This window comes from Phyllobates terribilis, unplaced genomic scaffold, assembly GCF_046119375.1.
Source record: "Phyllobates terribilis strain yellow unplaced genomic scaffold, ASM4611937v1 Scaffold_5__5_contigs__length_657084704, whole genome shotgun sequence".
In the NCBI taxonomy this organism is placed as follows: domain Eukaryota; kingdom Metazoa; phylum Chordata; class Amphibia; order Anura; family Dendrobatidae; genus Phyllobates; species Phyllobates terribilis.
In genome coordinates this window covers 464,922,932-465,067,110 of record NW_027362765.1, presented here as the reverse complement: position 1 = coordinate 465,067,110, position 144,179 = coordinate 464,922,932, and the positions used below count along the sequence as shown (strand labels likewise).

The 144,179-nt window shown below is 45.7% G+C and overlaps 1 protein-coding gene across 1 annotated transcript; it reads right to left on the bottom strand.

Annotated features, from left to right (window-relative positions):
• Positions 1 to 35,489: 35,489 nt before the first annotated feature.
• On the bottom strand, positions 35,490 to 121,166 carry RTKN2 (rhotekin 2). Its single transcript, XM_073685410.1, has 12 exons — positions 120,934 to 121,166; positions 118,537 to 118,736; positions 117,429 to 117,487; positions 104,299 to 104,352; positions 93,921 to 94,038; positions 84,338 to 84,535; positions 81,882 to 81,976; positions 70,541 to 70,647; positions 70,088 to 70,219; positions 68,615 to 68,780; positions 40,780 to 40,887; positions 35,490 to 36,167 (listed from the first exon to the last, which is right to left on the bottom strand). The coding sequence occupies exons 1-12, from the start codon at positions 121,042 to 121,044 to the stop codon at positions 35,638 to 35,640; spliced, it is 1,878 nt and encodes a 625-aa protein (XP_073541511.1). The 5' UTR covers positions 121,045 to 121,166; the 3' UTR covers positions 35,490 to 35,637.
• Positions 121,167 to 144,179: the final 23,013 nt, after the last annotated feature.

The following is a 144,179-nucleotide window of genomic DNA, read 5'->3' as shown; positions in this document are numbered from 1 at the left end:
ACTCCATATAGCCAAGATACGTCTTAACAATGACAATATTAGATCTAAACTGTTTTGTTCAGCAACAAGTACTTACAAAAAAATGAAGGTTTTTAGCGCATAAATTGGCCAATTCATGTGTGCCCATCAACCACGGCAAGGTAACCTCCCCCTGATGGGTAACTACTAGTGTTGAGCGAGTATGTTCTGTCCGAGTATGCTCGGGCCGAGCTCCGAGTATTTACAGCTGCTCGGTGATATGGTTGAATCGCTCCCGTGTGCATGATTTGCAACTGTGTGACAGCTTTATTACATGGGAGGAATGTGTAAGAAATAGACATTTCCAACAAGATGGGGCCCCTCTACATTATTCAAGAGTAGTCTGCAAGTATCTTGATGAAACATTTCCTAATAAATGGATTGGCCAGCACGTTCACCAGACTTCACCCCAATGGATTTTTTCTTTTGGGGAGTACTCAAGGACAAAGTTTATAGTCGAAAACCAAAAAGTGTCAGTGATTTGAAAAATGATATAAGAGATGCATTTAAAGAAATTAATACCCAAAGAGACTTGTGCAAAAAAGTTTGTCGAAGCATAAGAGGCAGACTTCAAAGCTGTGCAAATTGTAATGGAAAACAGTTTGAGCACCTGCGTTGATAAAATTTAAGGCTTTTTGTATTATTGTTCAGAATAAAATTTAATTGTCAATGTTATGCTTGTGTTAGTAAATATAATTTTATATATAAATCAAATTAAATGTTATTATTTTCTGGCCACCTACTTTTAGACGACCCTGTATGTACACACACATAGATATATATAGTGTATATATCTCTATATATGGCACCCCAGGGGTCTGGTTGCCACAGTGGCATTGCCTCCCTCACAAGAGGTGATGCCATGCCTGGAAGCAAGCAGGGGTCCCCTAATCAGGTTTTACTAAGCATGCAACACTTTCCTGGCTCCAGACCAGCAAGGGGAGTTCCTCCCCTTGGCAACTGGGACCTGGGGGCAAGGTTAGTTAGACTTGGTGTAAGGAGTGGAAGTGAGGACATCGACGAGAGAGGAGCTGGGGAGTGGAGCTGCGCGGCAGTTCACCCCAGAAGAACCAGCACAGAAGAACCGGACACGGGAGTCCGAGGCTGTGGGGCACTGAAAGCCCAGCAGCAGAAACCGTAGGGCAGGAGACTGCAGGTCTCCTGGCCCCATTAGACGCCCGGAGGCTCAACAGGTGGCGTCACGAACTTTATACAATAACTATAAATCCCCTATCAATAAACCCTTTTCATTGACCACCCTGGGTCACGGACCGGGTCACTGCCACTGTGACCTCCCCCAGCATTTACCGGCCCGGCACCGGGTACCCCACGGCCCAGGGGGCGCGTCAACTTGGTGTCACGAACAGGATTCACGAAGCCCGGTATAACCGGATCCTGTGTGCCATAAACTTTATTGAACTGTGGTTTGCCGCCAGCCGAAGGGGAAGAAAGAAGCCCCGAGCCGGAACCGCCAGGTAAGAGATCCTTCCGCCTGCAGAGCAGCATACTGGTACGTCAGGAGACGCCCAGGACCTGGCTGAGGTTCACTAGGGGGGAGGAAGATGCCCAACATGGAGGAGGGTTCAGCCGCAGGCGCGGCCGCTGCCACTGTGATGCCGTTATCAATGCCATATATACCGGGGGCAGCGTGGTTGCCCCAGTACTCAGGGGAGTCGCACACCCTGAACGACTTTGAGGAGAGACTGCGCAGTTTGTTTAAAGTATACCCCCTGTCTGAAGAGTAGAAAGTCAGCATCCTCATTGGCCAGCTAATTGGTGCAGCCCAGAGAGAAGTGAAGTCCTGGCCGGGCAGAGACAAAGACACTGTTAAGGAGATACTGGCCCGGTTAAAGGATACCTTTGACACCCGCACTGCAGCAGAAATTAAAATGAAGTTTTACAGGTGCAAACAAAGGGTGCAGGACAATGTACGGGACTATGCTCTAAACCTGCAGGAGGCGCTGCGGGCCATCAAACAGGTAGACCCTGACAGTGTGCATGATGAGGACAGATTGCTAACTGAGCAGTTTATTGAGGGGCTCCTGTCTAACGCTCACCGGACACAGCTGCGCATTATGGCTCTGCAAAACCCTGATCTGGACTTTGCACAATTTAAAGACAGAGCCATCCCGGTGCTGCGGGAATCAACACCAGGAGGCGCAGCATCCCACCGGCGTCCAGTTATCACCTACCACCAGGAGGTGGCATCCTTTTCCCCAGAACCTGTGGAGGCTGACGCGCAGACTCTGGACAATGACCAGTCTACCGACCTGCGCCTTCAGGTCCAGGAGCTGACCAAAAGTATGGCGGCGTTAACCAAAACCGTGCAGGCCATTCAAGTGTCCCCCAAGGAACAGATCGCTACGACAAGGACGGACAACCCATCTGCCGCCGCTGTCAAAAGGCGGGGCACTACGCAAGATTCTGCAATTTAAACGAGCAACACCTGGAGCAGAGGGCCAACCCCCAGGAGTAAGACGACCAGGCCCACAAAGCTGGTGAGACAAGTACGTGGGAGGACGGCCGGTCCTACCTGTCGTGCTTGATGGCATCCCAATGAATGCGTTGCTGGACACTGGGTCCCAGGTGACAACGATGCCATATATCCTTTATAAACGATACTCGAATGACTCAGACATTACCCATAGTCCAGATGAACATCTTAACATCTATGCCAGCAATGGTCAGCCCTTGCCTCAGGTGGGGTATAAAGAGGTGACCATAAAAGTTGGCAAAGTAGAATTGCCATCACAAGGAATAATTATTGTTGATATTGATCGTCGAGAAAGTCATCCCATGATAACCTTAGGCACTAATGTGATAGAAAATTGTCTTGGAGAAATTATTGTTTTGTTACAACAGGTCGCAGAGACTGCCAGTTCTAGTCAGCAGCGGGTTCTACAGAAATAAATCAGAGCCCTGATGAAAAGACAACAGGTATAACTGTCTGGTGGAGAAATTGGCAGTGTAAGGATGAGTGATCCGTTCCCCATTGCAATGCCCCCTAGGAGTGAAATGTTGATATGGTGTCGAGCAGCAATTGGTCTCAGGGGTCAAGATTATCAGGCCCTGGTAGAACCTGTATACTCTGACAGTAGGCCCACCATCTTGACAGCCAGGGGGGTAGTCGATGTCCGCAAGGGGAGAGTGCCGATCCGCATTCTGAATTGTGGAGAGAAAGAGGTCCATTTACCCCGGTATGCTACCCTTGATAAGTTATTTACTGTCAGTAACAACTCAATAAAGACAGTGGAACCCTTGCCTCCATCCAAACCGGCAGAGGATAATGGCTCCAAGGGGCAGATGGAGGATTGGTGTCAGAAGCTACAAGTGGGCACTGACTCCACCCCTTTGCACCAAAAGCATGGAGTATACCGGGTGGTCCAAGAGTATGAGCGGGTCTTCAGTAAACACCAATTAGACTTTGGGCAGGTAAAAGGGGTCCAACATCATATGCCCACGGGAGATCATCCACCCATTAAAGAGAGGTACCGGCCTGTACCCCCAGCTCACTATCAATATGCCAAAGGAATGTTACGGGAGATGAAGGAGGCTGGGGTGATCAGAGATAGTTGTAGTCCCTGGGCAGCTCCATTAGTTCTCATGAGAAAGAAAGATGGTACAATGAGGATGTGTGTTGACTACAGGCAGATTAACCGCATTACACATAAGGATGCCTACCCATTACCCAGGATTGAGGAGTCACTAGCTGCACTAAGATCTGCTAATTATTTCTCCACTTTGGATCTCACCAGTGGGTACTGGCAGGTTCCTGTGGCAGAGGCAGACAAAGAAAAGACCGCGTTTACACCACAGATGGGCCTCAGCGAGTTCAACTGCATGCCATTCGGGCTCTGCAACGCCCCAGGAACCTTCCAGCGGTTAATGGAGTGCAGCCTAGGACACAAGAACTTCAAAACTGTCCTGCTGTACCTGGACGACGTAATTGTCTACTCAAAGACATATGAAGACCACCTGGAGCACCTGGCCGAGGTGTTCGAAGCCCTATCTGGTTTTGGCCTGAAGGTAAAGCCGTCCAAATGGCACCTGTTGAAGCCCAAGGTGCAGTACCTAGGTCATGTGGTAAGCGCCGAAGGTGTAGCGCCAGACCCTGAAAAAGTCACCGTAATCAAGGACTGGCCAAGACCCTCCACTATCAAGGAAGTGCGGCAGTTCCTCGGTCTGGTAGGCTACTACATAAGATTCATCAAGGGTTTCACCAAGATAGCAGCACCCATGCAGGACCTCCTAGTAGGCCAGTCCAAGAAGGCCAAGAACCCGAAACCTCCGTTCAAATGGGGTAAACCAGAAGACTAATCCTTCACCCGACTGAAGATGGCTCTGACCGGAGACGAAGTCCTGGCCTACCCCGATTATGGCCAACCCTTTATACTTCATACGGATGCCAGCAATGTGGGATTCGGAACGGTGCTGTCCCAGGTACAGCAAGGCAGAGAGAGAGTGATTGCCTACGCAAGCAGGAAGCTCCATCCCACGGAAAGGAACCCCGACAACTACAGTTCCTTCAAGTTGGAGTTTCTCGCCATAGTCTGAGCTGTAACAGAGCGCTTCAAGCACTATCTTGCCTCCTCCAAATTTACAGTCTTCACAGATAATAACCCTCTGACGCACCTGGAGACTGCGAAGCTTGGTGCCCTAGAGCAACGATGGATGGCCCGACTGTCTAACTATGAGTTTACCATCAAGTATCGGGCGGGGCATAAAAATGCAAATGCTGATGCGCTATCCAGAATGCCCAACTTGCCAGATGGGGGAGAAGACCTGGAAGAGCTGGAAGAGATAGAGATACCCACTTTCCATCGTCATGGGGTGACCCAGTGCTGCCACTGTGTAAGGGACAAGCACTCTGCCAACAGAGAGGCCACGTTCAACCCATTGCCCCACCATGGATGGGAGGAAATGCAGGATAGCGACCCGGCTGTCCGCCTAGTCAAGGAGTTGCTGACGCAAGCTGACTCGCACCCTGATCCAGATGCTCCACAGGAGACCCAACAGTTGTGGAAGGAGAAGGGCAAACTTCATCTACGAAGGAAAGCTGTGTCGAAGAAGCATCAACTCCTGGACACATGAACTGGTCTGGCAGGTGGTAGTCCCAAGGTGGGATGCGTCAATGGTCTTAGAAGCGTACCACGATGGAGCAGGACACTTCAGGTGGAAGAAGTTGGAAGTCCTGCTACGTGAGCGATTCTACTGGGCTGGCATGAGGAAAGCAATCGAGAGATGGTGTCGAGAATGTGGTCCACGCAACCTGAGACGAAAAGACCGTTGCAGCCAGAGGGCTCCCCTGCAGCCCATCATCACCAAACAGCCACTAGAACTGGTAGCCTTGGACCACGTGAAGCTAGCCCCAAGCCGGTCAGGCTATGTCTACGCTCTCACCATAGTAGACCACTACTCCAGGTTCTTGGTAGTAGTGCCAGTGAAAGACCAGACAGCTCAGACGGCAGCCAAAGCGTTCCAACTGCACTTTTGTCGTCCGCACGGTTACCCTGAACGGGTGCTTACTGATCAAGGTCCAGCCTTTGAAGCAGAGGTGTTCCAGGAATTCTGTAACTTGTACGGCTGCAAGAAAATAAGGATGACGCCGTATCATCCCCAGACCAAAGGGTTGTGTGAGAAGATGGACCAGGTGGTAATAGACCTGTTGAAGATATTGCCCCTTGAAGAACATAGCCTGTGGCCAGACAAGTTACCAGATTTGGTGGACCTGTATAACCACATCCCGGTGAACTCCACCAACTGTACACCCGCTTACCTGATGAGAGCAAGACCTGGTAAGCTACCCATTGACCTGGACATGGGAGTCTTGACACCAGAGACATCACCAGATGCGGATTGGGATACAGAGCGGCAGCAACAATACCGTAAGGTGCAAGAATGTGTTGAGAGACGTTTGTCCCAGGCGAGACAGAAGCAAGAGAAAACTTACAATCAGCACGAACCTGCCGTTCCCTTATCACCTGGAGAACAGGTACTTAAGAGGAAGAGACAAGTCCACAAGTTAGATGACCAGTGGGATGTTGAGCCATACACTGTCCTACCCTCGAATTACGACAACACCAAAGATTGAGGGGAAACTTCAGCGGCAGTCTCAAGAGATCACTTGAAGATATGTCCTGAACAGTTGAAGCACACAGAAGAAGATCCAGACAGCCCTCAGCCCACAGAAAAAGTGGAGGAAACGGTTCAGACAGTCCTCTGAGAATTTCCCTGGTCTTGGACGCAGGTGAACAAAGCGATTGTGGTACCGGTCCTTACCTTTCTCCAAGCGGCCTCACTGGAAGCTGCAGAAGTCCCAGAACAGCTGGAAGACCAGTCGGCCCCAGAGACAGAGGTTTCATCATCAGCAGACCAGGAGAATCGACCCTCTGCTAGCAGTGAACCTGTCTTACCCATGGTGAGCCAAAGAATTCGTAGGAGATTACCCAGCCTACCGGTGTTACCTCAAACTACCTGTAGTGTAGTTCACACTGAACCCACCACACCAGGGGTAGACACTAGGAACCAGGGTAGGTCAGTGACAACAAATGTACTACATAGAGCGGCCAGGAGTACAAAAAGGTCAGCTCCCTGCCAGCTGGAGAAACTAAAATGTAAAGAACTAAAGTGTATGTTGTTTATAGTTGTACCCGTTAAATATAACAAATATACTTTTCCAAGACTATTTATGGACAATTGTACCACAGGACTAGGTGTGGTCAGGACAATATTGAAAACAGTTGCTAATAGGCCTAGAAAATAAACCGCAGGCGTGGCTGAAGACCAGGCCCAACGAAAGAGTGCCCTGAAGCCACGTCCAGGGACGATACACAAAGTGGGTTGATGCGGTTCCCACCAGCCAAATTACAGTTACCAGGATTGTGGCGTAAGGACTAAGCGCCGCAGTGACTGCTTTCAATTTTTGTTGGGTTTTTGTAATTTTTGACGTTGTAACCTGTTAAGTAATGTGAACTGTTATTGTTATTTGTTAATTTTAAAAGGTATCCTCAGTCCGGGAGTACTGAAGTTAACTAGGGGGGGATGTGGCACCCCAGGGGTCCGGTTGCCACAGTGGCATTGCCTCCCTCACAAGATGCGATGCCATGCCTGGAAACAAGCAGGGGTCCCCTAATCAGGTTTTACTAAGCATGCAACACTTTCCTGGCTCCAGACCAGCAAGGGTAGTTCCTCCCCTAGGCAACTGGGATCTGGGGGCGTGGTTAGTTAGTCTTCGTGTGAGGAGTTGAAGTCAGGACGTCGAGGAGAGAGGAGCTGGGGACTGGAGCTGCGCGGCAGCTCACCCCAGAAGAACCAGCACAGAAGAACCGGACACGGGAGTCCGAAGCTGTGGGGCACTGAAAGCCCAGCAGTAGATACCGGAGGGCAGGAGACTGCAGGTCTCCTGACCCCATCAGACGCCCGGAGGCTCAGCAGCACCGCAGGGTCGAGCACCACTACGTGGGAGCGACGCACCAGCAAGGCCCGAGCTGCCTGCCATATGGGTGAGCACAGAAACGTTGCACTCAGGGACGAGGGCCACCACACAGCTACAAGCAGCAGGGCCAAAGAGTTTAGTGGAAAGGGAAGGCCTCCAACTTCACCTGGCAAGGAGGATTCTTAACTTGCTTCCAGGCTGCCAGGACTTCCACTTCTAGCCAGTACCCTAGTCCCGGCTTGTCTAATCACCACCAGAAAAGATAAGAGGAAACCGCCATTGAGTTGGGGACTGATTATTGCTGCTCCATCAACCGCTGCACTACAACGCCCAGCATAACCCATAACATCTACACTGCCCTGGAGCTAAGCTCTAACTTTGGAGAGCCACACCATCCCTGCTGCAGTAACATCAGCTCCAGAGGACCTGCTCCGCAGCGGCGGCTCCCTTAGCCGCATACCACAGGTGGCGTCACGAACTTTATACAATCACTTTAAATCCCCTATCAATAACCCCTTTTTATTGACCGCCCTGGGTCACGGACCGGGTCACCGCCACTGTGACATCCCCCAGCATTTACCGGCCCGGCACCGGGTACCCCACGGCCCAGGGGGCGCATCATATACACACACACACTGCTGCCCCTTTTTTTTGAGAGGTCGCAGCGATGACATCACTACAACAATGTGACTCACTGTTGCAGCCATGGACTCATAGGTCTCATGCTGCCTATTTGAAATCACTGCTGGACCCAATGATTGACTGCAGTGGTCACATGCGCTGCTGCCGTGAGGTCTCTTCTGCAACAGGAAGTACCATATTGCCAAGGATAAATGAGTAGGTGCATATCTGTCTGAGTATATACCAAACAGCAAGTCTTGTAGTTTGTCCCTGGTATATAAAGGTCAGCAAGTACCAAAAGTGGTCCAGGGAAAACAACTGCTAAGTGAGTCATGGATACCAGAGGCTCAAAGCTTGCAAAAAAAAAATTGCAGGACAGCTTCATAGGTCTTGTGGAGGTGAAGCCTGAATAGAACAAAGCAATTCTGAATGTAAACAGGGCGCTATATATTAGAAAGTTGTCATTAATGTCAAAAACACAAGTATATCATTGTAAAAGGTAAAAAGATAAATAAATAATTAATAACTTTTTTTTTTTATTTTTTTTAGAGCAGATTTAGATACAACAGGACACTAGGCACTAATCACTTTTTAATATAAAAATGTATATGGTAGGACTGACTACCAGCAAATGCACCACAACCCTTCAAGGTAATTAGTTTTGGGTGGTGATAGGAGTCAGACCACCACCGATCAGATATTTTTGACTTATTTTAAGGCAAAATAGACCATTAATAGAGCTGCCAGAAAATTAGAGAAAACAGCTAAAACTAGGAATTTCCTCAGCACGCAGGCAACTAAGGCCGCATTAACACATCAGTGTGTCACAGTCCATGATTATCAGACTAGCTATGGGGCTCCTGATCCAAACTCAATGGCCTTCAAGAGGCTATCAAATTCTGATCAGGAGACCCGCAGCTAGTCCATGCATGGAAGTCTATACTCTGACCTTGAAACGCAGATCTGTGAATGCAGAATGAAATCCACCCACAATCCAAGAATCTCCATTTTTTTCTATATTTTTTTAAATTAACTGGATGGGGATAAATCATAGATTTAGAATACTTGTGTACATTTTTTTTATGGATCCAGGAAAAAAAAAATGCAATTAAAAAATAATTCTCTGCTGGATGTAGAAAAACACTGTGGTCTGTCCGTGGTACCTGCCCTGTACCCAAAGGTGTTCAGCTGTATTCCCAACTGGCGATTGGCACCTGGTGTCTGCGTCACAGAGACTGTTTCTGATAAACGTTGTGGCTGACGAGCCTTTGTCACAATATTGTAGAGAAAACGAGAAAGTCAGTGTCACAGTATTTTAATGTTACTGCCAAGCTCAGTGCCTCTGTACTGAAGTGTAACCAGCAAGAACGGTGAATGATAGTTTTCACACACAAAGCTTGTATCCTGCCTAAAAAACTGTAGTCTTTGCATTTCCCTGTCTCATGGTGAGGAAACCAGTGAAAATAATCTGTTGTGTCAGTCCCTGTGCCATCCTCATGTCAGAACAGGTGTTAGGGCTTAAGGACTATACACAAAAACAGACCCCTTCACTCCATCAGGAGTGAAAAGCTTTGTAACAAAAGACCTAAGTGTAAAAACAACTCGCTACTTTGACAAATGGTAGGCACAACACCTTACACAATAATACATAGAAAGAAGATCACAAATGTAAGGACCTGCCCTTAAAAATGTGTTACTTGTGATCTTTAAAAGGGCATCTGTCAGTAGGATCAACTGACGCGCCCCCTGGGCCGTGGGGTACTCGGTGCCGGGCCGGTCGTGGCTATGGGAGATGTCACAGTGGGGGTGACCCAGGGCGGTCAATCAAAAGGGGGATATTACAGGGGATTTATAGTTTTATATATAGTTTGTGACGCCACCTGTGGTATGCGACTATATGGAGCCGCAGCTGCTGTGCAGAACCTCTGGAGCTGTTAGTGCAGCAGAGTTGATTCAGCTCACCACAGGCAGAGCTTAGCTCCAGAGCAGTGTAGATGTAGGTGTTGCTGGGCATTGTAGTGCAGGGGTGATGGCGCAGCAGTAATCCACAGAGACAGTGGGGTGCAGTCTGCAGAGTTTACTCACAGTTGTTAAGTTCCTCAGGTTGCACTGTACAGGTTACAGCCTCCCACGTCGCGCTGCGTTCACCAGGCAGGGGTTCAGCAATCCCTCAGGTAATTCCAGAGCACTTAACGGGATCCCTTTCTGTGTGCATTTCTCAGTAGTCTTCCTGCGCTGGCTCTCACCCTCCTGCCCTGCGCCTCACAATCAGTGTCCCAATCCGGCAGCCTCGGGTCTTGTCGGTTGTCCTGCAGTCCCCTGGACCCTCTGTGGCCACCTTTTCGGCGATGCAATTGTGGCTGTGGCAACTGCACCTTAAAAGTATAGAAGCCTCCGATTTCTAGCTGAGCCGTGTAGTTCTCCACTAGTTTAGGGGTCGGTCCCCTCTGCGGCTTGATCCTTCCACACCAGGCAGATTCGGGCATACGGGTGGCCTCCAGCACTGCCCGTACCCCTAGGATCCCCTCGTTCCTCCTGGAGCCTTCTCTCTTGCTCCTCTCTCCTTCTTAGTCTTGGACCTCTCTGCTAGGCCCACTCTGGAGCAGAGCCAGTGCAGAGCCCCTGCTCCCTCCACTCCTCCTCTAAGACTGAACTCTCTGACTGGACTCCCTTTCCAAGATGGTTCCCTCTTTTATACAGCATCCTTTCCTGTGCTCCCCTGATCTACATCCTTCACCCACACCCACTACATGTTTCCCCCTCACTTGGTTCCCCTCCACTCCAGCCAGGGACTGTGCTCTCCCTTAGGAGCAATCTCGCCCTGCCCTACTGAAGTGGATGTGTTGGATGCAGGTGTTAGGGTCCCGGGCAGCACTCCATCCTTACCTGGGAGTGGGATACCACACCTCTGGGTGAGATGCAGTAGCTCTGTGGCGACTGAACCCGCAGGAGCGCCACACAACCATCCAAAGCAATCTATATGGGCATGTACATCACAGACAGTTGAATAAAGTGATACCTTGGTCTCTGCGATCCGATGTTTTATTCCAGAGAAATCCACATTTTTCTTAATATGTAAATGATCTGTTAAGATCTATGGGCCGGACATAGATCTCCATGAGAATCTGCCTCCATAGATTATTGTAAATGATGGGGGCATTACCAGTGTGAGACATGTAGATCAGACTGTTAGTCATTACATGTCTCACACTGCCAGACAATGTGAACTGAGGTCTAAGATGGCAGACATACAAGAAACAGAGGCATGTTCACACTAGCAAAAAAGAAGCAAGACAAAAATATATCTCATACCCTACCATAATTATATATAAATGTAAAGCAAAGTTGCATAATAAATATAGGGTACTTAGTGAACTATTTTTGATCAAAAAAAGTATACAAGCCGTCCCACCAGCGGCAAGGTGACCCTAAATTGGGACGGTACCTATACTGCCTATATTAAAAACCTTACTGTATATCAAAGTTGAAGTAATGCATATAAAAGGGTAGACAAATAGGACCGGGTCCCAACTCCAGACCACCTAGGCCCGTGGTAAGCTACATATATACCAATCAGCTCAACAAAGGGCATGCCACACCCTTAAATTGCACAGAATGCAAACAAGTCAAAAAACCAGACAATGTGAACTGAGGTCTAAGATGGCAGACATACAAGAAACAGAGGCATGTTCACACTAGCAAAAAAGAAGCAAGACAAAAATATATCTCATACCCTACCATAATTATATATAAATGTAAAGCAAAGTTGCATAATAAATATAGGGTACTTAGTGAACTATTTTTGATCAAAAAAAGTATACAAGCCGTCCCACCAGCGGCAAGGTGACCCTAAATTGGGACGGTACCTATACTGCCTATATTAAAAACCTTACTGTATATCAAAGTTGAAGTAATGCATATAAAAGGGTAGACAAATAGGACCGGGTCCCAACTCCAGACCACCTAGGCCCGTGGTAAGCTACATATATACCAATCAGCTCAACAAAGGGCATGCCACACCCTTAAATTGCACAGAATGCAAACAAGTCAAAAAACCAGACAATGTGAACTGAGGTCTAAGATGGCAGACATACAAGAAACAGAGGCATGTTCACACTAGCAAAAAAGAAGCAAGACAAAAATATATCTCATACCCTACCATAATTATATATAAATGTAAAGCAAAGTTGCATAATAAATATAGGGTACTTAGTGAACTATTTTTGATCAAAAAAAGTATACAAGCCGTCCCACCAGCGGCAAGGTGACCCTAAATTGGGACGGTACCTATACTGCCTATATTAAAAACCTTACTGTATATCAAAGTTGAAGTAATGCATATAAAAGGGTAGACAAATAGGACCGGGTCCCAACTCCAGACCACCTAGGCCCGTGGTAAGCTACATATATACCAATCAGCTCAACAAAGGGCATGCCACACCCTTAAATTGCACAGAATGCAAACAAGTCAAAAAACCAGACAATGTGAACTGAGGTCTAAGATGGCAGACATACAAGAAACAGAGGCATGTTCACACTAGCAAAAAAGAAGCAAGACAAAAATATATCTCATACCCTACCATAATTATATATAAATGTAAAGCAAAGTTGCATAATAAATATAGGGTACTTAGTGAACTATTTTTGATCAAAAAAAGTATACAAGCCGTCCCACCAGCGGCAAGGTGACCCTAAATTGGGACGGTACCTATACTGCCTATATTAAAAACCTTACTGTATATCAAAGTTGAAGTAATGCATATAAAAGGGTAGACAAATAGGACCGGGTCCCAACTCCAGACCACCTAGGCCCGTGGTAAGCTACATATATACCAATCAGCTCAACAAAGGGCATGCCACACCCTTAAATTGCACAGAATGCAAACAAGTCAAAAAACCAGACAATGTGAACTGAGGTCTAAGATGGCAGACATACAAGAAACAGAGGCATGTTCACACTAGCAAAAAAGAAGCAAGACAAAAATATATCTCATACCCTACCATAATTATATATAAATGTAAAGCAAAGTTGCATAATAAATATAGGGTACTTAGTGAACTATTTTTGATCAAAAAAAGTATACAAGCCGTCCCACCAGCGGCAAGGTGACCCTAAATTGGGACGGTACCTATACTGCCTATATTAAAAACCTTACTGTATATCAAAGTTGAAGTAATGCATATAAAAGGGTAGACAAATAGGACCGGGTCCCAACTCCAGACCACCTAGGCCCGTGGTAAGCTACATATATACCAATCAGCTCAACAAAGGGCATGCCACACCCTTAAATTGCACAGAATGCAAACAAGTCAAAAAACCAGACAATGTGAACTGAGGTCTAAGATGGCAGACATACAAGAAACAGAGGCATGTTCACACTAGCAAAAAAGAAGCAAGACAAAAATATATCTCATACCCTACCATAATTATATATAAATGTAAAGCAAAGTTGCATAATAAATATAGGGTACTTAGTGAACTATTTTTGATCAAAAAAAGTATACAAGCCGTCCCACCAGCGGCAAGGTGACCCTAAATTGGGACGGTACCTATACTGCCTATATTAAAAACCTTACTGTATATCAAAGTTGAAGTAATGCATATAAAAGGGTAGACAAATAGGACCGGGTCCCAACTCCAGACCACCTAGGCCCGTGGTAAGCTACATATATACCAATCAGCTCAACAAAGGGCATGCCACACCCTTAAATTGCACAGAATGCAAACAAGTCAAAAAACCAGACAATGTGAACTGAGGTCTAAGATGGCAGACATACAAGAAACAGAGGCATGTTCACACTAGCAAAAAAGAAGCAAGACAAAAATATATCTCATACCCTACCATAATTATATATAAATGTAAAGCAAAGTTGCATAATAAATATAGGGTACTTAGTGAACTATTTTTGATCAAAAAAAGTATACAAGCCGTCCCACCAGCGGCAAGGTGACCCTAAATTGGGACGGTACCTATACTGCCTATATTAAAAACCTTACTGTATATCAAAGTTGAAGTAATGCATATAAAAGGGTAGACAAATAGGACCGGGTCCCAACTCCAGACCACCTAGGCCCGTGGTAAGCTACATATATACCAATCAGCTCAACAAAGGGCATGCCACACCCTTAAATTGCACAGAATGCAAACAAGTCAAAAAACCAGACAATGTGAACTGAGGTCTAAGATGGCAGACATACAAGAAACAGAGGCATGTTCACACTAGCAAAAAAGAAGCAAGACAAAAATATATCTCATACTGCCTATATTAAAAACCTTACTGTATATCAAAGTTGAAGTAATGCATATAAAAGGGTAGACATAGGCAGTATAGGTACCGTCCCAATTTAGGGTCACCTTGCCGCTGGTGGGACGGCTTGTATACTTTTTTTGATCAAAAATAGTTCACTAAGTACCCTATATTTATTATGCAACTTTGCTTTACATTTATATATAATTATGGTAGGGTATGAGAGATATTTTTGTCTTGCTTCTTTTTTGCTAGTGTGAACATGCCTCTGTTTCTTGTATGTCTGCCATCTTAGACCTCAGTTCACATTGTCTGGTTTTTTGACTTGTTTGCATTCTGTGCAATTTAAGGGTGTGGCATGCCCTTTGTTGAGCTGATTGGTATATATGTAGCTTACCACGGGCCTAGGTGGTCTGGAGTTGGGACCCGGTCCTATTTGTCTACCCTTTTATATGCATTACTTCAACTTTGATATACAGTAAGGTTTTTAATATAGGCAGTATAGGTACCGTCCCAATTTAGGGTCACCTTGCCGCTGGTGGGACGGCTTGTATACTTTTTTTGATCAAAAATAGTTCACTAAGTACCCTATATTTATTATGCAACTTTGCTTTACATTTATATATAATTATGGTAGGGTATGAGATATATTTTTGTCTTGCTTCTTTTTTGCTAGTGTGAACATGCCTCTGTTTCTTGTATGTCTGCCATCTTAGACCTCAGTTCACATTGTCTGGTTTTTTGACTTGTTTGCATTCTGTGCAATTTAAGGGTGTGGCATGCCCTTTGTTGAGCTGATTGGTATATATGTAGCTTACCACGGGCCTAGGTGGTCTGGAGTTGGGACCCGGTCCTATTTGTCTACCCTTTTATATGCATTACTTCAACTTTGATATACAGTAAGGTTTTTAATATAGGCAGTATAGGTACCGTCCCAATTTAGGGTCACCTTGCCGCTGGTGGGACGGCTTGTATACTTTTTTTGATCAAAAATAGTTCACTAAGTACCCTATATTTATTATGCAACTTTGCTTTACATTTATATATAATTATGGTAGGGTATGAGATATATTTTTGTCTTGCTTCTTTTTTGCTAGTGTGAACATGCCTCTGTTTCTTGTATGTCTGCCATCTTAGACCTCAGTTCACATTGTCTGGTTTTTTGACTTGTTTGCATTCTGTGCAATTTAAGGGTGTGGCATGCCCTTTGTTGAGCTGATTGGTATATATGTAGCTTACCACGGGCCTAGGTGGTCTGGAGTTGGGACCCGGTCCTATTTGTCTACCCTTTTATATGCATTACTTCAACTTTGATATACAGTAAGGTTTTTAATATAGGCAGTATAGGTACCGTCCCAATTTAGGGTCACCTTGCCGCTGGTGGGACGGCTTGTATACTTTTTTTGATCAAAAATAGTTCACTAAGTACCCTATATTTATTATGCAACTTTGCTTTACATTTATATATAATTATGGTAGGGTATGAGATATATTTTTGTCTTGCTTCTTTTTTGCTAGTGTGAACATGCCTCTGTTTCTTGTATGTCTGCCATCTTAGACCTCAGTTCACATTGTCTGGTTTTTTGACTTGTTTGCATTCTGTGCAATTTAAGGGTGTGGCATGCCCTTTGTTGAGCTGATTGGTATATATGTAGCTTACCACGGGCCTAGGTGGTCTGGAGTTGGGACCCGGTCCTATTTGTCTACCCTTTTATATGCATTACTTCAACTTTGATATACAGTAAGGTTTTTAATATAGGCAGTATAGGTACCGTCCCAATTTAGGGTCACCTTGCCGCTGGTGGGACGGCTTGTATACTTTTTTTGATCAAAAATAGTTCACTAAGTACCCTATATTTATTATGCAACTTTGCTTTACATTTATATATAATTATGGTAGGGTATGAGATATATTTTTGTCTTGCTTCTTTTTTGCTAGTGTGAACATGCCTCTGTTTCTTGTATGTCTGCCATCTTAGACCTCAGTTCACATTGTCTGGTTTTTTGACTTGTTTGCATTCTGTGCAATTTAAGGGTGTGGCATGCCCTTTGTTGAGCTGATTGGTATATATGTAGCTTACCACGGGCCTAGGTGGTCTGGAGTTGGGACCCGGTCCTATTTGTCTACCCTTTTATATGCATTACTTCAACTTTGATATACAGTAAGGTTTTTAATATAGGCAGTATAGGTACCGTCCCAATTTAGGGTCACCTTGCCGCTGGTGGGACGGCTTGTATACTTTTTTTGATCAAAAATAGTTCACTAAGTACCCTATATTTATTATGCAACTTTGCTTTACATTTATATATAATTATGGTAGGGTATGAGATATATTTTTGTCTTGCTTCTTTTTTGCTAGTGTGAACATGCCTCTGTTTCTTGTATGTCTGCCATCTTAGACCTCAGTTCACATTGTCTGGTTTTTTGACTTGTTTGCATTCTGTGCAATTTAAGGGTGTGGCATGCCCTTTGTTGAGCTGATTGGTATATATGTAGCTTACCACGGGCCTAGGTGGTCTGGAGTTGGGACCCGGTCCTATTTGTCTACCCTTTTATATGCATTACTTCAACTTTGATATACAGTAAGGTTTTTAATATAGGCAGTATAGGTACCGTCCCAATTTAGGGTCACCTTGCCGCTGGTGGGACGGCTTGTATACTTTTTTTGATCAAAAATAGTTCACTAAGTACCCTATATTTATTATGCAACTTTGCTTTACATTTATATATAATTATGGTAGGGTATGAGATATATTTTTGTCTTGCTTCTTTTTTGCTAGTGTGAACATGCCTCTGTTTCTTGTATGTCTGCCATCTTAGACCTCAGTTCACATTGTCTGGTTTTTTGACTTGTTTGCATTCTGTGCAATTTAAGGGTGTGGCATGCCCTTTGTTGAGCTGATTGGTATATATGTAGCTTACCACGGGCCTAGGTGGTCTGGAGTTGGGACCCGGTCCTATTTGTCTACCCTTTTATATGCATTACTTCAACTTTGATATACAGTAAGGTTTTTAATATAGGCAGTATAGGTACCGTCCCAATTTAGGGTCACCTTGCCGCTGGTGGGACGGCTTGTATACTTTTTTTGATCAAAAATAGTTCACTAAGTACCCTATATTTATTATGCAACTTTGCTTTACATTTATATATAATTATGGTAGGGTATGAGATATATTTTTGTCTTGCTTCTTTTTTGCTAGTGTGAACATGCCTCTGTTTCTTGTATGTCTGCCATCTTAGACCTCAGTTCACATTGTCTGGTTTTTTGACTTGTTTGCATTCTGTGCAATTTAAGGGTGTGGCATGCCCTTTGTTGAGCTGATTGGTATATATGTAGCTTACCACGGGCCTAGGTGGTCTGGAGTTGGGACCCGGTCCTATTTGTCTACCCTTTTATATGCATTACTTCAACTTTGATATACAGTAAGGTTTTTAATATAGGCAGTATAGGTACCGTCCCAATTTAGGGTCACCTTGCCGCTGGTGGGACGGCTTGTATACTTTTTTTGATCAAAAATAGTTCACTAAGTACCCTATATTTATTATGCAACTTTGCTTTACATTTATATATAATTATGGTAGGGTATGAGAGATATTTTTGTCTTGCTTCTTTTTTGCTAGTGTGAACATGCCTCTGTTTCTTGTATGTCTGCCATCTTAGACCTCAGTTCACATTGTCTGGTTTTTTGACTTGTTTGCATTCTGTGCAATTTAAGGGTGTGGCATGCCCTTTGTTGAGCTGATTGGTATATATGTAGCTTACCACGGGCCTAGGTGGTCTGGAGTTGGGACCCGGTCCTATTTGTCTACCCTTTTATATGCATTACTTCAACTTTGATATACAGTAAGGTTTTTAATATAGGCAGTATAGGTACCGTCCCAATTTAGGGTCACCTTGCCGCTGGTGGGACGGCTTGTATACTTTTTTTGATCAAAAATAGTTCACTAAGTACCCTATATTTATTATGCAACTTTGCTTTACATGTCTCACACTGGTAACTCCTCCTTTCATTTACAATAAGCTCTGGAGGCAGATTCTCACAGATTTGAGTCCCACCCATAGATCTTAACAGCTCATTTACAGGTTCCCTTTACATCACAAGACTATTCTTTGCAAGAATTTTCTAAATGTTCTCTAAATAGGTCCTAAATAGAAAGGCCCCGCATTTTGCAAAAGCTTCACTGCAATAAAAAAAAGGTTACATTTTCAATAAAACAACCATAGAAATAAATGCAGTTTTTATTACAACTTATTTCAACAGAAAAACAAAAACACTGCACTACATTCGGTCCACGTTTTTGTGCTTCCACCATGATATATTTTTCTGTTCTATAATTAATTATTGCTCCAGTTCTAAGGATCTGCAGTTCTCATACAGTAAGGATGGACATGGATAGCTTTGTCAGGTCTATGACAATCAAACAAGTTTACATTCTGTAGCATAACAATTACATTTTTTTCCCCCTCAAAAAAAAATAAATAAAAAAATCTAAACACATAGTACTCTATAACATACTGTAGATATACAGAAATCTACAATGGACATGAAAATGACACATAACTATAGGCTTGTATTATAGTCTAGAAAATTCTGTTTCAGGAAATAACTCGCAAGATAGCAGAAGGTGTAAGACTTAACATGTGCTAAAATCCTTCACTACAGCATAATATATACTTTTCCAACAGTATATCTAATTTTTTCTACAACTTATGTCACCATTTGAAAATAACATTATTTAAATGTTATCTAAACTTTTGTTCTCCTGTGTGTTCTGACCATCTGGAATGGCACCACAGTGGCAACCATACCATGCCAGGAGAGTATTGTGCACGGGTCTAACTGCACTGTGGGAAAACAAAGTGAAGACACATTTTAAATGATTTTTTAACTGTAAATCCCTCCCAAAATTCACATTTTTACATTGGCTATTGGAACACGCATAACACAGGCCAACATTTTCTAAACCAACAACCTTCTATTATACACTCGCCTTCCCAACACCGTAATACACATTTTAGATTTTTATTGTCCAATATAGTTGTTAACACTAGCCACACGCCTTTGATAAAAACCAGAAGATATTTTAAGGAAAGTTAGCTCGTGGACAAAAGAGGTTTCATCTCACTATTAACCGAAAATCTCAAATACGGATGATTTTTATCCAAATTATTGCAAATCTGGCAGCTAAAGATATCACGAGCTGTTAAAATTCCATCTGGCGAATAATCATGTTATTTAAAATTGGACATGTTTTAGCAACTTTAAAAAGGGAAGCGGTCTGCCAAGACGAAAAAAAAAACAAACAACCATTTACCTACAGTCTTAATTCCAAACTGCTGGTAAAATCGTTTTAAACATTATTCGGCAGCCTACTTGGAAGTACGGCTGCAGGGAGAAAATTAAGTTACATCTCCCTGCAGCGGCTCCCTTGTCATCAGGGCAGTGAACAGTCAGCGCTGACTACACAGTGAGTGCTGTAATCACTCCCCTCTGCACCTAAGTTGATAGCCTGCTTCACAGTGTGTACAGAGCAGCGAGTCCATTAAAGAGCAGAGGAGAGTGATTACCGCGCTCACTGTGTAATCAGTGCTGACTTATCACTGCCCTGATGAAAGAAGGGAGCGGCTGCAGGGAAAATAACTTCATTTTCTCCCTGCAGCTGCACTTCCAATTAGACTGCCCAACATGTTTAAAACTGCTTTATTAGCACTAAGGCTGAAGATAAATGGCTTTATTTGCCAACATGCTGCCTTTAAAGGTGTTTGGTCTCTTTAAACTGAATGTATCACCCATATTATTTTAAATATTTTACTTTTTTTTTCCAATCTTGTGTTATTTGGATTTAGGTGTTACTCACAATCCTCCTTGTGATAATAAAATTACTGCTGTAATGTGATCTGTCCACGATAGGAATTTCTATCCAGTGTTAAAAGTGCATGATTTCAGAATATTTTAAAAGAAGAAAGGATATGAAAAACTAAAACCCAAAAAAGTTTAACGTAAAACCTTGATTTAGACAATGAGTCATTTACTAATGATACTTTCCAGTTAAGCATAACGAGATGACTTTGCTGTAGTTTTATCAGGTAGCTTTTCCAATGCTAGATACATTATACACACATAAGACTGTGCACACAGCTCCTTTGCCAATCCCCGGGTATCCAGGGAGGGGCGACGCGCTGTCTTTCCTGGCACCGGTATTGGTCTATAGACACTTTACTGCTCATTCAAGAAAGAAATGTTTGCTTTCAACCCTGCAGCAGCCAGAGAACTTAAAAATAATCAACCAAAACATGAAAAAATAAAAACACAATTTTTTCTTATACATATATGTATGAATTACAATTACATTTAATAAGCATTACCTTTAAAAGGGGGTGTCCAGGTCTGTCCATTGCAACAGATGTGAGTGAATTTGGCTTAACTGCAATACCAGACATGGCACATGGATAAACATGGTGCTCGTTTTGATGGCAGATATTTTTCTAATGCTTTTGACAACCCATTGTCAAACATGTGGTCCCCAAAAATCAAATAATTATTAAGAAATAAAAAATATATATAGATTATATAGCTTTCAAGACAAAAATCAAGACTATCAGGTCCTGCATTTTTTAAAAGGTATCTGAGATAGGGAAATACACACATTAACCATATTAAACTCATACTATTATGTTCTCTCTCAAAAAAATAATAAACAAATTATATATTATAATGTGTGAATGTACAATTCTCATAGTCATGAAAATACAGAAAAAGCTTTAAATGAGGCGTGTCCAAACTTTTGGTCTGTACTGTATTATATATATATATATATATATATATATATATATATATATATATATATATATTTGTAATGCAGCGGCTTGCTGCATTGCCAAAATGTCTGAGGGGGTGTGTTCTGGCTGACCACGTACCTCCCCTCCAGGTGACTGATCACATGACTGACATCATCACAGGTCCTGTGCACAGAGGGATATATATATCCGGGTGGTTTTTGAAATGGAGGGCGTCAAGAGACCTGATCTCTGTGCCTGGGACACCATTAGCCCTGGAAGGCACGAGGCCTGGAGGCCACATCTGGTGAGCCTTAAACCACAGCTTTGGCAGAACAGAGCTGATGGAAGCAGCTAGACCCGGCAAAGGTAAAGACGGTGCTTGATATGGACATTGATGTTGTTACCTTGCTGAGGACTGTATCTGAAGCCAAGCGCGCATAGCTGCCACTGAAAAGGCTCTAGGATATTACGTGTGTAACATTCCTGCGAGCCACTGAGATGGACTATGTTGTATGCAGTTTATGATGTGTAATAAACTGCTGGACTTTAGATTACCGGAAAACGTTGCATGTGTGCTTTAATTGCCCCGGCGAAGTGAGTGCCCCTCAACATGATCAACAGCGCTACCCCACTATTATATATATATATATATATATATATATATATATATATATATATATATATATATATATATATATATAGCGGGCAACAGCACAGGATGACCAACGTGGATGCATCTGGCTGTAACTCGGCGGGGTTACGAAAATGGTCGTCGCACTCAAATCTGGTTTGATGTGGCCACGAAAAATTTTCCGGGTAGAGAGGTGTGAAGTGTCTGGTGTGAACAGCGTACAGCGATGGCTATGAATGGAGCAGTATCCCCAGACGGAATGGAGAAAGGGTTAGATGACCGCCAGCAAACGTTCTTCAGCAAAATAGAGTGTCCTCAAGAAATGCAGGAGCTGATAAAGATGGCTGTCAAGGGAGCAGAAAATGAGACTGAAGCTATTGAGCGATTAAAGTGCCTGTTAAAATCGCAGCAGGTATTTGGGAAACGACAACAGGACATGGTACAGGAACGGCAGGAGCTGTTGGCACATTACAGAATGGCGGCAGCGGACCATTCCTTGAGTTCTCCTGTGGCGCTGGCACTATCCCAGAGTGCCCAGGGAGGTAGGATATGTTGTGAACAGGGTTCTAAGACTATCGTGTTTTTTTTTTTTTTTTTTTAAAGTACACCCTACAGCTGTGGTAGTCAAAAAGGGGGCTGAGTCTCAAAGGGGTGGAGCATACAAAACCAGAATTGGTTACTGGTAATGTGTTGGTAGCACCTAAAAATGACAATTTGACAGTGGATAACTGGGTAGCTCCAGTAGAAGGGGTTGACATCAAAGTGGGAGGTGACTTGTTGGTCCACAACACCATGGGGAGTGACACAGACCCCACAGCTGACAGTGACACTACGAAAGTAGAAAGAGTTCAGTCAGGAGGAGTTAAACGAGGTGAGAAAGTCCCACTCTCATCGTCGTAGGCGCAAGGGCCACAAAAAAGTTGCTCCTATAGCCTTTGCTGAAAGGGTAAATAAAGAAAATGCAAAGCTGTGTGCCTTTATTCCTTCTTTAGAAGCAAAGGAGATCAGGATGGAAGAGGAGGCGACGCTGCCAGCAGCAACCTCTGGTACAGTATCAGACAACAAAGACCAGGAGGAAGAGTTGGATGCAGTTCTGCAGATTCGGTTCAAGCAGGATGATCTACTGAGACAGAAGGATCAGGAAAGGACAGCCCTGAAGTGGCCGCTGAAAGAGGAGGTGGCCAATCATGACCAAGAGCTGGAGCCTGTCAGGCAGCAGTATCAGAGTGACGTGCAGCAGCTAAGGAAAAACATGGAGAACATGTCCCAGGACCAGCTGAGCCTGGAGTCTGAACGGCAGAAAATAAACCAGGTTGTGCGGAACTTGCAGCGAGAACGGGAGGAAAGCAGTCAGGAAATCAACCAATGGAAGGAAATCTACCAGAAAAATAAAGGGGACCTCCGCAAAACCAAGGAGGAGGTTTTGCAGTTGAAGCTTGAGAAAGAGGAGTCTGAAGAGGAGCTGAATGATGAAAAATAGTTTCTCCCTCGTGCAGTCAGAGCTGAACAAGTGAAGAAAGGCTCTGTGGATGCGGAGGAAGCAGAGGTCACAAGAAAGGATGTGCAGAGATTTCAGGAGCAGGTGAAGCAGCTGATGCAGGAGAAGCAAAGGCTGGACGAGGGTCTACACCAGCGGGATAGGGAGCTATCTGCCTTAAAAGGGGCGCTGAAGGACGAAGTTTCTGGACGCGATCAAGACCTAGAACAACTGCGCGAACAGTTCAACCGGGAGCTGCGTGAATCCAAGAAGGAGTATGATGAACACAATAGAGACCTGCAACAAACCAAGAGGGACTATGAGGATCTCCTCAAGGTTAAGAAAAAACTAAAGCGGATGATAAGGCTGATGTAGAGCACATGCGCCAAGTGATTGAGACCACTCAGCAGGACACCCGTGATGAGAATGATGATTTCCGCAGAAAGATCCTAGGACTGGAAGCTCAGGTGAAGGAGCTGAAGACGTTATGTCATGATCTCCAGAGGGCAGAGACGTGCCTTAAGGATAGAATCGGCAGGACGGAAGCTGAGCGGAAAAAGATGGAGGAGTCTATCGGAGAAGCCACAGACCAGGGTCAGGAGTTTGCCACTGGAGAAGAGAGGTATGAAGCAAATACATCCTCGAATAATGCAAGCTTGGATAATTCGGTGGATGTAAGAGCCAAGATCAAGGAGAACATGGAGACGCTACAAGCCCATTTGAAGCAAGAGAAGCTTGAGAGACTGGCTGTCGAGAGCCGAGTGGGCGCATTGGAGACAGAAAAGGCTGAGAGAATTCTGCTGATAAAGGAGCAGTTGAAGCAGGAAGAGCTTCAGAGATGGGCTGCTGAGAGAAAAGTAGCTGAGCTAGAGGAAGAAGTTTTCGAGCTCAAAGGTCGCCTGGGCAAAGTACCAATCAGTGAACAAGGCCGCCTTGGAGAAGGAAAAGGGCAAACAAGTTGCGCTTAATCCTTTATACCATGAGAAGGTGAACCTGAGGAGAGCTGAGGAAGTATTAAAAGAAGATCAGTATGGGATGGAAAAGGTCAAGAGGAGAATTCTTGCATTCATAACTGTGAGTCAGCTCAGGGGAAGCATACAGGGTGAAGAATCTCAAAGTCAGTTGTCCCTGAAACCGGAGCCAGATGATCGTTTGGAGACCACTGGTGAGACAGAAACTTCTCGGTACAAGTGCCTCATAGATGTACCCGAAGATTTGAGAGAAGAATGCACGAGAGAGTCAGTGCATGAAGAGTTTAAGAAGGCCGTGGGAGCCTGTAAGGTGTACTTGACCTCAAATCTAAACAGCTGGTGGTCCTGTCCATAACCGATGTCACAGTGAAGAGGGTGGCTGTCCTAAGTGACATGCACTGGCGATGTGTTTGCACGAAGCGATTGTCCGCTTGAAGACGGAACAAGCCATTAGACAACTGGAGCTTATGAGAAAAGCTCAAAGTCTGCGGGAAGAAGTCATCTGGGTGCCTCATGCTCTGGTAAGAAAGCTCATTGGGAGAAATGGCCAAGCCATGCAAATGATGGTAAAGAAGTCTGGTGTGATGAAAGTAAGCAGTCCACGTGATCATCAGAATTGGATACCGGATGAAGACTGCATGGTGTCATTCTCCGCTGTAGGAACGGAAGAAAATCTTGCATATATACGAATGCTGATGGAGTACCAAGTGACCTACCTGCGAGAGGTAGAACAGTTGAATCTCGCCAGACGGCGAATGGAAAGACAGCATCGCCTGAGCAGCAGAAGATGGCAGCAGTCTATAAATAATTGTGAGACCAAATAGAGAAAGGGCCCTCCAAATAATAGAACAGCTACAGCAGAAGTTAGAGACCTTTCAAGATGTCCTGAGGATAGTGGGCGTGGGTTTAGAGGTAGTGAGTCCTCCAGTAACTCAGGTCTGAGAGGCCCATACAAACGACCCAATAGAGTACGAGACAGTACAGAGTCGGACCTGACCTTAGATACAAGGGCAAGTGAGTCGTACTGCTGTATTAATCGCTGGGAGCGAGGGAGGTCTGACAAGGTTACGACTCGGAAATGTGACTTGACGAAGTTAGTGACAATGACAGATAGTAGGTCCCTAAGGAATGGACTAATGTTGATGACTAATGTTCCTGGGGCTGAGCAGCGCAAACGTCAAGTACATGGACTCTGTGTGAACCATGGGTTATAATGTCATTGTGTATATCATGTGTTCAATAACATGGGCTTGAACAAGAGGGGGAGGATACGTGTGTCACCCTACCTGGATGCCACAAGTGTAATAAAGCTGTGTCTGAGAGCAAGGGGGAGGTTCTCTGGTCAGGGGAACATTAGCATGCAATGCCTCCTGTCTCAGGCCAGTAGGGGGAGCAGGCTGCCCCTATAAAAGCTGGTACTGGGGACAGGGTTAGAGAGAGCTGGATTGCCTGTCTCAGCTCTGAGACGTGTCCCAGAGTGGAGCAGGGACAGAAAGTTGATTGCACCTAAGAGGAAGTGTGGCAGTAGGAGAGAGCCACCAGCCAGAGACAAGAGGCGCAGTGAGCCTGTCTTGGCAGAGAAAAGACTTAACTTTACCAGACTTTGGTGTCTGAGGCTGGAAGGATTCCACATCCCCCAGCAGAGAACCAGCCCGCAAGGGACTGTACATTCCTTGGCCTAAGAAGCCTGGAGGCCCTGCCACAACCGAAGGGACCAGTAAAGCCGTACAAGGCTGGGAGCAGAAAGGAACCCACGTCGCAGGCCATACAGGCGAGAAAGCACGGAAAGCTCGGAAACGTGGGCTGTTATCCTATCAGGAGGAGATAGTCAGAAGGAGCGCAGAAAGCACGGTAGGCCTACACCCTCACCCTGACCAGGGCCAATTTCCCCGTTGCTCTCAGACATCTAGGTCCCCTCCTAGCCGGGACTGTTTATGGGTCAGTTTACCTGTTTCAGTAAAGACCCTGGACTACAACCTGTTGTCTGTGTGCTCCTTGCTCCTCCAGCACTATCATCACTGGGACTCTCACTACCATCACTCCCACCATCCACTATACTGCCCTGGGGCCGCACTCTTCCCGTGGGGAGTCACACTACCATAGCTGCACATCTCATCAGCCCCAGCGGTCTGCATGCAGCGGCGGTTCCTAATAACCGCAAATCCACGGGTGGCGTAGTCGGACATTATCAGCAGAACATAGCAGACTACCATTGGCCTGACCACCCTGAGCCACGGAACCGGGCAGCCACTACTACCCCCATCGTCTCCCTATTGCCCGGATCCGAGTGCCCCACGGCCAAGGGGGCGAGTCAGCTTTGGCGTATTCGGCAGGATTTCGTGCCCGCAACCACCGGGTACTGCGTGCCTGGAAAAGACTTTTGTAACTTACCTGTGGCGAAGTTTCCCGCCGTCCGGAGTCGTTTCCCGCCATCCGGAGCAGATTCCCACCATCAGACACCATCTTGGACCTTTTCCCGCCGTCTTCCCGCCATCCGCAGCTGCTTCCCGCCATCGGACGCCATCTTCAGGACGCCGCGCGGGAAGAAGAGGGGCGTGGACGTCAAAACCGCGCGAGATCCGAAGCTCCGCCCCACGCACCGACGCTGCGCAAGGTCCTGGAAGGGAGAGAGAGCGACGCTGACGTCATCGGAGTGCGACGCCAGGTCCTCGTCCAGAGCAGCAGCGGAGCCGCGGCCTACAGAAGAGGATCGTCGGAAGGTAGGCCGCACTTCACTAGGGGGGGGGGAGGAAGATGTCAGACACAGAGGCGCCCACTACCACCAACGCAGCTGCAGCAGCGGTGATGCCCTTTTCCTTGCCCTACATCCCTGGAGCGGCCTGGCTGCCCAAATACTCAGGGGAGCCCCATGCCCTAACTGACTTCAAGGAAAGACTGTATAGTTTGTTCCAAGTTTACCCCCTGACAGAGGAACAGAAGGTCAGCATATTGACAGGGCAGTTAACAGGCGCAGACCAAAGGGAGGTAAAGTCATGGCCCATTGAGGAGAAAGGGACTGTGAAGGGTATTCTGGCCCGGCTGCGGGGTACCTTTGATACACGTACCTCCGCTGAAATTAAAATGAGGTTCTATGGATGTAAGCAGCGGGCACAGGACAGCATCAGAGACTATGCCCTAAATCTGCAGGAAGCCTTGAGGGGCTATTCAACAAACTGACCCTGGCAGTGTGCAGGAAACCGATAAGCTGCTAACAGAACAATTCATAGAGGGTCTGCTGTCCAGCGCCCACAGGGCCCAGCTGCACCTCATGTTCTTCCAGAACCCCGACCTGACCTTTGCCCAATTTAAGGACAGGGCCATAAGGGTGCTCCGTGAATCTGCAACCAGTGGCGCTGTAAACCCCCGGCGCCCTGCTATCACCTACCACCATGAGGCTGCGCCCTCCTCTATGGACTCCGTGGAGGCTGATGCACAGGCCCTGAACCAAGCCCCGTCGAAAGGCCTGCACCACCAAGTCCAGGAGCTGACCAGGAGCGTCGCGGCGTTGACCAGGACCGTCCAGGCGTTGCAAATGGACCCGTCAAGACCCATCAAGCTGGCTTCAAGTCCGGAGGATGTCCCGTGGCGTCGACAGAGGAGGATCCCGTCGTTCCGAGGGAGGCCCACAGACCGCTACGCAGAGGATGGACAGCCCATTTGCCGTCGTTGCAACCAGCCCGGACACATTTCCAGGTACTGTAATTTAAACGGGTCCAACCTGGGGCAGAGGGCCAACCCCCAGGCATAAGATCACCAGGCCCTTATAATTGGCGTAATAAGTACGTTGGGGGGCGCCCGGTTTTACCCGTGGTGCTGGACGGTATCCCCATGAGCGCCTTGCTGGATACTGGGTCGCAAGTAACCACAATCCCTTATGCACTTTTTAAGCAGTATTGGACTGATGCTGATATCACACGGTATCCAGACAGTAACTTGAGCATCATCGCCAGTAATGGCTTACCCGTGCCGCAGATGGGGTTCAAGGAGATGACCATTAAAATTGGTAAAGTTGAACTGCCGGCACAGGGAGTGATTATTGTGGACATTGACCGTCATGAAAGTCACCCTAAAATAACTGTGGGTACTAACATAATTGAAAATTGTCTTTCAGAAGTAATTGTAATTCTACAACAGGTGGCGGTGAATGCTAGTTCCAGCCAACAGAGAGTCCTCAACAAGGAGATAAAAGCCCTGATGAGACGGCAGCAGGTAGAACTGTCTGGTGGTGAGATCGGTAGCGTAAGACTCAGTGATCCATTCCCCATTTCCATGCCTCCCAAAAGTGAAATGATGATCTGGTGTCGGACTGCAATCGGGTTGAGAGGTAGAGACTACCAAGCCATGGTAGAACCCGTGTACTCAGACAGCAGGCCCACCATTTTGACAGCCCGGGGGGTGGTTGATGTCCGTCATGGGAGGGTGCCCGTCCGCATCCTCAACATTGGGGAGAGGGAAGTACACCTACCCAGGTACGCTACACTCGCCAAACTGTTTGTCGTCGAACACCAAGCTATCAGGGCCGTGGAACCCTTGCCTCCATCTCCACAGGCGGAGGGTAATGGCTCCCAGAAACACAAGGAGGACTGGTGCCAGAAACTCCACGTGGGTGCTGACTCCACTCCCCTGCACCAAAAACAAGGAGTCTACCGGGTGGTACAGGAGTACGAGAGAGTCTTTAGTAAGCACCCGCTAGACTTCGGCAGAGTAAAAGGGATAGAACACCACATCCCCACAGGGAGCCACCCACCGATAAAAGAGAGGCACAGACCTGTACCCCCTGCACATTATCAGAACGCCAAGGGTATGCTGCGGGAAATGAAAGAAGCTGGGGTCATTAGAGACAGCTGTAGCCCCTGGGCAGCCCCCTTGGTTCTGGTGAAAAAGAAAGACGGCACCATGAGAATGTGCGTAGACTATAGACAAATCAACCGTATCACCCACAAAGACGCATATCCGCTGCCTAGAATAGAAGAGTCTTTAGCCGCACTAAAATCTGCTAACTTCTTTTCTACTTTGGACCTTACTAGCGGGTACTGGCAGGTTCCTGTGGCAGAGGCTGACAAGGAGAAGACCGCCTTCACCACCCCGATGGGACTGAGCGAATTCAACTGCATGCCTTTCGGACTCTGCAACGCACCAGGGACCTTCCAGCGGCTGATGGAATGCTGTCTAGGGCACCGAAACTTCGAGACGGTCCTCCTTTACCTGGACGACGTGATCGTCTATTCAAAGACCTACGAGGACCATCTCAAGCACCTGGCTGAGGTGTTCGAAGCCCTGGCAGGCTATGGCCTGAAGGTGAAACCATCGAAGTGTCACCTGCTGAAACCAAAGGTCCAGTACCTAGGGCACGTGGTAAGCGCGGAAGGAGTGGCCCCCGACCCTGACAAGGTCACGGCAATCAAGAGCTGGCCAAGCCCCTCGAACATCAAAGAGGTGAGACAGTTTCTCGGGTTGGTAGGCTACTACCGAAGGTTCATCCCCGGGTTCACTAAGATGGCAGCTCCTATGCAGGACCTCCTGATCGGACAGTCTAAGTCCAGAAGTCAAAAGCCACCCTTCAAGTGGGGTAAACCGGAAGAGGAGTCCTTCCGCCAGCTAAAGATGGCCCTCACGGGGGATGAGATCCTGGCCTACCCTGATTATGGCCAGCCTTTCATTCTCCACACAGATGCCAGTAATGTGGGACTGGGAGCCGTACTGTCCCAAAACCAACAGGGCAGAGAACGGGTGATCGCATACGCCAGCCGGAAGCTGAGGCCCACCGAAAGGAACCCGGAGAATTACAGCTCCTTTAAGCTAGAATTCTTGGCGGTGGTGTGGGCCGTGACGGAACGCTTCAAGCATTACCTGGCCTCCGCAAAGTTCACCGTGTACACGGACAACAACCCGTTGACACACCTGGACAATGCAAGACTGGGTGCCCTGGAACAGCGGTGGATGGCCCGTCTCTCCAACTATGACTTCGTGATCAAGTACCGGGCAGGCAAAACCAACGCCAACGCGGACGCCCTATCAAGAATGCCTCACTTACCTGAAGGTGACGAAGACCCAGAAGAGCTGGAAGAGGTAGAACTCCCCGCGTTTCACCGGTATGGAGCCGCTCAACACTCTCACCGCGTGAAGGAGGAGGATCTAACAACTGTGATGATGAATCCCCTACCTCACCACAGCTGGGCCGAAACCCAAGATAGTGACCCTGCTGTCCGCCTGGTGAAAGATCTGCTGACCCGGGAAGACGCCCGCCTAGATCCAGATGCCCCAGAGGAAGCCAAGCAGCTATGGAAGGAGAAGAGCAAGCTGTTCCTCTACGAAGGCAAGTTGTGCAGAAGGATTGTCAACCACCGGACACACGAGCTGACCTGGCAAGTCGTGGTTCCAAGGCGGGATGCAGCTATGGTCCTGGGAGCTTACCATGACAGAGCGGGGCACTTCGGTTGGAAGAAACTGGAGTTCCTGCTAAGAGGAAGGTTCTTTTGGGTCGGCATGAGAGGAGCTGTAGAAAAGTGGTGCAGAGACTGTGGCCCTTGTCACCTGAGGAGGAAGGACCGCACCAGCCAGAAGACACCCTTGAGGCCCATCATCACCACGCAGCCTCTTGAGCTGGTAGCTCTGGACCACGTCAAATTGGCTCCCAGCCGGTCAGGATACATCTATGCCCTGACAATCGTGGACCCCTATTCCCGTTTTCTAGTGGTGGTCCCGGTAAAGGACTTGACAGCCCAAACAGCGGCCAGAGCCTTCCAGCAATACTTCTGCCGTCCACACGGGTATCCGGAACAGGTCCTGACAGACCAGGGTCCAGCGTTCGAAGCTGAAATCTTCCAGGAGTTCTGCAACCTCTATGGCTGTAAGAAGATTCGTACAACGCCTTACCACCCCCAAACCAACGGGATGTGTGAGAAGATGAACAATATAGTCATTGATCTCCTGAAGACGTTGCCCCTGGAGGAACGCAGCCTGTGACCAGAAAAATTGCCGGACCTGGTAGACATGTACAACAACATCCCGGTGAACGCTACAAACTGCACCCCGGCTTACCTGATGCGAGCTAGACCAGGTAAGCTGCCCGTAGACCTGGAGATGGGAGTCCTAATACCTGAGGACACCTCCCCGGATGCGGAAAGGCAACTGCAGTACAAGAAGGTACAGGAGAGTGTGGAGAAGAGCCTGGCCCAGGTGAGAGAGAAGCAAGAAAGACTCTTCAATCAACACGCCCCTGCTAGTCCCCTAGAACCTGGTGAACAAGTCCTAAAGCGAAAAAGAAGGCTACATAAGTTGGACGACCAATGGGAAAGGGAACCCTACACCGTACTGCAGTCTGACCACGACAACCCAAAGGTGTGCGTAATCACCAAGGATGGAGGAGAAACCACTAGTGTCGTCTCCAGGGACCACCTCAAAAGATGCCCCGAGCAACTCCGTAGTGCAGAAGAGGATCAGAGTGACCTTGAACCCGCAGAGGACAAGGAAGAAATGATCAGCACCGTTCTCGGAGAGTTCCCTCAGTCCTGGACTCGCATAAATGATGCCATAGTGGTACCTGTCCTGCATTTCCTGCAACCGGCCCAGCAACAACCAACACCAGAGCCGGAAGGTGAAGTGGAGCAAGCGGTTCCAGAGGCAGAAGAGCCTGTACCAGCAGCCCAGGAGAGTCAACCCTCTGCTGACAGTGAGCCTGCCATGGCTGCAGTAAGCCAAAGAACCCGCAGACAGCTGCCTGCCCTACCTGTACACCCAGCTGGTAGCTGTACCCCTAACGCTAGTGGGGAGAGCCAGGTTGGTCCACCACCAGACAGTGGGTTAAGGAGGTCAACCAGGAGCACAAAGGGACAGATACCCGCTCGCTGGAGAATATAGAGTGTACTAAATTGTAAATAACCTTGTTGCCAAATGTTAAAATGTTTGCCAAAGTTACCTGCATGTTTATTAATAGTGTGTTTCAGTTTCTTGCACTTACCGTAAGGATTCACAGGTTATGGACTTTTTATAACCGGGACCTTGTATGGACTGCGTTCGGAGCCTAACCCAGGAATGAATTAAGACTGTGAAGGACTTGGGGTAGGACAGACCCCCACCTGGTTAAGGCTCCCGTTGTTTTGGTGATATGGACACCCGGTCACAGGCCACACTGTGACCTAAAGAACTCAATTTGTGCGCCATCTGTCTATTAATGTTTTATTGTTATGCATATTGTCTTTGTTTATTGTTTAGTCCCGGAGTACTAAATATCACTAGGGGGGAATGTGTCACCCTACCTGGATGCCACAAGTGTAATAAAGCTGTGTCTGAGAGCAAGGGGGAGGTTCTCTGGTCAGGGGAACATTAGCATGCAATGCCTCCTGTCTCAGGCCAGTAGGGGGAGCAGGCTGCCCCTATAAAAGCTGGTACTGGGGACAGGGTTAGAGAGAGCTGGATTGCCTGTCTCAGCTCTGAGACGTGTCCCAGAGTGGAGCAGGGACAGAAAGTTGATTGCACCTAAGAGGAAGTGTGGCAGTAGGAGAGAGCCACCAGCCAGAGACAAGAGGCGCAGTGAGCCTGTCTTGGCAGAGAAAAGACTTAACTTTACCAGACTTTGGTGTCTGAGGCTGGAAGGATTCCACATCCCCCAGCAGAGAACCAGCCCGCAAGGGACTGTACATTCCTTGGCCTAAGAAGCCTGGAGGCCCTGCCACAACCGAAGGGACCAGTAAAGCCGTACAAGGCTGGGAGCAGAAAGGAACCCACGTCGCAGGCCATACAGGCGAGAAAGCACGGAAAGCTCGGAAACGTGGGCTGTTATCCTATCAGGAGGAGATAGTCAGAAGGAGCGCAGAAAGCACGGTAGGCCTACACCCTCACCCTGACCAGGGCCAATTTCCCCGTTGCTCTCAGACATCCAGGTCCCCTCCTAGCCGGGACTGTTTATGGGTCAGTTTACCTGTTTCAGTAAAGACCCTGGACTACAACCTGTTGTCTGTGTGCTCCTTGCTCCTCCAGCACTATCATCACTGGGACTCTCACTACCATCACTCCCACCATCCACTATACTGCCCTGGGGCCGCACTCTTCCCGTGGGGAGTCACACTACCATAGCTGCACATCTCATCAGCCCCAGCGGTCTGCATGCAGCGGCGGTTCCTAATAACCGCAAATCCACGCGTGGCGTAGTCGGACATTATCAGCAGAACATAGCAGACTACCATTGGCCTGACCACCCTGAGCCACGGAACCGGGCAGCCACTACTACCCCCATCGTCTCCCTATTGCCCGGATCCGAGTGCCCCACGGCCAAGGGGGAAGAGTCATATGTAATGCAGCGGCTTGCTGCATTGCCAAAATGTCTGAGGGGGTGTGTTCTCGCTGACCACGTACCTCCCCTCCAGGTGACTGATCACATGACTGTGACATCATCACAGGTCGTGTGCACAGAGGGATATATATATCTGGGTGGTTTTTGAAATGGAGGGAGTCAAGGGACCTAATCTCTGTGCCTGGGACCCCATTAGCCCTGGAAGGCACGAGGCCTGGAGGCCACATCTGGTGAGCCTTAAACCACAGCTTTGGCAGAACAGAGCTGATGGAAGCAGCTAGACCCGGCAAAGGTAAAAGACGGTGCTAGATATGGACATTGATGTTGTTACCTTGCTGAGGACTGTATCTGAAGCCAAGCGCGCATAGCTGCCACTGAAAAGGCTCTAGGATATTACGTGTGTAACATTCCTGCGAGCCACTGAGATGGACTATGTTATAAGCAGTTTATGATGTGTAATAAACTGCTGGACTTTAGATTACCGGAAAACGTTGCATGTGTGCTTTAATTGACCCGGTGAAGTGAGTGCCCCCTCAACATGATCGATAGCGCTACCCCGCCCCACCACACAATATTATATATATAAAATTATATATACACACATACATACACACAAACATACATATTAGTGTAGGGAGGTAATTAAAAAGTAAAAAAGTAACCCCATTTGATTAGATATTTTTTTTCTCCATAAATAGTAAACTTTAAAATAAGAACCTCTGTAATATATCTTCTGTAAATCCGCTTTTTTCTCCTCCTGGACTGATCATTTTGTTCTCCAAATTCTCAATTCAGATGTAAAATCTGTCTTCTGTGAACACAAAATTTTCCCATTACTAAAATAGGAGATGACAGTTGGTGCTAATAAAGTTCTATGGAGAATTGTAACTGTTTCAGAACTTCTCCATAGAATTTTATAATGTTATAGGCACCAACTGTCATCTCTGGTCAGTAATGGGAAAATCTATATTCAGTGAATACAGATTTTACAGCTTTTATTCAAGACTTAAGAATGAAAGATCAGTCCAGGAAGAGAAAGAAGCAGATTTCTCTGATAAGATATATTACACACTTTTTATATATATATGCACTATTTATTTATGAAATTAAAATAATTGTTACCATTTAAGCATTGCAAAACTGAAATGGAATCTGTCACCAAGCTTTTGCTACCTCATCTGAAAGCAGCAGAATGTAGGAAGAGAGACCCTGATTCCAACAATGTATCACTTAGTTTACTAGGTGCTGCGGTTGTGACATAATCAGAATTTTTAGATGTAGCAGAGCTCAAAAGCTGCCCACGCCCACACTAGGCTCTGTATATACATTGTCTATTGACAGTGAGCTGCTTATCACAGGAGGGGGAAAGGTAGAACAACTTGGCACGAGGGAGCTAGTCTAGGCAGTGATAATCTCCTGGTTATAAAATCTTCATTATACGGGAATAACAGCACACAGCCTAATAAGTGACACATTGCTGAAATCTGTGTCTCAGCTGCTACATTGTGCAGCTCTCAGATTACATAGCAAAACCTGCTGACAAATTCCCTTTAAAAAACATGGCAACATTTTGTGAGAAATGTCTTTTTTTTTGTATAAAAACATAAATATAAAAGAACTATATAAAAATAACAGTATCTTCTTTACATGGCAAGCACTGCCTCATTACATGACTTGCACTCCGCTTTTTTCTATTATTGTCTTAAATGTAATGATTAAGGAACTGTAATAGGCCCGATTAGTGGGACTAATCATAGCAAAGCCTCGGCTCAGGACAGTAACTGGCAAAGAAAGGAATAAATATGTACAATGCAACCTAAACTGACATTTTACTTTTGTGTCCTGTGTGTAATTATGAAGCAGAGCAGTCTGCGAGCCAGCGGATAATGATAAAAAAAAGAAATAAATAAAGGAAAACTTTCTTTGAAGATTAAGAGCCTGGTTTTCTTTCAGGGTATTCGAAAAATTCTTCTATATAATCTGAGCGCATAACAAATAACACGAGGATAGGATTGTGATTAAAATACTAAGCCAATTATACTGTGCAACAAATTGCTCAGAGGGAGAAAAAAAACAAAAAACGTTTCATTGCAAGATTACAGTTAATTTTGAATTATTCACTTCTAGCTTATAATACACCTCTCCACATAGAGAATGAACTCATTCCTGTGACTGTAACCACGACTTAGGGACCAGTTTATCTTTTAAGGACTTCTGCCTTGGAGCAGGAACTGGTTTTGATGGAGCATCCTCAGCATCTCTCTTGATCAGGTCATTGCCCTCAGAGGACATGGGCTTTCTCGGAGGGACCACCGGCCTCTGGAACTGTTGCATGATAGAAGACAATTTAGCATCAAGAGACTTGCGAGAAAAGCTTGACCGTGGCCAGATATTCTCTTTTTCTGTAGGGTCTGGGACTTTGGGACCAGCGCCATAAGGAGTTTTGTTGGGAGGTGGAGGAGGAGCTCTTCTCTTCTTTCCTTTGCCGTTTAGGAGGTTTGCTTCGTTATTTTGTGAAGGTGGAGAGAGGGTGTTCTTTTCAACATGGAGTTGATGATTTCCATCAAATAAGGCGGACCATGGAGGTTGTACAGAGTCTTCCTGACCAATGAGAAACTGCCCATCTGTCTCTTCTATTTTCCTGTGCAGAATATCTGTTAAACCTTCAAACTTCACAGGAGAACCAATGCCTAAAAACAATTGTAAAAAAAATGATGATTTTTTTTTTGGTATTTTCCTTTCTTTACCTTACCTAAATGATTCATTTTTTGAAAGACAATTTTAGTAATTTATACTTTTAAATGGTTACTGTACTTTATAGTAACTTTTCAGCATAAGCTGTCCTGTGTGTATAGGAGGAATAACAATATTTCTGGCCATTATATGGTTTCCTCTCTGTGTGTTCTAGCTTGTACAGTAATTTACAATAGACTCTGAGCTGGTAGGAGGAGACTAGATATTATGAGGTTTCCTATACACATCACAACACTGAGGGATGTATTCCTTCTATTCATTCCTTACTTAGCACAGAGAGAAACAGCAGCAGTATGAAGGAAATTATACAATACTGAGCAGTATAGATGTGAATCCAGCTCTGGGGTGAAGTAAAAGACTTGCTAGAAAGCTCAGAAAGATCTACATATATCTCTGTTGGTTTCCTCAATCTGCTCATCACTTCTCCTCCCTACTCTTTATTGAGATGTTTTTCCAGAGTACATAATGACTTAAGTAGACAGAGTGAGGGAAACAGTGGCTCATAAGTGGAGAAAGAAGCAGAATTCTCTAATAAGATATATTACAAAATGTCTCATTCGCCTACACTATTGAAAATTAAAAGGGAACTGTACTTTCCACAACCCTTGTGGAATTCAAGTGATTAGCTAATAAGGTATTCCTCAATGTATGATCATTGGGTAGGTTTGACCTCCACCAATTAGCAGAATATAGTTAATCACGCACTGCGACATGCAATATACAAGCAGTTATTGCTGTGACTGGCACGGCAGTTCAGATCATTCAACTGAGCAGTGCCAGACAAAGCACACACACGTGTGAATCGGTGTGCATAGGTAACAAAGGTCTGATGATTGGTGGGGTCCCGAGAGATCATCTCCACTCTAAGGGCTCGCTCAGACTGGAGTGTAGCCAGCGTATAACTTGGACAAGTGCTAGCCGATGTCTCATCAGATGGCACCCGCTAAATGTTATACTATGGAGCAATGCTGACTAGCATTCATTTTCTCATGCTGAGTTGGCATAAGAAAAAAAAAAAAAAAAAATCGCTGCACGCTGCAATTGGCATCGTATATTGGACGGCATGCACCCATACAAGTCTATGGGTGATTGCAAAACATCAGACTGCACTCGGATATCATCCAAGTGCAGTGTGATTACTGTGGACGCCGGCAATGGAGGAGATAGAGAAATTACCTTCTCCGTCTCCTCCGCAGCTGTGCCGTGATTCTCTCATGCGAGAGGATCGGAGCACAGACACTCGGCTCACGCTCGCAGCAGCCGAGTGTCATTAGCAGATCGCATCCGATGCTATAAGCTAATGTGAGCCCGGCCTTAAAATGATGACCTATCGCAAGGTTGTTAAGGGGGTTTTCCAGTCACACCATATGGACGACCTATACATAGGATGCTATATTAATAGGAGATCGATGGGGGTCCATCACCCAGCATCCCATAGATCATCTGTTTGAATACGAGCTGTGCTGCAGTACCCTACCTGCAGTGACCATTACACATAGTGTGGCGCTGCACTGTGCAGCAATGTTCCATAGGTTTACTTCCAACTGATGCAAAAGAAAAAAGATGATCGGTGAGTGTCCAACACCCAGCACCCTCAAAGATCTCATATTGATGACCTATGGTTTAGATTATTTATCAATATGGTGTAACTTGACAACCCCTTTAAACTATTAATTTAAAGATATCCCATATAATCCTACAATTTAGAGGTATAATTAAAGGCCCCCATACACATTAGATAAAAGATTGGCATCAATTTTTGCAAAATAAGCTGACCATCTAATGTGTATGTCTCCCTCCTAGCTGTCCCTTTACAGGTTATGTCAGGAGACGTAATGATTGGTGGTTGGAAATGTGTAGCACCCTGAGGATTCGGCTGCTACAGGGGTATTGCACCTCAACCCAGAGGTGTGATATTCCACTCCCGGGTAAGGATGGAGTGTGGAACTGAGCTCAGTTAGCTGCATGCACTACACACATCCCATTTCCGGGGAACAGACCGATGGTACTCCCACTAGAGAAATGTGCAGGTACGACAGTGTCTGTTCCTGGCTGGAGTGGGAGGGGGGTGGAAAATCCCAGTAGTGTAGGGGCAGATAGGGGGAGCAGCCTGGGTAAAGTTAGGAGCTCATTGGGTGCTGGTCACCTGAGCTCACACATAGAGGGAGTATATAAGGTGGGCACCATCTTAGATCAGGGTCAGTCAGTCAGTCAGTAAGTCTTTGCAGAGGAGTGGAGGAAAGCAGAGGAGCAGAGCAGCCCCAGAGCCAAGAGTGAGAGAGGAGAGAGAAAGACCCAGAGGGGGAGAAAGAAGGAACTCTGAGAGCCCAAACTAAATCAAAGGGTGAAGAGTTGGCAACAGGGTACCGGATCCCAAGCTGGCAGAGACTACAGCACACCTTAGCCAGGAACCGGAGGCCGTGGGCAGAATCTGCCACGGCCACCCACTATATCCACCCGGAAGGCAGACCACGCATAGGGTCAGGGAACCCAGAGACAAGGGTTCACCAACAAGAGGCCCGAGGGAGCCGGACATAGGTGGATCCCTGGTGGGGAAGGCCAGAGACGAGGACAGGACAGAAAGGGAGCTCAGAACCACGCTCCAGAACTACTTGGGGGTTGGCCGAGTCCAGGACCTGGTGGACACAGCACGGTTCGGGTGGTCACTCAAGGCCGGAGTGACCGGTACAAGAACAGCAGTAAGTAAAGAACCCTGAACTGCACAACCCGACTCTGACTCTCATTACCATCTTCCCTGCACTTCCACAACCACCATCCTCTGCACCTGACCCCCTGAGGCTATACCCCTCCCGTTGGGGGTTATACTACCTAAGCTGCACAAACACCATCAGCCTCAGCGGACCCTGCTGCAGCGGCGGCCGTAGTGACCGCAATTCAAGGGTGGCGTAGTCGACATAAAGAACTTTAGTAACATCAGTAAGGACTGCCACACACTGAGCTTGACACCCTGGGCACGGACCGGGTCACAGCCACTCGGAGACTACAACCCCCATCTGATCCGGCTCCGGGTATCCCTAACAGCACTGGCCCAGGGGGCGGGTCAAATGGATCGCTTGATTCTTTTGTTCTGATGAGAAACCGCTGCCAAAAACGCTCTTAGGCTATGTGCGCACAATGCGGAAATGCTCCGGATTTTTCCTGAGCGTTTCTGCATCTCCCTGGCAGAAAAAACACATGCGGATTGCACATGCGGATTGCACATGCGGATTGCACATGCGTTTTTCCTGCCAGGGACATGCGGATGTGAAGCGTTCTTCACATGCATTTCCACATGCGGGTTGACAAGCACTTTCCAAGTGATTTTAGCATCACTTGGAAAGTGCTTCACAACTTGGTCACACTATATAAATCCATGCAAGCGGCATGGATTTATATAGTGTGACCGAAAGAATGGTAAAAAAAAATAAATAAATCTATACTTACCTTCTTATGGCCCCCGGTGTCTTTATCTGATGCATCCTGGCTTGCCGGCAGATCGCGGTGGACTGAAGGACCTGCCGTCACATGACTAAATGATGTCACCGGAGGTCCTTCAGTCCACCGCGATCTGCCAGCAAGCGAAGACAAGCGCACCGGGGGCCATCAGAAGGAAAAGTATATTATTTATTTTTTATTTTATTCTTTTTTTTACAGGTTCTATGGAACCCGGGTCCGGAGGAGAGTCTCCTGTCCTCCAGACCCGGGTACCATCCGCACATTGAAACGCATGTAATCCGCATGTACAGATCCAGTGATGCGTAATCCAAGCGTTCCAATGCAAGTCAATGGTGGCGAAAACGCAGTGCTTCCGCAAAATAATTGGTAGTGCTGCGTTTTTTTCCGCAATGATAAAACTTAGGCTGTGTGCCCACGATGCATTTTTTAAGTGTTTTTGCAGCGGCAATTCCGCTGCAGAAACGCTTAAAAAACGCTTGGTAGAAGGTCTGCCATGTTCCCCAATGATAATCCGCATGTGCTGTGCACATGCTGCGGAAATTTCCGCTGCGGATTATCATTGCAGAAAAAAAAGCAGCACTACCAATTATTTTGCGGAAGCACTGCGTTTTCGCCACCATTGACTTGCATTGGAACGCATGTAATCCGCATCACTGGATCTGTACATGCGCATTCCATGCGTTTCAATGTGCGGATGGTACCCGGGTTTGGAGAAGAGGAGACTCTCCTCCGGACCTGGGTACTATAGAACCTGTAAAAAAAAGAATAAAATAAAAAATAAATCTATATTTACCTTCTGATGGCCCCCGGAGAATAACTAATAATTCTTGTTTGCAGGGATGCAAAAGCGCTATTTTTTTTAAAGTAAATACTTCAACCCATCCTTAGGCATACAGTACATAAAAGGTAAATTCTAGAATATTTATGGATTTAATACAGTTGGTAATTTTAAAAAAAAATGTGAAAACAAAAAAATAAACTAAAACAAAAAAAATGCTTCGATATTAAACTTCTTATATTGAACACACATATAAAAAAAAAATAGAGCTCAGTTTGTTTTTTTTGCCTTCCACATGGACAAATTACACTTACTCATATCATGGTACACGGACGTTGCCTCTTTTGTTAGAAACAATGGTGGTTTCCGCGGTGACGCAATCTCTATCTTCATGAGTTCTTCTGCACAATGCTTCCACTGACCTGAGATAGGACTGATCGTTAGATGGGCAGCAGAGAACAATTTTCATTTGCACATGAAATACATTGTTTCCTTTTAGTAAGGTTTTGGATTTTTCTTCATGAAACTTATCAGGGAACAGAACTTCAATAAATTTATGTAACTAACAGAACAAAAGGTAAACAGCGATCTAGACTTCTGGTCTACTGTGTAATCCATTTATGACAATATATAGTACCTAAAATGAAAGGTTTCATGTAGAGTTGAGCAGAGAGTTTGGCAGGACACTGGTCAGTAGATCATGTGAACCTCCTCCTACCTGCATCGCCAGTAACCTTCTAAGGCCCTGTTCACATTTCTTTTTTGGGAGTTGCATTTGCTTGTTCTGTTTTAGGAGCAGAGACAGATTTCATGCACAAAACAAATCAGTTTCCTAACTGTCGCAAAGAGAAGCAGAGGGCGGGCAATTGATTTTTATAGGGTCCGTATGATTTCCACTTGGTGTCCGTTTGTTAGAATGGAAGCGAAAGTTCTTCATGCTGCATTTTTTTCCCCCAATGTAAAAACTGAAATCCAAAATGGACCCTATAAGAGTCAATGGGACCCCTCTGCTTACAACTGCATCAATTGGACAATTCAGCTCGTGCATGAATTTGCCTTAGGCCACGGCCCCACTATCAGTGTTTGATCAGTATTCGGTCAGTATTTTTTCTCAGCAGTGGGAGCCAAAACCAGGTGAGGAACAATCAGAGAAAAGGTATAATAGAAACAAGTCACCAATTCTGCATTTATCACCCACTCCTGGTTTTGGATCCCACTCCTGAGAAAAAATACTGACCAAATACTGGTAGTGGGGTCATGGCCTTACAAGGTTACTCCACTTTAGGTCTGTAGATGTATACAGGATAAGGCCAGGCTCCAGTTGTTACTGTTGTTTTTACCTTACTTGTGTGTTTTTGCTCACAGGACTAAGCTGCTTGTATTGATTTCTGATGTAAGCAGCTCAATCTCCACAGTCGCCATCCAGTGTTGCTCACCTCACCACCAAAATTTACTAAGGCCCCTCGAAGCAGCAAAATATTGTCTAAAACCATTGAAGCCCACATATTCTATATGAATTACACTTTATATCAAGTAAAATACATCTTTGTACTGTGTTAGTCAGTACGTGGAAAAATATTCAAAATTGAGAGTCCTCAGTGGTTGATACCTTCTTTTCAGTTCGCCATTTAAAAAAAGTAACAGTCTCGATAGCTCGTCATTTAGTCTTGAAAACTTACTATTTGTTACCTTTTTTAAATGGCGAACTGATAAGACAGTATCAACCACTGAGGACTCTCAATTTTGAATATTTTAGTTTATATCAATTAGACCTATTCATTGACTTGCATCCTAAATGTAGAGTACGTGGAGGAGGGATTTAGGGTGAGCCACCATACATTTACGGTCCACACTCTTAGCAGCAGGTCTTGTAACCTGCTGCAACGACCAGGTTAGAGGAGAACTGCAACCCACCCAATGTTATCCCCAAGATACTTTGTTTGAGGCCACGTTCACACCTTCAGTATTTGGTCAGTATTTTACATTCGTATCTGTAAGCCAAAACCAGAAGTGGAGCAATCAGAGGAAAAGTATAATAAAAACACGTCACCACTTCTGTATTATTCACCCACTCCTGGTTTTGGCTTACAAATACTGATGTAAAATACTGATCAAAATACTCAACGTGTGAATGTGGCCCGGTAATAACTGCAGCATCTAAGTTAGAGTGACTATCAGCCCCTGAGCAAAAATTTGTTGGGTGGGGAGGGGACGAGAACTTCTAGGGCAATCAGGGACCTGACAAGGGCTAGGTTTTACTTTATACACCTACATATGCATAAGGAAAAAATAAGTAAGAAGAAAAAAAATGCCAGAATTGTTGAATTCTGTCTTTCTTCCTGACAAAAAAAATAAATAAATAATATTGTATGCACCCCCCCAAACACCTACAGATTATCCTTCAAAAGACAAGTTCTCACACTGCTCTGTGAACTAAATACAATTATCAATCTCAAACAATGACAAAACAAAAATAATTACAGTAAATGTTTTTACTGTTAAATTGTTCAATCAAAATATAACTTTGCCATCACAATAATTTTATTGATCAACAGAAAAACGTTAAGCATGTCACATATACCATGTAATAAATCAATACATTTTGTAGAAACTAAACAAAACAAAGAAAAAAGGGCCAATGCCGACTTCTCCACCTCCCGAAAAATATAAAAATACCAAATAAAAAAAATTATATAAAATATATATATATATATATATATATATATATATATATATATATATATATATATATATATATATATATATATATATATATATATATATATATATATATATACACACACACACACACATACATACATACATAGTAATAACTAATTTACATCCAATAGAATAATAAAAAAAATTATTTACAAAACTAAAACATAAATAAAGCCAAGTCTGGTTGGGTCCTTACTAGAGAGAAGTTACAAGCAGAAGATTCTGGAGCATTTGTATGAACACATCTCACCTTGATCCTGCACCATACACAGCCCTAGTAATCTGTAATCTCATTTCCCCAGTGCAGATTATCAGACCCGAAGTGTTAAATCATTACAGGATTGTGAATGAATATTTGTTTGGTGAATGATCCGATCTGTGAGCAGCTGTCACGGTACGTCAAGAACTTGTTGAACAGCTGTTTCAAACCGACTCATACCGCGCCGTCAGCTGCTGATAACAGGGCAACAACTCGGCTCATTAACACCGCGCCATTATTTTCCTAACCTGAGCCATGGTTAAACTCCGCGGCTGGAACACGGAGAATAAATCAATAGTTTTGTTTCTTTTATGTAACCGAGCCGTCTCGTATCTTCCGTTTTACATTTGGATGGAGGGCTTGAGGAAAAATGCATAAAATGTTATAAAAGGGTCCAATTAACCTTGGCTACAGCAGCACGGCTGGACGAGGCCCCATATAATATCAATCCCCCTGCATTTCCGTGTATGGCTAATTATGATTATGTAGCGGCACACACGAACAGAATGCTAATCGCATGAGCAAAGATACAAGAGTTCTCCGTGACCTTGGAGGCAATTTCTGTGCTGAATAAATTAAATATTCTCAACGACTCCTCTTATAATCAGTCATGAAATCTACCAGTCACCTGAGAGGCGAAAGGTTGTCTGACGTTTGTTTTCTCTTACTATCACATCACAGGATGACGGCGGCCACAGGACATGAGAAAAGTGAATAATAGGATCTTATGTTTACATTAAACTGTAGATCTCCATATAGTGATTCCCTAACACATAACGCATCTTAAAGTGCACCTGCCCCTTCGCACAAAAGATTAGAAAAGCATGTTCCTGCTGCTCTCATCCCCACAAATTAAAACAGCATTTGGCACATATACAGTCGCATGTAAAAGTTTGGGCACCCCTGGTCAAAATTACTGTTATTGTGAACAGTTAAGCAAAGCAAGTTGAAGATGAAATGATCTCTAAAAGGCCTAAAGTTAAAGATGACACATTTCCTTTGTATTTTAGGCAAAAAAGAAATTTTTTACATTTTAAAAATTACAAAAAGAAAAATAGGCCAATGCAAAAGTTTGGGCACCCTGCATGGTTAATACCTAGGAGCACCTCCTTTTGCAAGTATCAGAGTCTGTAAACACTTTTTGTAGCTAGACAAGAGTCTTTCAGCTCTTGTTTGAGGGATTTTCATCCATTCTTCCTTAGAAAATTCTTCCAGTTCTGAGAGATTACTGGGTCGTCTTGCATGTGCTGCTATTTTGAGGTCTAGTCACAGATGTTCAGATCAAGGGACTGTAAGGGCCATTGTAAAACCTTCAGCTTGCGCCTTTTGATGTAGTTTATTGTGGATTTTAACGTGCGTTTAGGATCATTATCCATTTGTAGAAGCCATCCTCTTTTCAACTTCAGCTTTTTTACAGATGGTGTTATGTTTGTGTGACACCCCAGGGGTCTGGTTGTCACAGTGATAGAGATATTACGTCTGAGAGCAGGTGGGAGGTCCTTTGGTCAGGGATCCTGTGCATGCCACACCTCCTGCCCAGCCTTGGGAGGGGAAGAACTTCCCCTGTATAAACCCGGGGCTGAGGCAGGGTTAGTGAGTCCAGGAAGAGCAGAGACAAGAGCAGCATAGGAAGCAGCAGAGTCACAAGGAGTCAGGGGCTGGCAGCTAAAGAGCTCGCCCTGACTAAGAAGATTCTTTACCGGACCCGGAGTCCGAGGCTGTGGGGACTAACTTCTACCCAGCAGCAGAATCCGTCAGGCAGGGGATTTCAGGTCCCCTGGCCCAGAAGCCCGAAGGCCCCGAGTCACCGGCCATACGGGTGAGCACCACACGGTACACTCAGGGACGTGGGCTACTTACATCAGCTTCTAGCAAGGTAGCCAGAAGAGTACAGTCAGCTTGGGAGGCCTACAACTACGCCTGGCCAGGGGAGATCCCATCTGCTCAAGGACTGACCAGGCCCCGTTCGCTAGCAAGTACTCCGGGAGGGTCTATCGTTGTTATCAGTAAAGACCCTGAACGCTACCATACCGTCTCTGAGTGGTTCCTGCTACCCCCATCATCCACGTCGGCTGCCCTGAGGCCATACCCCTCCCGTTGGGGGTTATACTATCACGCTGCACCATCCTTCCACCGGCCTCAGCGGTCTGCCCTGCAGCAGCAGCCCCCTGGCTGCATTCAACGGGTGGCGTAGTCATCAACCGTTTTCTACCGCTAACAGACTGCCGTCCAGTTTGACTCCCTGGGCACGGACCGGGTCACCGCCACGAGACTACAACCCTAAACAGATCCGGCTCCGGGTAAGCTCCCGCGTGCGCAACGCAGCGCGACACAGGCCCAGGGGCGCGTCAACTTTGGCGTAGTCGGCAGGATCACGTGCCCGCAACCACCGGGTACTGCGTGCCTGAAAAGCAAAGACTGTTCAAACTTACCAGTGGTGAAGATTCCCGCCATCGGTGAAGATTCCCGCCATCCGGCGCCATCTTCAGCCTTCTTCCCGCCATCGGTGAAGTTTCCCGCCATCCGGCGCCATCTTCAGCCTTCTTCCCGCCATCCGTGGAGTTTTCCCGCCATTGGACGCCATCTTGAGGACGCCGCGCGGGAAGAAGAGGGGCGTGGACTCCGAAAGCGCGCGAGAACTGAAGCCCCGCCTCACGTCCGGACGTTGCGTAAGGTCCTGGAAGGAGCCCAGCAGACGCCGACGTCACAGGAGCGCGACGGAAGGTCCTCAACCCTGACGATCCACTGCGGAGCCGCGGCCTACGGAAGAGGATCATCGCAAGGTAGGCCACGGTCCACTAGGGGGGAGGAAGATGTCGGATACGGAGGAGAGCTTCACTACCTCGACCCCCGCCAGCGCCACCGCTGCTGCAGTTATGCCCTTCACCATGCCATATATCCCGGGAGCAGCTTGGCTACCCCAGTACTCAGGGGAGTCACATACCCTGCATGACTTTAGAGAAAAGCTGGATAGCCTCTTCCAGGTGTACCCCCTCACAGAAGAGCAAAAAGTGAGCATCCTGGTGGCCCAACTAATCGGGGCAGCCAAAAGAGAAGTAAAATCTTGGCCACCTGGGAGGAGGACTGTCGCAGAGATACTAACCCGGCTGAGGGACACCTTCGATACCCGCACCTCAGCCGAGATCAAGCTTAGATTCTACGGGTGCAAGCAGCGAGCGCATGAGAGTATAAGGGACTATGCACTAAACCTACAAGAGGCCCTGAGGGCCATAAAGCAGACCGACCCTGATGGGGTGGGAAACGAGGACAGGCTGTTAACTGAACAATTTATAGAGGGTTTATATTGCAATGCCCACCGAACCCAGTTGCGGGCAATGGCCTTACAGGATCCCCATCTGGACTTTGCACAGTTCAAGGATAGAGCTATCCGGGTGCTCCGAGAACCAGCACCGGGTGGCGTTGTGACCCACAGGCGCCCAGCTATTACTTACCACCAGGAGGCGGCGCCCTTGTCGGCAGGGCCTGTGGGAGCTGATGCGCAGGCTTTGGACAATGACCCGGCTCCAGACCTACACCATCAGGTCCAAGAGCTAGTTAAGAGCGTTGCTGCGCTAACCCGAACTGTGCAGTCTTTACAGGTTTCCACTCCAGGGAAGATCCAGCTGGCATCCGGACCGGAGGACATCCCGTGGCGTCGACCAAGGAGGACCCCACCGGCCAGAGGAAGACCCAGTGACCGATACAGCGAGGACGGACGACCCATCTGCCGCCGCTGCAATCAACCTGGACATATGGAAAGGTACTGTTCTTTAAACGGGCACAACCTGGGGTAGAGGGCCAACCCCCAGGAAAAAGATCACCAGGCCCATCGAACTGGCGCGACAGATATGTGGGAGGACGTCCAGTCTTGCCTGTGGTACTGGATGGCATTCCCATGAGTGCCCTACTGGACACCGGGTCACAGGTCACCACCATCCCGTACGTGCTCTTCAAGCAGTACTGGAATGACTCGGATATTACCCGCTACCCTGACGACGACTTGAGTATCATCGCCAGCAATGGTCAGCCCGTGCCACAGATCGGATTTAAAGAGGTGACCATCAAAATTGGTAGAGTCGAACTGGCCGCACAGGGACTGATCATTGTAGACATTGACAAACATGAGAGTCACCCAAAGATAACTCTAGGAACTAATGTAATTGAAAATTGTCTTGCAGAGGTGATTTTCCTTTTACAGCAGGTTGCCAAGAATGCCAGCTCCGGCGAGCAGCGGGTGCTCCAGAAAGAGATCCGGGCACTGATGCAACGGCAACAAGTGGAACTCTCCGGCGGTGAGATTGGTAGCGTAAGAATGTGTGACCCTTTTCCTATTGCCATGCCCCCAAAAAGTGAAATGATGATTTGGTGCCGGGCAGCTATTGGTCTGAGAGGTAGAGATTACCAGGCAATGGTAGAACCAGTTTACTCAGATAGTAGGCCCACCATTTTGACAGCACGGGGGGTGGTCAATGTACGCCATGGGAGGGTGCCCGTTCGCATAATAAATATCGGGGAGAGGGAAGTGTACCTGCCCCGGTATGCCACGCTAGCCAAATTATATACCACTAATCAAAATTCTATACAATTTGTGGAACCCTTGCCTCCATCTCACCCGGAGGAAGGTAACGGCTCTAAGAAAGACATGGAGGACTGGTGTCAGCAACTACATCTGGGTACTGACTCCACTCCCTCACACCAGAAACAAGGAGTCTATCGGGTGGTTCAAGAGTATGAGAGAGTGTTTAGTAAACACCCGTTAGACTTCGGGCGAGTCAAGGGGGTAGAACACCGCATCCCCACGGGAGATCATCCTCCCATAAAAGAGAGGTATCGACCCGTACCCCCTGCACATTACCAACACGCCAAGGGGATGCTTAGAGACATGAAGGAGGCTGGGGTAATCCGGGATAGCTGTAGCCCCTGGGCAGCCCCACTAGTTTTAGTCAAAAAGAAAGACAACACCATGAGGATGTGTGTAGATTACCGGAAAATCAACCGTATCACACACAAGGATGCGTACCCCTTACCAAGGATAGAGGAGTCATTGGCTGCTTTAAGATCTGCTAACTTCTTCTCTACCTTGGATCTCACTAGCGGGTACTGGCAGGTTCCTGTAGCAGAGGCAGACCGGGAGAAGACTGCATTCACCACCCCGATGGGACTTAGTGAGTTCACCTGCATGCCGTTCGGACTCTGCAACGCCCCAGGAACCTTCCAACGATTAATGGAGTGCTGTCTGGGCCACAGAAACTTCGAGACGGTCCTGTTGTACCTGGACGATGTCATCGTATACTCCAAAACTTACGAGGACCACCTGAAACACCTGGCGGAGGTGTTCGAAGCTCTGGCGAGTTATGGCCTAAAGGTGAAACCCTCCAAGTGTCACCTCCTGAAACCAAAGGTGCAATACCTGGGACACGTGGTGAGCGCTGACGGAGTGGCTCCCGACCCCGATAAGATCACCGCAATTAAGGGATGGCCAAGCCCCTCCAGCGTAAAAGAAGTGCGGCAGTTCCTAGGGTTGGTAGGCTACTACCGAAGGTTTATTCCCGGTTTCACCAAAAAGGCAGCGCCTATGCAGGACCTCCTGATAGGCCAGTCCCGGAAGGCCAAGAACCAGAAGCCGCCCTTCAAATGGGAAGAGCTAGAAGAAGAGTCCTTCCGCCAGCTGAAGATGGCCCTCACGGGGGATGAAATCTTGGCGTACCCAGACTATAGCCAGCCCTTCATCCTCTACACCGACGCCAGTAACATCGGGCTAGGAGCCGTACTATCCCAGATTCAGCAGGGGAGAGAACGAGTGATCTCCTATGCCAGCCGAAAACTGCGACCCACCGAAAGGAACCCCGAGAATTACAGCTCATTTAAGCTAGAGTTCCTGGCCGTGGTATGGGCAGTCACCGAGCGCTTTAGGCATTACCTCGCTTCTTCCCGGTTCACCGTATACACGGATAACAACCCGTTGATACACCTGGACACGGCAAGACTCGGTGCCCTGGAGCAGAGGTGGATGGCCCGTCTGTCCAACTACGAGTTTACAATTAAATACCGGGCAGGGCGCTCCAATACCAACGCGGACGCCCTGTCCAGGATGCCCAACCTGCCGGACGGAGGAGAAGATCCGGAGGGACTGGAAGAAGTTGAACTCCCTGCGTTCCACCGTCATGGGACTATCCAGTATTCCCACCGGGTAAGGAGTAAGCAGGCTGCTACGTTGAACCCCTTACCTCACTACAACTGGGCGGAAACGCAAGACAGCGACCCTGCCGTCCGACTGGTGAAGGAGATGCTGACTCGCCCGGAGGCTAGCCTGGAATCAGACGCTCCAGAGGAAGCCAAACAACTATGGGCAGAGAAGAGTCGACTGTTCCTTTACAAGGGGAAGTTGTGCCGCAGAATGGTTAACTCCAGGACGCATGAACTACTCTGGCAAGTAGTGGTGCCACGAAGAGACGCAGCCATGGTGATGGAGGCATACCACGACGGAGCTGGACACTTCGGGTGGAAAAAGCTGGAGTTCCTGCTGCGCGAGCGGTTCCACTGGGTAGGCATGAGGGGAACCATCGAGAAGTGGTGCAGAGACTGTGGCCCGTGCAATCTGAGAAGGAAGGACCGGGCCAGCCAGAAGACTCCCCTGCAGTCCATCGTCACCCGGCAACCGTTGGAACTGGTGGCCTTGGATCATGTAAAACTGACCCCCAGCAGAAGTGGCTACGTCTACGCGTTAACCATCGTGGATCATTACTCCCGGTTTCTGGTTGTCGTCCCCGTCAAGGACTTAACGGCTCGAACAGCAGCTAGAGCCTTCCAGCAGCACTTTTGCCGCCCACACGGGTACCCGGACCAAGTGCTGACGGACCAGGGACCTGCCTTTGAAGCGGAGGTCTTCCAGGAATTCTGTAATCTGTATGGCTGCCGGAAGATAAGGACGACACCCTACCATCCGCAAACTAATGGACTTTGTGAAAAAATGAACCAGGTGGTAATGGATCTTCTAAAAACGTTGCCCCTGGAAGAACGCAGTCTGTGGCCTGAGAAGTTGCCCGATCTGGTGGACCTATACAACCACATCCCGGTAGGTTCCACCAACTGTACCCCGGCTTACCTAATGAGGGCAAGACCTGGTAAGTTACCTGTTGACCTGGAAATGGGAGTCCTGACGCCCGAGGACACTTCACCAGAAACAGACTGGGACACAGAGAGGCAGCAGCAGTACCGGAAAGTACAGGAGAGCGTGGAGCGAAGTCTTTGTCAGGCTAGGGAAAGACAAGAGAAGACTTACAACCAGTATGCTCCCGCTGTTCCCCTGGTACCCGGAGAGCAGGTCTTGAAGAGGAAGAGACGGCTCCACAAGTTGGACGACCAGTGGGAGAAGGACCCGTACACCGTACTGCCCTCAAGCCACGAGAACCCGAAGGTCTGTACCATCAGTAAAGACGGAGGGGAAACCACAGCCATTGTATCCCGGGACCACCTGAAGAAGTGCCCCGAACAACTGAGGAACCCTGAGGAGGAACAGGAAGACCATCGACCCGTGGAAGAAAGGGAAGATATGGTTAGTACCGTGCTCGGGGACTTCCCTCGGTCTTGGACTCAAGTCAATGGTGCAGTTGTGGTACCCGTACTCACCTTCCTCCAACCATCATCCCAAGAACCTACGGAGCAACGGGTAGAGCTGGAAGAGCAGCCGGTCCAGGAGGCAGAAGACTCCACCCAAGCGGAACGGGAGAATCCACCCTCTGCTTATAGTGAGCCTGCCGTACCCCTAGTGAGACAAAGAGCCGGTAGACAGCTGCCCAGTTTACCCTTGACAGCTCCTACACCCTGTAGTTCAGGGCCAGACAGTCAGCTCCGTAGGTCCACTAGGGCCACTAGAGGCCAGTTACCCGCACGTTGGAGGATCTAAATGTTTAAGTTGTTTTACAATGTTTACCTGTTTATTGTTGCTTGTGTGTAATTTTGTGTTTCTAGTTGTTTTTAGGAGTCTTCGGTGGATTTACCGGGAATCCTTTGTATATAGTTGGAGCGTAACCCAGGATGGACTAGAGACTGTTAAGGACTCGGGGTAGGACAGACCCCTACCTGGTTACGTCTCCCTGTGTTGGTGAAATGGACACCTTTGCTTTTCTTCAAAGACTGCACCCGGTTGCGGACATCCGTGACCATCTTATTGTGTTTCCTTATTGTATTTTATTGTTCTTTGATATACCTTGTTATATTTTTCTAAAAAGTGTTTAGTCCCGGAGTACTAAATTTCACTAGGGGGGAGTGTGACACCCCAGGGGTCTGGTTGTCACAGTGATAGAGATATTACGTCTGAGAGCAGGTGGGAGGTCCTTTGGTCAGGGATCCTGTGCATGCCACACCTCCTGCCCAGCCTTGGGAGGGGAAGAACTTCCCCTGTATAAACCCGGGGCTGAGGCAGGGTTAGTGAGTCCAGGAAGAGCAGAGACAAGAGCAGCATAGGAAGCAGCAGAGTCACAAGGAGTCAGGGGCTGGCAGCTAAAGAGCTCGCCCTGACTAAGAAGATTCTTTACCGGACCCGGAGTCCGAGGCTGTGGGGACTAACTTCTACCCAGCAGCAGAATCCGTCAGGCAGGGGATTTCAGGTCCCCTGGCCCAGAAGCCCGAAGGCCCCGAGTCACCGGCCATACGGGTGAGCACCACACGGTACACTCAGGGACGTGGGCTACTTACATCAGCTTCTAGCAAGGTAGCCAGAAGAGTACAGTCAGCTTGGGAGGCCTACAACTACGCCTGGCCAGGGGAGATCCCATCTGCTCAAGGACTGACCAGGCCCCGTTCGCTAGCAAGTACTCCGGGAGGGTCTATCGTTGTTATCAGTAAAGACCCTGAACGCTACCATACCGTCTCTGAGTGGTTCCTGCTACCCCCATCATCCACGTCGGCTGCCCTGAGGCCATACCCCTCCCGTTGGGGGTTATACTATCACGCTGCACCATCCTTCCACCGGCCTCAGCGGTCTGCCCTGCAGCAGCAGCCCCCTGGCTGCATTCAACGGGTGGCGTAGTCATCAACCGTTTTCTACCGCTAACAGACTGCCGTCCAGTTTGACTCCCTGGGCACGGACCGGGTCACCGCCACGAGACTACAACCCTAAACAGATCCGGCTCCGGGTAAGCTCCCGCGTGCGCAACGCAGCGCGACACAGGCCCAGGGGCGCGTCATTTGCATCAAGAATTTGTTGAAATTTCATTGAATCCATTCTTCCCTCTACCCGTGAAATGTTCCCCGTGCTATTGGCTGCAACACAACCCCAAAGCATGATTGATCCACCACCATGCTTAATGGTTGGCGAGATGTCCTTTTCCTGAAATTCTGTGCCCTTTGTTCTCCACACGCGCATTTGCTCATTGTGGCCAATGAATTCTTTTTTAACCTCATAGGTCCAAAGGACTAGTTTCTAAAATACATCAGGCTTGTTTAGATGTTCTTTTGCATACTTCTGACTCTGAATTTTATGGTGAGGTCGCAGCAGAGGTTTTCTTCTCATGACACTTCCATGAAGGCCATATTTGTGCAGATGTCTCTGAAAAGTAGAACAATGTACCACAACTCCAGAGACTACTAAATCTTTCTGAAGGTCTTTTGCAGTCAAGCAAATTTGCAAATTTCTAATTTGCCTCTACAGCAATCCTACGAGTAGCTCTCATTGAAATTTTGCTTGGTCTTCCAGACCTTATCTTGATCTCCACTGTTGCTGTAAACTGCCATTTCTTAATTACATTTAGAACGAAGGAAAGGGCAACTTGAAAACGCATTGCTGTCTTCTTATAGCCTTCTCCTGCTTTGTGGGCCTCCACCATTTTCAGAGTGCTAAGCAGCTGCTTCGAAGAACCAAGGGCAGGGTTTTTCTAAAGCTGGGAAATATGCATCACCTGGCCTCTCCTATTTGCATCGGCCCATTTTCTATTTTGGAATTTTTAAAATGTAAAAAAAAAAAAATTAATTATATATATTTATAGTGCGTACGGAAAGTATTCAGACCCCTTTACATTTTTCACTCTTTGTACATTAATGAGAAAAAAATGAACTTTTTAGAATCTACCAAATGGCTGCATTGAAACACTCTGCACCCCATCTTGACTGAAAAAACAGAAATGTAGAAATTTTTGCACATTTATTAAATAAGAAAAACTGAAATATCACATGGTCATAAGTATTCAGACCCTTTTCTCAGTATTGAGTAGAAGCACCCTTTTGAGCTAGTACAGCCATGAGTCTTCTTGGGAATGATGCAACAAATTTTTCACACCTGGATTTGGGGATCCTCTGCCATTCTTCCTTGCAGAACCGCTCCAGTTCCATCAGGCTGGATGTTGAACGTTGGTGGACAGCAATTTTCAGGTCTCCACCAGGTCTCTAGAGATCCTCAATTGGGTTTAGGTCAGGGCTCTGGCTGTGCCAGTCAAGAATGGTCACAGATTTGTTCTGAAGCCACTCCTTTGTTATTTTAGCTGTGTGCTTAGAGTCATTGTCTTGTTGGAAGGTGAACCTTAGGCCAAGTCGGAGGTCCAGAGCACTCTGGCAGAAGTTTTCATCCAGGATATCTCTGTACTTGGCCGCATTCATGTTTCCTTCAATTGTAACCAGTCGTCCTGTCCCTGCAGCTGAAAAACACCCTCATAGCATGGTGCAGCCACCACCATGCTTCACTGTTGGGATTGTATTGGGAAGGTGATGAGCAGTGCCTGGTTTTCTCCATACATGCCACTTAAAACTTTTTGGTGATAATTCTATCTTTGTCTCATCAGACCAGAGAATCTTATTTCTCATTGTCTGGGAGTCCTTCATGTGTTTTTGAGCAAACTCTATGCGGGCTTTCATATGTCTTGCACTGAGGAGAGGCTTCCGTCGGGCGACTCTGCCATAAAGACCCAACTGGTGGAGGGCAGCAGTGATAGTTGACTTTGTGGAACTTTCTCCCATCTCCCTACTGCATCTCTGGAGCTCAGCCACAGTGATCTTGGGGTTCTTCTTTACCTCTCTCACCAAGGCTCTTCTCCCACGATTGCGGAGTTTGGCTGGACGGCCAGATCTAGGAAGACTTCTGGTGGTCCCAAACGTCTTCCATTTAAGGATTATGGAGGCCACTGTGCTCTTAGGAGCCTTGAGTAATGCAGAAATTCTTTGGTATCCTTGGCAAGATCTGTGCCTTGCCACAATTCTGTCTCTGAGCTACTTGGGCAGTTCTTTTGAGCTCATGATTCTCATTCGGTCTGACATGCACTGTGAGGTCTTATATACAGTTAGGTCCATATGTATTTGGACAGAGACAACACTTTTCTAATTTTGGTTCTAGACATTACCACCATGAATTAAAAAAAATAACAATTCAGATGCAGTTGAAGTTCAGACTTTCAGCTTTCATTTGAGGGTATCCACATTAAAATTGGATGAAGGGTTTAGGAGTTTCAGCTCCTTAACATGTGCCACCCTGTTTTTAAAGGGACCAAAAGAATAATCTCCATGGTGAAGAGAAACCCCTTCACAACAGCCAACCAAGTGAACAACACTCTCCAGGAGGTAGGCATATCAATATCCAAATCTACCATAAAGAGAAGACTGCGTGAAAGTAAATACAGAGGGTTCACTGCACGGTGCAAGCCACTCATAAGCATCAAGAATAAAAAGGCTAGACTGGACTTTGCTAAAAAACATCTAAAAAAGCCAGCACAGTTCTGGAAAAATATTCTTTGGACAGATGAAACCAAGATCAACCTCTACCAGAATGATGGAAAGAGAAAAGTATGGCGAAGCGTGGTACAGCTCATGATCCAAAGCATACAACATCATCTGTAAAACACGGCGGAGGCAGTGTGATGGCTTGGGCATGCATGGCTGCCAGTGGCACTGGGTCACTAGTGTTTATTGATGATGTGACACAGGACAGAAGCAGCCGAATGAATTCGGATATATTCAAAGCCATACTGTGTGCTCAGATCCAGCCAAATGCAGCCAAACTGATTGGTCGTTGTTTCATTCTACAGATGGACATGACCCAAAACATAAAGCCAAAGCAACCCAGGAGTTTATTAAAGCAAAGAAGTGGAATATTCTTGAATGGCCAAGTCAGTCACCTGATCTCAACCCAATTGAGCACGCATTTCACTTGTTAAAGACTAAACTTCAGACAGAAAGGCCCACAAACAAACAGCAACTGAAAACCATCGCAGTGAATGCCTGGCAGAGCATCAAAAAGGAGGAAACACAGCGTCTGGTGATGTCCATAAGTTCAAGACTTCAGGCAGTCATTGCCAACAAAGGGTTTTCAACCAAGTACTAGAAATGAACATTTTATTTACAATTATTTAATCTGTCCAATTACTTTTGGTCCCTTTAAAAACAGGGTGGCACATGTTAAGGAGCTGAAACTCCTAAACCCTTCATCCAATTTTATTGCGGATACCCTCAAATGAAAGCTGAAAGTCTGAACTTCAACTGCATCTGAATTGTTTTGTTTAAAATTCATTGTGGTAATGTCTACAACCAAAATTAGAAAAATGTTGTCTCTGTCCAAATATATATGGACCTAACTGTAGACAGGTGTGTGCCTTTCCAAATCAAGTGCCGTCAGCTTAATTAAACACAGCTGGACTCCAATGAAGGAGTATAATCATCTCAAGGAGGATCACAAGGAAATGGACAGCATGTGACTTAAATATGAGTGTCTGAATACTTATGACCATGTGATATTTCAGGTTTTTTTTTTTAATAAATTTGCAAAAATGTCTATATTTTTAATTGACACCACTGATTTTACAATATCGTGTACTTGAAAATGGGAAAACAAATCCAAGTGCGTTCACTATATGGTAAAACTGACCTGGCAATATGATTCCCCAGGTCAGTACGAGTATGCAGATACCAAACATGTGTATGTTCTTTTTTATGCAAGTGGTGAAAAATAATTCCAAAGTTTGCAAGAAAAACAACATTTTTGCTTATGTCACCATTTTCCGAGACCAGTAGAGTTTTCAATTTTCAGGATCTGTGGCCGGTTGAGGGTTTATTTTTTGCACCCTGAGTTGACGTTTGAATGATATATTGTAGTAGATACAATGCTTTGATCTCCTCGTGTTGCGGCGGCTAAAAAAAACAAACTTAATTCGGGCGTTTTGATTTTATCGTTACGCCTTTTAAACCAATCGGATTAATGTTTTTTATATTTTGATAGACCTGACATTTCTGAAGGCAGCGATACCAAATATGGACATTTGTTTTGTTTTATTTTCAAGTGATTTGAAATGGTGTTTTTTTATAAAAACATTTTTTTCCCCCACAATTTTTACTGACTTCAATAGTTCCCTTAGGACACTTGAAGCTGTGATCATCTGATCACCTGTGCTATACATAGCAATGCTTCAGATTAAATCAGCCATGAAGTGCAAGGAAAGATGTGGGCTCAGATTCGGAGCACGCAAAGGCAGGGACATGACCTTTGACATACCAGTGAGTCAAAGGTCATAAAGGGGTTAATCTGTTTTTTTTTTTTTGCCAGCATTCTGCCAGCACCATAAGGATTAGAACTTCCTATAATGCAATGCTTTCATAATGCATTTTTTCACCATTTCATATATAATGGTGTCATTTAAAACTACAACTCATCCCACATAAAAAGAAAATAAAAAAAGCCATCATATGGCTGCATAGACAGAAAAATAAAAATGTCCCTGAACAAGCGGAAAGATAAAAAGTGCAATAATTAAAAACTGTACGAGTGGTTAAAAGAGTTGAGAAAAATGAAAAACAATAAGAAGACTTCTCGTTATCAAGTACAAGGGGAATAAAAACAACAAAAAAAAACGTGAGTGAATTCAGCCTAATTGTACTGACCAGTGGAACAAAGCTATGAGGTCATTTTTAGCACAGTGAATATACACTGCTCAAAAAAATAAAGGGAACACTGAAATAACACATCCTATATCTGAATGAATGAAATATTCTCATTGAATACTTTGTTCTGTACAAAGTTGAATGCGCTGACAACAAAATCACACAAAAATCATCAATGGAAATCAAATTTATTAACCAATGGAGGCCTGGATTTGGAGTCACCTCCAAAATAAAAGTGGAAAAACACACTACAGGCTGATCCAACTTTGATGTAATGTCCGTAAAACAAGTCAAAATGAGGCTCAGTATTGTGTGTGGCCTCCACGTGCCTGTATGACCTCCCTACAACGCCTGGGCATGCTCCTGATGAGGTTGCGGATGGTCTCCTGTGGAATCTCCTCCCAGACCTGGACTAAAGCATCCGCCAACTCCTGGACAGTCTGTGGTGAAACGTGACGTTGGTGGATGGAGAGAGATATGATGTCCCAGATGTGCTCAATCAGATTCAGGTCTGGGGAACGGGCGGGCCAGTCCATAGCTTCAATGCCTTCATCTTACAGGAACTGCTGACACACTCAGCCACATGAGGTCTGGCATTGTCCTGCAACCCAGGGCCAACCGCACCAGCATATGGTCTCACAAGGGGTCTGAGGATCTCATCTCGGTACCTAATGGCAGTCAGGCTACCTCTGGCGAGCACATGGAGGGATGTGCGCCTCTCCAAAGAAATACCACCCCACACCCACTGCCAAACCGGTCATGCAGAAGGATGTTGCAGGCAGATCGCTCTCCACGGCGTCTCCAGACTCTGTCACGTCTGTCACATGTGCTCAGTGTGAACCTGCTTTCATCTGTGAAGAGCACAGGGCGCCAGTGGCGACTTTGCCAATCCTGGTGTTCTGTGGCAAATGCCAAGCGTCCTGCACGGTGCTGGCCTGTGAGCACAACCCCCATCTGTGGACGTCAGGCCCTCATACCACCCTCATGGAGTCAGTTTCTAACAGTTTGTGCAGACACATGCATATTTGTGGCCTGCTGGAGGTCATTTTGCAGGGCTCTGGCAGTGTTCCTCCTTGCACAAAGGCGGAGGTAGCGGTCCTGCTGCTGGGTGGTTGCCCTCCTAAGGCCCCCTCCACGTCTCCTGGTGTACTGGCATGTCTCCTGGTAGCGCCTCCAGCCTCTGGACACTACGCTGGCAGACACAGCAAACCTTCTTGCCATAGCTCACATTGATGTGCCATCCTGGATGAGCTGCACTACCTGAGCAACTTCTGTGGGTTGTAGAGTCCGTCTCATGCTACCACGAGTGTGAAAGCACAACCAACATTCAAACTTGACCAAAACATCAGCCAGAAAGCATTGGTACTGAGATGTGGTCTGTGGTCCCCACCTGCAGAACCACTCCTTTATTGAGGGTTTCTTGATAATTGCCAATAATTTCCATCTATTGTCTATTCCATTTGCACAACAGCATGTGAAATTGATTGTCAATCAGTGTTGCTTCCTAAGTGGACAGTTTGATTTCACAGAAGTTTGATTTACTTGGAGTTATATTCTGTTTAAATGTTCCCTTTATTTTTTTGAGCAGTGTATATTATAAGGGAAAGTGAAAAGTGTCATTCAAAACTACAAGTTATACAACAAAAAAAACGAGCTCGCATACCGCAATGTTGACAGAAAGATAAAGCTATGGATCTTAAAAGGCATGGTGGAAAAAAAAAAAAAGCAAAAAAAATTACAAACAGCCATGTCTCAAAGGGTTTAACAAAATTTGTGGAAAGGTATAAAGAGGACACGTCTGTACCTAGGGCAAAGTATAAAATGTAATGATACAATTTATAATTAGGCAAAGCTACAGTAGGAAGGTCAAACTGCTTTTTAGTGACTTACATCTGATGACCTCAGACCACCAGACGCTTGTCACAAAAAATATATCGCGCAAACAATAAAAAGTTTGAAAACTAAAAAACACATACTTCCTACTGACTTGAAGGGTAACCAAATATTTTAACCCCTTAAAAAGACCCTGGACGTATAGGTACTAGTGTTGAGCGATACCTTCCGATATCAGGAAATATCGTATCGGATTGGATCGGGCCGATACCCAAAAAGTATCGGATATCGCCGATTCCGATACCGGAAACCAATGCAAGTCAATGGGACACAAATATCGGAATGAAAATAAACCCTTTCTTTCCTTGTAGGTTAATTCTACATGAAGTAAAACTAAGAATAATGTAGAATGACATGAAAAGCCGGCAATTCATCAGCGGCATTCACCGGTACCCGACAATTTACAACAGAAAGAATAGAGCTTCACACATAGATTAGATAGATAGAAACATGTCAGTCACATATATATGAAGTACAGTGATAGTGTTGCTTACTGTACTTGTCATTTAGTGTAAAGGATTTATTTAAAAAAATATTAGTGTTTTCGTGCACCGTCTCTTTAAAAAAGCCGTCCGGCAATTCAGCATCTGTACCCGACAATTTAGAATAGAAGGAATAGAGAATCACACATAGATTAGATAGATAGAAACAGGTCAGTCACATATATATGAAGTACAGTGATAGTGTTGATTACTGTACTTGTCATTTAGTGTTAAAATAAAGGATTTATTTAAAAAAAAAATGGCGTGGGGTTCCCCTTAATTTTAGGCTCTAGCGGAGGTTAAGCAGACGGCTGGGGCAGATGTGTGAAGCCTGGGAAGGGGGTAATACCCACGGAGCTTCCCAGGCTACTAATATCAGCCCCCAGCTGAATACATAGCCTTTACTAGCTATTAAAATGGGGGAACCCCCCCCAAAAAATAACGTGGGGTCCCCCCTAATTTAATAGCTAGCACAGGCTAGGCAGACAGCTGGGGGCTGATATTAATAGCCCAGGAAGGGTGCCATGAATATTGGCCCCCTACCAGGCTAGAAACACCAGCCGTCAGCCGCCCCAGAAATGGCTCATCCATAGGATGCTCATCTGGATGCCGTCACAGCCAGACACTGAGGAGTGGAAGTATGCCTGCGCTTCTCAGTGTCTGCGGGATGACAGGCTGGATGGCAGCGTTCTGCTGCGGTCCAGCCTGTCATCTCGATGTAGCAGAGCTGAAGCTGTCGTGGGAACCATGGAAAGGTAAGGATGAGGTTGCTTTATTATTTTACTTTTATTGCAGGAGATCGTTGGCTTTAGCTGGAATGGGCGAGACGGTAAGTATGGTTTAATTTAGAACAATAAAGAATTGTGTGTTTATTTAAATTAAAGGACTTTATTCTGGGTGTTGTGTTTTTTTAAATACTTTACTAGAAATTCATGGTGGTCATGTCTAATATTGGCGTGACCCCATGAATTTCGGGCTTAGGGCCAGCTGATAATGCCAAGCTGGCCTTAACCCCTTTATTACCCAGTGAGCCACCGCACCAGGGCCCTGGATGAGTTGGGTACAGCGCCAGAAGATGGCGCTTCTATGAACGCGCCATTTTCTGGGGCGGCTGCGGACTGCAATTTGCAGCGGGGGTGGCCCAGAAAGCTTGGGTCTCCCTGCGCTGCAGATTCCAGCCCCCAGCTGCCTAGTTGTATCTGGCTGGGCACAAAAATAGGGCGAAGCCCCACGCATTTTTTTTTTTTAATTATTTCATAAAATTCATGGAATAATTAAGAAAAAAAGGGCTTCCCTATATTGTTGTGTCCAACCAGGTACAAATAGGCAGCTGGTGGTTGGGGGCAGCCCATTCCTGCCTGCTGTACCTGGCTGGACACAAATATAGTGCGAAGCCCCACGTCAATTTTTTTTTAATTATTTCAGGAAATTCATGAAATAATTAAAAAAAAATTATGTGGGGCTTCGCCCTATATTTGTGTCCAGTCAGGTACAGCAGGCAGGAACGGGCTGCCCCCAACCACCAGCTGCCCATTTGTACCTAGCCGGACACAACAATATAGGGAAGCCCTTTTTTTCTTAATTATTCCATGAATTTCATGAAATAATTAAAAAAAAAAATACGTGGGGCTTCGCCCTATTTTTGTGTCCAGCCAGGTACAACAAGGCAGCTGGGGGCTGGAATCCGCAGCGCAGGGAGGCCCAAGCTTTCTGGGCCCCCGCTGAAAATTGCAGTCCGCAGCCACCCCGGAAAATGGCGCGTTCATAGAAGCTGGATGCTGTACCTGGCTGGCATACAGCTTTCTGGACCCCACCCGCTGCAAATTGCAGTCCGCAGCCGCCCCGGAAAATGGCGCGTTCATAGAAGCGCCATCTTCTGGCGCTGTACCCAACTCATCCAGGGCCCTGGTGCGGTGGCTCACTGGGTAATAAAGGGGTTAAGGCCAGCTTGGCATTATCAGCTGGCCCTAAGCCCGAAATTCATGGGGTCACGCCAATATTAGACATGACCACCATGAATTTCTAGTAAAGTATTTAAAAAAAACACAAACACCCAGAAAAAAGTCCTTTAATTGAAATAAAGACACAATTCTTTATTGTTCTAAATTAAACCATACTTACAGTCACGCCCATTCCAGCTGAAGCCAACGATCTCCTGCAATAAAAGTAAAATAATAAAGCAACCTCATCCTTACCTTTCCATGGCTCCCACGACGGCTCCAGCTCTGCTACATCGAGATGACAGGCTGGACCGCAGCAGAATGCTGCCATCCAGCCTGTCATCCTGCAGACACTGAAGCGCAGGCATACTTGCGCTCCTCAGTGTCTGGCTGTGACGGCATCCAGATGAGCCGACAATGAACTCGGCGCACCTCATGCACGTCACTGACAGCGTGGGAGAATTCTCACACTGAAGCGCTGAGTGCAGGAGAGAATACTATGAGGCATATATTTGCGCCCGCTCGGCTCCTGGAGTGACACTGTACATGCAAGCTCACCTGCCGAGGCTCAGTCCAGGCAGCACTCGCTCTGGGCAAGCTCACACTGTCCGTAACATAGGTGGAGGGGGCGAGGCATGGCAATTGATGGGGGCAGAACTGTTGACAGTGCGCACCAAGAGCTCGCATTTGCATCGGGAATAAAAATCGCAACTGCTATTATTTATATATGAGCCAAGTCTCTTACATAATTATCTGATTAGTTTATATTGAGTTTTGAGGGGGACAGACTCCCTTTAGGGAAAAACCTGTATTCTTTTAAATTTTTTCTATACTGAAGACAAAAAAAAAAAAAGCCTTTTTAGATGAACGAGGCCACTCTAATGTCTGGATATGGTAAGAGAGTGATGACAGCGTTGGACTCGAGTATTTAATTACAAAACACACAACTCGCCATAAAAGTAAAACAATCGTAATAGCCGAGATATTACACGATGTGCCAATGATGCACAGACATTTGATGGGAATTAATGAGTTAATCATTTTTTTTTTAAAGAGATGCTTTTTGTTATTTTCTACCTTGTGGAAAATTAATGGTGGAAGAAAATGTCATTTTTTTTTTTTTTTTTGAAAAGACAAAAACATGATAATTAAATATAAAAGAAAAACAGACAATACTTCATTGTCTGTTCCTGGAGAAAATGTTTAATTAGATGGATGCTTTAGGGAAATCGAATGTGAATGTGGCTGGTGATAACTGCACTCACAGGAGACATTCGAACAAGGGAGGAGGAGGAGGAGGAGGAGGAGGAGGAGGAGGAGGAGGAGGAGGAGGAGGAGGAGGAGGATTAAAAAAAAGGGGATGTTATATGAAGGCTTAGGAGCACTTCTCTAAAATACAAATCACAAGACTAGATCATAAAAACCCAAAACAGACGTCCCGACAATATCAATACAATATATCTGAAGCCAGAGGAGTGCACCGCGCTCACAGACGACAGCTCAGCAAACATGTCTGCTGTAGAAAACACTTTATTTCCCACTCAAATCTCATTTATTTTAAATGTATCACTATGCCGTTACGCTGTTATTCCTCCTGGAAATTAACCACTACATTGCCAACAGTCTATTACCATTTCCCCAATCAAGGTTGTGTCCCTAGACAGTCTGCACTGATTGGACTATGTGACAGTGTACAGAGACAAACCCCCCCAACTGGAAACACCCATTTGTCAATTTATTCATACATTTCTGGGAAGAGTAACAGAAGGACAACACAACATAGATCTGAAAAGAGGTGAAAAAGATGTATTATTTCATGAAGAATGCAAGTATTTACAAAAAAAAAAAAACATTGCCCATGATTTAAATATATATATATATAATACTTGAAATACTAATACAATTATAATTATTATTTCTAGTAATACTAGAAATAGAAATACTAGAAATAATATAAATATTAGAAATATTATTATTAACTTTTTTCCCTCAGAAACAGCGCCACTTTTGCCAGTGTCTGGAACTGCAGCTCATTTGCATTCAAAGAACAGGGCTGAGCTATAATTCAAGATAACAACAATGGAAAGAGAAGGCCCTCCATGGAGAAAAAAATTGTCTGATTTTTTATTTTATTTTAATACCAGCCCTCCCCTTTAAATATTAGTTGGGAAGACACAGTATGACCCAAGAGATTATATGAACTAACAGAATAAAACACAGACTGCATTCTGTAAATTCTACTACGAGAACCTTGTAGGTGGCTCTTATGAATAAATAGAAGGGTTTTATTAATGACCTGCATTGAAAGAACTTCTTATTTCCCACTTTAGTAATGAGAACATGAAATGTTTCCTTCAGTAAAAGAAGCCTCCCGGTGAGCCAGACAGGTGCGGCACCGCTGTAACAGCACTAATGGGGTCTCCTGTTACCTTGGCAGAGGAGCTATACCCCGTGCACACTAGCACTGAGGCTTCCACTTGTATTTACCGATTAAAAAAAAATGTTTTTCGGGGAGAATGTATTGAAAAATGTAATAAAAATAAAATGGAGTATATTTATCCTATTGATATTAAGCAAAAATAACAGGTAATAAATACTACAGTAAGAGCGGGCACAATGCCGTGCATTCAGGCCTACAGAAGACCAATGTTTACGGGATGACTTAAAAGGTAGACTTTAGTCTTAGCGCCAACAACCTCCCCCCTCTGTAAGCATGGCAAGACGCCTCTGTATATCCTACAAAGTAAAAAAATATATATTTTGCATGTAGCAAACAGCAAGACCACACAGATGAGTGATCTAGGTCCTCCATGCTGGGATGTGTGGTTCAACAATGTGCCAACGTAAGAAGCTGCAACCCTACAGCCGCTGTACTTGCTGCTCCAATTAGTTTGCTGAGAAAAATCTAAATATCATAGAATTGGTCAATAAAGACATTAGATGATTAAAGGGGTTGTCCAGTCAGAAGTGATAAGTCTGCAGTTACTCTATGTGACTTCTAGACTTATGAACACCCCCAAGGGCGCTGCGGGGATTTGCTGGTTTCAGAGCCAGGACCGGAGGGTACATCTACGGTATACATACTCCTGGCCAGAACCCGGACACACAGATAGATAGATAGATAGATAGATAGATAGATACACACACTGCTCAAAAAAATGAAGTGAACACTCAAATAACACATCCTAGATGTGAATGAATGAAATATTCTCATTGAATACTTTGTTCTGTACAAAGTTGAATGTGCTGACAACAAAATCACACAAAAATCATCAATGATAATCAAATTTATTAACCAATGGAGGCCTGGATTTGGTGTCACCCCCAAAATTAAAGTGGAAAAACACACTACAGGCTGATCCAACTTTGATGTAATGTCCTTAAAACAAGTCAAAATGAGGCTCAGTATTGTGTGTGGCCTCCACGTGCCTGTATGACCTCCCTACAATGCCTGGGCATGCTCCTGATGAGGTTGCGGATGGTCTCCTGTGGGATCTCCTTCCAGACCTGGACTAAAGCATCCGCCAACTCCTGGACAGTCTGTGGTGAAACGTGACTTCGGTGGATGGAGCGAGACAGGATGTCCCAGATGTGCTCAATCGGATTCAGGTCTGGGGAAAGGGCTGGGCCAGTCCATAGCTTCAATGCCTTCATCTTGCAGGAACTGCTGACACACTCCAGCCACATGAGGTCTGGCATTGTCCTGCATTAGGAGGAACCCAGGGCCAACCGCACCAGCATATGGTCTCACAAGAGGTCTGAGAATCTCATCTTGGTACCTAATGGCAGTCAGGCTACCTCTGGCGAGCACATGGAGTGCTGTGTGGCCCTCCAAAGAAATGCCACCCCACACCATTACTGACCCACTGCCAAACCAGTCATGCTGAAGGATGTTGCAGGCAGCAAATCGCTCTCCACGGTGTCTCCAGACTCTGTCACGTCTGTCACATGTGCTCAGTGTGAACCTGCTTTCATCTGTGAAGAGCACAGGGCGCCAGTGGCGACTTTGCCAATCCTGGTGTTCTGTGGCAAATGCCAAGCGTCCTACACGGTGTTGGGCTGTGAGCACAACCCTCATCTGTGGACGTCGGGCCCTCATACCACCCTCATGGAGTCCGTTTCTAACAGTTTGTGCAGACACATGCACATTTGTGGCCTGCTGGAGGTCATTTTGCAGGGCTCTGGCAGTGCTCCTCCTGTTCCTCCTTGCACAAAGGTGGAGGTAGTGGTCCTGCTGCTGGGTTGTTCCCCTCCTACGGCCCCCTCCACGTCTCCTGGTGTACTTGCCTGTCTCCTGGTAGCGCCTCCAGCCTCTGGACACTATGCTGACAGACACAGCAAACCTTCTTGCCACAGCTCGCATTGATGTGTCATCCTGGATGAGCTGCACTACCTGAGCAACTTCTGTGGTTGTAGAGTCCATCTCATGCTACCATGAGTGTGAAAGCACAACCAACATTCAAAAGTGACCAAAACATCAGCCAGAAAGCATTTGTACTGAGATGTGGTCTGTGGTCCCCACCTGCAGAACCACTCCTTTATTGAGGGTGTCTTGATAATTGCCAATAATTTCCATCTATTGTCTATTCCATTTGCACAACAGCATGTGAAATTGATTGTCAATCAGTGTTGCTTCCTAAGTGGACAGTTTGATTTCACAGAAGTTTGATTTACTTGGAGTTATATTCTGTTGTTTAAGTGTTCCTATTTTTTTGAGCATATATATATTTTTTTTTTCTCTACATACACACACACATATTATATAATTTATTTTTTTAGATCTGGGGTCCTGGGCTCAGTTCCCACCAAGGGCAACATCTACAGGGAGTTTGGAATGTAGGATTAAGCCCGTGTAAATACAGGGATGACTCACTGATACTGAGTTTAGAGTCCCAATGGGGACAGTGATGATGATGTCTGTAAAGTGCTGTGGAATTAATGGTGCTCTATAAAGTGAGTGAAATACATAAATCCTGTGTTACCTATATATAGGTGTCACTTGTTTTGCAATCCAGCCTGTGATAATGAGAGGACTTCAGGGAAGCAGAGTAACCAGTATGATAACGGCTATTCCAGGATTTTTTGGTTTTAATATGGAATGGGGGGGGGAGAAACATCACCACCAAAACTTAAAATCTAATGTTTTTTAACTAAAAGTAATTTTCTGATTACATATTCCCTTCTGGCTAACCACAGCTGTATTAATACAAAGTTAAAGTGGTTGTCCAGTCTTCTGCTAAATCTGAATCCTTACAGAGTGCGCACACCCAATGCTGTCAGGAGCCACCAGTATTGCCGGTGAGAGCAGGGGGTCATGTGATCACAAAAAAGTATGCAATTTGCAGACTTCCGGTCACGTTCAATCTAGATGTACTAGGTACATTGGTTTTAAGTGCAATTTTGATGCAGGTTTTTGAACCAAAAGGAGCAGATTAAAAAATAATGGACTAATGTATATAAAGAAGTTTTAAAGGGGTACTGTATTTTTCAGACAATAAGACACACCTAGGTTTTAAAGGCGGAAAATAGAAACAAAAAATTAAGCAAATAATGTGGTCATGGTGCACTGTGAAGGGGGGTCTGCTGCTGACACTGTTATAGGGGTAATGTCCCCCAATTCTGTTAATATCCCCCATCCTGGTATATACATCCTTCCTGTTATATGTTCGCCCCCATCCTGGTATGCATTGGCCACCCCTCACCCCTCTTCCTGGTATGCATTGGCCCCCCCTCACCTCTCTTCCTGGTATGCATGGGCCCCCCCCTCACCCCTCTTCCTGGTATGCATGGACCCCCCCTCATCCCTCGTATGCATGGGCCCCCCTCACCCTTCTTCCTGGTATGCATGGGCCCCCCCCTCACCCCTCTTCCTGGTATGCATGGCCCCCCCCTCACCCCTCTTCCTGGTATGCATGGTCCCCCCCTCACCCCTCTTCCTGGTATGCATGGTCCCCCCCTCACCCCTTTTCCTGGTATGCATGACCCCCCTCATCCTGGTATGCATGGCCCCCCTCATCCCCCTTCCTGGTATGCATGGCCCCCCTCATCCCTCTTCCTGGTATGCATGGCCCCCCCTCACCCCTCTTCCTGGTATGCATGGCCCCCCCTCACCCTGGTATGCATGGCCCCCCTCACCCCTCTTCCTGGTATGCATGGCCCCCCCTCATCCCTCTTCCTGGTATGCATGGCCCCCCCTCATCCCTCTTCCTGGTATGCATGGCCCCCCCTCATCCCTCTTCCTGGTATGCATGGCCCCCCCTCATCCCTCTTCCTGGTATGCATGGCCCCCCCTCATCCCTCTTCCTGGTATGCATGGCCCCCCCTCATCCCTCTTGCTGGTATGCATGGCCCCCTCATCCCCATTATGCTGCACACAAAAAAAATAAAACAATTCTACTCACTTTCCTTCCCTCTTCTCCACCGCTGCGTCCTGCTCTGCTGCCATCACTGATCTCACAGTGTGAGCCGCGAATGAGGTCACTGCCATGGCGCCCTCACACTGTGAGATTGTCTGCCAGAATAGTCACTGCTCCCCACGCCTACAGGCTGCAGCAGGTGGCGCCTGCCTCCTGTGCGCCGCTCCTCCGCCTCCAAAATTTTGGAAGGAAAAAAAGTACGTCTTATAATCTGAAAAATAAGGTATCTACAAAATATGTCTTAAATGTGAGTCTCACTCCTGGGACCCTCTTGCGCCATTGGGAATGAAAAGGTGACCGTGCATGCATGACTCTGCATTCATGCTATAAAGTTTGGAAAAGAGTTGAGCTCAGAGATCCTTCCTGATGGATCCATTCCTGGATTTGGTTAAAAAAACTATCATACAATGCACCCAAAACTGCATCAGTTTGTGTTTCCAATCTAGAAGAATAGACTAGGCTGGTGAATGGCCAGTGTCCCACCATAATGGAATCCATGTACACCCCAATTATGAGCGGCAGGATTGATCACAAGTAAGCCGCTACATTCTTAGCACTAAATACTAGATGTCTGCACTCACTGAGGTTGTAGAAATGCTGCCAGAAGGCTTCCATCCATGTCTGAAGTTCTTCTTTGCTGTCAGTGGAAAATATTTTTGTTACCGCTTCTCCAGACACCAAGTTGATGATAGTAAAACTGTTGGTTCTTTTCTTGGAGTCTTTCTCCACAGCACGGATTCTGGTTTCCTAAAATGGGAAAAAGAAATAAAAAACTAGCACACGTAGCTATATATTGTATAACAGCAGAAATGGGGTGGTGTACTCACTGCAGATTTTCTTTTGCATATTTAACAGAGGATCCTCTTTCCACAAAATAAATAGAGGTGAGCAGGCTTTTGATACCCCATCTGAGAGCAGCATAATGTAGGCGTAGAGACACTGATTCCAGTGATGTATCAATTACTAAGCAACTTGCTGTAGATTTGATAAAAGCCACTGTTTTATCGGTTGTTCGGTCAAAAGTGATAAGTCTGTAGTCACTCTGTGTGACTGCAGACTTATGAATCCCCCCAGCGCAGGCACTGTGCGCGGCGGGAAGTCACCGGTTTCAGACCCAGTAACGGAGTGTATGTATGCGTTATACATACCCCCGCTTTCCATACACTTGTCGGACTAGTCGGACCCGCTCACTGGCCGCCCACGTCACTAGACAGGGCATGGCCTCGCTCCATACAAGTGTACAGAGAGAGGCGGAACTGAATGGTCAGGGGTATGCATAACTCATACATACCCTCCATCACCAGGTCTCATACCGGCGAATCCCCGCAGCGCACAGTGCCTGCGCTGGGGGAGATTCACAAGTCTGCATCACTTTTGACCGGACAACCCCTTTAAGATTTCTCCTGCTGTATAAAAAGCCTGATTCACTTGCATTTACTTTACCTTTGGTGCAAATTTATGGAGGTCCTGTCAAGATGAATGGAAAGAGCTGTGTGTGTGTGTGACCGCCCCTCCATTCCTAACAGTGCTCCTGAGAGGTGCGCAGGGTCATTAATCTAGTGGACATTTATGTCATATCCTATCAATATTACATAAATGCCTAGATGGGACAACAATGGAAAGTTAAATGTCCTAAAAGGGACATGTAAAACAGAATAAAACGAAAACACAAACTCTCTAAAAGGAAGAAGCAACAACTTACATATTAATTTACAATTTATATGCTATTAGATGTTGCAAAAGATGGATATCAAGTGCAACAAAACATCTGTTTAAAAAAAATGTATATCTCAACTGTATAGTCCAGATAGAACATGATTAGTTTTGGCTTTTCAATAGATCAGTCATTGGAAATCCTCCTTCAGTGATAATGAGGTGACTCTGCTAACTATCCTCAGACTGCACAGTTAAGTTGGAAAATGAGCTGCACAAAGCAGGATGATAAAGAATCAAAGTTAAAAATTATCAGCATTCTTTTTTTGTATATTACTGATAAGAAACAGTTTACAAAATGATACATTCCCTTTCAACATTTTCCCATGGATGCAGTTTACCTTGTTAATAGGAATAGTCATGGTGGCTGAGATTTTAGCCGCTATTTCTTCTGGTGTATAATAACAATGGAGGTTGCCACCTTTCAGCACACAGTACATTCTGATCCAACTACGAATGCCACCAGCCGTCTCCTACATTATAAAGGTATGAGATAAGTATTAAAATTCTGTGCAAAAAAAAAAAAAATCATACAAGTGTACCACTGCTCATTTATAGAATATCAAATATAATAAAATGATGTATTTCAAGGTGAAGAGAGGATTGCTCTACATGGGAGATATAAAGAAAAAACTAACAAAGTGTAAAAATTAAAAAGAACTCCAAAATATACAGTATAATATATATATACACACACACACACACACACACACACACACACACACACATACATACATACATATAGAAAATCCAAACATTCTGCTCTGGGTTATAGACACTCTGACATCCAATACCTGCTGGTTAAGAAATCCAGTAATAACGTCATCAGTCATACATGTGGGTTGTGCAACCAAATGGCAGCACAAATTCCCATACAACGGAAGCCAGAAAGAGGAATCCTCTGAAAGAGAGAAAATTGGGTCATAAAGTTTGCCTAAAAAACTGACTAATTAAAAAAAGATCTCCTCCTCCTCCCAAAGTGTTTATCCTCTTAACATATAGAAATCATTACTTATTACTTACAATTGCTCATTTTGCCTTTCTACCCAGGTAATTCTTCTCATTCTCTGCTCTATGTAGAAACAGGAAGTCTCTTTTCCCCATATAAATGGTTTCCCACAAACTCCTGACCCAGCTGCTCTCTCCCCGCACAGTGCTATACAACATGATGATTGCAATATATTAGAGGATAAAAACTTTGATGGGAGGAGGAGGAGGAGGAGGTGGAGTGCTTCTTTAAAGAAATATCACTCCGATGCTTTTCTTGCCCACGTGACCTGCAAAAAGACTAAGCTGATCACACATGGGTTTATGTGTGAACCAGAAGTCGCTTTCTCTGAGTAGGACTATAGAGCCACATTCTGATTCTCCAAAGGCTTACATTAAAGGAATCAGCACCGCCCTACACAAAGGCCACTGTGCGAGTCAGCCCAAGAACAGTAGCACTCATGTGGGACCGGAAGAAAAGCCGGGGAAGACTGTGATCAGTAAGTTTAGCAATACAATCACATATATTCATAAGTAATTATGACAGGTTATCAAAAAAATATTTTGTAGAGACTTCTACTGTAAAGAGAATCTGCCAGCAAGTTTTAGCTATGTATTCTGAGAGCAGCATGATTTAGGGGCAAAGACCCTTATTCAATGTATCACTTGCTGGTCTGCCTGGTGTAGTTTTGATAAAACCATTGTTTTCTCTGCTGCAGTGCTCTGAATGCTGAGCCCTGTATAACCCCCACCCACACCACTGATGAGCAGCTCTCTGTCAATATCCAGTGTACACAGAAATCTGCCAATTGACAGAAAGCGGCTGATCGGTTGTGGGGTTACACAGAAGCAGTTGACTAGGAAGCACGAGACACCTAGTCCTGTAGTGATAATCTCCTGCTGATAAAACACTGATTTTACTCTGATTACTCGTTAGAATCAGATTATGCGTACCCCTTCAATTTGATTGCACTTCTACACTCTAGATACACTTCCCTACCCCTAGCAATCAAAAAATCAGTAACTTTTAAAGACACCATCTCCGCTTGGAAAGCGGTTAGGAAGAAATATGGCCTCTCTTTCAGAATTTCTACGCACCTGCAGCTATGGCGGAATCCAGAATTTCCTCAGGGCATTGAAAACAAATTATTCTTTAAATGGCAGCAGGCTGGTATAGATAACATATCTCATCTCCTCCACCCTACCGATCAGAGATGGTTGACATACCCAGAGTGTATGGGTAAATATGGTCTACCTCTCCAACATGGCTTCCAATATGAACAAATCAGACTCTCCGTTATGTCAAACTTAAGGGATGTTACTTTCGAGACCTCCCAAAATGAATCGGATGTCATTCTACTATCTCCAACGGGTACCCCCTCCATATCTAATATTTATTCGGTAATGAAATCTAATTGGTTAAGGATACACCCTGACATTTTTTTTCAAATATTGGAAGCATCAATGGGAAGACGTTGAAATTCCCATTAAGATCAGATCAGACTGGAAGGTATTTAGAAAATACATTATAAAATGAAACATGGAGAGAACGTTAATATAAAATAATACATGGAGCCATACATGCCTTTAATATACCGAAAAAATATCCATTATCGAATAGACTAATTGCATGCCCTAAGTGTCACCATCCATACTCTGACCTCATGCATGGCCTATGATCCTGCACCGAATCAATAGTATATTGGGATCAGGTTTCAGATTTGATGAATACTATATGGGGTCCAGGGTACACCCTCTCTCCATACTTAGCCCTACTACATTATTGGAGGAACCCAGAGAATCCTTACAAAAAGATAGGAGGCCCCCCAAAACTGCTTCATACTCTACTGTAAGGGGGAAGACCGGGGTGTAAGTACTTTCAAAACAAGGGATCCGGAACTGCCGTGGACGTGCCTCTTGTTGCAGGGGGAAGACAGACTGCGAGACAGGAGTCAGGTGACTGGGAAGCTGGGGGTGTGCCCAGGGAGAGAGATGAGGAGTCAGGTGACCGGGGAGCTGAGCTCGTGTCAAGGAAGAGGGTAGCAAAGGCGTTTTTGCGCGGGAAAAGCGGCAGTGGGAGTCAAGCCCGACTAGAGGGAGAAGAGATGCAGGATCCCTGGAGCCGAACAAGTGAGGGGAACGGTTATGGACCAGGGGCTCAGCAGGTCAAACCGGAGACCGCCCATTGCCGCCAAAAGACGGAGCATTGTTTAGGCGGGGAAGCCGGAAGAAGGCAACACCGGCACTAGCCGGCAACTGCCTTGTGAGGAGCAAGAGTCAGCCAAGTGTAAAAACTGCAGATTACAACAGTGTCGACTCTGCTACATCTAGCCCAACTGTGGATTGTCAGTTATAGCATGTTACCTCCTACTTCCTTGTTGTCCCCATATATTCCCTGTTACTCCCTGCGTGGAGATTGACCCTGTTACAGTAAATCCCCCTTGTTTATTAACCCTGTACTGGCTGCTCTGTGTTTCTGTGTCACTGCATCTAAAGTACCTTTGTTACATTTGGCGTATACGGCAGGATGCAGTCTTTAGACACAGACACTGCAGATCAGTCCATCCTGGAAGCCCCTAGATCTAGCTTGCCGCTGGGGGCCATGCTCAGCAATCTCCCAAAGTTCACCAGGGACAATATGATGCTGTGGGACTGGGTTGAGAGAGTTAGGAGTATGTTACGTATGCATCCGATGACCCCAGCTATGCAAGCCGAAATAGCCTTACTGGCCCTGGACGGCGAGGCCCGGCACTCCGTGATGTACCGCCCTCTTCATGACCGGGATACTGTAGAAAAAGTGGTGAGGATATTGGAGGAGATGCATGGGGATCCCACCAATGTAGGAGAACTGAGGATACGACTGTTTCACCAAGTGCAGCAGGAGGGGGAGACTGTGACGCAGTATGTTAATGCCTTACAGAGGGTGCATGCCTATATCACTAGAAAAGACGACATGGGGAATTTGGGAATGGGCCCCCATGACGTGATCTTAAGGGACCAATTTGTGGCAGGCTTCAGGGATGTGCAGCTGAAGCAGGCCTTGCGGGACCGCCTGCGCGCTAACCCACGTATAACTTTTCTAGAAGTGGGGGCGGAGGCACGTGTGAGAGCAGGAGATGGGGGTGACGGCCCTGGCAGGGATGGTCTGGAGTAACGAGGTACCCACTCCGCCTGCAGCTGAACCGGAATGAGCTCGAGAAGTGAGGCAGCCCTACACAGACAGAGACACAACCTGCTGGAAGTGTAGAGGCGCAGGACATTATGCCAGGGGCTGTGCTAGCCGAGGGCGGCCCCTGTTGCGGCAGCCGCTAAACTAGCGGGCTCCGTGTTCGTGGGACACAGCCTGGAGCCTAAGGAAGGGGAAAGAAAAAGAGGAAGTCCCAAGGACCCAGTTTCCAGCAGCCCGACTGTCTGGGCTGAAATGAGCGGTCGGGCTGTTCACTGCCTGATTGACACGGGATCCCAGGTGACTACGATGACAGAAGCCTACTTCCAGCAGCGATTTCCAGAGATAGCGCGGCCTGAATGGGGACCAGTAATTAGACTTAAGGCAGCTAATCAATTACCCATCCCGGTCGCAGGGGTGGTGTGGTCGCAGGGGGAACAGGAAGTGGACCCCCGGAATGAATGCTGAAAGATCGGGCAAATCCTGGATTAGTGAGCCGAAGCAGATTCCTCTAGACCGGTGGGACCCACGAACCCCTCAAAGGAGGGTTTTTCAACAATTAATCCCGAGCCACCCAGGCTCAGGAGACGTCGAGTGAAGGGAAGGTCCTGGGGAAAGTAATAGTACCAGCAGCTATGGCGCTCACCTTACCGCCAGGACAAACTGTACTCACGTTACCCGCACGGGCCTGCACACCTCTTGAGGGGGTCGAAGTACAGATAGAACCAACATCGATGGACAAAGTACCCCCCGGACTCCAGGTGGCTCGGACACTGGCCACCGTCCAGGGTGGCAATGTTATAGTGCGGTGCGTTAATCTGTGCGAAGGCGATCTCACACTCCCTCCCAGGGCGGAAATAGCCCATATTTTGGGAATGCCAGAGAAGTTGATGCAATCTGATGCAGTACAGCTGTCCGCTGTACGAGGAGACCCCTGGAGTCTGGCGGTCACCGTGTCACCGGAATCCCACTGTGCTGGTGCAAAGGGTGGACGAAGAATCCTAGAACGAATGCGGGCTGAACTGACGGGACTTTCACCTCGACAGGTGCAGCAGGTTGAGGGGGTACTGGAGGGGTACCAGGAAGTCTTTTCTCGCCATGAAGATGATTTTGGTTGCACCGAAGCCATTACCCACGAGATTCCCACGGGGAGCGCTGCACCAGTGCGGGAGAGATACCGACAGATACATCTGGGGAGGTATAAGGAGGTTAAGGAGATGCTAGCCCATATGTTACAAAATGGTGTGATACAGGAGAGTCAGAGTCCGTGGGCAGCCCCGAGTGTCCTGGTCCGGAAGAAAGATGGGACCCTGCGGTTCTGTGTGGACTATAGACAACTGAATGCCTGTACAGTACGAGACTCTTACCCACTACCCCGAATCGAAGAGTCTCTGTCGGCCTTAGGGAAGGAAAGTTACTTCTCCTTGGATCTGGCCAGCGGGTACTGGCAGGTGCCCGTGGCCGAACATGACCGTGCGAAGACGGCGTTCATATTACCCATGGGACTGTTCGAGTTCAATCGGATGCCCTTCGGCCAGACAAACGCCCCCGGGACGTTCCAGCGTCTGATGGAGAGGTGCCTGGGCGATTTGAACTTCGAGGCGACACTGATTTATCTTGACGACATAATTGTCTATGCCGCCACCTTCGAGGAGCACCTCCAGCGACTGAGGCAAGTACTGAGCCGCCTACAGAGTCATTGTTTAAAAGGTGAAGCCCCAGAAGTGCCACCTGTCCCGCAAACAGATTGAATATCTCGGTCATACTGTGTCCGGTGAAGGAGTCAGGCCCACCCGGAAAAGGTGGCCGCCGTACAGGAGTGGTCTACCCCGAAGACAGTGAAGGACGTTCGGGCCTTCCTGGGACTTGCCGGGTACTATTGAAGATTCATGAAGAACTTCACCCGCATAGCCAACCCATTGCTGGAGCTACTTAAGGGAGTGCCGACGGGCTCCAAGAATCGGGCGATTCGGTGGGAAAGCAGTCAGGAAGAGGCCTCCCGTGCCCTAAAAATGGCCCTGACCGAGGCCCCAATACTTGCCCTTGTGGATTTCTCCCAACCATTCATAATCCACACTGATAGGAGCCTACATTTTCTGGGCGCCGTGTTATCCCAAGTACAGGAGGAGAAAGAGCGCGTGATTGCGTACGCCAGTCGCTCCCTTCACGACTCCGAGAGGAACCCAGATAATTATAGCTCTTTCAAATTAGAGTTGCTAGCTCTGGTTTGGGCAATGACCGAGAAGTTTGCAGAGTATTTGTCCAGGTCCAAAGTACTGGTGAGAACAGATAACCCGTTGGCTCACCTGGAGAATGCGAAGTTGGGGGCCCTGGAGCAGCGGTGGGTGGCCCACATGGCCAGGTACTGGTATAAAATCACCTACTGGTTTAAGGCAGAGAATACTCATGCCGACGCCCTCTCCAGAGTGACATATGAGCAGCCTGATAATGACCGCGATGAAGATTTGGAGGCAGATGAGATCCCTAGCTTCCGAAGTGTCGTGGGACCGCTGGTTGCGGCGCAGGGACAGATCGGAGAGACGTCGGAAGAACAAGTGCTAGGGCGGCCAAGAGATGACTGGGTCCGACTTCAACAGACTGACCGAGAAGTTGCTCAATTACGTCAATGGGTGGCTTTGAGGCAGGTCCCCAGTCGAGAGGAGAGGAGTACTCTGGCCACGGGAGCGCTGAAAATGCTGGGACAGTGGGAGAGACTGTGTTTTAGAAAAGGGCTGCTGTACCCACGGGTACAGCTACTGCGAGAGTTCGGGACCACCTGGCAAGTGGTGATCCCAGAGAAGTTGGTCGGAGTAGTGGCTAAGGAGGCTCATGAACGAGGTGCTCACTTCAGACAAGAGAAGACATTTCAGTGGTTGCAGAGGCTGGTGTATCACCCCTGACTGCGAGCAACAATAGAAGGCACTTGTCGAGGATGCCGGAGCTGTGAGCTGGTTAAGCCCCTGGAGCAGCGGGTCCAAATACAAACCATTGTGACTTCTGCCCCCTTGGAGGTGCTGATGATCGACTATTTGACTGCTGGACTGGAGCATCTCGGGTATGAACATTGCCTGGTAATGACAGACCACTTAAAGTTTGCGGTGGTGACCCCGACCAGAGATCAGACCGCCGAATCAGCTGCGCAGGCCATCTGCCGAGACTTCATTCGGGTGTACGGCTGCCCAAAGAGGATCCATTCCGATCAAGGCGCCTGCTTCCAGGGCCGGGTGATGGAAGAGCTGCACCGGTTGTACAGGATTGAGAAGTCACGGACTACTCTTTATCACTCTCAAGGAAATGGGGCCTGTGAACGCTTTAATCGGACACTGATCCAAATGCTCCGCACATTGGAGGAAGATCGGAAGGTGCGATGGCCTGAGTTTGTAGCAGTGCTGGTGTGGGTCTACAACAACCGAGTGAATAGTACGACGGGGTTCACTCCTTATATCTTACTGTTCAGGCGAAAGGGGCGAGAGATTACCTAGTTAGAGCTGGATCACGAGGAGGACTACCCACGGACGGAGATGTCTTCCTGGGTCCGAGAACACCGGCATCAACTGCAGACCCTCCGACGGTTGGTACAACAAAAGTTTCGGGAGCTCAAACATCATGAGACATTGCCTCTTCGAGGGACAGCTCTGAGGCCCGGGGAGCGGGTGTTGGTTCGAGACAGGCGGCCCCGGGGCAAATTGAGTAGGTGGTGGGAACGGACCCCGCACCGAGAGAAGCGTAGGCTGGGCGCTGAAGGACCTGTGTATGAAGTTCAACAAGAGGGGGCTGAAGAAGCCCCTACCAGAGTGGTTCATCGTAGTATGCTGCGGCCCTGTCTGTCTAAAGATGACGAGGATGAAGAATCACCTGCTTCTAGAGAGGGTCCTGTCACAGTTGCCCCAAGCCACGATGTGGATGAAGAAGAATTGTTGATTCTACCTCCGAGCCCAAGCACTCGATTACCTGCCGTCCCCAGTGCAGGCGGCGAGGGAACACCATCAGTTGAAGCCACCGGGCAGGCGGAGATTGGGAATCCGAGTGACCCTGCACCCCCATCGGTCAAACTGAGTTACGCCGGTCAGAACGGACAACAGCAGGAGTGCCTCCTCACCGTTACGAACAAGATCAATCTATATGGCAACGTATCGTCCAGGAAGTCCAAGAATGTGAACGTTTGGTGAAGGAACTCTCGCCCGTGGAATGGGGAGTTAAAGGAGACTGGGGTGTAAGTACTTTCAAAACAAGGGATCCGGAACTGCCGGGGACGTGCCTCTTGTTGCAGGGGGAAGACAGACTGCGAGACAGGAGTCAGGTGAGTGGGAAGCTGGGGGTATGTCCAGGGAGAGAGCTGACGAGTCAGGTAACCGGGGAGCTGAGCTCGTGTCTAGGAAGAGTGGAAAAGGCGTTTTTGAGCGGGAAAAGCGGCAGTGGGAGTCAAGCCCGACTAGAGGGAGAAGAGATGCAGGATCCCTGGAGCTGAGCAAGTGAGGTGCACTGTTATGGACTAGGGGCTCAGCTGGTCAAACCGGAGACCGCCAGCTGCCGCCAGAAGACAGAGCATTGTTTAGGCGGGGAAGCCGGAAGAAAGCAACACCGGCACCAGCCGGCAACTGCCTTGTGAGGAGCAAGAGTCAGCCAAGTGTAAAAACTGCCGATTACAACCGTGTCGACTCTGCTACATCTAGCCAAACTGTGGATTGTCAGTTATAGTATATTACCTGCTACTTCCTTGTTGTCCCCATATGTTCCCTGTTACTCCCTGCATGGAGATTGACCCTGTTACAGTAAATCCCCCTTGTTATTTAACCCTGTACTGGCTGCTCTGTGTATCTGTGTCACACTACTCTTCTTAGCAAAAAAACAGCTACTCAAACATTGGCTAGACCCTAACATCCCCCCCCCATAGCAGAGCTGATGATCCAATTGAAACACTTTATGGGAGCAGAACAACTTGATGCCCTCAGTGACAAGGAACAACAGGCTGGCAAATTTCTATCAAAATGGAAACAGATTATAACATGTTGCTCTCTGATTGAAAAAAATAAAATTGTCAAACCATTCAGTTCTACAGAGTGGTATATTCTAGAGCAGACCTGGGCAAAGTGCGGCCCGTGGGCCACATCCGGCCCTCTGGCTGTTCTAGTCCGGCCCTCAGATCGAGGCAGCCGAGGGGCTGATAACAGTGGCCCACAGGCTGCACGGTGCCCTTCCCCACCTGCACACCGTCACCGCTGTCTCCATCCGCGGTAAATGCATTGGTGGAGGAGGGGCCGCGGGAGGACACTGGGGAGTCTCTCATGCTGGACATTGGGGAGGCTCTCATGCTGGACACTGGGGAGGCTCTCATGCTGGACACTGGGGAGGCTCTCATGCTGGACACTGGGGGGGCTCTCATGCTGGACACTGGGGGGGCTCTCATGCGGGACACTGGGGGGGCTCTCATGCGGGACACTGGGGGGGCTCTCATGCGGGACACTGGGGGGGCTCTCATGCGGGACACTGGGGAGGCTGTCATGCTGGACACTGGGGGTGCTCTCATGCTGGACAGTGGGGGGGCTGTCATGCTGGACACTGGGGGGCTCTCATGCTGGACACTGGGGAGGCTATCATGCTAGACACTGGGCAGGCTTTGTGGGGCTCATGCTGTATATAGGGAGGCTGTGTGGGGCTCATGCTGTATATAGGGAGGCTGTGTGGGGCTCATGCTGTATATAGGGAGGCTGTGTGGGGCGGCTCATGCTGTATGTAGGGAGGCTGTGTGGGGCGGCTCATGCTGTATATAGAGAGGCTGTGTGGGGCTCATGCTGTATATAGAGAGGCTGTGTGGGGCTCATGCTGTATATAGAGAGGCTGTGTGGGGCTCATGCTGTATATAGAGAGGCTGTGTGGGGCTCATGCTGTATATAGGGGGATGTCAACACACTTAATTCTGCTCAATATTAAGTGATACAATTAATATTAATATAATCATTAATAATATAATAATTAGAATTAATGTGTTAATATTAATATTAAGCAGAATTAATTTCAGCCTATTGGTTCGGCCCTCCCCAACAGTCACGGTCTCTCATGTGGCCCCTCAGAAAAATTAATTGCCCACCCCTGTTCTAGAGGATCTAAATAACTACTTAGGACAATTACGAGTAAACTAAAACATGGGAGATAATCAGAACGAATTAATTATCTGCATCTAATTCCTTTTGTATTGTTGACAATGAGGACTTTAAACTGTTAATATTTAATCTTTATTTGTTGTGTCAGTTAATCACAATTTATTGCCTATACAACGTGCCTGATCTGCGTACAGGCTCCTGATTAATGTCTCATTTTGGCTTTGTTCATCTGTCTTTATATGTTTTTTCTTTTCTGAAAATCTTAATAAAAATTATGTTTTAAAAAAAAAACAAAACAAAAACACTGATTTTATTGAAATAGCAACACACCGCCCAGTAAGTGACCCATCACCACTGGAATCAGGGGGTCTGCCCCTACATTATGATTATATAGCAAAAACTTTCTGAGTATAGTTGGGTGGATCGCTTTGTGCAATATCAGTCCAGGTCAGTGCTCACTAGCTGTGGGGAGGAGCTGCGGGAGTTTCCTGACCTTCCAGGTTTCTTGGTGCAGCGATGGATTCGCCGACCTGGTGTGAGGTTATCTGTGCGTCGTACGGGTGATGACGCACCAGCACAGAAAATCATAAAGACCAGCCTGGGAACCCGGAAGGTCAGGAAATTTGAGCAGCTCCTGTTCCTGGCCAGAGAGCTCTGACCAGGACAGAGGACTAGAACTGAGCAAAGAGATTCGCTCATCTCTACTGCTGACAGATTCTTAGGGTTACACTAATGTTTCCCAAACTCCAGTTCTCAGGGCCCCACACAGGTCATGTGCTCAGGATTCCCATAGTATTGCACGTGAGAGAATTCCTGATGCATTGATGATACGTCCATCACCTGTGCAATACCAAGGAAATCCTGAAAACATGACGTGCTGGGGACTGTGAGAAAGGGGTTTGGGAAACACTGGGTTACACGATGGTGTGTTGCGAGACAGCAATTCTCAGACAGGTTGCCCAACCAAAGATCTATAAAAATGGTTTGCTATAAAGTGCAAGCTGCGGTAGTCGCATTAAGAGCTACGCTAGGTGTGTTAGGACCCCGCACGTGTGCCCTGAAAGGCTAAAGCTAGTACCGGAAACAGCATAAGCATTTTCCGAATTTCACACCGCACTCAGTAGGCCCGGTGTGACGTCGTGAGGGCATAGCGCCGCAATGATGATGTTGTGTCCTGGGTGTGTCAGAGGTGACAGATAGTCGCCCTGCAGTTGGTTGCAGGGATTTCTATGTTTGGCATTACAGACATCTTCTTAGAGGCTGGCTGTCTCTAGGACCCAGCAGCTACCTCCCTCTGGCTAATTAGCTCCCTGGCCTGAGTGTATAAATACCTGGTGGGTCTGAGAGGGAGGTACCGGCAATATTCATCACTACTTGTGAGGCTTTAGCAAGAGCAGTACTTCATCCTCTCTGGAGCTTGAGGCCGTGTGCCCAATTGGCTGGAGTCGTCTAAAGCTAAGCAATTCTCCCCGTTTGTCTACCCTTGTTGTCTATAGAGTTTAGTGGAGATCAAGTAGTGCTCATCTCCTCCCTTCCCTAGCCTTAGCCATACGCCAGGGAAAGTCAGGGTGAGGCACGCGTGCGGCGATTGGTGAAGAGCCAATATAGGGATGGTAGTTGAGACAGGGTTACACTAGACCAGACTAGGAGGAGGTCTCCACTTCCCCTTTCCCTAGTGTCTGGGCTTCCTTTCCCTCTTCCCTCTGTGTTGCACTAAGTCTTTCCCACACTCTGCGTGACACCCGGGCTTACTAATCAGAAGAGATGCGGGGGATACCTGCATGTAGGAGGAGGTTCAAAAGGTTCTCGTCCGCTGGCCACAGACTCCTGCAGGAACAGTAATGGGGTCTATCATTACCACATACACGTGTGAACACTTACCATGTGCAGTAATAGTAAGGGTATGAGTTCTGAAGCTATCCTCCACACTATCCAGCATGAGTGTAATATGAGCCAGAAGGTTGTATTTTGCTCCCCTAAAATATAGACCAAAATAGAAAAAAATTACTTACAGTACATCAGTTCATGTCCCGGTCATGATTTAGTAGGACCTGATATCTGGCATGGCCTCTGGTCTACAAAAGCAAGTAGAACTAATTTTAGTTTACTTTATTAGGCTATGTGCCCACGTTGCATTTATGAAGCAGAAAATTTCTGCTGCATAAATGCAAGTCCTCTCCCGGAAAAACGCATGCGGAATTCCGCACGCGTTTATCGCGCATTTTTCGCGCGTTTATCACGCGTTTTCCACATGCGGAATTGCCTTGCGTTTTTTATGCATTGGACAAAGGCAATTCCGCTTGCGGAAACGCAAAATTAAATGACATGCTGCGGATTTTTGAACGCGGCATAAACGCTGCGGAAAAATCCACAGCATGTGCATAGAACTTGCGGAATCCCATTGGGGACCATGGGGTGCGGATATACATGCGTTTTTCAAGCGTTTACGCTGCGGAAATTCCGCAGCATATACGCTTGAAAAATGCTACGTGGGCACACAGCCTTAAAGGGAGTATGTGAGTAGAGTCAACCCTCCTAAGCCATCTATACAGGCATAGGAAGTTGAATAAAATGATACCTTGATATCTGCGATCTGATGTCTTATTCTAGAAAAATCCATGTTTTTCTTAATATGTAAACGAGCGGTTAAGATCTAGGGGTGGGATACAGATCTCCCCAAGAATCTGCTTCCAGAGATTATTGTAAATGACAGGCAGAGGTACCAGGGAAGACATGTAGATCAGGAGAGCAGACTGTCAGTCATTACATGTCTCACACTGGCAACTCCCCCTTTTATTTAAAATAATTTCTTGAGGCAGATTCTCAAGGAGATGCGTGTCCGGCCAAAGAGCTTTACAGCTCACTTACATATTAAGAAATTAACGTTTTTAAAAGCTTTACTGGCTATTTTTCTGGAATTGACTGTATGCAGAGTGCAAGTGTAAATTTTTGCTTTTTATGGCAGCTGCAATGAATACAAGTAAAAATGCACCAGAATAGCAGACTCCTGAATGAATTAATTAGTGTTGTCCCTCTACAGAGTGAAGCAGGAAGAGATGCATACTGTGCCTTATCTGTGTTAAATGGCCTATTAGCTGGGCCTCCTGCAGCATATTCCTCTCCCTTTAAACATTATGGAGATGACACAGATGACCCTTTTCAATTCTACACAGCAAAACTAAAACCGGAGGCAGAATGCATGAAATATCCGTCCATTGGCTAGCTCTAGTAGCCATTCTGAAAACTGCAATATTTCAGTAATTTTTATACGGCTCATGAAAAATCATACATTGATAATAAATCTCTGGTTTAAATCATTTTTAACTTTCCATTGAAACATGGCCTTTGGCCATCCTTATAAGTGCCTTAAAAAGGGATCTCATCAGAAAGTGACCTATTGTTTAAATCAGGTTTTTGTGTTACATGTATTTTTAAAACATTGTCTTTTTTTTTTTTCAGATCACATTGATAAATAGAAATCTTGCAATTTTTACACTGGCCACTAGGGATTTTTTAGACTCCTACTTCCTGTCCTTTTAGGAAGAGTTTTCATCAGGTTCCTTATCAGAGGCAGGATTAGAATGGCAGGTAATACACAGCTGATAACACAAGATCCACCAATCACAACAGGAGATGTCACAGCTGACTCTGCTCCCCCAACCTTCACAATGACCTTTGCACATGTTCATTTGATGCTTTAACAGAAAAGATAGGGCTTTGTACATGTGTTGTTTCCTGAAACAGGAAGTTCGAGTCTAAAAGAGACCCAGTGGCCAGTGTGAAAATTACAAGATTTCTATTATTTTGAATACAGATTGTGATTATTTATTTATTTTTTTTTTAACTACAAATAACACAAAAAACCTAAATTTAAACAATAGGTCATTTTCTGAGGATAGCCTGCCCTTAAGGAGGACGTGTCAGCAGGTTAAAAGTAGGTGGTTTTTTTTTTGAGAGGATCTTGATGAACCATGAGCACTTTTAATTTTAGGAGAACCAAGCCGGTAGTGGGTTGTAAGATATAGACTTTGTAGAATCAGTATATGTGATATACACAGTTTCTGGAAGGAAGAAAGTATACTTGTTTGAAGGCTTGTCCGAAAAAAAAAAATAGTAATAGCAAAACTAATACATTTTAGAAATGTAAAATATGCGCTCTGTCACAATAGATAAAAGTTGCTATAATTCTCAATTCCGCTTAGCGCAATTAAAACATCAGTTACAATTTTTTCTTCTAAGGTTCCATGTATTGTCTGTAAGAAGAGAGCTACAAAGCCGCGGTGACCACATACAGTACATGTATATTAATAGCAATGAATGCTGAAAGCACAACTCACGGCATGTGAGGATTGGAGAACAAAAAAGCTTCTGGCTCAGATTCCTCAAGTTCTGAATTAAATTTCTTCCCTGCAGATTTCCCAATTGAGTTTCTGAGCTTCCGCGCGAGTTTCTTGGGAGTGTTTGCTATAGACGAGTCCTCCATGCTGCAGCTATACACTTCCAGCTTTAATTGAAAATCTGGCCTTGCTTCAGTGCTGCAAAAGCAAGGAAACATCTGTTGTGCTGTAAATTAATAACTCACAATAAAAAGACATGTACTTTACATTAAAGCATGAGAACGGAGGAGATTGATTGTGCTGGAAGACTAAGTGCAAATTAATGAAAACCAACATGAAGACACAAAAAGGTGAGGTTATAAACAATAAAGGCAAAAAAAGACTGGAAGTGGACAAAAACGTGACAATGCATATTCACAGATCTGTCAGTCTCATAATCTTACTTTTTCTTTCACCCAACTATCATTTTTTTTAAAATAACAAGAATGGTGTTTCTTTCATTCTCTGGATCAGTGGCGATCACTTTCTTAGACGGAAAAATTCCCTTGGACACGTAGGAATTATTTGTTCAATCAAAGAAAAAAAAAAAGACATGAAATAATATCATAGGTGTAATGCACACGCCCGGGCTGAGTGGCGTGTGCGTGTGATTCCACTGGACCGTGCCGGAGAGTGAATGCCTGGAGGGGCGTAACTAGGTATTCACCCGATCCGACCAGGGTCGCACGACGGCATACGACGCCAGTGCACCAAGGAGGAACCGAGCAGAGGGACCAGGTGCTACTCCAGGACAGACCCCGGACACGGCTGTTGACCCACACAGGGGAATACAGGAACAGACAGGTTAGGCTGGCACACAGACTGGTGGGTATAGGCAGGCACGACTGGTATGCAGGCAGGCGGGTATGCAGGCAGGGGGGTACAGGCAAGCACGGCTAGAGTGCAGACAGGGAGGCGCTAGCAGGAAGGAACACAGGCGGGATAGGACCCAGTACACACTGGGACTCAGGAACAGAACCACAGATGTGGCGGACAAACACAGCAGAGTGAGGCCGCCCAGAGAGGCGAGCGAGAGCAGGGCGAGGCCGCCCGGAGCGGCGAGCAAGAGCAGAGCAAGACAAGGCCGCCCGGAGCGGCGAGCAAGAGCAGAGCAAGACAAGGCCGCCCGGAGCGGCGAGCAAGAGCAGAGCAAGACAAGGCCGCCCGGAGCGGCGAGCAAGAGCAGAGCAAGACAAGGCCGCCCGGAGCGGCGAGCAAGAGCAGAGCAAGACAAGGCCGCCCGGAGCGGCGAGCAAGAGCAGAGCAAGACAAGGCCGCCCGGAGCGGCGAGCAAGACCAGAGCAAGACAAGGCCGCCCGGAGCGGCGAGCAAGACAAGGCCGCTCGGAGCGGCGAGCAAGAGCAGAGCAGGACAAGGCCGCCCGGAGCGGCGAGCAAAGGGTAAAGCAGGCTAGAACCGCCGGAGCGGTGAGCAAAGGCAGAGCAGGCTAGAACCGCCAGAGCGGTGAGCAAAGGCAGAGCAGGCTAGAACCGCCAGAGCGGTGAGCAAAGGCAGAGCAGGCTAGAACCGCCAGAGCGGTGAGCAAAGGCAGAGCAGGCTAGAACCGCCGGAGCGGTGAGCAAAGGCAGAGCAGGCTAGAACCGCCGGAGCGGTGAGCAAAGGCAGAGCAGGCTAGAACCGCCGGAGCGGTGAGCAAAGGCAGAGCAGGCTAGAACCGCCGGAGCGGTGAGCAAAGGCAGAGCAGGGGCGACAGGGCTCTGTTCACACGGAACAGACAAGAAGGGAAAGGCAGAACCAGATACCCACAGGGTACTTGCAGTGAAGTAGCGAGTGGACCACAAACTCACAAACGGAAGTACAGTGACAACGAGCAGGAGTTAGGTACGAGTTCAGACTCTGCAGAAAAAGGAAAGGTACGGACATAGAGAAACACGGGAAAACAGGCAAGAAGGGAATACAGACAAGAACAGACAAAGTAGCAAGATACAGGAGCGGGTCTAGGAATGCAGCCCCTAGAAGGCGGGAGGAACAGGCCAGGAGCGTGTTCAGACAGGACAGACTAGATACAGGAGCGGGTCTAGGAATGCAGACCCTAGAAGGCGAGACGAACAGGCAAGGAGCGTGTTCAGACAGGCCTGGAAATACAGCCTCCAGGATAGGCAGACAAGAGAACACAGAAGGGGACCTGGCACATTCAGAGTGAAAGACCACACTGAATGAAACACAATGCTCAGGCATGGGTTAATTTGAGCAGCTGGTTTAAATACCAGGTGACAGACAGCAATAGGCTGAGGACGCACAAGGGGTGTGCCTGCAGCAGGTACAAACAGCAGGAAGTGATCGGGCGCCGCCCTTAAGCAGCAGACACAGAGGCAAACAGACAGCATGGAGGGAAGCCAGAGAGACATTCTGGATTGGAGATCAAGTGCGCGCTCTTGCACAGTGGGAGATGGACCACTATGCAAGGACGCCGCCAGGTATGCTACAATAGGCTTTTTTGCCACAATATTTGTTTTCAAAATTAGAGTAACATTTATTAAAAAGTCAATTGTTAAACAGTGTGAGCTACCAAAATAAAAAATGAATCCATATGGTAAATGCCATAAAAGGGAAAAATTAAATGCCAAAATCGCCATCCCTCTTAAAAACACACTAAAAAGTGATAAAACGTACCGTATGTGTGTCCCCAAAGTATTATCAATAAGTATCATCAATAAAGACACCAGTCCGCTGCAAAAAAAAATTACCGTATTTTTCGGATCATAAGATGCACTTTTTTCCCCCAAATTTGGGAGGAAAATGGGGGATGTGTCTTATGGTCCGAAAGTAACTTACCGGTGGTGGTGGAGTGGGATCAGCGGCGGCAACAGCGGCAGCAGAAGAGGTATCTGCCTTGGGAGCCGGGGCCTTGCTGTGAGTGGCTTCCGGTGCGTGCACCCATTTTTCTGAAGCTGATCTACAGGAAAATGGCCGTCGGAGCCAGTGCATGCGCTCTGCCACGCCGGCGTCCATTTTCCGGTAGATCTCAGCTTCAGAAAGATGGCCGCGCTTACGCCGCTCTGCCACGCTACTCACAGCAAGACAACGGCACCGATACCAGGCCCCAGCCACCACTTACCCAGGCCCCAAGCCCCCAGCGCCAGCCACCATTGACCCAGGCCCCCAGCGCCAGCCACCACTCACCCAGGCACCAAGTCTCCAGCGCTAGCCACCACTCACCCAGGCACCCAAACGCCAGCAACCAGGCACCCAGTGCAAGCCAACAGGACTCCAGTCCACCAGCACAGGCGCCCAGACCATTAGATGCCCAGGGCTCCAGCCCGCCAGCACCAGGCGCCCAGGCCCCCCAGCAGCGCCAGGCCCGGCTTCCTGCAGGACCCTGCCTCCTGTGACCCCCACTCCACAGCACCTCCAGATAAGATACCTATTCAGACTATAAGACAGACCCCCATCTTATCAAAAAAAATTTTTTCCCTATTTTCCACCCCAAAATTTGGGGTGCGTCTTATAGTCCAGTGTGTCTTATAGTCCGAAAAATACAGTATACAGTTATGGGCCTCAGAAATTGGCAACAAGAACTATTTTTTACTTTTTTTTTTTTTTTTTTTTTTAACCAAAAACAAATCCATTAAAGGGGGTGTTCACTACTCAACCCCTTCTTGATGTAAATGTTTGGCGCCTATAAAATAAAAAAAAAAAAAAAAAAAAAAAAAAAAAAAAAAGGTCATACTCCCCAATGCCGTTCCAGAGGTGTCAGCACTCGCTCTCGTGCGGTTTGGACACGTGACTCTCGAGTCCAATCAGCGCTGGCATCATTGTCCTCGCCTTCATACAAATCGAACATCAAGAGAAAGTGAGAGAGCAGCCGCAGCCCTGACTTCCTCTTGATGTTAGATTTGTCTAAAGGCGAGGACAATGATGCCAGCGCTGATTGGACTCGAGAGTCACGCGTCATAAGAACCACACAAGAGCCCCGGGACGACGAGTGCCGACACTGCTGGAACGTCGCCGACACAGGAGAGGAGTATAAGCTTTAATTCTTTTAATCGGGGCCAAGCGTGGGGTATGAGAAGGGGTTGTTCAAGTAGAGGACAACTTCTTTAACTTTGGTATCTCCATATTTATACTGACCTGAAGAATCACGTTGCCACGCCATTTTTTACCACACAATACCACACAGGGCTGTGGAGATGGTAAGCCAAAGCTCCGACTCAGACTCCTCAATTTCTCTGACTCCCAACTCCACAGCCCTGCCTCACTACTGAGCGTGTACATAAAGTGCAGCACAGATTCATCTCAACTAAAAGCCCAGATCCTTAGATCAGGAACAGAACAGACATTTATAGGAGATTTCATAACTTTCCCAAATTCTTATGAAAACATTTACAACACATCCTGCACTGAACTACTATACCCAATTTATTATATACAGTGGGTACAGAAAGTATTCAGACCCCTTTAAATTTTCCACTCTTTGTTTCATCGCAGCCATTTGGTAAATTCTAAAAAGTTCATTTTTTTTCTCATTAAAGTACACTCTGCACCCCATCTTGACTGAAAAAAAAAAACAAAATGTAGAAATTTGTACAAATTTATTAAAAAATGAAAAACTGAAATATCACACGGTCATAAGTATTCAGACCCTTTGCTCAGTATTGAGCACCCTTTTGAGCTAGTACAGCCATGAGACTTCTTGGGAATGATGCATCAAGTTTTTCACACCTGGATTTGGGGATCCTCTGCCATTCTTCCTTGCAGATCCTCTCCAGTTCCGTCAGGTTGGATGGTGAACGTTGGTGGACAGCCATATTCAGGTCTCTCCAGAGACGCTCAATTGGGTTTAGGTCAGGGCTCTGGCTGGGCCAGTCAAGAATGGTCACAGAGTTGTTCTGAAGCCACTCCTTTGTTATTTTAGCTGTGTGCTTAGAGTCATTGTCTTGTTGGAAGGTGAACCTTAGGCCAAGTCGGAGGTCCAGAGCACTCTGGAAGAGGTTTTCATCCAGGATATCTCTGTACTTGGCCGCATTCATGTTTCCTTCAATTGCAACCAGTTGTCCTGTCCCTGCAGCTGAAAAACACCCCCATAGAATGATGTTGCCACCACCATGTTTCACTGTTGGGATTGTATTGGGCAAGTGATAAGCAGTGCCTGGTTTTCTCGACACATACCGCTTAGAATTATCACCAGAAGTTCTATCTTTGTCTCATCAGACCAGAGAATCTTATTTCTCATAGTCTGGGAGTCCTTCATGTGTTTTTGAGCAAACGCTATGAGGGCTTTCATATGTCTTGTACTGAGGGGAGGCTTCAGTCGGGCCACTCTGCATAAAGACCCAACTGGTGGAGGGCAGCAGTGATAGTTGACTTTGTGGAACTTTCTCCCATCTCCCTACTGCATCTCTGGAGCTCAGCCACAGTGATCTTGGGGTTCTTCTTTACCTCTCTCACCAAGGCTCTTCTCCCACGATTGCTCAGTTTGGCCAGGTCTAGGAAGACTTCTGGTGGTCCCAAACTTCTTCCATTTAAGGATTATGGAGGCCACTGTGCTCTTAGGAGCCTTGAGTAATGCAGAAATTCTTTTGTAATCTTGGCCAGATCTGTGCCTTGCCACAATTCTGTCTGAGCTCCTTGGACAGTTCCTTTGAGCTCATGATTTTCATTTGGTCTGACATGCACTGTGAGGTCTTATATAGACAGGTGTGTGCCTTTCCAAATCAAGTCCTATCAGTTTAATTAAACACAGCTGGACTCCAATGAAGGAGTAGAACCATCTCAAGGAGGATCACAAGGAAATGGACAGCATGTGACTTAAATATGAGTGTCTGAGCAAAGGGTCTGAATACTTATTACCATGTGATATTTCAGTTTTTCTTTAATAATTTTGCAAAAATTTCTACATTTCTGTTTTTTTCAGTCAACATGGGGTGCAGAGTGTACTTTAATGAGAAAAAAATGAACCCTTTAGAATTTACCAAATGGCTGCAATGAAACAAAGTGAAAAATTTAAAGGGGTCTGAATACTTTCCGTACTCACTGTATATTTTAGGAGTCGGAGGTTGTCTATTTTATACGGACTCAGACTCCACCAAAATGGACTCCAACTCCACAGCCCTGCTAAAAAGTCCCAGTAAGTGTGCAAATTGCAAGATTTCGCATTTCAATAATACAGTTTGAGATGAAAGAAAAAAATTGCGAAACATTTATAAAAAACAAAAACCTGATTTAAACAAAAGCTCAATATCTGACGATACATTTTCTTTGTACTCATATTTCTCCTGTTAGGAAAATGGAATAACAATTTTTAAAGAAGCCCTGCCATGAAAATTTTTTATTTATTCATTTTTTTTTAAAAACACTAAAATCGGTCCTGCATGTTGCGCCTGGTGCAGATCTCTGCCGCAACACAGCAGTCACAGATCGCTACTGCCGGCGATTCATTAGCTTCGGAGGACATCACATCGGCAGAGCAGCAGCTTCTCTTCTGCTCTGTTGAAAGGTCATGACTTCTGGCATCAAGCTGATTGACAACTGGCTCCCAGCCGGGGAGCCGGCTGTCACTTAGCATGACGTCAGCAGTCATGCCCCGTTGACACATCAACGCAGAAGAAGAGCTGCTCTGTTGAGGTTGAGCAGTTGAATCGCCGGCATGAGCGGTCATTGATCGGTCTAAACCAGCTCCGGGTACAACAGGCAGGTAGTTGCCTCTTAGCAACTACCGGCCTGTTTCTTTTCACTATGGGCCTAAAAACGAAGTCCTGGACGACCTCTTTAATATACTCACCTACTGCTGTCTTCTCCTCTTCTCGGCAATGTCACCGCTCTTCAGACTCTATGATGCGCTCTGTATGACCCGCAAGTGGCTTTTACAATGTAAACCTACGGAGCGTCAGAACGATGCACCATAGACTTCTGGCTCATGGATAGTCTGAAGATGGAGAGTCTGAAGAACCACGACATCTCTGAGAAGATAGCCCTAGGAATCAAGCGCATTCTACTCTTCTTTAAATTACAGTTGTCACCTAATAGGAAAGTGGAACTGTCCCAGTAATACACCAGCCTGCCATAGGGGGCAGCAAAGGGTGATGACATTTGCTTGGGACACCAATGGTCTCTATATAGAGTTCCCCTTAGTAATATTTTACTTTTGATATTAATTTTGACTCAAGGACAAAAGTGATGATATAATAATCAAACTGCATTATAAAAAAAGTACATTTTAAATTAGGTTACTGAAGAAAACACAGTTAATATGTACAATAAAAAATTCTTCCATAAAGCACAAAGTACATTTATAGATACATTACATTCCGCTATAAAGCATATTTATAGATACATTACACTTGGCAGCATAAATCAGTTATGGACTCTACAAAGATAAGTGGAAAAGAGAGAAGAAGAAAGAAAAAGAAAATATATGCGCTGCCTTCATGTTATAAAGCTCTGGGGTCCTTGACCTTGAGATTATGCCGTATCAATATTAGAAAGACGTTATAAGAAAAGAGTGAAGTATCAATCACAACGTTTCCCAGGGAGCAGCGCTCCTCAGCTACTGAGTGCCATTACGGCTTGTGTACTGTGTATATGGCTTGTGCGCTTAATTGTACTGATCTCGACTGATGTTTTAATAATCAATTATTCATACTTTTCTTAAAATCACTGGGAAATGAAAGGCAGCAATTCCCCCATGAAGAAACAAAACACATCCAGTTATTGCCAAGCTGCAGTCTGATAGTCTCATTCCTATTCCATCACATACATTGAAGTTACATTATAAAAAAATCATATATATGTATGAGCCTCCTCATCTTTTTTTCAATAGGAAGAAAAGGGGAGCAAAGGATTGTGCATGTTCAAAGGGAATGGTTCATCAGAAAGTGACCTACTGTTTAAATAAGACCTGTCGCCAGAGGAAAAGTGGACAGTTTTTTGCTTATTTTATTCCCACTGCTCCCCTGATTATATAGATTTTTTTACTTGTCATACTGTTAAATAGATATGGGCTTTTTTTAGTGCTAATTTTGATGGTCTTTATAAATGGGGTGTGGCTTACAGGATAATAAGACGTCCCCTGAGGATCCTGTGACCAACATCCCCTAGGTAAAAATAATGAAAATTATTATTATTGAATAAAAAGGGTCCATATTCCTGAATCCGTATGGAATATTTAAAGGGGGTTATACGGGACTATATATTTATTTTTATTACCGGCTAACAGGCAGGTAGTTTCTCGGTTCTGATGTCAGTCGGCACAGAGCAGTCACCACCCGCTCCTGCTGGCAATTCAGCAGCTTCCGATGACGTCACATCAACAGCAGATGTCATGCTGACGGACAGGCAGATCCACCACTACCTAACTGCTGTGAGCTGGCTGTCAATCAGCATGACGCCAGCAGTCACACCCCATCAGCAGAACAGTCCCGAAGAAGTAGAGCTGATCTGTTGACATGGAGCAGCAACTACCTGCCTGTTATTTTTTTCTTACTTTAGGCCTAAAAAGTAATAATTAGTTCTGGATGAGCCCTTTAAGTAACACAAAAATGGACATGAATAAAATAAAATAAGAGCAAAAGTTGGCACTTTTGACCCGGTGACAGATCAAATTTTTGTGTTGCATACATTTAAAAAAAAAAAAAAAAAAAAAATGGCAATTTTTTTTCTATATCACAATATAGTTTTAAAAATAGAAATCTTGATATTTTCACTGGTCACTGGGGCTATTCTACACTTATCCTTTCTGTCTTTTCCGGAAATTCACATGTACATAAGCAGCAATAGACAGATTTGGGCTTTATTTTTTGTATAGAACCATCTAATGAGATAGGAAAGGTTATTGTAAAGGGAGGAGGAGCAGGGTCAGCGGTGACATCGCTCGTTGTGATTGGTGGATCATGTGATATCACTTGTGTTACCTGTCAGGTGTTACCTGTCATTTTAATCTTGATTGTGATGAAAATGAGCCTGCTGAAAATGCTTCATGAAAGGACATAAGTAAGCGTCTAAAATAGCTCCAGCAGCCATTGTGAAAATTGTAAGTGCAAGATTTCAATTTTTTCATTAATACACATCATTATATGAAAGAAAACATTGACAAAAATGTATGATAAAAAAAGAAAACATGCATGTAACAGAAAAATCTGATTTAGAAGTAGATCTTTTTCTGATGACACATTATCTTTAAGTTTAAACATATCCAAACCCTTCTACCCTAAAAGATGATCAGTAGTTTCAGCCCACAAAAATCCATTTATCCAGTGTGTACAGCCAACTGTGCAAAACTCTTGGCACCCAGCCAGCTGTTTGAAGGGGCCGCAATGGTTACAGCACCCGACACAGCCAAAGCACCCGACACAGCCAAAGCACCCGACACAGCCAAAGCACAGTGGAAAATGTGAAGTTATACAGAGCAAAGTAACCATGATTTGAAATTGATCGCTTAAATTTAAGGATAGGCCATCAATATAAAATGCAAAACGTTTTTTCTTTTTCCTTCAAATCAATGCCCATGTGTTTGGACAGCTACAATACATTATGTACAGTCATTTAATACAAATGTCATATTCTCACACATAAATCAGATACTTACAATACAATAGTGTTTTCAAAGCAAATATCAGTCGTTGTTTTGTCCACGATAACCATATCTGTATCAAATATTTCATGGCCAAGTCTCAACATGCAGAATACTGCATAACGATCCGATTCTGTAGTGGAAGCAAAGGACACAGTTTATAACTGATCACTGCATGGTAAAAGTATACGGACGTAGGTCATCCCTCCGGACCCTCACACACGTACAGACACCACTAGTAGTGGATCATCGCTAGGGAGAACAACAGTAGGGCATCTAAATGCAAACTATCCGATCCTTCTGTCCCCCAACAACATCTATCAGACAAGAATCAGGAGGGTCCCATACATATTAGATGGTCAGCTGGTCACACAGAAAGGACAGTTTTGGATGATTTTAATCAAATATGAATGTGTAGGAGGACTGCCTTAACAAAACAGTTAAATGGGAAATTGTTTCCTCAGATAACGGGTTAAACTGCAGGTTAATAGTGTTACAATAACAACCCGGTCACCTTCCTGAAAGTGTGGCTACAGGGAGAAAATGAAATTATTTCCTCCCAGGAGCTGCCGGCTTTCATTCATTCAGGAGGGCATGCATGAAACAGCTAGTCACTGCCCCCTATACTGTGAGCGGCCTCTGTAAGCACGTGGCTGGCATCTATCCATATCACAGTATACTGAACGGTGACTGTAGCCACTTCGTACACAACCCCCTGAACTGAAAGCTGGCAGCTCCCAGGAGGAAATAAGTTCATTTTCTACTGGTAGCCAAACTTTCAGTAAGGTGGCCAGACAGCTTTGTAACACGATTTACCTGCAGATTAAGCCCATATCTGCAGGTAAATAGCAATTTCCAAGGTGACAGATTCCCTTTCGAGAGAACCTGTTATGATTTTATACCCCAAACTAATCGCATGTATGCAAAGGTGCTTTAATGGCAATTAAATTCTTACAGAAATCTGTTTTGCAACTTTAGAGAAATCCATAGTTGGAATTGCATGCTAATGAGCTGTAAGTGCAGGGGGAGGGCAATGCACTTACAGCTCTCCAGTCTCTCTACCTATTGCCCACCCGCTGGCTCCTGTCCCTGATTGACAGGTCACTGGAAAATGAGTCACCTGCTAGAGACAGGAGGAAAGCAGGGAATATGGAGGACGGCAGGAGAGCTGTAAGTGCAATGTCCACCCACTGAACTTGCAACTCATTAGCAGATGATTTCACCCATCGATTTCCCTAAAACAAAACAAAAATTCTACAAGAGAAGTAAGGCAGTAACTTGGATTAAAGAGTCTTTACATAAATGCATTCAGTTTTGGGTATACAATCCAGATGACAGGTTACGCTTAAAGCCAAGACCAATACAGCCCCACTGCGCTCCTCAGCCTCCACTCCATTCATTACTCAAACGAAATAGCTGAGCGGTGTGCGAAATATTCTCTCCTAGTAGAAACTGTTCTAGAGAATACCTCTGTAATATACTGTAGCATTTAAGCACCCCTTATGAGATTAACAAAGAAAACTTATCTATCCATATTAAATTGGAAGAATCCCTTTAAAGGGAACCTGTCCTCATGAAAATGCAGTCCATTCCGCAGGCACCATGTTATAGAGCAGGGGGAGCTGAGCAGATTCATATTTAGTTTTGTGATGAAAACACAGGTTATACTGAATATTTTATCATTTAACCCTCTGCTCTTTCTGGGATTTTCAGTCCAGTGGGCGGTGCCATCAGTGACTGACAGCTGTCTCTATATGCACACTTCTACAAGGCTGTCAGTCACGGATAGGACTGCCCACTTTACTGAAAATCCCAGAAAGAGCAGAGGAATAAATAATTAAAGCCCAGGTTATACTGAATGTAATAAAACTATATATCAATCTGCTCAGCTCCCCCTGTTCTATAACATGGTGCCTGCAGAAAGGACTATTTTCATGGGGACAGGATCCCTTTAAAAGGTCTGGGTGCCATGTAAAATTTGGCGGTCTGTAGCTGTAATACAGCCAGGTGCACAAAGCCTAAAGACTACACAGGACAGGAATATAAAAGGCAGCGAGTAATAAATGAAGAGACCAGAAACTATTGATTAATGATAAAACAGTGACCATAGAAAATCTTAATTTCTCTAGAGACTGCCAGCCCCTCGTCCAATGTCTGATCGATATGTACAGCATATATTTGATGGAGTAACTATATCGAGTGAGGAGTTACAAAAGCATTCCTATCTGTTAATGGAAATATTTCTTGCCAGTATTAAGGGATTAAGTTTGCTGGCAGTGTATAAAAGCCTATTACAAGCAAAAGCCGCTTATATTGCTATGAAAGGCTGTAAATTAAAAAAATTTGAAAATGAGGATAATAAATGTACAGGAGAAAAAAAGTAAAAGTTTATAGATAGAAATGCAAAATATATTTTTATAAATCGAAGCCAAATTAAAAATAATAAAACACGCAAATAGAAGAAAAAAAACTAATACAGATAAGTACAATAATTATATGTACGGAGATAAAAACAGCTGTCCACTTACCTGCAGCAGAATTGTAATTTTACATCATCTTCCAGGCTCACTGGGGACATTACCAAACACAATAATGTTCCCTGCGGCCATCAATACAATCCTCGCCATTATTTTTCTATTTTAGATTGGTTACCCATGGCAACCTTTTTCTTTTTTTTTTTTTCTTTACACAACTTGTGAATATCCCCCATTGTGCGGAATTTTGCAATAATACAATAGAGCTTAAAGGGTGCCATTAACGTAAATAGCATTACAAGACTGTCCGACCGCCTTGCTGGAAGCGTGGCTAATGGGAGAAAATGAACTTTATTCCTCCCAGGAGCAGCCGGCTTTGATTGACAGTTTGCTCTGCACAGATGCACTGCAGAGCCAGCTGTCATAGTGTCAGTGCGTGTTTACTGCCGCCGCTCACAGTGCTGAGAGGTGACTGCAACTGCTCGGCACACCTCTATGCAGGCCCGGCGCCAGCACCCGGCACAACCGGGCAAGTGCCGGGACCCGTGAGCAGAGGAGAGCGGTGCCAGCGCCCGTCAATTAACCCCCCCCCCTCCTGCTTGGTCAGGGCCCCGGCACAATACTTACCTCTCCCTGTGCCTCCGCAGCAGGTCCTGCATCTTACACGGCTGCTGCACTGTGAAGTCTCAGGTCAGAGGGCGTGGTGACGTCTTTCTACCGCGCCCTCTACTGAGCAGTCACACTGCAGAGCGGGAAGACGCCGGCGACGCTGGAGTCCAAGGCTGAGCAGCGGCAGCAGGTGAGAAGTGAGGTGAGGAGTGAGGGGAGTATTTGATTATATTTTTTTAATGTATGGAGGCATGGGGCATTATATGGGGGGTGACATCCTGCATAGGGCATTATAAGGGGGGGTAGGGGGTGACATCCTGCATGGGACATTATGAGGGGAGGGTGACATCATTCTGTGTGGAGCGATTCGCCGGTTTCTGAGCTATTGTGGAATTTACAATAGATATCGCTCATGTAATTTAAGAGGTGAAATCTTCGGCATTGTAATATATATATATATATATATATATATATATATATATATATATATATATATATATATTTTCTCTGTGGTATCTGTGCATCATGAATCTTGGTATGTGTTAAAGGGGCCCACAGAAAACTGGAGCCGGCCCAGCCTCTATGACTGAAAGCCGGCGGCTCTTGGGAGGAATAAGGGTATGTGCAGACAAGCATTGCAGCCTGCGGTCCCAAAGCTGTGGAGGAGCCGCGTGCGGATTTTTTTTTTTAAAACCTACGGACTTTCCCCATAGAGATTAGGTCTATGGGGAAAGTCCGCATGTGGACCCGCAGGGGAAATTGACACGCTGCGGCCTGGAAAGACGTGCCACGTGTCAGTTTCCGCGGGTGCACAGAGACGCATAGTCGGCATGGGATTTGTACAAATGCCATCCACTATGATGTAACATCTGGCCGCTGCGAGTTTGTTGCTGCATAAGTCCGCAGCGTCAAATCCGCACCGGCTCCGGATCGTCTGCACACACCCTAATGTTCATTTCACCCCAGTAGCTGTGCTTTTAGCACTGCAGCCAGGCAATATTGTATCGATCCACACATGCAGATTAACCCTATATCTGGAGGTTAACATTTGGGGACATAACAGGTTCCCTTTAAAAGGAATCTATCACCCCGCACTCCCAAAACACATTAAAACTAGCTATAAAGTTATACGGTAGTTTCTAAAAAAATTATCCCTGGACCGTTCATTATAATGGCACAGTGCCTGAGAAAATTTGCTTATCCAGAGTAAGTGCTGCCTTAACCCAGCCGGCGTCTGTGTGCGCGCACTGACACTGCCGGAGCTCGGCCGCATGCACAGTGTCGGAGTAGTTGTGCACAAAGTGCGGATGGGCGTATGATGAATGACAAAGATTTTCAATTATGTTATATAGGTCTATAGGGAAATATACTGATATGGATTTATCATCAGCGTTTACTATGAGCTGCAAAATGAGGACAATTACAATCACAATGAGCTGCTCAAGTGACACCAGCCTCAAAAAAAATAAACGCCTTTTTTTTTTTTTTTTTTTCCCTTCCTTCCTTACAGACATCATTTTATTATCAACAACCCTGGGGATATGACATGATCAGCGTCTCCTAAAATGAACCCCCTGGTATCACTGAAACACTGCACAGGCTCATAGAGTTCATTATATAACATTATACTGTAGAGTGCACATTATAGAGTGCTGATATCCCTCTGGTGGCGGCTGTGGGAAGCTAGCGAGATATCAGGTCTACCGGGTCTTTGATTTCCGTATACAGAGCTCTAAATATCTTGCAAAGTTCTGACGGCTATAAAAATGTACTCAAATTTAATTAGTGCAGAATTTTGACCTTTATTAAAAGGGAACCTGTCACTAGATTCATGCTGCCCAAAGCACAGGCAGCATGAATCAGAGCCTGGTTGTGGGATCGGGTATGTCTTACTCTGAAATGCCATGGCGTTTCAGAGTAAACAGTTTGATGTTCCGTCCCCGGCCTATATTGAGAGCTTACTCGCTCGATGTGGTCCCCAGTTGGCTTCTCACTGCATCATTCTCCAGGTGATGGTCAGGTCTTTCCATGTATACAAAGGGAGAGACCTGTCAATTCCCTGGAGCAGGGTGGACTAGTCAGGTCTTGCAATGGTGTTTCAGAGTAAAATATACCTGGCTGCAATCACACACCCGGCTCTGATTGATGATGCCTGTAGTTCGGGCAGCATGAATCTAGTGACAGGTTAAATTTATAGATTTAAAAAAAAAAAAGTGATTAATAAGGTAGACACATTATTGTTGTCCAGAATTCTAAATCCTGACAGCATTCTCCAGTATTACCGATGTGAGCAGACAGTCACATGCCGACTAGAGGTCCTTTTCAATGATACATAAGAAAACTTGCCAATCAAAGTAGATGAAATTAAATAAATGATTTAATATGCAATCCAACAATAAAGGTTCACAAATGTTTCGGTCTACATTAGACCTTTCTCCGTGTGCCTATTGTCCAATTGAAAAGATATCAGATTGCGTTTTATCCCCTGGGTCAATAGGAAGCTCTGAACGCCGTTTCCATTGAGATGATGAGCATGTCTAGTCGGAATGTGACTGGAAGTATGGAAATCTCATACATGTGTTCACGTGACAACTCGCTCTCACCAGTAACACCGGAGGATCCTGGCAGAGTGAGGACCGCATGGTGTCAGGATTCAGAATTCTGTAGTCACAGTCACTGTGGACTATCATCCCAATGAAAACAATTATAGGGTGAACACCCCGTAGGCAGAGATTTAGAAGAGGGAAAACACAACAGAGTCCCTTTAAATGAGTCTCTAATCGCTGCGGCACTACATGGACGACATGTTTACTAGAGATGCACTGGGATTTATTAGAAAGTGCAGAAGTGGAGCTACTCAAACGTCAGCTGGCCTTGATCAATACACTAAATATTCCAGGAGTAAATGTTAATCCTGACCGTGGTTTTCGTCCCGCAGAATGAAGCTTTACAGAAATGTTTAACACTTGATAAAGCACAAAAATATGCGGAGAAAATGACTCGAGAGTCTAAATAATTCTAGTTTTCCCATTTTAACACAGAGGAGCTGAAATGCGTTTCAGCATTTCCTGCATGTAAAGAAGCCGAAATGTGTTTCAAATAAAACTTAAGCCCAATGCACCGCACAGCTGTCACCGCGCTCGTGTGTTCATTAATTATACATGCAAGAGTTTTTTCGTGTGTTAGCCTTCATAAAACGGCCGCTGTCATCAGAACGGCTCAGTCTGCAGAAACCGCGCAGAATACAATAATAATTAGCAATTAAAATATTGTAAAATTCTAATTTTATTATAATGTGAAAGACAAAAAATGCACGTGAAAGCATAAACGACACGCTGAGCGTACGAAGCCCAATGCTGTGATATTACAGGTCGTGCTTACAGAGATTAAACCGTGATGGGAGCTCATTTACAGGAAGAATGTGATGGAACTGAGCAGACAGCAATAAAGGAAACCTCTCATGCTTAACATGCCGCCCGATCTCCAGACAGCATGTTACAGAGCAAGAGGAGCTGAACCGAAGGATATATGTTTGTGGGAAAAGAATCAGTAGAACTTGTAATTTATTGATTGAAATCCCTGCTCATTCTGGGCTTAATAGTCAAGTGGGCGGTCCAATCAGTGATTGGCAGCTATCTCATAAGGCAGATTGACAATCACCGATAGTACTGCCCACATGACTGCCAAGGGCAGAATGAGCAGAGATTAAATATGATACAAGTTCTATGTGTTTTGGGAAATATTTATACTTTGCTTTATTATTTAGACAATTTCGTATTTTAATATTAGCTTTATAAGTGTTATTCATAAAGCAATAAGCATTGTATCTGATATAGAGATGTCTTTGTATTAAGTTTCTTTGTTACAGAAACCAAAGAAAGCCGGGTAGAACCAGTTTTCTAGGAATTTAACAGTTTCCATGATTTACGACCTTGTTTTTCCCAAACTTAAATATTCCTTTTTAGGTAAAGCCTGTAAAGACATTCCCTTTTTTCCTCATCTCTTTGCTTGTAATAAAGATATGTGGCCAGGCATCTGAGACTCAGACGAGTCTGGGGCACAGACAGAATTGGTTGTGTGTGCTCTTGTCTTTGATCAATCGACTCCCTGATTTGTTCAAAACTGACAAAAGTGTCAAGCCTCGTGAGCTTCTCCTAAAACTTTGCATATAGGTTTCCACATCATATGGAATCTTTGCCCACAAAAAACAGCTCAGCTCCTCCTCTTCTATAACAAGCAGTGGGCAGATCAGACACAAGGTCAACGGTACATGTTCCCTTTAATTCCCTGCGTGCAGATGTCAGTTAACACCAGCGGACACATTAGTTAATGATTGGCTCTGCCCAAAATCTACTTTTGTTTGGCACTGCCAGAGCAGCCTCACCCACAGTGCTCCAAGCACTTGATCTAGTGCTCCGGCTGCCGACACCGTTAACAGCTGATCGGCAGGGGGTGCCAGGTGTCGGACCCCGGCCGATCAGACATTGCCGACCTAACCTAAGGATAGGAATTAACAGAAATTATATATTTAGAAGGAAGTGTAATAATGTGAACATATAGATCCTCTAAAACAATATTTTTAATTTCTTTCTATTAAAACACACCAATACCTGGTATTAAAAACCAATACTATAATTATCAGTATTCATCAATGGCATAACTCCCTAAGGAGGATAATAATACGGACTTATATTGCCCTGATACAGCTCTAATCTGATCCTGCCTAGCGCGGAAGTTGGCACCCTAATAGCGTATTTGGCGCCTCCGCTCGACAATGGATGTCCCTGTTGTGCCCTATGGGGTGAACTAAGCACAAAGGAAATTGGTGACTGCCTATTGTAATACAAAGGTGTTACTAGCATATAAATATGGATATAAATACACAAGAGTAAATTGATAAACTTATCTTGCATTTAGAACTTGCCTCGACGCGTTTCCCCAAAGGTTAGGTTCATCAGGAGGCCGATGCCTGAATTCTATGCCCAGGACAAATGAGGTGAGCTGCTGCAGGATGGCTGACTGTGGTAAAAGGTCAGAGGCCACATTTAAATATCCCCCCTTGTTAATGTGTGGTTAAATCACCTACACCCTTCTGGCAGAGTCCTATGTTATCTAATGGACTCCTTTGTCTCACTAGCGCCAATGCGCATGACTACTACTTAGATCTTAGAGGTCAGTAACATGGTGCCTTTGCGCAAGTGCGGTGACGTCACCGATAAAAAATCACAACAGGGACAGCTGCCGTCGAGCGGGGGCGCCAAATACGATATTAGGGTGCCAACTTCCGCACTAGGCAGGATCAGATTAGAGCTGTAATACACGGGTATTGGTGTGTTTTAATAGAACGAAATAAAAATATTGTTTTAGAGGATCTATATATTCAAGCTAACCTAAGGATCGGCCATCAATGCTAAAGTAGTGGACAACCTCTTTAATTATTGGACTCCGCCTCATATTATGATGATTAGCCTTCCGGCATGTTTTCTAGGCTTTATATGAAACACAGTTAGTGAGAGTATGAAATGGTTAATGCGTTACTTATATGTTTTTTCCGTCGGCACTTTTTCTACGGGTTTTTAAAATGATGGAATATAAATTGGGACTTTAGCGACTTTGAGATGCTGGTTCACCACCTTAACTTTTGCAACATCGAAAGCATGTTCTTCCTGTGTATATGACGCTTTCATTCCACTTTTAAAATTATCCAGATAGACAACAGGTTCCTATAGAACTGGACTTTGATTGTGAGTCCGAACTAGACACTGCAATGTGTGCTGGAGAGCACACCACATCTCAGGTCTACATACTGGCCAACTGAACGAAGTATTGACCCAACATGTCAGTGGGCTCTCGTTATACAACCGCAGAATTCTCGTCTTGGTAATATCCACACAGAGTTCAATTAGCTGTGCTATGCTACATTCCCACGATGATCTTCTGGGGAGTTTTTAAGTTTCAAATTCTCTGCACCCATTAAGGCACCACTCCAGCGTTTGTTTTTCAGCGCTAGAGTGGCGCTTTAAGTGTAATATACTCAACCTCCGGCATCTTCCCCGGTTTTCAGCATGCTCCAGTCCCACGGCGCCATCCTGTGAGCGCAGCTTCTGACAGCCGAAGTCAGAATCTCTGATCACAATCCTATGAGAACCAGAACAAGGCTCTCATAGACTTATATTGAAAAGTGACCTCCGACGCGTCACTTCTTACAGGAGACGGACCGGAGGGCGGGGAAACCGATGAAGGTGGCGGAAGGCGAGTATATGTCAGGGGCCAGGAGACTTACATTTAAAGCACCACTCCAGCGGTGAAATAAAAAAATTTTTTAAAAAAGCTGGAGTGGTGCTTTAAATAAAATACGTTACTTGTAATTTTTTTTTTTTTTTTTAAATATGCAGTGTAAAAAAACTAACAAAAAACATTTGCCTACATAGTCTATTTGCCTTCTTGCATAGTCACTGAAATCAGAACACTCATTTGGAGTACAGATGCTGGCAGTGAAAACTCCTGTCTCTCCCTCTGAGTTTTTGTTTATTAGCACAATCTCTTGCAGCAGTTTATCCCCAGAGTTAGTGAGACACAGGTGCTTAGGAGGACACTTTCACTGCCATCATCTGTACTCCAAATGAGTAAGTACTGATATAAATGTAGCTGAAAGCAGGCAAGTAGACCGGGGAAAAGCAGGGGATATGGAAGCAATTTTTATAGTAATGAATACAAATCCACCAATAAAGTGATTTGCAAAGTTTCATAGCTTTCCATGTTAGATAGAATTATTGAAAAAAAAAGTAAATAAAAGTCTATTTACTCTTAATTATTCATTTTATCACACTATCTGATATGATCCATTGATTTAACCACTATACTTTACATATACTAAACATGTACTCCAGGGGTGATTTGCCATGTGTCTTTATGAGACCGCCCATGATAGCCGAGCGTTGCATGTGTGACCCCCGCAACATTCCATCAACTCATTTCAAAGCTCCAGTCTCAGGATCATTGGGGGTCCTAAGAGTGACCAGCAAATTATCCCCTATGCCGTAACTAGATGATAACTTCCCAAGTTGGTAACGACCCTATATTGTATATAAGCTGCACTTTCTGACTATGCTTAAAAAAGGATCAAATGTGACCAGAAATGTAAAACACAGTTTTGTTGGCTAAATAAGGTTTCTAAATCGGGACTATGAGATTGTTATTACTCAGTGTTCAGCACTGTGCAATATGTTGGGTGAACAATTCCTTTAAGGAAATGTGGGTCTAACAATGCAATCAAAATAATACGTTTCCGTTTAGGTTGTTATACCTACTTTCTTTGCTGCCAAAATGTTCTGTGTCCTTCCACATCAGGGGGATCCGTATACCTGCAAAAAGAAATAGGAAAGTTTACCATTTGTGCTCCTTTCACTAATGATTTTGTATATTCACCTTTGTATAAGAGTCATGTAATTGTTAAATTAGAACAACTTGGACAGATTTTTTATGACTCATTTTCCGATTTTAACCTAAAAAACTTCCATCTGTGATTTTTTTCTTCTTCTGATCTACTTATAAAAATAAAAAAAAATAGGTTAGAACGGTTGCTCTCTGTGTACTGAGCGCAGGCTGCGCCTGTATGTTTTATAGCTGGAGGCTGCTGAGAGGAATAAAGTTAATTTCTTCCTGGCAGTGGGGCTTTCAGTGCCGCGGCTGCAGGAAAAAAAAACGCATAAAAAAAAGCCCGTTTTTGCTGCCAAGAGGTGCAGAAACCTTGCAGAAATTTTTGCAATCAAATACTGCTCGTGCGCACATAGCCTTACAGTGTCAAACGGGCAGTCCTGCTTCAGATTCCTCGTGACCCCTGGGAACCTGCATTTCCCAGCAGCACACTTCATCGCTGCCGGGCTACATGCACCTCCCGCTCCTCTGCCAATGCTCCAAAAACTCCTGTGTTGTAGTTTGACCACAGGAGCCGTACTCAGGAGATGAAGTACGGAAACCACACACATTTCTATTCACACCGTTTGCTTTTTTTCTATAGAAGCTTGGAGACATTTACAGGCAGAAATATTTTCTAGCGCTATAAATGTAGCAGGAGCACCGCTTCTGCAAGCTGAAAGAAAGCCAAGCACATTGACACATCATCATTCCCTTTTTCATGTCAACGATGGCACCAAAATGCCCACTGCATTTGTTTTGGTTTTTTTTGTGCCATACTACTGTAATAGTTGCAAGAGCTGTCGCCGCTTCTTACTGATGGCTCGGACAACCCCTGTGCTGTGCAACATGTAGTATAATGCAAGTAAAAATAAAAAATCTAAAAATGGTGCCAAGATCACATCAATGTAGTAATAACTACACTATTCACCGGTGGTTAGAGTGGATGTGTTTCCCAGGCACTCGGCTGCAGTTTTGACGGCCGACCGGAGCCTACTTATACCGGGCAGAGTGAGCAAGATAGACGCCGCACTCATTGCTGCGCATGTTAACCCTGTGAGCTGCAGTTAGGGAAACCGCGCATATGAGCTTCATCTACACAAGGAAATGCTCATATTGGACCAGCAGGATTGCAAAGAGGATCCACTGAAGCCCCTGGCGAAGGATTGCTGGAGGAAGTGTCTGGTAGAAACCAAGGATAAAATCAGACTGGGGCTGGCAGATTTTTGGAAATCAGAAATCAATACAGGTTAATTTTAAAAAAAATTATTGTAGCAGCTATTATTAGTGATTTGGTGTATAGAAATCTACTGGCCCCCCATTGTGATTTTGGGAATAACCCTTTAAAGCCTGAGAATGGGATTCAATATAAAGACTGTTATAAAATCATAGCCTACAAACATCCCTAACCCTGCCGCTGTGCAAGTATGGATGTCATGGAGGGAAGGGTCCCCATGTCAAATTTCATGAAATTCAAAAATCCTGGTCAATTAGAATTTTTAAAAGTTTCAATCAGATGTAGTTCCCGTGCTTGTGACCCCCCGCAGACCCCAAACGACTCACATTGTTAATTAGCCAGTGAGGAGTGGAATGAATTTCCAACAAAGAATATATGATAGTTTGGCATAAATGTTGAACCTGAGACTAAGTCTTTATGAAGTTGAGTACAAGAATGGCGGAAGGGTGGAGTCAAAGAAAAGCAAGAAGAAAGATCAAGATCAGGGAACATCTTAGGACTTGCTGAGACTCTGCATTTTTTGTATTTTTTTTTAATTCCACGTGTTTTTCCCCCCCCGAGTACAAAATAAGCACTTTTTTATTTTTTGCATGTACTTTATGCAGCATTCTTCCTGCCAAGAGACGCAAGTTTAAGTGTAGAAATTCTCAACCTGTGCACATATCCTTAGGCTGTGTTCAAAAGTTGCGTTTTTGCTGCATTTTTTTATTGCAAATTAAAAGCAGCTTTTTACACTACCAGCAAAATCTATAAGATTTCAGAAATCTCACGCACACGCTTGTTTCTTTTCCTGACCCAATTGGAAAATTGCTGCATTTTTGAAAACTGCAGCATGTCAATTCTTTCAGTGTTTTTCACCCATAGAAAGCAATAAGTGCAAAATAGCAGCCAAAACAAAAGTAAAATCGCTCTTATCAGTTTTTGTAGCTTTTTGGTGAAAAAAAAACACAAGTGCAGCAAAACGCGAAACACATTTATTTTTGTGATTTTTCCCAAATTTAAACCAGAATATCTTGGTGTCCTCAGATGAGCCTGGCTCTTAGTACACTAAGCAAACAATGTGCCCTACCAATGTGTAAGGTAAACAATGCCCGACCAATTCAACTTACCCCCCGCTGTTTTTACATTTGCAATTTTGTATTTTTTAATGCGCTAATGTAACCTTAGTTTACGGCGCCAATTCATGCATGAATTCAGCTTTTTTTAGTTGAGAATAGTCACTATTTTTTCAGACAAACTTTTTCCACTTAATAATTTGATCAAATTGGCCTTTTTCCAGAAATGTTTCATGGCATCACATACATCTTGCATTGGTGGCCTAATGCCTTGTATTGTTCATGCTCGCAAGGTGGAATAAAAGATGAATTTTGGGATCCTGAAAAACGCAGCAAGAAAAGCTGCAAAAAAGCCAGAAAAACCTGTAATTGTCCTCAGCTTTTTTAGGCTATGTTCACATGTTGCGTTTTTGATGGGGGGGGGGGGGGTTTCCGCAGGCAAAACCTGCTCTCTTGGCAGTAAAGAAGCAACCTTAAAAAAAGCAGGCTTTGATGAGTTTTGTTGCATTTTTTTTTACTGCAGTTTTGTCAGTGTTCATTTGTCTCTTGTGCATGCTGATGAAGTTTAGTACCAAGAAAAAAAATAACCGAATTCAACTTCAGGTTTTGGCACCAAAAATGCAGGAAAACCTGATACCGGCGTTTTTGCTCTAACCGTTGCTTTCTATGGGTAAAAAACGCTGAAAAAAACGCTGAAAGTAGTGACATGCTACATTTTGCAAAAAAAAAGCAGTTCTTTGACAAGACACGGGAAAAACAAAAACAAGGTGTATGCATGAGATTTCTGAAATCTCATTTGCTGGTACAGTAAAACATAGCTGAAAATTTGCATAAAAAAATGCATTAAAAAAAAAGCTGCAAAAATGCAATGTGTGAACATAGCCTTACTGCCAAGAGATCAGGTTTTCACTGCAGAAAAAAAGCAACATCTGAACATAGCCTTACTTTCTAACATAGTAACAGCATCAATATTTGCCGCTCCAAGAAACAGCACCACTCTTGTCTAGGAAGAGTGTCGAAAAATTGCAACTTACCAAACACATTTCGTGGCGGAAAGTGGTGCTGTTTCTGGGAAGGAATAACAATAAAAAATATTTTTATATTATATATATACAAACCCTCATGTCTTATCTCACACAACCTTTGTCCCGTTAGTGAAGAGATGACTCCAAAAATGCAGGAAAAAGAGATACAAGTGCATAAAATGCTGCGGCGAGGTTTCCCCCACCCAAGATCTGGTAACCAGCGCAGCATGAAAAAATATACTCAATTTAGAAGCCCATAAAGCATTTTCACTACCTGTTGACTGCAGGAAAGTAAATTACATCTGAGAGATTAAACCAGGATTGCAGCAGGGTCTTTGCTTGGCATTTAGTAAAAGGTGTGAATTCATTCCGAGCTGTTTTTTTATGACCAGTTAGACAGTGTCGGTCCTTCTATCAGATAAATCACAGGTGTGAAAACCTGCCCGCGTGTATCCACTGCTAGGAAATCTGCTGGCGGAATTAGCATTGATTTATTCTGAAGTTGCCAATGCGACAGTAACGAGTTTCATTTTTTTCTCCTCATTATTATTATTTTTTTTTCATTCCATGAAAAGGTAATTATGTAATACATCTCAGAGGATAAATGGAGATATGTTGCCAACAAAAACTGTGTAAGGCTATGTTCACACGTTGCGTTTTTGTTGCGGTATTTTTATTTTTTTGTAGCTTTTTTTTTATGCAAATTAAAAGCTGCTTTTTACTGTACCAGCAAAAGCTGTGATTAAAGAAATCTCATGTACATGCTGGTTTTCTTTTTTTGCTGACTGAATTGGAAAACTGCAGCATTTTAATTCTTTCAGTGTTTTTGCAGCATTTTTTCACCCATAGAGAGGTTTGGTGAATAAAACTAACTTTATTAAAACATATACTGTGGACAAATCAGAAAAGTAATCCGCACCAAAAAATGCACTGCACAAGCGCAGTGAAAATGCTGAAAAACAGGCGTGAACGAAGCATTTTTATTTGCCAGAACAGGTTTTGGCTACTGAAAAACAAAAAAAAAAAATACACTGAAAAACACAACGTGCGAACACAGCCCATCCATCTCAGCTGGCTCTTAGAGATTAGCACATAATCTAGCTTTTCAACCCTTGACACTCCATCTATAGATATATACCAAACCAAACCACCTGTGTGTTTCTCACATGACCTATCACATGATTTATCAAAGGGGGATCATGTGACATGTCACGTGATACACCAGGTACCGGTGGGGGCCCACGCCTTCTAAACTGCCCGGTGCCCTGGCTACTCTTAATCCACCCCTGGTTGTTTGTAACCGTATTCAGAACAGCAAAAGAAAAGGAGAAGAAGGAGGAGAGCAAACTGGACAAGGCCGGATTGTCACCCCCAGAGTCCTAGAGTCTAATTGGCTCCAAAATGTTCCGTGGGCCCATATAAAAAGACCAATATTATTTAACAAAATATTATATAAGACCCATGAGTTGGAGATTTTGCCTGGGAGCCCACGACTTTTACATTATCTAATGCAGGTTTCAATGGTGTAAACAGCCAATGTCTCCTAATCGATGGACTCTGCCTTTTTCAATAAAAATTGGTTGAATTTGTTAATTACTGAATTTAGCTATGTACTGTATTTTTCGGACTATAGTCTGCACCTTACTATAAGCCGCACACCTGGTTTAGATATTCCTGGCTAACAGGTTTCTTACATGTTGGTGTAAAGAAGGGGAGGGTCAATAATACGAATATTGATGCACAAGGGTAGAATAAGGAGGTAATGGATCTATTGTTAGTGTTTCACTGCAGCACGCAGTTTTACAACATGTATATTATGCACACGCTTTGCAGCACACACATTTACATAGCACTGCTGCATGCACAGTACACACACACACAGCTCTACTACATACATACATACATACACACACACACACACACACACACACACACACAGCTCTACTACATACATACACACACACACACACAGCTCTACTACATGTTGCATGGATTGCGCACACACAGCTCTCCTACAAACATACACATGCATCTCTGCTGCACACTGTCATGCACGGCCACATTTTTAAATTTCTTCCAAGAATGTGACTGATCACATTTTGAAGGTTCCTTCGCCTAGTCAGGACCCGAAGCTTCCTTCCATTTTTAGAGATAGGGAGGTCCTGGTAGTTTCATCTTCTGCCCTGCACCCAATAATATGTATCAGAGTCGGAGCGGAGGAGAGAGAGCCGTTCGCTCAGTGATCAGGAAGGACGCTGTGCCAATGTCATCACATTTAGTGGCTTCACTATCAGAGTTGTACTGAGTTTGAGCCGATCAGCTATTCCAACGCACGGCCAGCTCACACACACCAAACTTCTAATACACACCGAACACTAGTCCTGAGCCTGTGTAGTAGAAGTCCTCTGTTTAAGGCCATGTTCACATGTTCAGTATTTGGTGAGGTTTTTACATCAGTATTTGTAAGCCAAAATCAGGAGTGGAACAATCAGAGGAAAAGTATAATAGAAACACATCACCACTTCTGCATTTTTCAACCAATCCTGGTTTTGAAAATACTGATGTAAAATACTGACCAAATACTGAACGTGTGAACATGGCCTAACAATAATAATTTAGATCTAATCCTCTGGATGCTCTAATCCTCTGGATGCTCAAAGAGAGCTGAAAAACATGATCAAAGAAGCTGGGGTTTTATAGGAAAGTAATCAACAGAATGTTTTTAGCATCAAAAACCCCTTTAAAAAAAAGTCATTATGTCCAAGAAACTTTCCATAATAGCCTGTGTGATGAATAACCCCATATCTGGCCATTATATGAATGTATCTGGCATTTTTCACCCGTTTCCTCTCTGCAGGCTCTCTCTCAATTTGACTCCGAGCTGGTGGAAGAGACTAGTTGCTACAATGTCTGCCCTACACCGAACAGCAGAGATGGATTCCTGCACTTCTATACCTGAAAAGCACAAAGAGACAATCAGCAGCACCATGGAGGAGGTTACACAGCAGTACTAAGAGCTTAATTCACAGCTAAGGTGAAAAGACTTGTTAGGAAGCTCAGCACCCTCTCTCTGCGCTTCCCCTCTGCTCCTCTATCATCCCCTCTCCTTCCCATAGAGTATAATGGGATGTGTAACACAACACCACAGTCAGATGGAGGACAGTTTTGCCCGAGCAAGATGGAGTAGAGATTTTTTTCAGACTTGATGAGGAGTTTCAAAGGCAGGGAAGAAGAAAGGCTGATAAGTGTGGAAGGAAACGGATTTCTTTCATAACATATATTACAATATTTCTTATATTTGCTAGTGCTATTCATTTGTGCTTTAAGTTAGATCCCTTAAACAAGTTGTCCATTACTTGGACAACCCCTTCTCATCCCCCCACGCTTGGTGCTGATAAAACCCCGGGATTGCGAGTGCTGACATCGCGGAAACGGCGCTGGCAAGGGAGGCGAGTATAGGTTTTATTATTTTATCGGGGGCCAAACATTTAGATCAAAAAGGGGTTGTCCTAGTAGTGGACAACCCCTTTAATATCATTTATGAATTTAGTTTCACATATTTGTCTTTTTTGCAAGCCGTCAGTGGTAAGGGTGAAAAAAAAAAAAACCCTCAAAATAAAACAGGTTTTTCCTAGCTTTTAGGATTACAACACCAGATCATTTTCTTCTTTTTTCTCTCCAATGACAACAGATAATTGCCTCAAGCGCATGGGACCCTTAACCTAAAAACGCGTTGTTTGTGCCATTCAGTGTAACATAGATAATCTTTCCAGGTGACATCCTAGTAATCATGCACAGAATTGCCTTTGTACAAAAGTAAAAAAGTGAAGTTCAGTCTCTACCTGTCTGCTAATGAATAACTTCGGACTTGAGCAGCAGGACAAATAATATGTACGTTGGATATAGATTAGCAACACGTGGCAGAAACATGCAAAGATATTCACTCCGAGTGCCACAAAGGATGAAGATTTCATCACAATAGTCACAAGTCAATGCAAAAACACACAAAAGTTGCAAAACTTGTGAGCCACAAAGTAAAAATAATCAGGAGGAATTGGCTACTGGAAGAGAGAATGAGCGAGCAGCATACACAGGTGAAAGCCCCCTGCAACATATGGTGCGGTACATGGTGAGAGGTGAGGTGTGACAGCAGGTCTCGTGACCACAATTATTGCGGTGACTTACTGGGGCAACAGTATTGTAGAGCTGTTTGGCTGTAAGAAAAAAAAATAGGTAAAAAGCAGTCATGTAGCATGTTTAATATACCGTATATTCCGGCGTATAAGACGACTTTTGAAGACTGAAAAATCTTCTGTCTAGTCTGGGGTCGTCTTATACGCCGGAAATGCTTTTGAACTTTCAGAAATTGACATGCGGGGATACTCTGGGGGTGTTAATAAGCTGCCGTGGCCGTATCCCTGCCATGTCGGAGTTAATATAAGGTGGAGGGAGTTAAAATACGGCGGCGGTAGGTCCAGACAGTCAGCGCTTCTGTGCTGAAACTGACACATCGCTGCGTATTCCCAGCTCCGGACACAGCGCAGGGCTTCTGTGCCGACAGCTTTCACTTGTCACAGAAGCGCTGCGCTGTGTCCGGAGCAGGGAAGTTCGCATCGCTTCTGTGACAATATATGAAAAGCCGGCAATTCAGCAGCGGCATAAGCCGGCACCCGACAATTTAGAATAGAAAGAATAGAGCTTCACACATAGATTAGATAGATAGAAACATGTCAGTCACATATATATGAAGTACAGTGACAGTGTTGCTTACTGTACTTGTCATTTAGTGTAAAGGATTTATTAAAACAAATAATAGTGTTTTCATGCACCGTCTCTTTAAAAAAGCCGGCCGGCAATTCAGCATCTGTACCCGACAATTTATAACAGAAAGATAGAGCATCACACATAGATTAGATAGATAGAAACATGTCAGTCACATATATATGAAGTACAGTGATAGTGTTGATTACTGTACTTGTCATCTAGTGTTAAAATAACGGATTTATTTAAAAAAAAATTGGCGTGGGGATCCCCTTAATTTTAGTCTCTAGCGGAGGTTAAGCAGACGGCTGGGGCAGATGTTTGAAGCCTGGGAAGGGGGTAATACCCACGGAGCTTCCCAGGCTACTAATATCAGCCCCCAGCTGAATACCTAGCCTTTACTAGCTATTAAAATGGGGGACCCCCCCAAAAAAATGACGTGGGGTCCCCCCTAATTTAATAGCTAGCAAAGGCTAGGCAGACAGCTGGGGGCTGATATTAATAGCCCAGGAAGGGAGCCATGAATATTGGCCCCCTCCCAGGCTACAAACACCAGCCGTCAGCCGCCCCAGAAATGGCGCATTCATAGGATGCGCCAATTCTGGCACTTAGCCTCGCTCTTCCACGCTGCCCTGGTGCGGTGGCAGTGGGGTAATAGGGCTGGGGTTGATGTCAGCTTATAATGCCAGCTGACATCAAGCCCAGGTTAGTAATGGAGAGGCGTCTATAAGACACCCCCATTACTAACCCCATAGTCAAAGTTAAAAGAAAACACAAACACCCAGAATAAAGTCCTTTAATTGAAATAAAGACACAATTCTTTATTGTTCTAAATTAAACCATACTTACCATCACGCCCATTCCAGCTGAAGCCAACGATCTCCTGCAATAAAAGTAAAATAATAAACCAACCTCATCCTTACCTTTCCATGGCTCCCAGGACAGCTTCAGCTCTGCTACATCGAGATGACTGGCTGGACCGCAGCAGAACGCCGCCATCCAGCCTGTCATCCCGCAGACACTGAGAAGCGCAGGCTTGCTTGCGCTCCTCAGTGTCTGACTGTGACGGCATCCAGATGAGCCGACAATGAACTCAGCTCACCTCCTGGACGTCCGTCACTGACAGCGTGGGAAACTTCTACTGCGCATGCGGGGAGCAGGAGAATTTTCCCACGCTGTCAGTGACGTGCATGAGGTGAGCCGAGTTCATTGGACATGATCTCGGCTCATCTGGATGCCGTCACAGTCAGACACTGAGGAGCACAAGCATGCCTGCGCTTCTCAGTGTCTGCCGCATGGCAAGCTGAACGGCAGCGTTCTGCTGCGGTGCAGCCTGTCATGTGAATGTAGCAGAGCTGGACCGGTCCTGGGAACCATGGAGAGGTAAGGATGAGGTTGCTTTATTATTTTACTTTTATTACAGGAGATCGTTGGCTTCAGCTGGAATGGGCGTGACGGTAAGTATGGTTTAATTTAGAACATTAAAAAATTGTGTCTTTATTTCAATTAAAGGACTTTTTTCTGGGTGTTGTGTTTTTTTTAAATACTTTACTAGAAATTCATGGTGGTCATGTCTAATATTGGCGTGACCCCATGAATTTCGGGCTTAGGGCCAGCTGATAATGCCAAGCTGGCCCTAACCCCTTTATTACCCAGTGAGCCACCGCACCAGGGCCCTGGATGAGTTGGGTACAGCGCCAGAAGATGGCGCTTCTATGAACGCGCCATTTTCCGGGGCGGCTGCGGACTGCAATTTGCAGCGGGGGGGGGGGCCAGAAAGCTTGGGCCTCCCTGCGCTGCGGATTCCAGCCCCCAGCTGCCTAGTTGTACCTGGCTGGACACAAAAATAGGGCGAAGCCCCACGTCTTTTTTTTTTTAATTATTTCATGAAATAATTAAAAAAAAAAAGGGCTTCCCTATATTGTTGTGTCCGGCCAGGTACAAATAGGCAGCTGGTGGTTGGGGGCAGCCCGTTCCTGCCTGCTGTACCTGGCTGGACACAAAAATATGGCGAAGCCCACGTCAACATTTTTGGGAAAAATTAATTACAAAATTAATAATAATTTAGGGACTGCATCTTTATTAACCCCTCAATTGTCATTTAGTGTTAAAATAAAGGATTTTTTAAAAAGAAAATTGGCGTGGGATCCACCATCATTATAGTCTCTAGCGGAGGTTAAGCAGACGGCTGGGGCAGATGTTTGAAGTCTGGGAAGGGGGTAATACCCACGGAGCTTCCCAGGCTACTAATATCAGCCCCCAGCTGAATACCTAGCCTTTACTAGCTATTAAAATGGGGGACCCCCCCAAAAAATGACGTGGGGTCCCCCCTATTTTAATATGTTTATGAGTGACAGTTTTCCTGCTATATACCTGCATGTCATAAGAATTTAAATTAAAAAAGGACCATGTTAAATTCAAATCTGTTTTTTTTTAATTTTTACCGGTGTTTGGTATGCGTTGGAAAAGGGGTAGTCTTATACGGTGAATATATCCTAAACTCTATATTTTAACAGGAAAGTAGGGGGGTCGTCTTATACACCAGGTCGTCTTATACGCCGGAATATACGGTATATATTAATCCCTTTCAAACATAGGGCATAATAGTCCCTGTGTATGGAACAGACTCAGGAGCCGAGCCCGCACCATACCAGGCAGACGGTGGCTGTGTTACATAGCTGGCATCTGCCTGTAAATTCAGTGACCAGAGATTGCTCCGATCACTGGAGTTTAACCACTTAAATGTTATTCTCAACATCTGACAGTGGCAATGAAATGATGTCCGTTCCGGTGCACGAACCATTGTGTTAACATGGCAGACGGGGGCCTGCTGAAGGCTCCATGGGAGAACCTCGATTTTACTATATGTTGCAATACCGGGGCAGCATGGTGGCTCAGTGGTTAGCACTGCAGCCTTGGGGTCCTGGTTTCAAATCCCACCAAGGACAACATCTGCAAGGAGTTTGTATGTTCTCCCCGTGTTTGTGTGGGCTTCCTCCGGGTTCTCTGGTTTCCCCCCACACTCCAAAGACATACTGATGGGGAATGTAGATTGTGAGCCCCAATGGGGACAGTGCCCATAATGTCTGTAAAGCGCTGAGGAATTAATGGCGATATATACCGTATTTTTCAGAGTATAAAACGCACTTTTTTTCTCCAAAATTTTGGAGTAAAGTGGGGGGTGCGTCTTATAGTCCAATATACATAAACACTGTGGCTGTGGGTGGTGGGGGATGTGGGAGGAGCAACAGTGGCGGAGTAGCGGTGCACAGGAGGCAGCAGCCGCCTGCTGCAGCCTACACTGTGCCCGCTACTAAAGAAAATTAATATTCACTGCTCCCCACGCCCATGGGTGTGGTGAATATTCATGGACTTTAATAGCGGGCACACTGACCGCTGAGAGCAGCAGGAGCCGCGCTGCAGCTAAAGTGTGCGCTCTATTAGGGAGACTGAATGGTCACTGCTCCCCACGCACACAGTCCCGGCGTGGGTAGCAGTGCCTATTCGGGCACAGAGCGGAACACAGCGCTGGAGGAGAGAGGAGGTGAGTATGAAAGTTTGTTTTTTTTCTGGACGGGGATCGGGGGGTGCCAAGCATACCAGGATGTAGGGGGCCATACCTACAGGGATGAGGCATGAGGGGAGCCATACCTACAGGGATGAGGCATGAGGGGAGCCATACCTACAGGGATGAGGCATGAGGGGAGCCATACCTACAGGGATGAGGGGAGCCATACCTACAGGGATGAGGCATGAGGGGAGCCATACCTACAGGGATGAAGAGTGCCATACATACCAGGAAGAGGGATGAAGGTGCCATACATACCAGGATGGGTGTGAGGGGGGCCATACATACCAGGAAGAGGGATGAGGGGGCCATGCATACCAGGATGGTGGATTGGGGTGCCATGCATATCAGGATGGGGATGAAGGCCACGTATAACAGGAAGGAGGGGGCCATATATACTAGGATGGGGATAACAAAATTGGGGGACAATGCCCCTATTCCAGTGTCAGCAGCAGACCCCCTCACCCTTAACAGTGCATCATAACCACATTTTTTGCTTAAAATTATTTTTTCTATTTTCCTCCTCTAAAACCTAGGTGCATCTTATGGTCTGAAAAATACGGTGAGTAAAATAAAATACTGTTTTATTGCAGTAAATACTATAAGCAATTGGATGCTCCCAGGATCAAGTTTCCTGAGTGGATTAAAAAATATATATATATATATATATATATATATATATATATATATATATAAACTGCAATAAAAAGTGATCAAAACATAATATCTATCACAAAATAAGATCAGTAAAAACATCAACTTGCCCAGACGAGACAAATATAAACCCTCACACAGCTTCATTAACATTACAAAAAATTAAAAACCTTTACGGGTCTCGGAAAATGGCGAGACAAGCAGAATTTTTCTTTTTTTTTTTTTTTTTTTTTACACTACTTAAATAAGAAGAAAAACATAAAAGTTTGGCATCGCTGTCATTTTAATGACCTAGAAAATTATATTGCCAGGTCATTTTTACAGCAGAATTTAAAGGGGTTATCCACTATTAGGACAACCCCTTCTCATACCCAATAAAATAAAAAAGCCTATACCCACCTCCCGTGCCGGTGCCCGTTCCCGCGGTGTCGGCACTCGCTCCCCCTCCCTCACCAAAAAAACAAACAAACATGCAGCATAGCATTTATTTGCCCACTTTGCACAATTTCAGTACACTGAACAGTAAAATGAATGGAGTCATTAAAATCTACTATTCTTCATGGAAAATAAAAGTCCTTGTACACTAGGTCGACGGACAAATAACAGTTACAGAAAAATGAAAGTGCAAAAAAAAAACAGACATGTATGAGCAGCTTTACATTGATGCAGAAAATGACACATATGTACAAATTACAAAATGAGGAGGGAAAAAAATAACTGGTACCTTTTATAGAGAGTTTTCCAGGACAGGCCAGGCGATCACGCAGTTCAGCATCTGATGACCTGATATTAAAAAACAAACATTAAAAGGTTAAAGATCCCATCCCAGATTCTTATTGTAGATTTTTCTTATATTTGCGTTATTGACACAACTAATACACCCTGTTCTCCTGGTACCCCCTTTTTGTGTGTAAATAATTCTCATATATTTAAGCAAATTTAATAAATTATATATATTTTAATTCCTTAAAAAATGTGCCATTCTTTTGTAGTGTATATAATTTAATCTTTTTTGCACACAATGTAAATTGATTTTTTGTAAGGCAGAATTGCCAGCTCATGTATAAAAAAAAAAAAAAAAATCAGAGGTTCGAAAACATGATTTGTAGTTACACCAAATTTCCAGCAGATGGCACTAACAAACCATGTAATGAGGTTACAAAACTAGTTTTAGTAAGAGAATAATCGTAGTGATAGTAATCATAGAAATATTCTATCATTATTATTAATGATAAAGAGAGTCTGTCAGCCCAATCTGATATTATAAGCTAAGCACACAGCCTTGTATAGAATATAGCACCTATAAAAATAACAATTAGTAATCTAATCACTGCTTACATTCTGCAGAAACTGAAGTTTAATCAAATATGCTAATAAGACTGCTGGGTGCACCCCCCAGTGTAACCAAAAGGCTTAGTGTACTGTTTCGCCCCCTGGTTTTGCATGCCCCGCCTATCTCACTTGTGATTGACAGCACTGACTGGCCAGAGCCATTTCTCCTGACAGTCTTTGCTCTAGGTAAGCCAGCGCTGCAATCACCAGAGAGGGAGGCAGAATATATAAAACCAGTGGGCAGAACAGTGCGCTGAGACTATTGGCTACACCAAGGGTGCTTCCCACAGGATCGGGCAGTTGTAAGGAAGCCACATTCTGCATATTTTCCCTTTGTACGGTTTAGCATTAATTTAACAGGTTCAATATACAAAAGAAAACTTATTGCATAATTATCATTTAGGCAAGGATTGCCGTCTTACAGCCTAATAATCATATCCATGGCAAAGGTCAGGAGCATTCATGGCTATGCCCGCAGTGCGGCAGTTCCATAGACGTACCTTCTGCCGGAGTACAGAGCGTTACTGGCTACCTGCGGGGAGTGAAGCTGCGCGGTGTACTCCTGGATCCGCGCGCTGCAGGTCATCAGATTTTTCACTCCATTTAGTATTTGCTCCTTTTGGGTGCTGACGGACAGCAGCTTGCGAACCCCCTCGCGCATACGAATTTCAAAGCCGAGCTTCTCCTGGATACAGCCGTCCTAAGAGTAAAGCGACGTTACAGGAAACGACAAAGACAAAAATATAAATAATGGAAATGTTTCACTGGTTCATATCACAAAGCCGTGTACTGGGCTTCAGTCCTGGTCACTTCTGGGGGTCTGTCCCAGAATTACACCCCTATATTAGTACACCCTCTGCAGGTGATCTGTCATCATGTGTCATGTCATCCTTGCTGTTTGCAAAGGCAAAAAAAAACTAAACGAAACGCAGCCGGGACGTGACATCTGGTGAGAAAAAGAAAAAAAAACAGATCCCCAGGACACTTAGTTTTACAGATGATCAAACTTCACAGCAGTAAGCCAGGCTTCATAGATGTGCGACTCAGGAGCCAACAAGCCAGCTACCCTGTACAGAGACTGAAAGACAAGACGCCGTGGTTAGCACCGCACCATACGTGGGGCAGCGCCGTGGCTCAGTGGTTAGCACCGCACCATACGTGGGGCAGCGCCGTGGCTCAGTGGTTAGCATTGTTGCTTTGCAGCGCTGGGGTCCAGGGTTCAAATCCCACCAAGGACAATATCTGCAAGGAGCTTGTATGATCTCCCCGTGTTAGCGTGGGTTTCCTCCCACACTTCAAAGACGTGCTCATAGGGAATTTACATTATGAGCCCCAATGGAGACAGTGATGATAATATCTGTAAAGCACTGTGGAATATGATGGTGCTATATAAGGGAGTAAAATAAATAAATGTCCATCCCACCCTCAGTCTGTAGTTATAGCAGGCATCGGACAGGGAACACCTGTTGGTAGGTGACATCCAGCGTTCCCATATCGCACCCCAGTATCTACAGCATCAGAAGTGCGGACACAGAACGTGTTTTTTTTTATTTATTTTTATCTTCTTTATTTTATAAATGGTATTTTGGTGGCCACCAACCCCCTTGTCCCTGCCCTGCAAGTGAAAGATGTGGAGCTACGTAGGTATTTCCTATGCAGAATACATCCTGGGACTAAGTTGTACGTGGGTCAGACTGAATGGGGTTAGTAATCTTTATGTTCCTGTGCTGGGATCCAGTCTCTGTCCTGGACCAGATCCTAATAAACATTCTATATTGACGTATCTGACCCCATTAACAGAAACCTTAAGACACTGAAGATCATAAAATAACAAGGGAGTGTTAAGGCGAGTGGTTTTTGATTTCTACATTTTTAAGGGCTTTCCTAGATGATTGGATAGTAGTAAAAAAAACAAATACGGAGAGTAGTCACCATGTCCGAGTCCAGGGCCAGCTCTCCGCTGCTGCTCCAGTCTGTATTTTGGCTGCAGCATCACCACTGCAGCCAATCACTCGTTGGGAGGTCACTGCTGAAGCCAGAACGCAGAGACTGGAGCAGCGGTGGAGAGCCAGCACTGGACCTGGGGAGGGGGACTACTAGTTTGTATTTGTATTTTTACTACTATACAATCATTTGGGGACCACTTTTCTACAAACAGAAAACCCCCTTTAAAAAAAAAACACAGGTTAACATTTTACAGTTTTATTTGCTGCTACAATAACTGGAAAAATATAGAAGATGCATTTGGAAACTTCACAAAAAACTATATAAAGTGTATGAGAAAGCTCCATCAACAGCACTGAAACATTCCTGTAAAACTATTATCCCCCTACTGACTGCAAAATTATAGTTGGAAAATCTGCCACATGAACATAAAGCGGAAACTCTGCAGCGGCAATGTCAGCACCAGGTAATGCGGATTTACTGACGATTCCAAAGGGTAAAAGCTGCGGTGAATATCTGCCGCATAAAAGGACAAATCCGCAGCATTGATCGCCAGTGAGAATAAAAAAGAAAAGAAAAATAACCGCACGGCATATAGACCCCTATAGTGTCATCTAGACCCCGCTACTGAAACAGTAGATCTGACATCTGGAACTTCCAGAAGGAAAATCCATTGCACAAACGTCCCTGTGTGAACAAGTCCTAAGATTGCACCATAGCATAAAAAAATAGTTTTTAAATGCAGCATTGATTGTCTATGTGATCAGTGATTACACAAAGAGATCAGAAGCAGCGGTGCCAAACAAAGGGCCCAGTGCATCCAGCTCCTTTCTGGCTCTATTAACCCATTCATGCCCGGTGGCAGCCGCAGCCCGCACAGGACACTCCCTGTCTGCCCGGTGCAGTGAGCAGCCTGCCTGCTATAGATAACGCAGATTTCAATCACAACTCACTTCCTGGGAGGGGAAGATGGCGCTCTCCCGGATCTTCTTGCGCTTGATCTCCATGCCCAGCGCCGAGCACTTGGACACGGTGGCCCGGGACCGATCTCCTCGGAGAAACATTTGAATTTGGCGCTGCACTGCGCAGACGCGCTGCAAGATTCTAATCGAGTGACGTCACTGCCCGAGCGTTCTACTGCTGGCCCCTTGCATACAGCTGATCCCGGCAGGAGCCGCCTCCGATAGGCTGGAGCGTACCATTCTGTCTACACTGGACAGTGTACACTAATCAGCTCACCGCTCATAGACAAGATACTGCACACATTCTAGTATTGTTGTAATAGAGTGCGTTATGTAAGAGCAGCTGATTGTGTAGTAGTTTATCGGAACTGGCTAGTGAGACACCCCTTTGTGTAGATGGTATCGTCCTCTGGGATTGCTCCTGGAGCAGGTGTCGTCTGCTTTGCCTGCATTCAAATACAGCGCAGTGTTGTGTGACAGTTCTCATCATCATTATTATTTTTAACCCCTTCCTGAATGAACTATTTTTAGTGTTTTTTTTTTAATTATTATTGTTATTATTATTATTATTATTCCAAGAGCATTTTTATTTTATTTTAATTATTTATTTATTTTTACTCTTATGTGTTTTTTTGTCTTTTTGCAAAACCAATTGTCGTTTTGAACGGCACCATTCATTTTACCAAACGATGAATTAGAAAATGGTATAAAAATGACAAGTGGGTGAAATAGTAATTTTTTAAAATTAATTAATTCATTGTAAACATGACCTGAAATGATGACTCCTCCCGGTCAGTGATTATGGTGATACCAAAGCGTAAATACTTATTCTTACTATAATTTAGGCTACGTTCCCACAATGAGTATTTGGTGAGTTTTTGAAGTTGCAGATTGTCTACAGAGTTATATTGAATCCGTTGGGTTACATGCCCTTTTATCATGTTTTGGACCCTGCACTTTTTGTCTCTTCTTTGTATTCCGTGTTTTACATTAATCTGCTTTTTTTTTTAATACTTTCTGGTATTTGGCTTTGACAAAATCATATTTATACCGTCTTGTGTGGATTACGTGCATTTTTAGTGATTTTCCACAGCATTTTTTACCTGGAGATTTCCTGCATCTAATGCAATTATGTTGTGAAAATGCACAGATAAAACTCAGCGTACCCGCAAGAGAAACTGACGTTGTGGATTTGAAACATGCACCGCAGGTCAGTTTACGCTTCCAAACACAGTGGACGTGAGATTAATATAAATCCCATCCACTTTGCTGAATCTGTAAAACGCTGCATTTTTTGTGCAGCGAAAATACACAGGATCAAAAACTGATCATGGGAATTTAACCTTATATGCATACCTCCCAACTTTTGAAGAAGAGAAAGAGGAATAGCTCATGACAAATTTTGGCCACGCCCTTGGCCACAGCCCAATCCACGCCCATTTACCATTTCTTTCTTCCTTGGCAGGAGGAGTTGTCAGAGGGGCACTGGTAATGAGGGGTATTCACAGATGACCCTCATCCCTAATCCTGCTATGCATGGCCCCCTCAGACCCAGTCCTGGTATGCATGGCCCCCTCAGACCCAGTCCTGGTATGCATGGCCCCCTCAGACCCAGTCCTGGTATGCATGGCCCCCTCAGACCCAGTCCTGGTATGCATGGCCCCCTCAGACCCAGTCCTGGTATGCATGGCCCCCTAAGACCCAATCCTGGGATGCATGGCCCCCTAAGACCCAATCCTGGGATGCATGGTCCCCTCAGACCCAGCCTGATCTCAGCATCTGAGCAGCGCATGATATCACTGCCATGCGCCCTCAGAAGCAGAGGTGAGCTGCTGGGATACTATTCACTCCTCTCCAAGCTGGGACAATGGGCGTGGAGAGGATTGAATACTCATTCTCCTTATTAGTGCACACAGCAAAGGCCGTGCTCCTGCTGACGGTCCGCAATCCTCTGTACCCGCTACTAAAGAGAATGAATATTCACTCTTCTCCACTCCCATGGGAGTGGAGAAGAGTGAATATTCATTCTCTTTAATAGCGGGCACACAGGATCGCAGAGCCGCAGCAGGAAGCCGGCAGCTGCGATTTACAGTGTGCGCTATTAGGGAGAATGAATATTCACTCCTCTCCACTCCCATGGGCATGGAGAGGAGTGAATATTCCTTTTCTTTAGCAGCGGGCACACGTGGTAGCTGCAGCTGCAGGCTACTATCTGTGCCCGCTGCCCCACCACCCTTCAAAGCCGAGAGAACATCTGAGCCGTGACTGGACGTGGAACTGAGCCCTCAAAGAGGGACAGTCCAGCGGAAACCGGGATGGTTGGGAGCTATGTTATATGGGTTATCGGGAACTTGTTTTTCCTATGGGGCTAAGCACTTATTGGCAGGTAGCTGCTTACCACCAGCCTGTGATTTCCTGCAATAATATCCCCCAGCTCAGAGCAGTCGTATACCGTTCCTGGAGGCAATTCTCCTGCTTCCTGTGATGTAACGGCCAGGCAGCTCCTTCTCTTCTGCTCTGTCGATGGGGCGTCACTGCCGATGTCATGTTGATTAACAAGCAGCTCACCATTAGGCTGAGCCAGCTGGCATCAACATGATATCGTCAATGACGCCCTGTCGACAGCAGAAGAGAAGTAAATGCTCTGTCAATGTCACAGGAAAAAGGAGAATTGCTACCTTGAGCTCTGGGCTGCAAGAGATCGTCCCAGAGCAGCACAGGCAGGTAGTGAGCACCTACCTGCTAGTAAGTTCTTAGCCCCATAGAAAAAACTCCTGGAAGTAGCCGTCCTTGTAATATAAAAATAACATTCTCCCCTCCTGCTTTGGTGCTATTCCAGCGATGTCTTGTTGCATTGTTATGGCCAAAACTAATATATGGCCGAAAATTATGCACGACAGCACACTGTGACTGCGTCTGCATCAGTATAGTTAATGGCCCAATCAGCGCATACATCCAAATCCGGTTTTGCGGGTTCAGACAAAATCTCCAACATCGCAATTGAGCATAGTGGCAAACGTGATGTGAATTCTGCCTCAGTAGCAGCGCTCTGGATGAGATTTTAGGAAATCTAATGCATACACTGCAGAGAATATCAGCAGACTAAACAGACCAATGCTTTGTATTTGACATCTGCAGCATGTCCATTTTTTTTTTTTTTGCTGTGATTGTTGATATAGATTTCACCCCTTTAAGCCACATGCACGTGCTCAGTATTTGGTCAGTATTTGACATCAGTATTTGTAAGCCAAAACCAGGAGTGGAAGAATCAGAGGAAAAGTATAATAGAAACACGTCACCACTTCTGCATTTATTACCCACTCCTGGTTTTGGCTTACAAATACTGATGTAAAATACTGACCAAATACTGAACGTGTGAATGTGGCCTTACAAAGCTATACAGATTTCACTAGAGCAAAAATGTTCCATGTTCAGTTGAAACCAGAAGTTTACATACACTATATAAAAGGACACATATTCATGTTTTTCTCAATATCTGACATGAAATCAGAATAAACCTTTCCAGTTTTAGGTCAATTAGGATTATCATAATTTTTTATATTTGCCAAATGCCAGAATAATGAGAGAGAGAATGTTTTAAGGCATTTTTATTACTTACTGCAAAGTCAAGTTTACATAAAGAGCATGCATTCAACTGTTAACATTTCATTTTCTTTTTTAAGTGAAACAAACAACAAATAGGACAAAATAACGGAAAACTTCGGTGTGTATAACTATTCACCCCCACCCCTAAAGTCAGTACTTTGTAGAGACTCTTTTTGTGGCAATTACAGCTGCAATTCGCTTTGGATAAGTCTCTATGAGCTTTCCACATCTTGTCACTGGGATTTTTGCCCATTCCTCAGGGCAAAACTGCTCCTTCAAGTTAGATGGTTTCTTCTGGTGAACAGCATTCTTGAAGTCTGACCACAGATTCTCAATTGGATTAAGATCTGGGTTTTGACTAAGCCACTCCAAAACATTTACACGTTTCCCCTTAAACCACTTGAATGTTTCTTTAGCAGTATGCTTTCGGTCACTGTTTTGTTGGAAGGTGAACCTCCGTCTTAGTCTCAAATCACTTACAAACTGAAATAGGTTTTGCTCAAGAATATCCCTGTATTTCACGTCATCCATCTTCGCTCGACTTGGACCATTTTCCCTGTTCCTGCTGCCAAAAACAGTCTCCACAGCATGATGCTGTCACCACCATATTTCACTGTGGGGATGGTGTTCTTGGGTGATAAGCTGTGCTGGTTTGCCACCAGAAAGCATTTATCTTGATGGCCAAAAAGTTCAATTTTGGTCTCATCTGACCACAGCACCCTCCTCCATACATTTGGGGAGTCTCCAACATGTCTTTTGGCAATCTCAAAATGAGCCTTACAGTTTTTGTGTGTAAGTAAAGGATTTTTTCTGCCCACTCTTTCATAAAAACCACCTCTATGGAGTGTATGGTTTATTGTGGTCGTATGAACAGATACTCCAGTCTCTGCTTGGGAACTCCTCGTCTTCTTCAGGGTTACCTTTGGTCTCTGTGATGCCACTCTGATTAATGCCCTCCTTGTCAGGGCTGAGAGTTTTGGTGGGTGACCCTCTCTAGGTAGGTTTGTTGTATTACCATGTTCTTTCCATTTGAAAATAATGGATTTGATGGTGCTACGGGGGATCATCAGAGATTGGATAATTTTTTTTTTATAATCCAACCCTGACTTGTAATTCTCAACAATTTTGTCCCTGACTTCTTTGGAGATCTCCTTGGTCTTCATGGTGGTGTTTGGTTAATGGTGCCTCTTGCTTAATGGTGTTGCAGCCTCTGTGACCTTTCAGAAAAGTTGTGCATATACTTCAGTGTTATGACTTCCAAAACACATTCATATGGGTAACATACAAATCAGGGTGATAAACACCTGTTTCTGAAAGGTCCCTGTTCAGACTATGATATGTAGCACCCTGAGGATTCGGCTGCTACAGGGGTATTACACCTCAAGCCAGAGGTGTGGTATTCCACTCCCGGGTAAGGATGGAGTGTGGAACTGAGCTCAGATAGCTGCATGCACTACATACATCCCATTTCCGGGGGACAGACCAACGGTACTCCCACCAGTTTATGTGCAGGTACGATAGTGTCTGTCCCTGGCTGGAGTGGGAGGGGGGTGGAACATCCCAGTAGTGTAGGGGCAGATAGGGGGAGCAGTCTGGGTAAGGCTAGGAGCTCATTGGGTGCTGGTCACCTGAGCTCACACATAGAGGGAGTATATAAGGTGGGCACCATCTTAGATCAGGGTCAGTCTGTCAGAGTTCAGTCAGAGGAGCAGAGCAGAGAAGCTCAGCCAGAAGGGCTGACAGGCAGTTGTGGTTCCGGCTGGGCCCAGCTCCAAGGCCAAGTCTGAGAGAGAGAGAGGAGTCAGAAGGACCCAGAGAGAAGAAGAAGGAACCCCAAGACCCCAGAATACAAACAGCAGGGTGAAGGGTTGGCACCCAGGGTACCGGATCCCAAGCTGGTGGAGGCCACTAATCCTCAGCCAGAGACCGGAGGTCGTGGGCAGGATCTGCCACGACCCTCACTAAATCCACTAGGAAGGCATACCAAGTATAGGGTCAGGGAACCCAGAAGAGGTGTACCCACCAAGAGACCCGAGGGAGCCGGACATAGGTGGATCCCTGGTGAGAACGGCCAGAAGAGAGGGAAAGTCAGACAGGAGCTCAGGACCACGCTCCAGAATTGCTTGGGGGTTGGCCGAGTCCAGGACCTGGTGGACGCAGCACGGCTCGGGTGGTCGCTTCAGGCCAGAGTGACCATATAACACCCGTAAGTAAAAACCCCTGAACTGCACAGCCCGACTCTGAGTCTTCTTGCTGATTCATCCTGCACCTTCACAACCACCATCCTCTACATCTGACCCCCTGAGGCTATACCCCTCCCGTTGGGGGTTATACTACCAGAGCTGCACACATACCACCAGCCTCAGCGGACCCTTCTGCAGCGGCGGCCTTTTGACCGCAAATCAACGGGTGGCGTAGTCGACATTAAGGACCTTTACCAACATCTGTAAAGACTGCCACACACTGAGTTTGACACCCTGGGCACGGACCGGGTCGCCGCCACTCGGAGACTACAACCCCCATCTGATCCGGTTGCGGGTATCCCCAAACAGCACTGGCCCAGGGGGCGCGTCAACTTTGGCGTAGTCGGCAGGATTTCGTGCCCACAACCACCGGGTACTGCGTGCCTGAAGAGAAGTTCAAATTTACCTTAAGAAGAAGTCTCCCGCCGGTTCCAGAGGGTCCCCGCCATGGGACGCCATCACGGATCGATTCCCGCCGGTTGCCCGCCATTTGCAGCTTTTTCCCGCCATCCACGAAGTTTCCCGCCACTGGGAGACGATTCCTGCCATTTCCAGAAGATTTCCCACCTTGGAAGAGCGGACGCCATTATGGGCGTGCCAGAGGGTGGCAAGAGGTCACCTCCCATCGTGGGCCAGGTCAAGGAATGGCGCCAAAAGCGGAAACCGCCCCCACCAACGGAGACTGTGATGCTAGAGATGTCCATCAGCGTGAGAGAACTGCCCCTGGAACTGACAATCACAAAGTTGCCCCGGGACCACCTTCAATGTGGGCGGAGACAGAACAAGAGAGCGAAGATGGGTGCAGCCTGGAGGAGTCTGGAGAGAGCGCACCCGGAGACAAGAAGTCTGGAGAGGACTCCGGAGAAGTCGTACCCGGAGATGGAAGGAGAGTCAGGCAGCACCGACCCAGTGGTCAGGAGCCTGCTGCAAGCAACAACCCCACTAGGCTTAGTGGAGATCCTGGCACAGCTCCCCCGAGACCGGGAGTGCGCGCAGACCGAGCTGGAGCGCCTCGCACGGAGGATGGCCCAGGTGCAGCGAGAGACGCTGACGGAGTGCAGCCGAGAGATGGCCCTGCAGGCAAGAACCCGCCAGCGAAGCACGCCACCCGAGACGAGGAGACAGACCGCCTCTGAGGATGGTGCAGGAGGAGTGAAGGCCGGAGACGGCGCCGAGAAGGGAGCTGGACAGATGGAGGCAGGTAAAGGGGACGTCACTACCCCGAGCCGAGAAACCGCGTGCCTGCCCCAGCTCCCCGTCGCAGAGCCCGAAATTCCCCCTGCCGTGCCCGTCGCTGCATCGTCACCGCTCCAGACAAGGCCTCAAGCAGAAGCCGCGGCCGCGACCCCTGTGACGTCACGCGCCTCAACCCTGAGCGCGGCAAAGCAGGAAACACCACCGGCCTGGTCGCAAGGTCTAGTACCCCCGGGCGCCGCAGTACCAACAGCGCCCTCTACCTCCACTGAGCCACCGGCCTGGTCGCTGGGCCAAGTAACCCCGGGCGCCGCCGTCTTCACGGTGCCCTTTACCTTCAGGGTGCCCCAAGCCTGGTCGCAAGGCCTAGTGAACCCGGGCGCCGCTACCACCACCGCGCCCTCAACGTCCACCGTGCCGCACCTGGGTGAAGACTTGTTTGCCCAGCACACGTGCCCGGATGGGCAGCCCTTTGTGTGGCCACCGGAGTTCCACCATCCCCGACTCCGGAAAGAAAGACCCCTAGATGAGCCCCTGATTCCGGTTCCGAAGCCCGTTAAGATCACCCCACTCTCGTTGGAGGAAGCGCAGTTTGCGTGGGACCCTACCGGAGGAGACCTCATGGGATTCACCCAAGAGACTCGGGCAGCCGCAGCTGAGCGTGCGGAGTGCTGCCGGCAGCAGTTAGAGGTCTTTGACCGGGAGCGAAGAGAGAGGCGGGTCCGAGAGCAGCGGCTGCAGGAACAGAGTGCAGAGCAGAAGAGCCGGACCAGGAGGAACCCCCGTGCAGCCCACGGTCCCCGTGCCACCGGGACTGTAATTAAATTCCAACTGCAGCACGGTTGGGGCTTCATCAGGGATCATCACACCCCCGGCGACGTCTTTGTCACCCGCAGAGACGTGGAGTCCCATCTGCCGGAGGGACACAGATGTCGTGACCTATATGTAGGGGACGAGGTCACGTTCACCCGGCACAAGTGTGCCAAAGGACCCTACGCCCTCCATGTACACCGGCTGACGGAGGAGGAGCTACGGTGTGAAGAGGAGCAAGAGGACCCGGACGGGTCTGAAGGAGGAGCAGGAGTACGCCGTCATTAAAGTACGGTAAAGAGACTGTACATAGTTACCCGTCAGGGTATATGCCATGCTGCTAACTTAAAATAAGGTCCCCGTTGGGACAAGTGTGAACTGTTCCAGTGTGTCCCATCTTCCCACAGGCTGAGGACTGTGAGCAGCCATCCCCTTTCCCCACTGGTCGAGGACTGAGAGCGGCCATACCTCCCCTTGTATATAGTTGCGCTTTCTAAGGCGCCCCCTACCGGTTTTATAGGAAACTGTTGTTTTTACTACAAGAGACTGTTGCACTTTACCCGGTCACAAGTTGCACCGTGGCCGGAGGAACAAGAAAGTTTACAAAAATGTTTATACGAAAAAGTTTTATGCTGATAGTATATATATTGTTTTATATGTTTATGTTTTATGAAAAAAATTGTATGTTTATGGATGTTTATTCTTTTACAGCCCGAGGACGTGCTGTGATTTACCAGGGGGGAATGTAGCACCCTGAGGATTCGGCTGCTACAGGGGTATTACACCTCAAGCCAGAGGTGTGGTATTCCACTCCCGGGTAAGGATGGAGTGTGGAACTGAGCTCAGATAGCTGCATGCACTACATACATCCCATTTCCGGGGGACAGACCAACGGTACTCCCACCAGTTTATGTGCAGGTACGATAGTGTCTGTCCCTGGCTGGAGTGGGAGGGGGGTGGAACATCCCAGTAGTGTAGGGGCAGATAGGGGGAGCAGTCTGGGTAAGGCTAGGAGCTCATTGGGTGCTGGTCACCTGAGCTCACACATAGAGGGAGTATATAAGGTGGGCACCATCTTAGATCAGGGTCAGTCTGTCAGAGTTCAGTCAGAGGAGCAGAGCAGAGAAGCTCAGCCAGAAGGGCTGACAGGCAGTTGTGGTTCCGGCTGGGCCCAGCTCCAAGGCCAAGTCTGAGAGAGAGAGAGGAGTCAGAAGGACCCAGAGAGAAGAAGAAGGAACCCCAAGACCCCAGAATACAAACAGCAGGGTGAAGGGTTGGCACCCAGGGTACCGGATCCCAAGCTGGTGGAGGCCACTAATCCTCAGCCAGAGACCGGAGGTCGTGGGCAGGATCTGCCACGACCCTCACTAAATCCACTAGGAAGGCATACCAAGTATAGGGTCAGGGAACCCAGAAGAGGTGTACCCACCAAGAGACCCGAGGGAGCCGGACATAGGTGGATCCCTGGTGAGAACGGCCAGAAGAGAGGGAAAGTCAGACAGGAGCTCAGGACCACGCTCCAGAATTGCTTGGGGGTTGGCCGAGTCCAGGACCTGGTGGACGCAGCACGGCTCGGGTGGTCGCTTCAGGCCAGAGTGACCATAAGAACACCCGTAAGTAAAAACCCCTGAACTGCACAGCCCGACTCTGAGTCTTCTTGCTGATTCATCCTGCACCTTCACAACCACCATCCTCTACATCTGACCCCCTGAGGCTATACCCCTCCCGTTGGGGGTTATACTACCAGAGCTGCACACATACCACCAGCCTCAGCGGACCCTTCTGCAGCGGCGGCCTTTTGACCGCAAATCAACGGGTGGCGTAGTCGACATTAAGGACCTTTACCAACATCTGTAAAGACTGCCACACACTGAGTTTGACACCCTGGGCACGGACCGGGTCGCCGCCACTCGGAGACTACAACCCCCATCTGATCCGGTTCCGGGTATCCCCAAACAGCACTGGCCCAGGGGGCGCGTCAGATACGCCTTTCTCTGACCCTCGTCTATCCCTGCCTGACCACAGAAGTTGGCACCCTAAGATAACTCAATGGTGCCCCCACTTGATGGCGACTTACCCTGAATATCCTTAGCAGCTTCTAGAATCTCTAGAGAAGCAGTTCCCTAAGGAGAAAATGAATCACACAGAAAACAACTGCAATCAACACACACTTCAGCAAAATGAATGAATCCAGCAAAGTCTATCACTAGCAGAAACACCAGTAGGAGAAGGCATTTAAAAGCTGCACCCGACAGGTGACAGGACAGACAAACAGAGTAAATAAAAAACACCTGTTACCCAAAACCAACAGAAACAAAGATAATAGAATTAAAACACCCAAAGAAAAGGTGTATATGTTGTGGCTCAGCGGGAAGAGACGCCGACCACAGTACACAGAATCAAGAGTCTGAATCCAAAAGCATGACAGACAGATCATGTGACACTTAGATTGCACACAGGTGGACTTCCTGTCACTAAGCATGTGATTTATGAAGATAATTGCTAGCACCAGAAATTTTTAGAGGCTTCATAGCAAAAGGGGTGAATACATACGCTCATGCCAAGTTTTATTTATTTGATACCATAAATTTAATTTATGCCTATATTTTTCTCGCTTCACTTAACCAACTTAGACTATTTGCGCTTATGCATCACTCACAAATCGGATTACAAAAATATTTAACCCCTTAAGGACGGAGCCGATTATGTCCTTAATGACCATTTAACATAAATAGCTGATTCAAACAATAGGTCATTTTCTAATGTCTCATTCCATTTAACCCCTTTACTCCCGAGGGTGGTTTGCACGTTAATGACCAGGCCAAATTTTACAATTCTGACCGGTGTCACTTTGTGAGGTAATAACTATGGAACGCTTCAACGGATTCCACTGATTCTGAGATTGTTTTTTCATGACATATTGTACTTCATGATAGTGGTAAAATTTCTTTGATATGACTTGCATTTATTTGTGGAAAAAGCAGAAATTTGACAAAAATGTTGAAAATTTTGCAATTTTCAAACTTTGAATTTTTATGCCCTTAAATAAGAGAGATAAGTCACACAAAATAGTTAATAAATGACATTTCCCACGTGTCTACTTTTACATCAGCACAATTTTTGCAACAAATTTTTTTTGTGTTAGGAAGTTATAAGGGTTAAAATTTGACCAGCGGTTTCTAATTTTTCCAACGAAAATAACGAAACCATTTTTTTAGGGACCACATCACATTTGAAGTGGCTTTGAGGGGTGTACATGACACAAAATACTCAAAAGTGACACCATTCTAAAAACTGCAACCCGCAAGGTGCTCAAAACCACATTCAAGAAGTTCATTAACCCTTCACGTGCTACACAGGAACTGAATCAACGTGGAAGGAAAAAATGAAAATGTAACTTTTTTTCACTCAAATTTTACTTCAGGTCTAAAATTTTTAATTTTCTCAAGGGTAACAAGAGAAAATGGGCCCCAATATTTGTTGTGCAATTTTTCTTGAGTATGGGGGAAAACCACTGTTTAGGCACATGGCAGGGCTTGGAAGGGAAGGAGCGCCATTTGACTTTTGAATGTAAAATTTGCTTGAATAATTAGCGGACCCCATGTCACATTTGGGGAGAACCTGATGTGCCTAAACAGTGGAAAACCCCAACAAGTGACACCATTTTGGAAACTAGACCCCTCAGGGAACTTATCTAGATGTGTGATGAGCACCTTGAACTCCCAAATGCTTCACAAAAGTTTATAACATTGAGCCATAAAAATAAAATTTTCACATTTTTCCCACAAAAATGTTTTTCAGCCCCCGATTTTGCATTTTCATAAGGATAACAGGAGAAATTGCACCATACAATTTGTTGTACAATTTCTCCTGAGTAAGCATATACCCCATATGTGGGGAAAAAACACTGTTTGGGCACACTGAAGGGTTCGGAAGGGAAGGAGCACTGTGTGACTTTTTGAACGCAAAATTGGCTGGAATCGAGAGCGGATGCCATGTCGCATTTGGAGAGCGCCTGATGTGCCTAATCAGTGGAAACCACCCACAAGTGACCCCATTTTGGAAACTACACCCCTCAAGAATTTTATCAAGTGGTATAGGGAACATTTTGAACCCCCAGGTACGACACAAAGTTTGATAACATTAGATCATCATATTGAATAAATTGTCATTGGTGTTGAGTGCAAGTGCTCACTACTTGAGCTTGCATCGGGTACTCGGGTATGCACCAAGTATTGAGGGTGCTCGAGTGACATGCTCGAGTGCCCGTCCCACATGTTTCATGGTTGTTAGACACCCAAAAAAAACATGCGGGGATTGCTCGTATAAGGCAGGCAATCCCCGCATGTTTTTTTGGCTGTATAACAGCTGCGAAACATATGGGGCAGAGACTCGAGCATGTCACTCAAGCACCCGCGATACTCAGTGCATACCCGTTCACCCGATGCAAACTCAAGTAGCGAGCAATTACGCTCAACACTAGTCGCCATATCGTCATCATTTTTTTTTCCTTACTTTTGAAAAAATCCCAATCCCAACCCTAACACAACCCTAACCCTAATCCTAACACAACCCTAACCCTAATCCTAACACAACCCTAACCCTAATCCTAACACAACCCTAATCCTAACCATAACACAACCCTAACTTTAACACAACCCTAACCCTAATCCTAAACCTAACCCTAACACAACCCTAACCCTAACACAACCCTAACCCTAATACTAACACTAACACAACCCTAATCCTAAACCTAACCCTAACCCTAACTCTAACTGCAAAGAATGGAAAAAAATATTTTAGAATTTTTATTTACCTAAGGGGTGGACAAGGGGGGTTTGATTTATTATTTTTTTTATTTTGATCACTGTGATAGACCCTATCACAGTGATCAAAAGGAACCAATAGGGACAATTCCCTGTTGTTGCAGCAAGATGCTGGAGGGCCGGGGGACGATCCGGGGGAGATCAGGGGACAGTGGAGGTACCGGGAGGGCTTGGGGGGCTTCATTTCTCTCTCCTCTGACAAGTACAGTGCCTACAAGTAGTATTCAACCCCCTGCAGATTTAGCTGGTTGACACATGCGGAATTAACTTGGCATTGTGACATTTGTACTGTAGATCAGCCTGGAAGTGGGAAATGCACTGCAGCAAATTTTTTTTTTTTTTTTAAAACGTTAAAAGTTAATTCAGAATGTCATTTATTATTCAACCCCTCAAACCACAAGAATTCTGTTTGGTCCCCCTAAAGTATTAAGAAGTAGTTCAGGCACCAAGAATAATGAGCTTCACATGTGTGGATTAAAGATCTCTTTTGCCAGCCTTTTCTGACTATTTAAGACCCTCCCCAAACTTGTGAACAGCACTCAGACATGGTCAACATGGGAAAGACAAAGGAGCTTTCCAAGGCCATCAGAGACAAGATCGTGGAGGGTCACAAGGCTGGCAAGGGGTACAAAACCCTTTCCAAGGAGTTGGGCCTACCTGTCTCCACTGTTGGGAGCATCATCCGTAAGTGGAAGGCTTATGGAACTACTGTTAGCCTTCCACGGCCTGGACAGCCTTTGAAAGTGTCCTCCCGTGCCGAGGCCAGGCTTGTCCGAAGAGTCAAGGCTAACCCAAGGACAACAAGGAAGGAGCTCCGGGAAGATCTCATGGCAGTGGGGACATTGGTTTCAGTCAATACCATAAGTAACGTACTCCACCGCAATGGTCTCCGTTCCAGACGAGCCTGTATGGTACCTTTACTTTCAAAGCGTCATGTCAAGGCTCGTCTACAGTTTGCTCATGATCACTTGGAGGACTCTGAGACAGACTGGTTCAAGGTTCTATGGTCTGATGAGACCAAGATTGAGATCTTTGGTGCCAACCACACACGTGACGTTTGGAGACTGGATGGCACTGCATACGACCCCAAGAATACCATCCCTACAGTCAAGCATGGTGGTGGCAGCATCATGCTGTGGGGCTGTTTCTCAGCCAAGGGGCCTGGCCATCTGGTCCGCATCCATGGGAAGATGGATAGCACGGCCTACCTGGAGATTTTGGCCAAGAACCTCCGCTCCTCCATCAAGGATCTTAAGATGGGTCGTAATTTCATCTTCCAACAAGACAATGACCCAAAGCACACAGCCAAGAAAACCAAGGCCTGGTTCAAGAGGGAAAAAGTCAAGGTGTTGGAGTGGCCTAGTCAGTCTCCTGACCTTAACCCAATTGAAAACTTGTGGAAGGAGCTCAAGAATAAAGTCCACATGAGACACCCAAAGAACCTAGATAACTTGGAGAAGATCTGCATGGAGGAGTGGGCCAAGACAACTCCACAGACCTGTGCCGGCCTGATCAGGTCTTATAAAAGACGATTATTAGCTGTAATTGCAAACAAGGGTTATTCCACAAAATATTAAACATAGGGGTTGTATAATAATTGACCCACACTTTTATGTTTAAAATTTAATAAAATTCAACTGAGCAACATAACTTTTTGGTTTGTAAGATTTATGCTTCTGTTCATAAAACCTACTCTCGTTTGCAGTTTGAAGGCTCTAACTTATTTGCATCTTATCAAACCAGATAAATCTGCAGGGGGTTGAATACTACTTGTAGGCACTGTATATCGTGTCAGAGGAGAGAGAAATGATTGTAACCACAGGCACACTTTTTTTTTTAAATACGCACTGCTCAATACAATGATGAAGTAAGTCACCAAACACAAGAAAATAGACTTTTGATCACGTGACAGAGGACCGTAAAAACCGGCCCTGATCATATTCTCCAGGGTCTCAGCTACCCCCGGTTGCTGAGACCCCGGAGAATTTCCGACTCTGGCGGGCGCTACAGCCTTATTCCTCAGTGACGCATTTTCACCGTGCTGAGGAATAAGTACCCTTAACTGCCGCCGTGAAAATGCGTTATGGCGGTCATTAAGAGGTTAAACACAGGTTGCAATGTAACAAAATAGGTAAAATGCCAAAGGGGGGTGAATACTGTGGCAAGCCACTGTATGTGTTTCACCCAATCACCTTCCTTCTCCTGAATATCCTCAATCCTCTGGAATTCTGTGCCCCAAGACGTCCCATTATCCATCAACATTCAGAGCTTTCAGAAGGAACTTGAAAACCCATCTCTTCAAGATGGCTTACAGCCTGCAATAACCCACCTCACCATCACTGAAGCTGCGGTAACCCTATAACCTAATGTCTCCTTCTACAATATCCTATAGACTGTAAGTCTACCAAGGCAGGACACTCTCCCTTCTATACAAGTCTGTCATTGTTAGTTTGTTCACTGTAATTTATATTGGTATATTGTATGTAACCCCTTCTCATGAACAGTACCATGGAATAAATGGTACTCTAGGAATAAATAATAATAACTCTACATATGTGCACATTATATCCACGGTAAAACATGCCATAGATTTGCCCAAATTTCATGAACGTCTCTGCTGTCAATCACAGTGCTGGTGGCAGGACAGAGGAGATAAAAAGTGAATATCCTGTAAACTACTTTCTTAAAAGATAACTGGAGTCAGGAAACATTCCAACAAGTACTGTGAGCATTCCAGTGGTGTCGGCACTGGTTCTCCCAGAGATCCTGTGGAATTGTCACCCGATCCCTGTGGCAAATCAGCGGCCACAAGGATTGCGTGACATAATGTCACGTGAGCCCCCGGAGAGCCAGTGCGGACACTACTGGAACTGTGGTAGCACCGAAAGTGTTTTTATTTTAAAAGGGGTGAAAATACTGATTGACAAACGGTTGTTTGAGTAGTGGACAACCCCTACAACCAGTTCCTAGACACAGTCTATATATTTAATTTCGAACTGACGTTGCTGCAGTCAAACAGCTTGCATCTGCTAAAGTTACATCCCAACATTGCATTTCCGCTACAGATATATAAAGTTGCAAAAATGATGCAGATAAGACACACTGAAGTATGAATTGATGAATTGAGGTGCAATCTACAGAGCTGGTCAATTTACATTGAAGAAATCTTGACTATAAATATCTGCAATCTCATGCACAATGCTGGTACTATAAAACTGTTGATTTTCCCTCTGGAAATGTGGGTTCGCTATGTGGGAGCATACCCTAAGGGTAGTTTCAACCCAGTGTTTAGAATTAAGTTATTCTGTTACATTGTAAAACTCAAGCCGTAATCATATTTGTCATATGATGAATACAACTGATGAGGTATAGGGGTTCACTGCACCAATGATTATTGGGGATGCCAATATTTATAGCCTACACAGTAACATTTATCAGTCATCCTTCGGTGGTATAACAACGGCAGTCCTCCTATCTGCTCCCTGTTCAGAGATGAATACAACTGTATTCAGTTTAGGCAAGCATCTGTGATGCTAAACTGTTATGATTGTGTAACAACGCACTCCAGAAAATAGGTAACAAACTAAAAATTGCACCTGACCCTGTCGGTTCCTATACAGACTAAAGATTCTGACCAGCAGTCCCTAAAGGTTCCTGCGTGAGCAGAGATAGCCTCAACCACAGACTAGAAGATGGCAGCTTGGACCTAAACTACCTGAAAGGCTGTTGAGCACATCACGTTCCGCCTAAAGAACTGAAGGGCAGTGCAGAGAGTAAGGCTATGTTCATGCTATACGCTTTTTCAGCGTTTTTTTCTGCAGCAAAACCTGATCTCTTGGCAGGAAAGATGCTGCGTCAAAAGCATCATATTAACCAGAATTACAAATGTGACAGTGGGGGGAAGTGAATTGTTCAGGAATAGTTTTTCTAAGACACTGGCAGTGCATTGAGTTTGTAGGACACTATTTATTTTCACACTACCGTCTGCCATTGAGTTGCTCAGAGTTTGTTCAATTTCACACCTCCATGGGCCACAGGCATTATTCAATCTCACACCTAGGTGAGCCAATGTTTACACTCTACACATAACTAATTTAATTAAACTCCTAATCCAAAATGCCATCTTATGTGACAAAGACAAGATGTTAAAATCACAAAAATAAATAAGTTTCACATACTACTGTACTTTTTTTTCACTAAAAACGCAGCAAAACCTGATAGCTATGTTCACACTAAGCGTTTTTTTCCACGTTTTTTCACCACCCATTACTTTCAATGGGTGAAAATCGCTGAAAGACGTGACATGCTCTATTGTGCAAAAAAAACATGCAAAGCACAAAATACTGATGAAACAAAAACCAAGGTGTGTGCATGAGATTTCTGAAATCTCATAGACTTTGCAGGCACAGTAAAACGCAGCTGAAAATTTGCATAAAAAAACACTGAAAAAACGCCCAGTGTGAACTTAATTATCTACAAAAGGGAAAGTATGTTTGAAAAAAGGAAAGATTCCAGAGTGACTAAAGATAACCACAAAATACAAAATAAAGTATAAAGTACGTACTGTTAGATTATATGCTGCCTACTTCCTAAAAAGAAACAGAAGGAAGGTGCAAAGTAAAGAACAGAAACAGCAAGAAACCCTAGCTGGAATTTCACTGACTGGCTTTGAGCTATAGCAGAATGGCTGAACATCCAAAAGAAATACCCGCAGGGAGAAAGCATATATAGCCCCGAAAGGTGATAGGGCAGGCAAATAAATAAATGAAAATACTGGTTAACCTAAAAAGACTAAAGCTACGATAACAGACAATAAATATCAGGAGAAAAGGTGTAAATGCTGTGGCTCAGCGGATAGAGAAGCTGACCACAAAGCTCAAGGGTTTGAACCCAGACGCATGACATAAACAACCTGGACTTCTGACTGATGCATTTTGCTTGTTCTACGTCAGAGCTTCAATATGCAACCGTTGTCATAGATTAAAGGGCATCTGTCAGTAGCATCAACCCTCCTAAACCATCTATATGGGCATGTAAGTCATAAAAAGTTGAATAAAATGATATTTTGATATCTGAGATCTGATGTCTTATTCCAAAGAAATCCATGTTTTCCTTCTATGTAATTGAGCTATTTAGAGCTATGGGTCAGACACTGAGCTGCATGAGAGACTGCCTCCAGAGATTAGTTTAAGTAACAGGGGGTGTTGCCATTGTGAGACCTGTAGATCTGGAGAATAGACTGTCAGTCATTACATGTCTTATGCTGGTAACACCTCCCTCTCAGAAAGATCTAGGTCCGGCCCATTGATGTTACCCACTCATTTCAGGGGCGGAACTACCGCCCGTGCAGCCGGTTCATTGAACGGGGGCCCCGAGGGAGAGGGGGCCCCTCCAGCAGGGCCGCCATCAGGGCATGACTGCCCTGACTCCAGTATGGGGCCCAGCTGGTAGGGGCCCCCTTGGGGGCCCCCCTCTTGTGCGTCTCTCTCCTCATGGGGCCCCCGGCCCCATGCTAAGCGCCGGGTCCGGGACATCTCAGCGCTGCGCTGCGCTGCTGCGGCAGCGCTTTCATGATTCCCCTGACTTCCGGTCATGTGACGGCGCCGTCACATGACCGGAAGTCAGGAGAACCTGGTGTCAGCGATTTGGACGAGCGCCAGGATTCTGCAGGGATCGCATGGGGGTAAGTATAACAAGTTTTTTTTTTTTTTTAAATACAATTTACTAGGAGTGGGGGGAATGGGAGATGCACATGTGGTGGAGGGGGATGAGAGAGGTGCACATGTGGGGGAGGGGGATGAAAGAGGTGCACATGTGGGAGAGGGGAATGAGAGAGGTGCACATGTGGGGGAGGGGGATGAGAGAGGTGCACATGTGGGGGAGGGGAATGAGAGAGGGGCACATGTGGGGGAGGGGGATGAGTGAGGTGCACATGTGGGGGAGGGGGATGAGAGATGTGCACATGTGGGGGAGGGGGATGAGAGATGTGGACATGTGGGGGAGGGGGATGAGAGAGGTGCACATGTGGGGGAGGGGAATGAGAGAGGTGCATATGTGGGGGAGGGGGATGAGAGATGTGCACATGTGGGGGAGGGGGATGTGGACATGTGGGGGAGGGGGATGAGAGAGGTGCACATGTGGGGGAGGGGGATGAGAGATGTGTACATGGGGGAGGGGGATGAGAGATGTGTACATGTGGGGGAGGGGGATGAGAGATGTGCACATGTGGGGGAGGGGGATGAGAGATGTGCACATGTCGGGGAGGGGGATGAGAGATGTGGACATGTGGGGGAGGGGGATGAGAGATGTGCACATGTGGGGGAGGGGGATGAGAGATGTGGACATGTGGAGGAGGGGGATGAGAGAGGTGCACATGTGGGGGAGGGGAATGAGAGAGGTGCACATGTGGGGGAGGGGGATGAGAGATGTGCACATGTGGGGGAGGGGGATGAGAGATGTGGACATGTGGGGGAGGGGGATGAGAGAGGTGCACATGTGGGGGAGGGGAATGAGAGAGGTGCACATGTGGGGGAGGGGGATGAGAGAGGTGCACATGTGGGGGAGGGGGATGAGAGAGGTGCACATGTGGGGGAGGGGAATGAGAGAGGTGCACATGTGGGGGAGGGGGATGAGAGATGTGCACATGGGGGGGATGAGAGAGGGGCACATGTGGGGGAGGGGGATGAGAGATGTGCACATGTGGGGGTGAGTGCTGCACATGGGGGAGATGAGAGCTGCACATGGGGGAATTGGGAGAAAATGAGCTGCACATGGGGGAATTGGGAGTAGGGGGATAATGAGCTGCACATAATGAATGTGGGGTGGGGGACAGTAAATGATAAATGATGATGGGGTGGGGAGAGCACGGACATGATATAATGAATTGGGGCAGGGGGTGCATGTAAATAATGAATGCAGGGAGCAGGAAGTATAGAGTAGGGGGTGTTGCGGATGCAGGAGTGTAGCTGGTAACAAATTGGCGGAAAGAGTAGAGGTTCTAATTAAATTATATATTAAGTGCCTATTTACAGTTAATGGGGGCACCGTGATGGATTACAATTTATATTTGGAATGGTAGGTTGCATAATAACTAACCATATATTGATGGTGGATGCACGTCTGTATTCAGCTGCGTAATGTAGAAGTTGGGGAATGTGCTCTAGATAACTGTGTTATTTTATGCAGAGACGAGTCCTGGCTGGAAGACGTGATGGCGGTCTGTGCTGGATGAAGGAGAAAAGCGTAGCTGAAGGACTTCACCTAGAGACGTCACCAGTGAGTCAGTGCATTACATGTACACTTACACTATATACTATGTACCGGGCTCCTGTGTATAATGTCACTGGTGATCACTGTATTACCTGTTCACTGACACTATATACAGAGCTCCTGTGTATAATGTCACTGGTGATCACTAGATTACCTGTACACTGCCACTATATACAGAGCTCCTGTGTATAATGTCACTGGTGATCACTAGATTACCTGGACACTTACATTATACATACCATGTATAGAGCTCCCGTGTATAATGACACTTATGGTAATAGTAATGTGGTGGTAATATTAGTAATGTGGTGGTAATATGTGGTCTGGTCATGGTGTGGCAGTTTTTCCCCCTTCTGTGTGGTATTATTCGGTCACTATGTTGTGGTAATATGTGGTCTGGTCATGGTGTGGCGGTATTCCCTGTATGTGGTATTATTGGTCATTTAAAAAAAAAATGTATATGACACATTCCCTTAGAGAAAACTAAATAAAAATATATCTAAAAAGAGTACTGGATATTTTAAGAAAATTTTAATAGGTTAGAGTAGGGCCTGGCCAGAAGAGTCTACCTTATCGTGGTGGCGGCTTTAAAAATCTTTTGGCCAAAACAAAAGCTGATGGCTATGTATGTGGCACCGTCACATGGCCGAACGTCAGGAGAGCCTGGTGGCAGCGACGTGGACGAGCGCCAGGATTCTGCAGGGATCGCATGGGGGTAAGTATAACAAGTTTTATTTGTTTTAAATACAATTAATTAACTAGGAGTGGGGGGGATGAGAGATGCACATGGGGGGGTGAGAGATGCACATGGGGGGGATGAGAGATGCACGGGGGGGATGAGAGATGCACGGGGGGGATGGGAGATGCACGGGGGGGTGAGCTGCACATGGGGGGGGTGAGAGCTGCACATGGGGGGGCGAGAGATGCACATGGGGGGGGGTTATGTTTACATAACTTTGTTGCCTTATGAAGCGCAGGGGGGGCCCCCAAAAATTTCTTGCACAGGGGCCCACTACAGTCTGTGTCCGCCCCTGACTCATTTACATACAGTTGTGTGAAAAAAGTGTTTGCCCCTTCCTGATTTCTAATTCTTTTGCATGTTTGTTACACTTAAATGTTTCAGATCACAAAACAAATTTAAATATTAGACAAAGATAACACAAGGAAACACAAAATGCAGTTTTTAATTGAAGGTCTTTATTATTAAGATAAAAAGGAATTAAAACATACAGGGCCCTGTGTGAAAAAGTGATTGCCCCTAAACCTAATAATTGGTTGGGCCACCCTTAGCAGTAACAACTGCAGTCAAGCGTTTGTGATAACTGGCAATGAGTATTTTACAACGCTCTGGAGGAATTTTGGCCCACTCATCAAAATTGTTGTAATTCAGCCACATTGGAGGGTTTCCGAGCATGAACTGCCTTTTTAAGGTCATGCCACAACATCTCAATCGGATTAAAGTCAGGACTTTGACTAGGCCACTCCAAAGCCTTAATTTTGTTTTTCTTAAGCCATTCAGAGGTGGACTTGCTGGTGTGTTTTGGATCATTGTCCTGCTGCATAACCCAAGTGCACTTCAGCTTGAGGTCATGTACAGATGGCCGGACATTCTCCTTCAGGATTTTTTGGTAAGCAGCAGAATTCATGGTTCCATTTACCACAGCAAGTCTTCCAGGTCCTGAAGAAGCAAAACAGCCCCAGACCATCACATTACCACCACCATATTTACTGTTGGTATGATGTTTCTTTACTGAAATGCTGTGTTACTTCTACGCCAGATGTAATGGGACATACACCTTCCAAAAAGTTCAACTTTTCTCTCGTCAGTCCACAGAGTATTCTCCCAAAAGTCTTGGCGATCATCAAGATGTTTTCTGGCAAAACTGAGACGAGCCTTTATTTTCTTTTGCTAGGCATGGGTTTTTCATTTTGGATCTCTGCCATGCATACCATTTTTGCCCTGTCTCTTTCCTATGGTGGAGTCATAAACACTGACCTTAACTGAGGCAAGTGAGGCCTGCAGTTCTTTGGATGTTGATGTGGGGTCCTTTGTGACCTCTTGGATGAGTCCAAAAGCTTTAGAAATGGCTTTACAACCTTTTCCAGATTGATAGATCTGAATTACTTTGTTTTTCATTTGTTCTTGAATTTCTTTGGATCGCAGCATGACGCCTAGCTTTTGAGGATCTTTTGGTCTACCTCACTTTGTCAAACAGGTCCTATTTAAGTGATTTCTTGATTGAGAACAGGTGTGACAGTAATCAGGTCTGTGTGTGGCTAGGGAAATTGAACTCAGCTTCCCAGAGATGTGATAAACTAAACCACAGTTAATTTATGTTTCAGGCTATGTGCACACGAAGCGTTTTTGATGCGTTTTCCTGACGGTTTTTCCGTGCTCGCTCCCCACACTATACTGTGCTTCCAGGACCTGTGGTCACGTGAGCGATCAGCTGATCGCTCACGTGACCTCACCAAGGGAACATTCAGAAGAATGTTCCCATGGTGGTAAGTTCACCAGGGCTCATCAGCTGATCTTCAGCTGATGAACCCCAGTGACCTCCTGCAGCAGCATGTATAAAGACAGGGGTGATTTTACACCCCTGTCAGTATACATTGCTGTCGCCTACAGCAGTGACATGAGTGATTGCTGATGTCACTGCTGTAGAAGTGACCCAGATCGACGTGGGACAATCATTGGCGGTACGTGGACTACGTCGTTAACGGCCGACAGGTGAGGGATATGGTTGCTTGTTATTTTAATTTTTTTTCAGGAGATCGAGTAATTTGGGGACTGAGAGGGTAATAAAAAAAATTGTAGGACCGAGTGTTTTTTATTTCATTAAAATACTTTATTCTGGCCGTGTCTTCTGGCGAACATTTTACTACGCGGATAGTAATGGGGGCGTCTTATAGACGCCCTCCATTACTAACCTGGGCTTCATGTCAGCTTCTAATACAAGGCTGACGTGAACCCCAACCCCATTACCCCACTCGCAACCGCTACAGGGCAGTGGGAAGAGCGGAGGCTAAGCGCCAGATTTGGCGCATCTTATGGATGTGCCATTTCTGGGACTGCTGAGGGGTGATATTGATAGCCGTGGAGGAGGCTAGTTTCCATGGCCCCTTCCCTGGCTATTAATATCAGCCCACAGCTATCTGTTTAGCCTTTGCTGGTTAGATTTTATAAGGGGACCCCACTTAAAAAAATTTCTGGAGTCCCCCTGTAATCTAGCCGGTAAAGGCTAAACAAACAGCTGTGGGCTGATATTAATAGCCAGGGAACATTTTT

Bases quoted from the DNA above. Each gene is read 5' to 3' on its own strand.
- RTKN2 (XM_073685410.1), bottom strand. From the start codon at position 121,044: ATGTTTCTCCGAGGAGATCGGTCCCGGGCCACCGTGTCCAAGTGCTCG. The intron at 104,353-117,428 runs GTACCAGTTATT...TTCTTTTTGCAG, and splicing joins TGGAAAACTCTCTATAAAAG to GTATACGGATCCCCCTGATG. The intron at 94,039-104,298 runs GTAGGTATAACA...CTTCCACTACAG, and splicing joins ACATTTTGGCAGCAAAGAAA to AATCGGATCGTTATGCAGTA.